The following is a 144,179-nucleotide window of genomic DNA, read 5'->3' as shown; positions in this document are numbered from 1 at the left end:
AAAAGGTATAAATATATATGTTTGCCTGAGCTGTATAATAAAAACGTAATTTCATGCACAGGAGAGTCCGGGTTTTCGGCTGTCGGCTCATAACTTGCTGAAGAGGTATAATGACATAGATTATGACAGTTTCGTCGGATTAATGGGGCGCAGGAACGCCGGTGAGTGAACAGATATATTTGCTACTGTGGTAATTTAGTATCGGATATACTTCTATTTTTTTTTTTTTCGACTGAAACGTGTTTTAATTTTATTTTTTATTTTTTCAGACACAGAAGATATACCACCTCAGCGTAAAAGTAAGGCATTGGGGAACTTTGTATGCTTTCAGATATCCTCTGTTTAAAAATTATCTAATAAAAATGAATATGTTTTATTTTAGGGGAAATGCACGATATCTTTGTTGGACTCATGGGGCGACGGAGCGCTGACCCTGGTAAACACATTTTCTCTTCAATTCAGGGATGTTTGTGAAAAAAAAAATAACGTTACCTTTACATGACCGTTATCTTGATACAATTTTACACTTACACGAAATATTTTTGTGGGTTTACAGTCTGAATTTAATACGAAACGTGTGTCTGTGTGTGTATATATATATATATATATATATATATATATATATATATATATATATATATACATATGTATATGTATGTATATATATATATATATATATATATATATATATATATATATATATATATATATATATAAACGTCGTTCTGCTGAGTTGTCCTCACGGGGTGCACGAAATAAACAAACCTAAAGCGCGAACAGTGACGTTAGTTCGATTCACGATCCAATGACTCTTATGATCCGGTTATTTTTAGGGAATCAAAAACATGCAGCTTGATCAATGCTGTTTGATTCACAACCAAATGACTCGCATGAGCCGGTTCTTTTTAGTGAATCATAAGATACACTAGAAGCAGTGTCAATTGGTTAACGAACAAATAACTCTTATGAGTAGCCTGAGTTATTTATTTTACTGGCTATGGTTATTTGAACTAACTGATCAATGAGACACACGAGTTACTGATTTGAATCTGATGAATCATTTAATGAATCAACTCACTGAATCTTAAAGCGGTAACTGAATCGAAATCTGCGAGTTTTTATTACTTTCAGTCAAGTCCGTCTCGAAATGAAGCATACGGTATGTGCAATTAAGGTTCGTGAAACTTAAAGCAGTGTCTGACTGGTTGTTCATACGAGACAGTGTGTTAGAAGTAGCCTGTCTTAATTGACCCGAGTGGGCTGAACCTCAAACATTTGGCAAACTTAACAAATATCAACGCTACCTTTGTCAGAAGATTGTTAAGTCTATCACGCATCTCAGACTTACTGCAAGTTATCTGTGTTGTCAGAAACTGGGCGTCCATGGAGGAAAGAGTATCCAGAAACAGGCTCAAGCGGAGGCATCTTCTTCAACAAATGCAAACTGAGGTGAGCAATTCAGTAGTAAAGCTGCTCTGCCATCTACAGGCTTTCTGAAGCTATTACAACACAGCATTTGTTCCTAAAGCATGTCTTGAAAATTGTTACAAAATTACTGGCTTTCTTGTAAATATATATACTTTTTTTTTTTACAATTTGTTGCAGGTTTCGTCGTGGGTTATAGACAAATGAATTGTTTCACATCCAATCAATCATCTATCCCACCCTGTCATGACAGCTTCTTTTCAATACATTTCTTTGGAGCAACAAGAAAATCATAATTTATTTTACAGAAGTAATAGAGCAAGAGAAAATATTTATATAAGATGAATCAAATAAACATGATTTCCTATGGTGTGATTTGTTTCATTGTACTGCAAATTATACATTAACCTAGATTATATGTTGCCACATTTACATATCCACTTACATCCCCTGCATTTCAATATATTTATTAAAAGTTATTTTTGCTGTCTAATGTATAAAACATGATTTTTGTAAATAAAAATATCTATCTGCTCTCACAATGTTTTATTACTTAAATGTTTAAAACAGCATAAAATATAGTGGCCCCACAAAATACTGTACACAGCAATAATTTGCTACATTTGCCAAAACACAGAAGCTTCATGACCAACTGCATATATAATTATATACATCAAACTTATATGCATTTTAACTTGATATCAACTTAAATCATACTAGAAGAAACATGATGTCCCTAATACAAATGGCGCAGTATGTCTTCAAGGAAACAGTTTAGTAATGTAACAATAATAGACAACATCCCAACAAAAATAAGGCCATCTGAACTTTCCGAGTTAAAAAAAAAAAAAAAAAAAAAAATTACAGAAACCCCAAAGATTCATCATTGATATGAAACTCAGCTTTTCATTTTGTCTCATTGTTAAAATACAAAGCTGTTGAAGCCCTTCGTGTACTTTAGCCATAATATATGATGTGAATTACTGCACTTTGAGTAGAAGGCAGGAAAATAGTTTATTGAAATAGCAGGGACCATATTAATAATCCGTTGAGTAGTAAACACTTTTTATAACTGGCACAACCAGTCAAGTTACTTGATCAACAGCAATAATGACAAAATTTGTTCTTTGTTAAAGTTTGAACTTCTGTAACCACTTCACCACTCCATTTGCACAGTACACAGTCTGGATGATTAAAAATCCTACACAAGTTCATAGTTCACATCTGTCAGTGCTACATGCGTTCATTTTGGATTTACACAAGAAAATACAATCATATTCACAATCATGCAGTGCTTCTGTCGGTTATGTTTCTCCCCTGGGCAGCATTTGTGAACTTGTGACTTGTTGTTCCAGTAGTCTTAACTTTCTCAGCTCTGGGATTCATGGTGTATGTTGGAACTGATTTTTCTTTAACACGCTCCTCTAATCTCTGAGCTTCCGTGGTGGGTTTCCCAGTGTGTGAAGCTAAAGACACAGCAGGCACTGGAGGCTGGTAGCGGTGTTGGTAGCCATAGGGCCTGAGACGGTAAGTGTAGTACTCAAGAGTGTACATTAGCACAGGGTCTACATAGTGGAAAGACACAGCTAGGTCAGAGCAGCACTGTGGGCCCTGTAGGAAAAGACAAATATAAGATGCTGGTCTGTTACATTTACATGTGATTGCAGATTTTGTTTGCATTAAAATAAATATTCTGTCAAAATGCTGATTACCATGAAAATACATTTTTGACATATCTGTCCTTTCTCGGTTATATTCTTGGTTATAGTGTGGCACTTTCAATTGAAGTAAATGTGGCCAATCTGTAAACATTAAAATGCATCCATAGGACAAATATGTGTGTTAGTTCATTAAACCATAGGATGAATGTGTATTAGTATGATTGTAGTGTGGAAAAAATCACTTGCTATAGTTATATTAAAGTTTACAATGTAATTACTAATGACCCAAAAGAGACCTTTACAGCTTAAAAAATTGTTTTAACAGAAGACTAAATGAAGTGCTTTAAAACATAATAAGCCTTGTATTACTCATTTTTAATTTTAAATTTGCTTCTATTGTCTGTAACATTGATTTTTTGTTTTTTTTAAAAAGCAAAATTGAAGAAATTCTTGTCATTCTGTCATTAATATTGTTCAACTGAGCTCAATTTGTATGTGTAAAAAGGAATCTTTCTGAAAGAAATGAAAATTCTATTCTTAATCATATTTGTTTTTATACACTTTATAAACACTGAAATAACATTTATATTCTTCTCACTGCCACTGTGATGACCACGACAAGACAAAATTGTGTTTATTTCTTGGGTTTTGTATTGCTAGACATTAGCGGTCTAGTCACGAATCACATTACATAGGCTACATGAAAGAAAAATTATTGACAAAAGCTGTCCCCATCAAACCTATCCATTGATGGTCTCGCTTGCAATCACCTGAAGGAGTTTATAGTTCAGTGTGGCATTTAAAAATAAGACGGCTAAAATTATGAGAGGTAATTTCGTCCTCAAAGTATATTTCTCAAACAATGCTGTTGATTTTTATTCATACCTATAATACTATCCTGAATGGAAAATTACTTTTGACACTTTAATTGTTTTCTCCTCTCAGACATATAGTAGTTGTCAGGATTCTGGACTATTCTGTGTCGTGTTTTGCCCTGTTTTTCCTTATTTGGTCATGTTCCTGTCCTAGTTTAGTTAATTAGTCATTTTGTACACCTGTGTTCCCCTGATTGCCCTGTGTTTATTAGCCCAAGTCTGTGCTGTCTGTCTTTGTCTGAGATTGTATGTCTACCCCTGAGTCTCCTGTGGTACCCCTTGGCTTGTGTTTGGATATGGATAATTATAATCACTATTTACCCGTTTCAATGTTATGTCATTTGGTTGTTTTAAGGTTAATGCCATATATGCTTTGATTCAAAGATGCTTGCACTTGCAATACTTGCTTTGTTAAAATGAATAAGCAACAACTGTAAAAGCTAGATATCTAAGTTTGACAATGGTGAACAGAGTGTTGCAACATTAAGCAGACATGAGTCAGATGATGAAGAAGAGGAAGAATACTAGACACAGACAGAACATAAGCAACAAAGGAAGGACATCTGCCATGAGTCACAGACATTGAGTAATTGGAGTAGTATAAAAGGTCTGAGGAGTAAACTACTCTTCAGATGCTGCCTGCATTAAGTGTGAAGGACATCCTAACGAGGGGCGCTTAGCATCTCCAATATTGCTGTTTAGAGTTTGATTATAGAACTTGTAACTCAGCTGACTTTTTGCTATATTTTTGCATTAACTGCTTTGTATTGTAACCAATAAAATAAGATATTTTATAGTTACTACTACTTCCAGTGAGACTTTACTTGTAACTACAAACTGAGCCTTAAACAAGAACAACCACGAGGGAGTCTTCTACATCATTCCTAAAGAACTTCAGCCTGCAGGCGGGTGAGTGCTTTATGGTTTTGGCTAGATTTGACTATCCTTACCCTACCTGAATAATCATAGGGTTAAATGTGTAAGATAAAAGGACACACCAAATAACAATTTTTGGATTAAAAGACTTTTGTGAGTTTACGCCTTGTCACCTCGCATTAGGGAAGTGTGACAATCTCAGACCTAAAAACACTTTGTGTTTCCCCTCCATTTTATTTCTGTTTTTTTCTCAGTGTTTTTGTTTCCGTTATGTGCCCCAATGGATCCCCTCCTTCGCCCTGAATACATCCTCCTCCTGCTGGAGCAGGGGGATAAATCGCTCGAGGGTCATACCAGACTATTTCTGGCAATTGCCCATGTCACACCTATCCGGACGATGCGCTCTGCATGTTCTATGACTCCAGCCTTAACACTGCATGCAGAGTGCTGTCGTCCGAAGATGGCACTCGAGCGGAATTCGCCGCCATTGTGGAGCGGACACTGGCGAGTAATGGATCTCCTTTTCCTGCCAGTGCCACTCCTGACCAAGAGCCCAGCCCACCATTTCCTTGATGCGCAGAGCGCATCCCCAAGCCCACCGCTGATGGACAGCCGGAGCCCGCCGCGCCCGACGAACCATCGCCGCATGGAGCGACAGTGGTGAGGAAAGCCGCGGAGCCAGAGCCGCTGATGACGTCAGTCAAGGTGTGTGAACTTGTGATGGGAAGTTCAGATCATTTTACCGACTCTGACTTTTGAGTCTCGTTCAGCAAAATGAACGAATCTTTTTTTCGAGTCAGAATGTAATTAAAATGTTACTTGTTACTTCCATCTACTACTTACGCAAACATTGATCACACTACAAACAATACAAAACTACAATGCTATAAGATACAGAAAAGATCAGTTCATTCTTTACCTGGGTCTTCAGTCTATGATTAGCTCACCTCACCCCTTCTCTGACAAGTCTTCGGGTTTGAGTCGTTCCTTAATCACGTGACACCCCCACACGCTAAACCAATGCAGTATGAGCCGGAAAGAGAATTGATTAGTTCGTCTCATGAGCCTTTCGGGTTTTTGAGTTGTTCCTTAATCACGTGACACCCCATACACTTTTTATAACATTTCTGTCACTGTTTTTGTTACTGTTTCTTGAGGATCTGTGGTGTGTTATTTTATAAATAAAACCCTGTTATAAATAAAATATTGATTGATTTGTCTTTTTGACTGTCTATCTGTAAATAAACTCTAGGCTATATAATAATCCAAGCCTACAATACAAAGTATTTATAGCCTAGTTTGTTCATTTTTACTCCAATTTTAAGTTTGCTGATATAATAATTGCTTTTTCCTAGGCAGACTTGACATATTGGTCTAATATATGTATAAGAAGATTGCTCAAAAAGGACATAATGACATAAATTAAAAGCAAATAACATTTTGAATTTGAATTATTAATGTTAGTTTAAAACATTAAGGTTATGATAACTTCAGCTTCAACAGTTGTAACCCAAAATGAAACAAAACTGGAGAGTTATTTACTTAGAAATATAATGTGCTTGGGTCACACAAAGGTTTAACCAATGGTTCAGCTGAAGGACAACTGTCACTCAAGACAGTCACCAAGGGAACGGTGACCATTCCACACCATCCCCCTTTGTTTTGCACTAGGTGAGGGGCAGAGAAGAGCCTCAGACAGATTTTAACACCTCAGGATAATGAGCACTAGAAAAAGGAGTGATGTTTGGTCTCATTTAGTGGCAACTTCAGCCACTGAAGCTAAATGCAACATATACAAAAAAGTTTTTCAACTAAAGGAGGAAGCACTTCTAATTTGAGAAGGCACCTTAAATCCTCACATCCCACGGTGCTGTTAGCACAAGTTAGAACAGAGACTGAAGATGATTGCCCTGCAGCAGCTGGAGCTGTTTCTACCACTAGCACTTTTTCTGCTGGATCTTTGACAGCTTTGGCTGGCACGCTGACCACATCTACAGCATCCAGTACACCAGCAGAACCCACCACCATCCAAGGAGCAGTTAGGCCAAGGAGGCCACAACAACAAACTTCAATGAGCAGTTTTGAAACAAGACCAATGGATCCATTAAGACAAAGCAAACTTGATGAGGCTCTGGTGAGAATGATTGCTTGTGACTATCAGCCATTTTCTATAGAGGAGGACAAGGGCTTTAAGGAGTATTCACATCTTCTGGACCCATCATACAGTTTACCTAGCAGAAAAAAAACATTATCAAAAACTGTAATGCCCTTTTTTTATTGTTTTAATTTATTTTGGAATAGTTATCCTCTTTGCTATAAAGCTTTTCTGGCACAAAAATAAACAATTCAAAAGTATGTACACAGTGTTTCTAATGTTTATAAAGTGTCATGTTACACAGACAATCTGATTTAATAACTGCACAATTAAGTGATCAAGTATAAAAGTAAATAGTTACAAGTAATTGAGTATCATTGGCAAGTATGTGTGACTTTTCAGTTAAAAACAACTTGTAAACATTGAAGGTAATTTATAATGGACTAAAGATATAGTGAGTGACTCAAATGTTTCATGAATCCTAAACAAGTAACACTACAGTTCTATAGTCTAATCTGAAGGGTGAACTCAAAAGACATAAATCATACAACAAGGTAATTTTTGAAGATTAGAATCCACTGTAAAAAATAAAAACAAACAAACACAGGGAAAAAAAAATCTTCTTTATCAAAATGATTTCGCCATCATATGGACAAAATTTAAAGCATAACCAACTCTTTATTACCACATTCAGTGTTATGAAAAAAGTACCATCATGTACCACAAATTAAAAGCAACAATTTGAGACCAGAAATGCATCACGTAACTAAGAGTGAATAATAATTATAATAAAAAATTATAATAATTACTATGCACCCATTTGTAAGGAAGGTTGTAAATTAACTAATTTCTCTAGACAATGTTGTCACAAAAACAAAAACCCGAAGACCCGAAAGATGAACTAATCAGTTCTCTTTCCGGCTCATACTGCATTGGTTTAGCGTGTGGAGGTGTCATGTGATTAAGGAACGACTCGAAAACCCGAAAGACTCATGAGACGAACTAATCAATTCTCTTTCCGGCTCATACTGCATTGACTGAAACAGGTGAACTACTACTAGCAGTACAGAACCTATAGAATATTGCGCATGCGCGACAGAACGAATCACTCCCCGAGACGACTCGTTCTTCCCGAGTCACATTAGGCCCATTTTGACCCGTCAGCTACACCAAGGCGCCTAGCTCCCTCCTCTCCGCCGTGGCCCAACAGTCCACAAGCTCTGCCAGGCTCCCTCGTCACCCCGGCACCACACTCCTCTGGCTTCGCCTCGTCCCTCCTTCCCTAGTAGGCTTCATCATCCCCTCGGCTTCACCTCAGTCGCTCCGGTTAATTAGTCATTTTGTACAACTGTGTTCCCCTGATTGCCCTGTGTTCATTAGCCTGAGTATGTCTTTGTCTGAGATTGTATGTCTACCCCTAAGTCTCTTGTGTTCCTGTCTGCCTGTGTTACCCCTTGAATTGTTGGATTAAGACTTTTGTGAGTTTACACCTTGTCTCCTCGCATTAGGGAAGTGTGACAGTAGTCAAATTACTTAATACTTTTCAAAAAACGAGTTTAACTTCAGTCATTACTGAAGTAATAATTAATGTGCTTCCTGTTTGTAGGAGAAAGAAGTTGTGGAATGTAGAGAAATGTCACAAAGGACATGAAGGACAGAAAATGACAATGAGTGCATATTTAATCCTACACTACCATCCAAAAGTCATCAAGGACACATTTAATTGCTAAAATGTGACAGTAAAGACATTTATAATATTACAAAATGTTTCTATTTTAAATAAATGCTGTTCGTCAAATAATCAAAATATTAATCAAAGAATCCTGAAAAAAAAAAAAAAAAAATGTTTCATAAGTAGCATATTAGAATGATTTCTGAAGGATCGTGTGAGACTGGAGTAATGGCTGCTGAAAATTCAGCTTTGCTATTACGGAAATAATTTACATTTGTAAAAGATAACGGAATAATTAAAAAAAAAAAAAATCTAACTTGTAACAATATTTCACAATATTACCATTTTAATATTCTGATCAAATAATTTCAGCCTTTGGGATCATAAAAGACTAATTAAAAAAAAATAAGGTTAGGGTTAGAATGTAAAAATAAAAAAATAAACAATAATAAAAGTGCGTAACTTACTTCTACAATTGGGTAGAAGCAGTAGTTCCAGTACCAGAATGTTTTGGAGAACTTTCCTGTAAGATGGTGTTCAGGAATGAAAGGATGGAACGTTTCACGGTGCAGTGTGTCCCTGGAGTCCCCTGCTACCACCCCCATTTTCTCCAGACACTGACCCATCGCTAGATCCTCCACTGAGGTGGTATGAGTGCACACTTTAGTGCTAAAACCCTCCACAAACCTTCTCAGGGCCTCTTTGCTGAGCACATAACCTGCACCACCGCTCATGTAGCCCTGCTTGACGTACGGCTTGAATCTCTTTCCAAAGTATATGGGCTGCTGTGCCGTGTAGTTCGACAAGATCCAGCGCAAGTTGTCCACAACGACGAATGTGTCATCGTCCGACTTGAGGAACCAGTCTGCTTCATCGCCATGGTTTTTCAGAGCGTAGTGGAAGGCACGAATAGTCTTCCAGTACAGCTGGTCACGGCCTTCTCCTGTGCCAAGACCCACCGTGGGGAAGCTGCGGTCTTCCTCAGAGCTCATGAACAGCACTACATTACAGTGACGACTCCACGTTGCCTTCACATGCCGAGCCTTTGACTGCAGATTACTAGGCCCTGTCATCACCCAGCACAGGATACGCACTTTCTTAAACAGCTCATCTGCGATGTGACCATCCTCTCCTGTGTTTTTAAAACAAGTTCTATAGTTATATTGCAGTTTAATACAATAAAAACATATTTTGAAGGTGTACTTTAACCTATGTACACTAACCTATTAGTAGGCAATGTATATATACAGTATATTAGTATTATATATGTATTATATGTAATATACGTATATGTAGTATATAAAAAAAACCTAGTTTACAACACAGATGCCAAGTTTTTCGAATATATATACAAATATATTTATACAAAAAACTTCCTACAAAACAAGAGTCAGATCATTGACCCACTAACTCATCCTAACACTCGCTTTAACTCCGTAACAACCCTGTTATCAATGCTTTCACTCACGTAATAAATTATTCATGACTGACTTCAAATAAAAATGGCATCAGTAACCAAAAACCATCGTTTTTGCATAATACTGCCGCTACGCTGCAAAAAATTACTTGGTGCACATTTAACAAATCACTGTGATCTTCCATTGAAAACTCGAAGTGAGTAGAAAGTGAAAGTTTTACACCAGCTATTATGTTCCAGTGCTTTATATAATGTTACACTCACTGATTAATGTATGTAAGATAAATTATGCACTAGAGGGCGCTGAGCACCTGGCTGGTGAGGGTGTTTGAGGTTGATCAGGGCAGTTCCTTCCACTCTCCAGGTAAGGTTGGGAGTGTTTTGTTCAGGCCCCAGTGGAGCAGGGTTGCTCTTGCCATCATGCTTCCAGCTGTAGCTCTCCTCAAACCACACCTGTCTCAAGAAGATATACAAGGTGCAGCTGCCCACCAGGAAGCCCAGGGAGAAAGCACATCTTGAATTCCCCGCTTTCATGGTGACAATTGAGGGATCCCACCAACATTGATCAATGTGAGGCTAGAAAAATATTGTCTACATTAATTTGAGGCTTTTCATTTTCAGTGATTGTTTTAACAGTCTGGATACAAAGATCCTAATATAATATAACTATAACCTGCATTATAAATGTATTCCTTTGGCCATATAACAGAAAAACTTGCAAATAAACTTAAATTCTGTTTCCCTCTAGAGCAGGGATTTCCAAACTTTTGTTCAGTCGAACCCGTTCTACCTAAAATATTTACTTGAAGAACCCTGTGAGATTTTAAGTTAATAACACAATTTGGATGTTTATGGCTTTCTGGTGTCAGTTAATGTATATATTTTAAAAATTAAAATTAAATAAATAAATAAAAATCTGATTTTCTTTAATTATTAGATTTTTTCCTTTAAAAACATACTTAAGCCACCATGAGGTTTCTAATATTAGGGTTAGACATTTTATGAATTATAACTATATACAATTGAATAAACAGAACATAAACCATCTATTATTTTCAATATTGTTCAATATCGATATACCAAGCCCATTTACTATTTAGGATTCAGCTGCTGCCAGGTTAAATCTAAGGAACAGATTAAAAGATGGTTACCTTGTGTGACTGATAAGTCTTGGTTCTTACCCTCATTTCCAAGAATTAGGCACCTGCTGCTCCCAGACCAGTCACATTGCTGCTGTTTAAAACTGTCAATTTTATGAAATTGACAAGTAACATTTATGTTGACTGCAGAGTCTCTTCTTTGTATGATGAATGAAACGCTTCTACAAATATCCTAAATAACTCTCTGTTATTACTGTTAGGCCTAAACGTTTAATTTAACGAAAGTGTTCAAATCTAATGTTTGCTCTAAGGAAATCCTGCAGAGACCCAACAAATCCCAGTCTAAACTGGATTTTCCAAATAATAGACAGAATACGGCACGGAATTTTAAGTTATGACATCTTTTAATGCATGAATAAAATAAATAACATTCCGTAATACTGGGTTATATGGTCTATGCATAAAACAACCAAAATACACAATGCACGCACTCGTTGAGACAAAAGAGGAGCATCAGAGATCGAGGACAAAGGCCCTTACCTTGCATTCTTTAACTCCCCTCTGTAAGCCTCTCACCGTCCCAAGGAACGCTGTGGACTCCGGTCAGTTTCATGCCTTCAGTCTTCATTCCTCTAAATATCCGCGAGCTTACGTGAAAGGAGCGCGTCAGGTTGCGTTTGAGTGCGCGTTGTGACGTCTACACCTAAACAAACGTTGAGGATTGCATTCTTTTGTTAGAGAACATGGTGTCGACTTACTTTGCACCGTATTAGCATACGATTTGCCTTTAACCGTACGGTGAAAAGGCCTTTTTGTGTGCTATAACCGGACAACAGATCCTCTGTCATCAGCGAGTATTGTGTGTCAGCAGCATCCAGCATCACACACGGATCGCCGTGTCGAGGTGTTTGATTGGAGGAATAGCCGTTTTGTTGTCGTGGGAGCCCCCGCACACTAGGGGCGTTCACTTGTTTCAAGGATGTTAAATTTGTTAACCATGTTATAATCTACAGTCTATGATTATAATATATAACATTCGCCAGAGTACGTTATGTCTAGTCTATCCGTTTAGCACAATTAATATTGTCCTAAAACTGACTAACAAAAAAGTGCCTGATAACCCTCAGATAGTAAAATAAGACAAAGTGGTGATAAAGAAACAACACTAACTATTGCAAATTAAAGTATTCCCAAATAATTTATTTCACACAGCCATATGCAGATTTGTATTCATTTCTTACTTTTAAAAGTTAGTGATGCCAAGAGAATAAAATAATGGCCTAAATATTATAATTTCTTCCTAGTCTTTAGAAAGCAGCATCAAACAGCAATGTAGATTTAGTTCATATTAATTTATATTTATTGCATCTTATTTTTACACTTTTAATGTGAAATTTTGTAAGAGCAAGATATTCCTGTCCCATTTTAACTTAAAGGGTGAGTGAACTCTAGCATCTGTCGTATTCACTTGGATGTAGCCAGATCTCCATTTAGCCTACTTGCTGTATGCATGAAACTGATATCAAGGGCAGATCTGTTGGGCAGTATTTTGGTCAAACGTCTGGGTCACATGTAAAGCAGACATTACATTATGCCTTCATTTATAATTGTATGGAACCAGCTAGAGTCCATGTACTAGAATGATAATAGGGTAGGCTACGTATATATAGAACGTCACCTGACCAAACCTGGAATACAGGTCTCATCACTTCCACTTGTCGGTGATTGTGCTAACAGCCGTAATAAATAACAGCGATTTCTATGGACTTTTAAGATAATCATTTAAACTAGCTAGCTGTTTTTTTAATTGACGTTTTATAAAAAAAAAATATATATATATATATATAAATGTTAAGGAAAAAAAAAGAATAAAAATACAAAACTTTTAGATATCATTCCGCATATGTGATTGGTTATGATAATCATTGGTATCTACTTTGAAGGCATCTTGAGTAAAACTGTTTCATATTTAACAAAGCATATGCAAAACCCTTGAACCAGAAGTGATGAGACCCGGTTAACAGAATATGGAAATCTGTTGTGCATAACCCCTATTGTGGTTGGAAACCATTAGGATTATATTAAAGATGAAATGGACCGATTTTCATGATGCAGTCTTGTGAATTAAGTCAGTAAACCTTTGGGTCTTGAGAATACCTGAGAATTCACTCAATGACAGTTGTTGAGTCTGATCAGGTGCCAGGTTGTCTGAGGAGTTCTCATCCTTCTCAAATCCATTTTGCATGGTAAATTATGTATATTAATTTTCAGCCTATAAGCGGATGACTAAAGCATATTATATATATATATATATATATATATATATATATATATATATTAGGGCTGTCAAATGATTAATCACGATTAATCACATCCAAAATAAAAGTTTTGTTTACATAATAAATGTATGTGTACAGGGTATATTTATTATGTATATATAAATACACACACATAAATTATATATTTAGAAAATATTTACATGTATATACATTTATATATTTATATTCTTATATTTTATATTTTATATTAGACGACCTCCATAGCCGTGACAGGAGAGAACCGTGGCCATGATAAGGCAGGCAGAGAGTTCACAGATGGCCTCCATAGCCATGACAGGGCAGGACGAGAGTTCATAGACGACCTCCATAGCCGTGACAGGAGAGAATGAGAGTTTATGGATGGCCTTTCATAGCAGTGACAGGGCAGGACAAAGTTTCACAGACGGCCTCCATAGCTATGACTGGACAGACAGGGAGTTCGTAGGCGGCCTCCGTGTCCGTGACAGGAGTAAATGAGAGTTCACAGTCAGATGCCGTCGCCTCTGGAGGTTCTGCAGCAGAAGCTGCGACCTCAGGAGGAGCTGGAGCAGATGCCGCCACTTTGGGAGGTTCTTCAGTGCAATCCGCCACCTCAGAAAGAGTCATAGGACCAGAAAACTGCACTTCTGGCCATGACAAGGGAACTGGAGTGAACTCAAGGACTAGACTTGGCTCAGAAACAGATTCCAGGGCTGGACTTGGCTCAGGAACAGATTCTGTAGAAGCTGGAGGACAGTATGCAGCCCAAACACACCAGATAGCTACCCCCATAACTGGAAGTACTGTAGATAGGGGAACTGCCTCAGTAACTGCTGGTGCTGAAGGCCTTGGAATGCCAGCTGCTCTCACTGATGTCAACAGTGGGTCCACCAAACTAGAAGCCAGCCTCAAACACTCATGGAAAGCCTTGTGGTCTCCAAACGGAACACTCATGATGACTGGGAACTCTGGCATGTCGTCCATGGTGGCTGAAGACCTTGCGTGGCAGCCATCTTGGGTGCTGATTCTGGCTGTGACAGGGTAGCCATCTTGGGACCTGACTTGGACATGGCAGCCATCTTGTGCAGTGGCTCTGGGCCGACGGCCATCTTGTGCAGTGGCTCTGGGCCGGCGGCCATCTTGTGCAGTGGCTCTGGTGGGTCAAGCTCAAACATTTTCTAAAATTAACTACTGCAATCAATACTCTGGCAACACTACAGAGTTAGTGACTAAATTAAACCATTACATGTAATGCATTCTATGATGCAACATTCTTACTTGTCAAACATTAAAGGTGTCATATGATGCAGTTTCAAGTTTCCCTTTCTCTTTGGAGTGTTACAAGCTCTTGGTGCATAATGAAGATCTGTAAAGTGGCAAAGACTTAAGTCTCAAATCCAAAGAGATATTCTTCATAAAAAGTTAAGAGTCAACCACACCCTCCTAAAACGCCTCGTTTAAACACGCCCCCACATGTCTACATGATGTGGGAAGATTTGCATAGTATTGTTGCTGCCGCCATGTCGTGGAGACGCTGTGTGTTTTGTTGTGAAAGTGAAACTACTTTGGCCTTCCAAAAGAGGACACAACTAGAAATCAGTGGTTAAGTTGTATTTATAACACTGTTCTAGAACAGTTCAACCCAAATATTCAGATGTGTGCTGTGGATTTTGCGGAGGACGAGAACTGTTTCAGAGAGTAACCTACAATGCCGATGTCTGTTTCTATAAAGTGGGGCAATAACAACTTTGCAAGCACAGTCTGGCGCTTCGGACTCATAGCCTGTAAGTAAGTTTTCATATTTAAAGTATTTGCCACTGATGATTCAAACATGAGTTTTGAGCAGTGTAGAGTAGTGCTTGTTGTTTGTCGTTTCTCTGATGACAAATGCAGACATGGTTTTATGTTTACGCAGCACGATATGATAGGATTAAAATTCTACATGCGTCACATTTAATGTCCAACAACAAATATTTTAGCAGAATGCATATTTTATTCCGAATTATTGCGCCATTATTCTATTGCGTTCCATTGCTCATTCACTCATGTAAGCCTCGCCCACCCCTGACTGCAAAATGGATATATCTGCATGACTGCATGTGTTTTATTAATGTCTACACCTACCCCAGCCTTAAACTTACCCTTTACAATAATGAAATGCTAATTAATGTTGTACAGTATGACAAAAATTACGCTGTATTTATGTGCGCATTCCTAGTAGAGCCAAACGTACCCCTTCTAGCCTTAACTGCGTGCATGCGTCATATCCGGAGCTTTGCGTGTGTGTGCGCGTTGCGCCAAGGCATCAGTCATTTTAATTTTTGACCACAGACATAATGTCAGCAAACAGCAGCATTATAAAGTAAATAAAATGTAAATAAATTACATAAAAAATTATTTGACCCTACAGCTCCAAACTCGGTCCTAGAGGGCCGTGTCCTTTAGAGTGTAGCTCCAACCCTAATTGAACACACTTGAACCAGCTAATCAAGCTCTTAATAGACACACTAGAAACTTCCAGTTAGGTGGGTTAAGGTTGGAGCTAAACTCTGCAGGGCACTGGCCCTCCCTGTCCTACAGAGTTGTTACTTTGCACATGCTTTTTGATCATTTCAGATAATAATGTAAAATTATTTTCTTAGAATAGGAGATGTGCTGTCTCTCAGATCACATACATTATCAGTAGTTAAGTATGAGGTCTTGAAAAGGATCCTTTTTTTCTCTCATTTGGACTCGGTCTTGACTTGGACTTTAAACTTTTGGACTTGGACTTGATTTGGACTCGAACCACTTTGGTCTTGGTCTTGACTCAGTCTCGACTAGTCCTTGTCTTGGACTCGACAAAGCTGGACTTGACTACAGCTCTAGAACATATACGTTCGCTTTGAACTGAAATCATGGCGGAATATCCTGTGATGTCTACCTCGCAGGGGACTTACTTCCAAATAGGACAAATGTCTGAAGCGTTAAGAGAAACATACAAAATGTGCAGAGCAGTGGGCGCGATGACTGGAATTGAGAACCGCTGACTCATACTGTAGCCTACAGCCTCCCCCTACTTGACTCATCAGGAACAACAAGGGCGTGGAACTGCCTACACCAGGTCTGCAGTGTAAAACTGAGTGGCTACAGGTAGCTCTTCTCCTTTAAAGTGAATTTGCCGGTTGGCAACAGATCCACAACTAAGCGTCCGGTTAGAGACTTGTGCGAGGTTAACCCATTTATTGTCACCATAAGATTTGCATGTGTGTGTGTGGTTTTCTACAAATAAAGATATAAGAAAATATATAAATACAAATAACAGTGGTCACAATAAGTATAATAACAACATAATATCTACACAGAGAATATATTAAATACAGTGATTTAACAGTCAAATAAAAAACAAACAAACGTGCCATTATATGGGAAGATGCGCTGTTAGAAATTACTAATAATGCGCAGTTGAAATCTGACACCTCTCAGCGCTGAGGACAGAGATGGAGCTGCTCTGTCTGGAACATTAGTGCGCATGCGCCAAAAGAGTGCTTTAACTCTTAGAAATGAGCGATACATATTAAATATATATTAAATAAACCATATGATAATTAAACGGCACACGGATTATGTCTTCTGGAAATAACGGTAATATATGTGAGGAAACTAGTATGCAAATACACACAAACATAAACGTTCACAAACAATGTAGAAAGCAATGGATGAACAGACTGTTACTTACTTTATAGGCACGCACACAACTTTAGCAAATATAAATCGCTACAGTACTGCTGGCATCTGTCCGCTTTCCCGATCGGTCTAACTCCGCTCTGTGGGCGGGACCGCCGACCTCTGTATTACAAGGGAAACTAAGCCAAATGAATATAACGTGTGTGGCTTTTTTACATGCACCCTCCCTCTGATTATACCAAGCAGCAGAGGATTCACATCCTCATTGTGACTCTTGTCACAAGCTTCTTTGGACTTGAGGAAGTTAAATGGTTTTGGATTTCCCCAATTTATAGGGTAAGGCATTATGCTACACACCATTTTATTATATTGTTAAATTTACCTGATCAAATTTGTTGCTGTTCTCCTCTTTGGGCAAAACGATGATGATCAAACTTTTCATTAGTGTCCATGAGCTACTTTTGAGGTTAAAACAATAACAATAGTAAACAATAGTAATAACAATTACAACAGTAACAATAGTTTAAAAAAATATATATAATAAAAAAAAAAAAAAAAAAAAAAATGTGCTGCTTTACAAACATATAGGAAGGTGTTGTTCACCACAAATATGCTACTCACACGACCCATAACATGAGACTCCTTAAATTCTGTAGTTTTAAAATATGGTAGATTCTGCTTTAATTTTAATATGGGGTTCAAACAAATATTATATATTTGTTTTATTATATATTTCTTGATATTTACAACAGAAGCCAAATATGAATTTGCATGATTTATAAGTTGCAACACAAATGAAATGAGCACAATATAAAGGTTTTATAATGCGTAGAATTTTGTTCTATATAAAAGAAACACGTTAATTGACCACCATTGTTCACCAGAGGGTGATGGTATACAGTACAACTGGTCATAAAAATGTAACACTACTTACTTTTTAGCTGATTCTTAAAATATGCTAAGAAAAGTGGGGATTTAAGTCCAAAACCTGATTTGAAATAACCTAACAAATCAATCGGGACTAAAGCGGTTTCATAAACGACTATTTAAATTCACGCACGCAATCTCACTAATTCGATCCAGGTTCAATGAGGATAATTTGATGTACAGCCCTTAATGTCGATTATGGATCAAATCGAACCACAATGACAAACAGCGAATATTTGTGCTGTTTAATGCAATTGAGACATTGTGTTTTCCTCTGTGCATAACTGACACGTGAAAGATATATTTTTCATCTGTAAATGTTAGGAAGTCATGCAGATATATCCGTTTTGCTCTCCAGGGGGTGGGCGAGGCTTACGCGAGTGAACGAGCGCTATTGCGCGCATGCGCGCTACACAGACAATTCTGAATAAAATGTGCATTCTGCTAAATTATTTGTTGTTGGACATTAAATGTGACGCATGTAGAATTTTAATCCTACATGTAAGTTAATTTTTATCATAACAGTAACTGTTAATCAAATGTAAGCTGCTAATACAGACTAACTATCTTAAATGAGTTTGTGTGTTCCTCTTATCAGTTAAAATTTAGTCTGATTTCTTTGATTTATTTTCATTTTTAATTCAGTGGTTTTAACTTTTAATTTAATGTTTTAAATGCTTTAATGCTTTAAAGAGCAATTTTAGATGGTACTGTTTCAATGTTCTACTAATAACCATAAAAGGTGCAGCTGTCATAAAACCCGAGAGAAAGGCTGCATGGCTAGAAACTGCTGATCAGCTGAATGCAAGTTGCAAATATGTTAAAATGTTTTATTTTTTTTTTTTTTTTTTTTTTTTTTTTTTAAAAAAGGTCATTACATTTTGGCCACAATACATTAAATATAGTTGGTTGTAAAGTCTTTTTTTTAATGTATTTTCAGGTTCACAAGGTTTTCATTCCCCACCCTCATTTGATAAATGTTGAATTTGTTTCTAAAACTCATTATTTAAATGTGTGTGTGTGTGGGTCTAGCTATACACTATTGAAAGATTGGGTTAAGTCTGGTTCGATTTATATATTTATTTGGTTAGGATAATAATTGAAGTATATGAGACGTCCTCATGTGTTTGTGGATTTTTTTTTTTTTTTTTTTTTTGTCAGGAAAATTGCACTTCATCTTCAAACTTCATCTTTAACTACACAGTATTATAGGATTATGATTTCTCCCTCTCTCTCTCTCTCTCTATATATATATATATTAAATTAAAATTTTTCAGTGAAACAACAGTGGCACTGATATCTCATAACAGCATATACAAGTAATTCTTAACTTACAATCTTTATACATTCAAATACATAAGAACAAAGACAGAAATAAAAGAAAATTAGAAACCAAAATTAGAAAGATATAGTCACTGAGTATCCTCAAGAAAGTTCTAGAGAGAGGACCAAATGCACCAGAACACCTCAGATCTTTGATGTAAATCATAAGATAATTTTTACAGTGGTAAAAGTGAGGACTTCTGACTCAACCACATATCGATTGAAGGCACTTGAGCGGTTGACCATAATAATAGTATCCATTTTTTGGCCAAGTATGTACAAAAATTCAATATACATTCTTTATCACAGTCAAGACACAGATCCACTGTACAATTCAGAAGGTATACCTTTGAGGACAATACAAAGGTCTTTCCAATAATCTTTTGTATAATTCTGTGAATCTCTTTCCAGAAGGTTTTGATTTTGATTTTAAAACATCATCTGCATATAAAGATATACAATGTTCCTCTAGAGTCTAGACCTGTTTTAATGCCAAATATGCTACCATTAGTTCTCACAGCAACAGTCAGAGGTTCGATAACCAGAGAGAATAACAAAGGCGAAAGAGGACAGCCTTGACGACAGTCTCTGCTTACAGAAAATCTGTTAGACAACATTCTATTAGTGTTAACCTGGGCTATGGGATTAGAATATAGATGTTTGACCTAGATCTATAAAGTAATCGTATGGGATTTTAATTTGCAGCATCATCCATTCACTTTAACAGTCCCACAGAGAATCAGTGAAATCATGTTCTCCTTCAGTATTTAAGCTAGTACCACAATAATGGTTTAAACTTTATGAAAGACCAGCTTTTACGTTTCTACTAGTTTCTATACAGTCTTCAGAGAGAGAAGGTATCACTTTGCATTTGGCATTTACACGAAACCCTATTAGGCCTTTCATTTCTAGGTAGCCAGACGGTGAGCTCAACATTGTTTGCACTGTCCAGAGGCTGAACGAAAACACCTCACATGCACTGAGCTACTGACACTTTACTGCAAACTATGAGTTAACTCATTTAATTTGAGGAAATGGATTGCCTTAAATCATTCAATTTTGGTATACTAGACAGGTAGAAAATGAATAGAAAGATATGAGTTTGACAGTCGCTGAATTTTAAGCTTGAAAAGACATGCTACACCGCTTTCCATCTGACTTAGCTTCTAGTTTCATAACACTGAAGAGGAATACAAATGTAAGGAAATCAACCAGGTCCTTGCTTTGCATTTCAACTGACGTGGCGGTTGGTTTGTTGGATTTAATTGTCTGCTTTGAGATATGCATAATTATTTACTGATCAGAATACAAGATACATGCAAAACAGAGCTTAGACTTGTGAATTATTATAACTGTCATTAATGTCAACTCTGTCCTGAAGACAATGTGTAAATTAGTGTGTAATTCCCAGTACTTCTCTTCTGTCTTTTTGTGCTTCAGGCAATTATGTTTGCTGTAAAAAAGAAAGCAGTGGCAGTTTTTTTGGTGGTCTTGGCTGTGAGTGGCACAGCCATGCTCATTCACCACTGGAATTCATACACAATTACAACGATTGATGTGCTACAAGGACCAGACTCTTTAAAAGTGATACTGGAGGAAAAGATAAAAAACATGGAGCACAAAAATGACCATATTCCCTATCATGTCAAAGAAAGCCTGTCAAAGTGAGTAGAAACTACAGGAAATAGACATTTTGTGTGCCAGTGTAGCTTTGCTACACAAAACCACTTCCTGATCTGTCTACTGCAGATTTGATCACCATCAGACTTCCATCTCAGATGTACAGTAATCTATGTTTTAATTCAGTTCCACTGGAGATTAAAAACCTCAGTATTTTAAATTTAAACAGGGAAATGTATCATTATAATTCACAAATCTTGGCACCTCTTCCACTTTACTTTTTTTTTTTTTTTGTAAGTACACTGAATGAAATATGTGACGTGTGGCTGGATTTTAGAAAATTTTCAATTATGCCTTTTACTTTTAACCAGGAGTCTTGCCAATAATGGGTGTGTTTGTGAAGGTGACAAACCAGGCATTAATTTCCCATTTGCTCAGCTGCTGTTTCCTCAAGTATCAGCTACCCAGCTACATGCATCCTTAAAGGATTCAGACCTGCAAAAAGCAAAGCAATACAGAAATAAAGAGTATCACAGTTTCCGTAAGAGGTGATGCACCATTTTTACTAGGTTTGCCCATTCTGGGGAAACCTAATAAAATATATCTTTATTGTTCCACTGGGAATGAGAGTTATACAGTTTTGGAATGACATGAATAAATAACTGTTAAATTAGTAGTGTTCTCTCCATTCAGGATGTATACAGCTGCAGACTCTCTTATCATAGCTGAAGCCAACAGCCCTCTTCAGTACCCTACACAGGGTGTGGAAGTCAGACCAACAAGGACCATTCTAATTCCTGGTAAAATACAGTCAAGATGTTTTTATATGTAAAAACAGATTTCCTTAGCTTGTATTCGAGAACCACTGATCAATTTGATTTATTTTTGGTCCAATCAGAGTGAACCATTTACTATGGAGGGTTGTGTTTAGAGTTTTGGGGGCCCCTTCGGTAGAAATCGTGTTTCGGGGGGTTGGGTGTTTGGTCCCCCTTGATAGAAATCATAGAATGCTACTGAGTACTTACGAGAATCATTGTTCACATATGTATGATACAGCTAAATATTTGTCTGACAGATTGATAAATATGTTAAATAACAGTTTGGTTTCACCAAAAATAAATAAAATAAATAAAAAACACACTTTAATTGTATTATTTGATGTGTAATTTAGAATCAGAAATGTGGACTTAATTCAGGTTATGTGTCAGCATTTTGAAAAAATTATATCTGTACTGAATTGTAATACATAACTTAATTTTCTTTCCACAGGAAACAAATAAAATTTTTAATTTTAACATACAGGTTGCCATTTAAACCTCAAAAAATGCTCACAATTTCCATTTTAACCTAAACCTTAACTTCTGATGTATCATAAAAGATTATGACATGAGCGGGATCTCACATAAAGTCTGTTACTGTGTTTTCCAGGTTTAAGTCTCAACCAAATATACAAAAAGGACCCTTATTTGGTAAGTGCAGAATTATTCTTCATGCTTGAATACGAAATGTAATTGATTAAATAAACTTACTCAACATAATGTCATTTTAAACCTGTATTCTGTTTGCTACAGAAGATTATTTATACAGATCTATTTCATAATGAAAAGACTGTCAAGTTTTGTGGTAAGGTATGATTGAGGACTCAAATGTTGAGATTAACATGCTTTGTTTAACCAACAATCTGGCACAATACTGAGAACACAGGGAAAATAAATAGGAGCAGAATAGGAGGGTAATGAGGAAAAGCAGGTAGGGCAAATAAGGGGCTGGGTTAAGACAACTGACAGAGGAGCACATGGTACAAACAAAACAAAGCCCAAACAAAACATGAGATGAACATGTTGCCAAGAAGAACTCCCCTACTGATCGTCCACAAAAAATATTACAACATGGAAACATGCGGCCGATGATAAAAACAAGCCACACACTACACAAAACAACAGCACAGGAAAGCCTAGCAAAACTGAATGCTCACAAAAAGACAAGATGAAATAGGTGTCAGAGCTCATAGCAAAAAAACCACAACTGGTGTGACAGAGACTTGACAGGGTGACCACAAGGCGTTAATCTGCAAAAAGGGCTGTTAAACTACAAAAAAGCACCAGAATATTGATACATATCACTCTCACACTATAATCCAAGTCCTCAGATAAAACTAATAACTTAAAGTGCCCCATGGTGCTATCTGAAAGGTTCTTAATTTGGTTTTGGGAGTCCCCGACAACAGGTTTACATGCATGCAAGGTCAAAAAACACTTTGATTTTCCTATAATATGCATTTAAATGTACCTTGTCTCTCAATGAATCTCAAACAATTAATTCAAAAATTCATATTTCCAAACCCCCTTCTTTATGTGAGACTACTCATTTCTGATTGGTCAGATGACCCAGTCTGTTGTGATTGGCCGAACAAAGACATGGAGTACAGATATATCACTGAAGTTTGTAAGCCAATGTATTGCTCCATCCTTTATCATGAGAACAAGTAATAAGAATGACAGACATTCTTTATATTAATCAACAAATTTCTAGACAATAGCAGCCAGAGCTGATTAGCAGAACTATAACCAGAGTTTAGTTTTGTAGGTCTCAGAGTTAGCCACAGACCTACAGCTGCACTGAGTGCATCCAAATCACAACTTGACAGAATATTAAAGCAACAATTATTAATCATACTTACAGGTTGTGATTCAGAGGAGCAAGCTGATCCAAAGGAACTGGGCACTGACCCATCTTTCAAGGACAACCATTTTACGAATCTCACGTTGAACTCACGGAGATTGGAGAAACAATCGTCAGTAAAATGACAAGTATACAGCAAATGTTTAGGATAATACAGGTGCTGGTCATATAATTAGAATATCATCAAAAAGTTGATTTATTTCATTAATTCCATTCAAAAAGTGAAAGTTGTATAATATATTCATTCATTACACACAGACTGATATATTTCAAATGTTTATTTCTTTTAATTTTGATGATTATAACTGACAACTAAGGAAAATCCCAAATTCAGTATCTCAGAAAATTAGAATATAACTAGAATAGAATATAAGCAATGCGGCGTGACATGGAGTCGATCAGTCTGTGACACTGCTCAGGTGTTATGAGAGCCCAGGTTGCTCTGATAGTGACCTTCAGCTCTTCTGCATTCTTGGGTCTGTCATATCGCATCTTCCTCTTCACAATACCCCAGGTCAGGCGAGTTTGCTGGCCAATTAAGAACATGGATACCATGGTCCTTAAACCAGGTACTGGAAGCTTTGTGCAGGTGCCAAGTCCTGTTGGAAAATGAAATCTGCATCTCCATAAAGTTGGTCAGCAGCAGGAAGCATGAAGTGCTCTAAAACTTCCTGCTATACGGCTGTGTTGACCTTGGACCTCAGAAAACACAGTGGACCAACACCAGCAGATGACATGGCACCCCAAACCATCACTGACTGTGGAAACTTTACACTGGACCTCAAGAAATGTGGATTGTGTGCCTCTCCTCTCTTCCTCCAGACTCTGGGATCAGAGCACATAACTTTGGACTACTCAGCAGCAGTCCAGTCCTTTTTTTAAACGAGACGCTTCGAAGCGGGACGCTTTCTGACGCTGTCTGTTGTTCAAGAGTGGCTTGACACAAGGAATGCGACAGCTGAAACCCGTGTCTTGCATACGTCTGTGCGTAGTGGTTCTTGAAGCACTGTCTCCAGCTGCAGTCCACTCTTTGTGAATCTCCCCCACATTTTTGAATGGGTTTTGTTTCACAATCCTCTCCAGGGTGCGGTTATCCCTATTGCTTGTACACTTTTTTTCTATCAAATCTTTTCCTTCCCTTCGCCTCTCTATTAATGTGCTTGGACACAGAGCTCTGTGAACAGCCATCCTCTTTTGCAATGACCTTTTGTGTCTTGCCCTCCTTGTGCAAGGTGTTAATGGTCATCTTTTGGACAACTGTCAATTCAGCAGTCTTCCCCATGATCGAGTAGCCTACAGAACTAGACTGAGAGACCATTTAAAGGCTTTGCAGGTGTTTTGAGTTAATTAACTGATTAGAGTGTGGTACCAGGTGTCTTCAATATTGAACCTTTTCACAATATTCTAATTTTCTGAGATACTGAATTTGGGATTTTCCTAAGTTGTCAGTTATAAACATCAAAATTAAAAGAAATAAACATTTGAAACATATCAAACTGAATTAAATAAATAAATATAATATACAGCTTTCACTTTTTGAATGGAATTAGTTAAATAAATCAACTTTTTGATGATATTCTAATTATATGACCAGCACCTGTACTGTTGTGGTATTGTAGTAACGATGACTTTTAACCACTTATTCTTTAGAATCTCATCCTTTGGTTTTGAAAATAAACCAAATTTACTTCCACAGTGCAGAGCACATGACATGTGAACTTCACGGAAACGGGATTTGAAATTTTAAACTACTCTGTAACAACATTTGTAAATCGGGAAGAAGGAGGCGGGAACCGGTGAACATTTAAATAAAAACTTTAATAATAAAATAAAGAACCAAAACACACAATAAAATCCAGGCCTGGTCCTCTCTCGTCCTTCACTGTCGTAACTCCTCTTTTTATCCTTCCGGAGCTCCTCCGTGGTACTCAAGACCAGTGAGTAGCACAGGTGTCGCTCATTTCCAATTACTCCACCGGCCTAGACCCGTTCCCATGGCTCTCGGTCCAGCTCCACTCGTCACATACCCCCATCGCCCCTCGCAGGCTGGGGGGTACTCACGAGACTGCGCTCTACTCCCCCTCCAGGGGAACCGATCATGGTGGACGCGGGTACCTGGGGGTATGGACAGACAGACGAGGCACGAGAAAAGGAGACGGAAGGATGAGGAGCGACAGAGACGAGAGAGGAGGAAAAAAAATTCTTGTTCCGGTTCCCAGACACACTGCCGCTCGGCCCTCCACCAGCTGGGTGAACTCTTCCATGGTGCCTGGCGGCGGCACTGGATAGCCCTCGGTGGATGGCACGACACTCCTCCGCCGCCCGGTGGACGGCTCCACCAGGTTCGGGCAGCCGGCAGGAGTCCCCTGTTCCCTGCTCCTCCCCATCATGGCGTATTGCAGATGGCTCCGGCCACCGGCAAACGGCGGCGACTCCTCTGCTCCCTCACGGACGGCAGCCATCCCTCCACATCCCAGGCGGCCGGCAGTGAGCTCATCCACCCCCCCGGCAACTCACTCTAGCCCACAGCCTCGAGCATCCACGGCGGCAGACTACTCCGCCATGCTTGATGGCACCGCGGATTCACCACAGCGGTGAGGGATCTTTGGCAGCGTGTCCCTCCTTCCTCCCGGGTTTCGGCACCAAAGTAACAATGTAAAGTTCATAGCCACGGGAAGAAGGAGGCGGGAACCAGCAGACATGTAAATAAAACTTTAATAACAAAATAAACACAAAACAGCACGACAGCCCCTCACGGACAACTGCCGTGCACAAACAAAACCACAAAATAAAGTCCAGGCCTGGTCCTCTCTCGTCCTTCACTGTCATAACTCCTCTTTTTATCCTTCCGGAGCTCCTCCGTGGGACTCAAGACTGGTGAGTGGCACAGGTGTCGCTCATTTACAATTACTCCACCGGCCTCGACTCGTTCCCATGGCTCTCGGCCCCGCCCCACTCGTCACAAACTCGTTTAAGTGATTCAGAGTCAACTCTTTCTTTTGAGAGACAGAAACCTTATTTATGATGCACTTTCAGCTTTACAACTTTGCATTCACGTACAGCTGCGTTACACACTGCATGAAAGGTCATTTTCAAAAATACATAAATGGGGGAATTTAATAGGCTCTTGTATGCAGGGCCGGCACTAGCTTGGAGAAAGGTGTTGATGATTCTATGGCTATCAGGGGCCCCTGACGATTTCAACCAAAGCCCCTTTCTCCCCCTTCTTGGATCGTGGTTTCAACCAGGCCCCACATCCCCAGCTACGGCCCTGCTTGCATATCTTGTGAACGATCACCATTGCTGCCATATTTGCCATTAGATGCATAATAATTGGCATGAATATGAATGAAAATGAATAATGGCTTACATTTTACATCTGTTCTCACATAAAACTACCATATGGCTTTGATGAGCTGAAATATATTACACAGTTTGTTTGGACTACCCTGGTGGTGGTTTTATAGTGTTTTTCATGAATTTTGATAGCCTATGGCCACTATGAGCTGTTGTATGGAATAGAGGCATTTTGAGATTTGTAAGGAATTATTCTTTATGTTCCTTTATGTTCTGCAGAATAAAACACAGCATACAGGTTTGAAATGAGTAAATCTTGACACAATTTTTATTCTGGAGTGAACTATCCCTTTAACAGGGATGTGATTCAAAGAAAGCTTCCTCACTGAGGTATTGACAGAGAGACTATAAAGAATTTTCTGCTTTAAAACAGCATCATGTTTTTAATACAATATCACTCGCAGGTAGATCTGATTGCTACAATGGGAACATTCAATACAGCAGCGCTGGTGGATGGAGTGCAAGTCAAAGGGGAAGGGGAGATGCATATTAGTTTTATAAGTAGATCACTGGCTTCCCTGAACAGACAGCTAGAATTTGTTACCTACACAAACTCACGGTTCCATCCCAACACAGCAGACATAGGTGAGACCCCAGAACACAGTCTTTCCACCAAAAATATACTGTAAAAACAAACCTATAGAATCTACTCAATAAAACTGAGGTAACAATTTGTTAGGGTAGATTTCATGCCATTGGTTGAGTAAAGACTTCAGTGAACTTAATTTGTGTCCAATCTACTTAAATAAGAACAACTGAAGTATACAAAATGTTCAGAAACTGTGTTGTTTAAACTCATTTTAAGTAATTTTAGCAAAAATCACTTTTATAATGTGGTTATTTTCTTTAACATGACAACAACTCAAAATCAGCAGTTAGGTATAATGAAAGCAGATGCTTGAGTTATGCAAACAACAGCAATGTATTATCTCATTCACTTGAGTAAACAATGGGTTTGCCATCAGAAATATGTTTTCGACCCCATCTACAATTACAACAAACTGCAACACTGAGCAAACAGCTTCAGAATTACCTTTTGTGATGTACAGTAGCACTGTGTAATGGTTTGTTCAAGTCAAATATCCATTATCTGGCCAGCATATGTTCTCTGTCGTCTCATATAGCAGGATCCCGTGATGTAATGACACAGAGTATATAGCCATCAACAGGGATTTATAGAGTTGAATAATTATATGATTAAACTATCCAAAGCACACAATGATTAGGGCAAGATCATCAGGATATATATATATATATAAAAAGACTTTAAAATGCAGAAAAACTGTCACAACTTTCTAGATAACTAGAAGGTATTCATTTAGATGCTGTAATACATGCTTATCTCTATATTCAGAAGTCTATTTTTGTGCTCTATTTTGTTCCTTTGTCTATGGCAGTACAATTTAAAGCAGGTAAATTCCAGGCCTCCTTCACTGTTAAGATCAGACATCCACCAATGCCTACATTCTATAATCCCGGACCCAAAAATGGTAAAACAAATATAATAAATATTTAATTAATAATTAAACTTTATTTTACAATACTAATTTTTTGATATCATCCTTCTTACAGAATATGATATAAGCACTCTTGTCACAATTGCCACAAAAACATTTCTACGCTATGATAAACTTCAGGATTTGATCAATAGCATTCGACAGTTCTACCCCACTATAACTATAGTGATAGCTGATGACACAGAGGAACCTAAACCTGTTACTGGACCCTACATTGAACATTTTATCATGCCCTTTGGCAAGGTATTGATTTTCTCTGTTTATATTCTTTCATATAAACTCAGCAAAGGCTATTTGAGCTATTATATTTTCTTTTCAGGACAAACAGATTTAAAGTGCTGTCTACTTCTCATTACAGGGCTGGTTTGCTGGCCGTAACCTGGCCGTCTCTCAGGTAGCAACCAAATATGTGCTTTGGGTGGATGATGACTTCATTTTCACCTCAAGCACCAAACTGGAAAAAATGGTGGATATTTTGGAGAGAACAACTTTGGACCTGGTGAGAGTCTTTTCAATCATCTGTTAATACCATGACAAATGATCATGAAAATACAATCTGTTCAGACCAGTGTTTAAATGTAAAGTGATGAGGTATGTGACTAAGAACTAATGACAGATGGATTAAGATATAGATGGTTTGTAATTTTTGTGATTTAGAACCAGGATAAGATAAGAATGAAACTGCTTTAAATGACAGAATGTCTCAAACATTGGATGAAATTTGCTGTGCATCTGTGTCATGCAGCTGTGGTTTTGTCTTGCAGCTGACTAAAAATGAGTAAAATTCCTCTTAAAGAACACAGCCTTATTAATAACATTGATTATCATATAGTGCACTCTTCAGTAAATAAGGTTTTTTAACGTCACTGTGCATGTACAATTAAACTCTGGTGATGCAACCTCCAGATGCCTACGAATACACAAACACCCATATTGCAATTCTATACACAAGTTTTATACACTAATGGCTATGCTACTATGCATGCATAATATACATTACACACAATACACCATGTAACAGTACAATAAATAAAAATTACCGAGAGACAAACAAAGACAACAGATGTACATAACGCTGTTACAGCGTTATAGGAAGTCTTTTTTCCCAACTGCAATTAGGTTGTATAATCAATGTTATTTAAGATGACATACTTTTTAGGATTTATGTTTTTGTATATAATTACAATACTTTGCAACTTGATACTGGAGAACAAGTTTTTATGTTGTTTGTGAATGTTGTTTTAATTTATTCATTGTATGGTTATGCTGCTGTGACATCTAAATTTCCCTCCGGGGATTAATAAAGTTAAAGTTAAAGACAAGTCAAATGTAAAAAATATGTGCAGTGAAGTAGGAAGTGACAAGTGCTGAGGTAGGTAGTTGTCATATTGCACTGTGAATAATACACAATGAAATATTAAGAATTGCATTGAGAATTGTAAAGATTTGCACAAGAGATAATATGGGAGAGGAGGTTGAGGTCTCTAGGTTTGTGTATTTCAGTCTTCTGAAATCCAGGATCATCTCCTTTGTCTTTGTTGGGATGAGGACCTCTGCTCTTAAGGCTGATTTGTTGTTGTTGTTATTCTACCTACAACAATTGTGTTGTCTGCAAACTTACTGATGCTATTTGTCTCATAAGAGGGTTTGCAGTTGTACATGTAAAGTGAGAAGAGAAGAGGGCTCAGCACAGAGCCCTGCAGTGCTCTTCTGTTCAGTAGGATGGGGTGGATTTGAAGCTATCCATAAATAACATCTGCACATACTTGTCTCACTGACCTGTGTGTTAGGGCTATGTGGTGAGACAGTGACATACTGTAGCTTCCTCATTTGACCTGTTTCCTCTATGAATAAAAACATACAAATGAGATTCAAAGTAAACTTAAACAGAAAATTGTAAGATGCAAAGGAGAAAACAAGGGCATCACGCAGCCTGAACAAGCACCAAGCACTTATTTTTGCATAGACACAGAAACATGCATTATTAATGCATGACACTTCTGGCTTATTTTTGCATAGACACAGAAACATGCATTATTAATGCATGACACTTCTGGTAGTAAGGAATGATGAACTCGCTTAAGCAATAGTTTCGCAAGTGTAGGTGCAGGGTGTGACTTTTCAGCATAAACTATCAGTCCGGTCCATCCTTAAGCAATCATGTGAGGGTTACTAATTAATTCTTTTTTTTTTTTACTTCTTTCTGTGCATTTCACCTCTGCTCTGCCTTGTGTACTAGTGTAGTTTTCAATAAACCTGGCTTCAAATACAAAGAATACTGGTGGCCCTCTATGACAAATTGGTTCATATTCCTCATTTGAAAAAAAATGTGTCTGCTAACGCTAAATAAACAAATTTAGACTAAATGTAAACATGCCCACGTATGACTACAGCAATTAATGCTTTTGGACATGTTTGTTTTCACAAAATGTCAACATTCATTAAATAAATTGTCTCTTTTGTCATGATCCATAATAGTGCAAAGAGGTTCTACTGCAGTAAATAGGGGCAACTTGCCACGTTTCCAGTGTATAAACAGAGGCAATAAATGAATGGTGCCTAATTACCGAATATCAAGTCCATATTTCCAGTTGCTTGTCCATTTTATACTAACACTGTGACAACAGAATGGTTCCACATGTTCAAGTAAAACAACGTAGGTGCTGTTTCACTGATTAAACAAGCCAGTTGAAATAATAATTCAAGGACTCATGCACAAATAGGCTACCAGTTGTTTCTGAATGAATCAACGTTTTCGAATGAATGGTTTGAAAGAATGTTTTGCCCAAAAAGCAGAGTTGCATCTGAAATTGCATATTCCTCTGAAAATTATTTTAAAAATAATTATTATTTGTGATCAGTGCTGGCAAATGACTCGGAATCCGCACAGGCTAATTTTGAGCTACAGACAAAAAAAGTGAAAAATGTCAATTTTGGTCGAAATTCAGGTTTTCACAAAAATTAGTTCATTAACCCTTAAATGCACAGCTACCTTGGGTCTTTAGCGACTCAGGACGTCGTTCACTACCCTCTCCCTCCTTCATAGTATTTAAAGTTAGACATCAGCTTTCTTAATATTCCTCAATCTATTCAATATAAACAATATAACAAGATTTTTTTTTTTTTAAGAATGTCTGTTTTCTGATTAAATTTTAATAAAAAGTGTATAGGGTCACTAGAGACCCGATGTGTGTCTAAGTAGCCTATATTTTTTGCAAAAATATTCAAATATCTAATGACTCAATACATGCCATTCACCTTTATTCCTCGAGGTGGCACTGTTTAATAGACAACAATGACCTGATGTTTCACTCATAATCACCGCAGAAAAAAAAAAAAAAAATAACTAACTTAAATAAATATATACAGTCTGCTTAACTTAATATATAAATAAAATAAAAAAAAAAAAAAAATAAAACAGTATTTTTATAGCCTTCACTCCCAATATATATATATATTTTAAACTAAACTAATAAAGAAAACAAACTGGGTGCGCTTTCTATATTCTCAGTCTCCGGGAATAACTTCCTGATACCAGTCACTAAAATGAACGAAACTTACATGAGAAATACAGTAGGCTAAAGAAAGCTTTAAGTGTCTATTATTAAATGAAGTCATGTCGAAAACAAATGTTCTCTGATAGAATAATCCTTATGAAACCAACGCGAGGTACGGTCTCTCCCGTCTGGGCTCACCTATATCACACCCACGCACATCGCGTGCTATAAAATCATCATCCACGCGAAACCAGGCTTGGGATGCGCGAACATGTAAATGTCCACATCAACTCCATATACAAAGAAAGATTCAAGTTCATCTCGGCTACTTTTCATTTTTGAAAGAAGAGGCACTTCTTAAGGAATAAGCGATTGTGATGCCGACGGCTTAATGCAACAGATGATCTCATTCTGATGAGTCATTTATTTTTACTTATTAGTGTTACTGTGACATAAACTTGTACACTGCGATTCCAGAAAATACACGGTTAATGTGTGCCGGCAATTGTTCCCGGGTCATATATTTTGCCCCTTCCCACATAGCAAACGGACTTGGCCTGAATGTGGCCTCAAGCTGGCACTGCTGGCCTCCTGTCGGCTCTCTGTTTTTCGCAGTCTCCGTGTATCGCCCTTCCCCAACATATAACTTACAGACATGAGTTAAATGAACTTTTACAAGGCAGACAAAAATCAGTAGTAAAGACAACATGTTACTTTACGTTAAATTTTTTAAACATTCTGTACACACCTTACTAATAAAGCATAATATCTGCAGAAAAACTGATGAACCCAAAATATAAACTTTAAATAGGCTACTGTCTTAAATGGATCAATTATACTTCATCATTAAAACATTTCCAACAAAGAATTGTTGCTGTTGTTTTGCATCTGTTCTTGTTTTTAATAACAAAGATAAAATATAAAATGGCTATATTTTGATTATTAATAATAAATAATAATTAATAAATATAAAAGTAATATAAAATATAAAAAGTAAAAAATATTAAGATGCAGTGATGCTTAATAATTTTTAAAAATGTGCTCATTGTGACTCATTTTGTCAGCACAGGTCACATTTAATCTTTGCAACACAGAAATGTAGCCTACTGTGACTGTTAGTGACGCTATTTTAAACATAAAGCTTACGTGATGAGCGCTGCTCTCTCTGGATCAGCAGCTGCATGAAGGTTTAAATTTTCCGATGAAACTTCCGCCACCCACACACTTGTGGGCTTTATGCTAAAACAAATACATGAAGTAAGTAAAAATGTTATAGCTCAAAGACCGCAGGTGAACCCTAAAAATAGTGCACAGACATTGCAAAACCTTCATCAGCAGTGGTGTAGTCTAGTTTTTGCAGTGGTGATACTCTGATTTTCCCTTCCAGCCTCATAATCACCGTGCCAAAGCGACACCCCATAAGCACCACCACACTCACTAATTCATATGCATCTATGTAACTGAGAGCATTGTAAAAGACTGTTTATGTGATACCAACATGTCAATTTATTATAAACAACAGAAGACTTTAACAGCCAATGACATTTACAGCTGGGGAGACTAGACTGATTTTCTACTGTTTAGTGTTAATCATTTAACTGACAGTTACAGTTATCTTAATTTTTTCCTTTCTCTTTGGAGTGTTACAAGCTCTTGGTGCATAAAGAAGATCTGTAAAGTTGCAAAGACTAAAGTCTCAAATCCAAAGAGATATTCTTTATAAAAGTTAAGAGTCAACCACAACTGTTCCAGAACAGTCCAACCCAAATATTCAGATGTGTGCTGCGCATTTTATGGAGGATGAGGATTGTTTCCTGAACCAGTAGCGTGCGTCTGTGGCAAAGTGGGGCAGTTCAAACTTTGCAAGGACAGTCTGGGGCTTCTGACTCACAGCCTGTAGGTATGTTTTTTTAGGCTATATTTAAATAATTTGCCAATGATGATTCAAACGCGAGTTCTGAGCAGTAGAGTAGGCTTGTTGTTTCTCAGATCACAAATACAGAAAAGGTATTATGTTTATGCAGCCCGATACACAATGCGTAAAAAGACAGTAAGTCATTATAATCAGTAATTATGTCCCCACTGGATGCAACAAATGCCTCGTTTGTAATGGGTTTTATTTGTTTTGTCTCGTCAAGTGATGTCCGGATCGTGAACAAATCTTTTTATTTAACTGGATATTCTTAGTGAACAGGTCGAACCAGTTCACCAAATCTATCTGAATTGTTTGAAACTGTTCGCGTCTCCAGTACGCACTAATCCACAAATAACTTAAGTTATTCGGTTTATAAACGTGCCTTGCACGCCCTCTCACGCGAAATAAACCAATACCCTGAGTTATTCAGTTACTCCTAACAGTACATTGACTGAACTGCTAAAAGAAAGCAATGATGGTATGTGCACGAGCAGAGCAGCTGGACAGTGGGAGACGGCATAGTATGTTAAGGGGCGTAACATTTCCGTCACACGCTTGAGGCATTCAGCCAATCACAACGCTCTGAATAGCTGGCCAATCAGAGCACACCTCGCTTTTCGGACCGATGAGCTTTGTTAAAATTGACGCATTTCAGAAGGCGGGGCATAGAGGATAAACTATAATGTTTTTTTAACCTTTAACCGCATAAATACATTGCATTACACCAAATACACAAAATAATCTTCTTTTTAGCAGCATCATATGACCCCTTTAAGAATATGGTCCCTGGAACACAGGTTTTATCAGCTGGTAATTTTCAATGCACATTTAAGAGCGCCTGTTTTATAAAATTCCCTAGCCTGACTTTCAGTCCACACGTCTGGCCAGGAGTTCCCATCTCTCTCATCATCTGAAACATGGAAATATAAACATTGTATTCGGTTTAACTGCTGTACACAGACACGCATACACAGTATATGTTATTTCTTCCCTTCTCCCGCATTCACTGATCCACTAACGGAACTTAAGTTATTAGCTAGTTATGTTGGCTTGAGAAAGTAAATGACTTATTATTCTTCTGGGACCCAGAACTGTACTGTAGCTATATCCTCCTAGGGCTTTAATGCTACAGGTACCAAACTCGTCAGAGACCTTGGACCTGATCTGTAGTTTGTTTCTATATCTTTTCTAACTGATGAGACTTACAGTTTTCATATAAATAGAATTGGCTGAGCAAAAATGCCCTCTCTAGAGGACAACTTCAGTCCACTAGAGGGAGCCACACTATAAGAAATCTTTCAACGCCCCTCATTTACTTTCGTTTTCAGTCAATTTACAAATAATTGCATACTTCTCCTTTATGCTGCCAAGCAAAGCTAACATATTTGACCATGACTAGGGGTGCTTTTCCCAAAAGCATTGTTAGCCAACTATTGTCGCAAGTTCCGTAGTTACCAACAAAGTTTAACGATTCGGTGTTTCCCGAAACCATAATTAAAACGAACATTCACAAACAGCATCGCAAACTTACGTTGTTGGAAACAAAAATCAACACCTGTGGTTAGAAACATGGTTTCTTCTTAGAAAGGGATATGGCCTTAAATAAATATGCTCTTGGGCACAATAACCAAGCTTGCATGCAGTGCAATCTATATATTCCATTCTATCTTAATATAAATGCATTTTAATCTATGTATGTTTGCGCTTCCTCTAAAAGTGCCGCTTTTGAAGTGCCGCACAAATACCTACCTAAGGGAACCGGAGTATGACATAAGAGGGAACCCGCGGTGAATCAAACATCAAATAAAGCAAAATGACAGGGAACAAAAAATGTAAATTAGTAATCAGGTGCCATGTTCAATACAGCAACATCTTAAGCCCTTTTCACACTGCGATTCCGGAAAATACACGGGTAATGTGTCCCGGCAATTGTTCCCAGGTCGCTAGATTTGCCCCTTTCAAACTGCCAGTGATTACCCGGAATATATGCGTGCGTTCACACACAACCCGTAAAGGTCATAGACAGTAAAAGAAAGGTAAAGGTCCCGTAAAGACACGTGACATCAGGATGTTGTGTAATGTATGAGTCGAAAACGCTAGGCACATTAACTTTCACTTAAGCTGGCGAAGGATCTCAGCGTCAGCGCGGAAAGTGAGGAACTAACTAATCTCTGCTTCATTACAGTTTGCACATATTTTTTTAATTTTTTTTTTGCGAACACTGAACTGCCTTCAAAACACCTGGTAAAAGAGTCATGCGATAACATGCGTCATTACTACGACACACCCTTTACGGCATTAGTTCCGGCTTTTGTTCACACAGAGCTCTTTCCGGGACTGAACCCTGCAATGTTACTAGTACCCATCCCGGAATCAATCCCGGGACGTGTTTGCGTTCACACAGAAGGCGATCCGGCAATGTTCCTGCAATTTTCCAGGTCCAATGTGCAGTGTAAAAGGGGCTTTAGAGATGTCTAATCAGTTAAATAGCAGAATTTATTCCTCCACCACATGTGTGTGACATCATTAACAATGGCCCTATGTTGTTGAATTAGGCTGCGTTCCACTCCAAGATTAGACACAGACCCTTGCTCCCTTGATTTTCGAGTCTACTTCATATGTAGTACACTTCAGGCCACTCCATAGACCACAATGCAACACGATTGTGACGTCATTGCAGATCGCGTTTAATTTATCCCCACCCCAAACCACGCTATATAAATCTAAAAAAAATACATAAATGATTTTTTTTTTTTTTACATTTATAACAGCCATATACATATACATATAGCATGCCGAACCAAACTAATTCGTAAGGGGATAAATGTAAACAATAAACCAACTGAAATGCTGATTCTAAAGTGATCAAGGGCTTAGGACGTTCCAGTTCAGTCCATCGCAAGGGTTCCGCCAGAAGTGGCCACTTGTGCAACGTAACCAATGATGTACATCCGAGTAAATAGGCTTGTTTGAGATGAGCAAAATCTGCGCAGAACCGATCACCGATGATGACCGCGAGATGCATGCCGGTTAGAAAAGTAGCCGAGTTACGTCCGCCTTGTTTTGATGTCATGCTGACTTGTGCCAAAAAACTCTTGCGACGGCGAGGAGGCTGTGTCGGATTGAGCAGTCGAGCGCAGCTACTCTCCACCGACTGCGCTGATCAAAAGCATGATGGGAAACGACTGACTGACGACACAGCTTCATGCTCATTGGCTGAGAATGTCAACTGGTACATTTTTTCTTTATTCTAATAATTAGATTACCCATTTATTTATTTATATTTAGCCTACATGCGAACTAAACAAAAACAAAACAGGCCTAGTGAAGTTAAGAATTAGGACATGCGTTTATTTTATTAAATTTTTCTCTTAATTAGAATTCTTCCTTGTTGTAATTTTCACTTTATTCTATTGTATGTTTGTGTGAATTAATAAATCAATCCATTAAAAATATACGTGCACACATACATATCTAAATGGACTGTTTAGCCATTATGCCTCATCTTTGTGTGGTTTCATCTGAGAAGTGTTAGGGTCTGGCTTAAAACAAGGGAAGAAATTCTCGAAGAATGTTTGCTACAAACAGCTTTGACTTGCATAGTGTGGAAAAATACTATGGACGTGAAATGGTGGCAGAAACCTGCTTGTTTGCAAACATTCTTCTAAATTTCCTCCTTTGTGTTCAGCAGAACAAAGTATTGATGCACATGATGACAAAACAGTGGTAGGCTATTTCGATTACATTCACTTCGTCTGCGACAAAAAAACCGCGAATGCGATCTCCTCCATTGCTGACGTTTGCAGGCGACAAAACAACGAGATTCAGGAAGTGTCCGACTTCAAAGGTCTTTTTTGACCCATCCCCTTACTGCAGCCGCCTACTCTCGCCTACATTTCAGGCGAGGCAAGCCGGCACATCTCAAACAAGCCTATTAAGACGGAGGGAAGTTTGCGAATGAAGGGCATAAAAATGGACTGGAATGCAGCCATAATGTGATTCAAACGACGGAGATGCGACCGTGTTCGGGAAACTGTGATAACTAGCTAGTTCGTTTCAACAACAATGCATCGTAATATGGTGGTTATTCAACGAGATATCTCTATATTCTGATGTCCAGAGGCCAGTGTGAAAGACGCTCGGGACAGACAGATCTGTCACTGCTCTCATGCACTGCACGTTTTTTTTAAGCCTTGCCAATTATAACATTCAAGCGATTTGTGTCACCTGAAGCAGCAGCAGCTTCAGGGGCAGGCTTAAGAAAAAACTGAAAGCGTGTACGTTATTACTTCAGAAAACAACAATAGGGCCTAAGTTAACAGGGTTGGAGCCCATAACGTTTGGTGGAAGGGCCATACAAGTTTTCTGTATATTGGCTCGGGGCTGACTCGCTACGCCACTGTCTCCCTACGACTGTGATCATAAGGCTTCAGTAGATATCAACACATGAACAATACGCTACTATAGCTCTATACTATACATGTTAGTCACCGAATAGGCTTACATGATTGTCAATTGATTTTCAGGTGATATTGCTTGAAAAGTGAATTATAATGAGTACTCAAATAAAAAAAAAACTAAATTATTTATGCTGTTTATTTTATTATCAAAGCCTAGGCGCTATGTGATAACATAACCTGAGGCTAAAAGCTGTGATATTAATGTTGTCCTCTAGAGAGAGCCACAGGATAAGGAATATACCTATTTGAAGCTTATTTTTAAAAATCAATGTCCACACTTTTAAATAGAAATGAATACATAAACAATTTCATTTAACTATGATGTACTGACAGTATAGTTTTATATAATCAGTGTACATTGCTTATCCCAAAGATTTTCCAATTTTTTACATTTTCCTAAATGCTGTCTTAGATTTCTTGGTTACTAATACACAATTCATGAAACAATTCACCACTTTCTCACAACTATAAACACATTCTCGTAACAAACTTCCATGTCAAAATCAAATACTCCAGTCAAAAACCCTTACATCTTTCAATATAAAACTTTGGCCTTAGATGACAAAACCTACAATAAGAACACAGACAACTTCCCTGCCCAGTGAACACTAGTGAGATAAATTCAGAACACTGTAACAAAAACCTCTTATTGGGATTCAGGAATTATTTGGCAGCTCAATGTCTTAGTATACAACATAAATGAAAAATAGAGAAAGAATAAAATACAATAATAAGCTTTATGAAACATCAATTTTCATTTCACTAAGTGATCTTACAGTAGATGACAGATGAACTTACAAGAGAAATAAAGTTCAAAAACAAAATAACTAAAAATCAAATAGGAATGTAACATGATACAGTACTGTTGATTACATAAATAAATTGGACAAATTTCATTACAGTAGTATATAGTTAAAAAAAAAATATCAGTCTTATGACAAAACACTATCTCTTCCTCCCTTAGGCAGCTGTCTTTCAGACTCAGTTCTGCAAAAACACGGAGTAAAAAAAAAAACTGGCTGAATTTGACAGCCACAAGTTTGAGTGTGTGCAACGTCATACTGTTTACTGGAGACTTAATAGTGAAATGTCCCTTATATAAAGTGCTGTTACTATAGTTACTATATTGTACTTACAACTGTGTAAAACCCTGTCTGTGATTCTTTCAGCTCTCTCTCCAGTGCTAGGATGCATTTTTAAAGCATCACCTGTGCTCCTGTTTATACTATCCTGAGATTCTGACTGGTGTGTCATCAGTTTTACTACTGAATGCTTGCTTATAGATAATTTTGTGTTATTTGAGTTCACTCACACTGTAACACTAGAGTTAATTATATGATGTGTTTGTGTTTTCTGAATGAGAATATAAAATATCTGTAAAATGAGGCCAACTGTGGACAAATCATTAAAAAATAAAAAAAGGAATGTGTATATTATAATTTCTAAACTACTAAATTAATTAGTAAAACATTACATTATTGAAGTGTTTACTCTTGGTCCATTGCTTACATTATGAATGAATCTTTATTTTAGAATTTGGTCTTTAACTGTGTTAATGCATTAAGCCATTTTTCGATTAACGCTTTTCTTGGGGTCAAAACTCATAAAAATGTTGTCTTTCCATTTGGATTATACTGCCATTATCTTAGCGATATATGATGCTTACAAGAAAGCTGTGAATTGGTTGTTCCTGGTTGTTTATCAACAAGTTATAAGCACTTTTTCTAAATAACATTGTAAGTTCACTGATTAGCTAATATTGCAGTGTAATTTTATTTTTACTCTCATATTTTCATCAACATTCTGAAGATTGTGAAATATTCGGGGATTTGGAGGTGCTAAAATGTTATAGCAGGTTTTTTCTCTTTTTTTGCTCAGAACAAAACAAAAAACACTAATCTATTGCACTTCAGACATTTGACAAAATCACACACACAACAGGCAAAAGGTATTGCAGACACTAGCGCAGAAGTCACGTAGCTTCTCAGGCAGCTTCTCACACAGCTTCTCACACGTCTTTGGTCACGGCTTCTGCTCACTGCAAGGTAGGCGATGATGACTCGACAGATTGCTAGTTAGCAAAGGAAATGCGTAGATCACACCTGTTAACACTCACGCCCCGTGTGACTCTACCGTCAGGCAGTTGGCACTTTTCTCAAGCGACGTTTTCTCATGCAGTCAAGAGCACCCTCAGTTAAAACTGTAATAGTAGCTATTGGCGAAACAGATTTGAAGGCTTCTGTACGCATGTTTTTGCCGCTCTGGAAACCGTCAAAAGAGTCTATCGAATTGAATGCGGTTGCATTATTTATAAAAGTATGAATAGTAGCTAAATCTTGCAATTCTTTCACTGTACCGTGCTATTCTTGTTGTTGTAAAAAGTTAATAGATTTGCAGCACTGCAAGAGTTATTTTACATCATTTTTATGATAACATAGTGACGTTAACTATTAGCCCTGATAGCACACATACATCTCGCAGACGTCTATTTGACGTGTGCATTTACATCTGCAAGATCTATTTTTTGTTTGCTCATCTGCAATACATCTATTGGACGTTTCCTATCAGATGTTAAATAGACGTATATAAGATGTCTTTAAGATGTTTATGATTTAGAATGTATGTAAAACTGACATCTTACAGACGTCTGTCAGATGTTTGTACCCCGTAGGTGCTTTCCAGATCAAGAGGTCTTTAACAGACATCTTGCAGACGTACGTGTGCTGTCTGGGAGGCATGTGCATATATGCATATATATATATATATATATATTTAATATATATATATATATATATATATATATATATATATATATATATATATATATATATATATATATATATATATATATAACAACCCCAAATAACCACCCACCCAACCCGCTGTGGGAATTCTCACTCTTAAATTGGACTCAAAAGCTGGCAGCCCTGTCTGAATGTAATAGTACGAAGTTTAATAAATATTCTGATTAAATGTAAAATTGCTTAGAATGTTAGAAATGTAATAATTTAAAAAAAAAAATAGATTAAAAGGCATGTACACGTGTTGACAAACTGCTTTCTGTGTTTGTGTTTGCACTGTGAGGTGGGGGGAGCTGTGAGGGAAGTGACAGGATACACTGCCACCTATCGACACATCATCTCCACAGACGCAGGTGATAAAGAGGGGGACTGCTTACACATAAGGACGGGATTCCACCACGTTATCGAGGGATTTCCCAGTTGTGTGGTTGCAGACGCCGTCATTAATTTCTTCATGGCTCGCACAGAAAAGATACGACAAGTGGGCTTTGACCCGCGTCTGGCTCGGGTTGGCCATTTAGGTAAGACGTAGAGGCCAAATTTAAAGTAGATTATGTATTTGACACGTGTATGCGTTACTATGACGTTTTTTGTTCTTCTTTAGCATTTTTTATTGATGGGCTCGGCTCCCTCCATGTGGGCTCCTGTGATGATATTATTATCAGTCATGCATCGAAGATCAAGGCGATATTGCCATGGGGACAGTCTGAGAACGACAAGGCCTATTCCAAGTTCCGTTATACTTCCACTCAGGAGACCTCTATGAATGAATATGATCTTTATTATCTCAAGAATCATTTTAAATGTGTCACCAGTGACTAAATATGGAATGTTAAAATGTATGTTCTGCAAAGCACTTTCATGGCAGACACTCTCAAACGAGCCTTTATAAAACAAGACCAGAAAGGACATGAATTGGGACATGAATTGTGTCATTTCGTCTCAAAACAGTTTGAATGTGCAAGTACTTTTGTGTCTCTGGAAAACAGTGTTATGTGACATGTAGAATACCAAAGGTTTTTGTGCATATGTATTAATGATGGATTCGTGGACACTTTGATGTTTTTTATAAATTGTGGAGTAAAAATATTATTTTTATTTGTAAGAGAGATATTAAAGAAAATAATTATTGGGGTATCTTTCTTTTTAAATAATTTAGCAATTTGTTGCCTACTATGCCAACTAATATAAATGTTTCTATTTATTGCCCTTTATTAACAGATTGGCTGATGCATCGTCATTATGAACATTATGTACATTTTGCCCTATTAGATAAAAAAATACATTTGGCAGCTGTATCTTAAATATATGTTGCTGTCAATTTATTTATTGTGGCAATTTCCTTTTCAAGCCACAAGATGGCGACAGTCCATTAATTTGACGGGAAATTTTTCAACTGGCACATGTGGGGTTTTTCTATCCCTTATTGATATTTCTCAACGAAGGTTTATTTTTATAAGTAATTTATTTATAGAATCATATCCTAAAGTCCACCAGTTAGGGTCGGAAAAAACGGTTTGCCCTTTCCCCAGTCTCTCTTATTTTATTTGTTTTGATTTTTTTCTGTTGAACCACAATATGATTATGCTGGAATTCATAAATGTGACGAGTATTTTTTTTATTTATTTTTTTCAGTATTTTAACTGATCAATAAAGGGACAATAACAATGTCCCTTACATATTAGAGCATTGTTTTTGCCTCCCTATGTGAAATGTCTTCATAGAGCAAATAAAAACCATTGTCAGATCACATCATTATTTGTAAATAATTTCTATTTTAAGCCTTTTATTTAACACCAACATCCAGTGTGGCTGAGAGATGCCTGCAGTGGCAGCTGGGCAGTCCTGTGCACCAGTAACGTGGGCTGATTTCCATTCAGCTAATTAGTATATTTCTTGAGCTTTAAATAAAAAACGGTGTTCTCATGAGAGTGGTCTTTGAAATACCACAGGAAAAAATGCAGACATCAAACATTAAACAGAAAAATGATTTGAGAATTTTTTAGTCTGTGTTTGAACAGTGTTTTTTTTTATCAGGTCAAGGTACAGGTTATAAAAAGATAGTCAGTTGTATTTTACTTGCAGACTTAGAAACTCTTACTCTACAAATTAAAAGAGTTTATACAATCACCAAACTTTGATCCAAAAATGGTTAAATAGAGGCAAGCAGGATACAGTAAAATTATTATTTTTTTTTTATTTTTTTTATAATTTGCACTTTAAATGACACTGAAAAGAAAAATGAATTGTCCAGTGAAACAGAAAATGTTTATTTCAAATTAAATCAAATACTTCTTTTTCTTGGTTTGGTTTCTTGGTAATCTTTTACCATGTAATAATTACCAGAAATATGAATATTGCATAAATAATATATAGCTTATGGAAGGACATTTTAGTAACATGTACAGCATTTATGTATACTTTAAAAGTAATGGCAACAATATAAGATCAGAACATCCATTTTCATTAAAAAAAAAAAAAACATTCAGCCACTTTTGATAAATTGAAAAGATTTAGACATACATAATCAATAAAATAACCATATTTTATCTTTTTTGCCTACACACAGGGTTTGCAGTGCTAGAAATATCATTAAACTGCTGTTAAACATGGTTGGTAATGTTAAGGCCGGTTCACACCAACAAGAATGTTCGGCACAAATATTCGGACCAATGCTCAAAACACACAGAGGCTGAATAAAAATGTGGTTTCACTCTCTGACAGTAGATGGCATTTATAAAAGCTGAAAAACACAAGCTGTTCCAGTACACAAAGAGTTGCATTTTTGGTTTCTGTCATGGCAAAGGAAATGAGTCAAACAATATATACATGCTTTCAAACAGCCATTCAGATCTTTGTATCTACTATGGTGTTTATTAACCAATACCAAATACAAGAGTACAGAGACAAGCGAGCCAAGCTGTTAACTGACGATCGGCAAAATAATGTTTTATGTAACAACAGTGGCTCTGGGAAACTGTCAAAAAGCATGAATCTTATCAATTGACCCTGTGTTTTTTTTTTCTTTTTACCAGTGCAATGGAAAAGAGATTAGAACACCTCTCCATAAAAAATCCATTGCACTGATAACATTAAAGTTTTTGTGCTGGTCACACATTACTGGTCGTTCATTTAAATTAAAATGTTTATGGCAATGAATTTTCTCACAGAACATTTGTCTTGGTATGAACAGGCCTTTAGCATATAATGAACACAACAGCCACTACAGCTGTAATATGTTAACTGATAGCCCTGACAAACTCATCACAGCATGCAGAATCGAAATAAATGCTGGAATTACTTTAAGTCATATCTCCGACACATTTGAAGTCACCAACTGGTTCTTTAGGTCCTGTTTTGAGTCTCAGTCTTGCATTACTTTGTGTCATATAGATCACACCCACACCATTGTGTTGTTCTCAGGAGGTTTCTCCTGTCAAACCAAATGATGAAATTTAAATGAAATTGTGTCATAACACTACAGTTTAGCACATAAAATATGCTGCTTTGTTGAGATATGAAATCACATTTATGAAGAGGGTTTTGCAACATACCCGCTGCTGTTGTATGTAGACCACTGCATCATGAACTGTAACAAAAATATGCTGAGGATTCATGTAGTTCATCAGCCCGCTGGATGTGAGAATCTTCAGTACACTCTCTACAGGAGAAAGAAAATATTACCCTCAGGAAATTGTTTGAAAGGTTTGTTTAAGTATACAGTATATGTGAAAAATCACCATTGCAGTTAGCCAGGTATATCCGTACTCCGATCTTCTGGCACTCCATGCACATCTGTGAAAGGATATAAGTACCATAAACATGAGACATTTTTCATGACAAAGTTGATGGGTGTCTAAACAAAACCTATACAGTCCGACCTGTATGAATAACCGAGCTCCAGCAACATCCACGAAAATGACACTGCTGCAGTCTATTAACACAGCCTCGACTTCACCCTCAGCCATCTCTGCAGTAAACAATAAAAAATAAAAAATAAAACATGGAGGAGTGAAACAACTGAAATAAAAGACTCTTTAATGTGATTTTTGGTATTACTTGAACAAGTGGGAATGCACCTGATCTGAACAAGTCATTCTTTGAAGAAAATGAACTGTCTGTAACTCCTTGTTCCTTGAAAAAAAAAGTACAGTTATCCAATCAGATGATTTCTTTAAATATGTTATTTTGTTGTTGTTAGAAGAAAATCTTCAAAATATCAAGGCAAAGACATATCAATACAATAATACAGGCATTAACACAAGTAAAGCCTTTTAGAGGTTATGAAAGCAAAAAGCCACTAGATTTTAAAATCACTTCAATGCAAGTAAAATAAAACCACAGAAACAGCTGACATTAAGTAATTCTTCCACCAAGTTATGTAGTTCAATATTCTAATTATATAATTACGTGCAACACATCTCATTTAAGGGACAGTTCACCCCAAAAAAAATTCTGTCATCATTTACTCACCCTCACGTTGTTCCAAATCCATAAGACTTTAATCTTTGGAACATCAAATTAGATATTTTGATAAAATCTGAGATGTTTCTGTCCCTCCATTGAAAGTTTAGACTTCCAAGATCAAAAAGTTCATAAGGGCATCATAAAATGAATTTATCCAGGTCATGTGGAGGTGTATGATCACTTTATATCAGGGTTATTCAAATCTTACCCTCGAGGGCCAGTGCACTGCAGAGTTTAGCTCCAACCCTGATCAAACACACCTGAGCATGCTAATCAGTGTCTTCGGGATCATTAGAAAATCACAGGTAGGTGAGTTTGATCAGGGTTGGAGTTAAACTCTGCAGTGCACTGGCCCTTGAGGGTAAGATTTGAAAAACCCTGCTTTATATGATGAACAGATTTAATTTAGGCTTCTATTTATCTAAACTGATAAAAACACATCCATAGGGCACATGCCATATGGCAAAGTGGAAGCTCAGAAGACTAAATTAATTATTTTGGGATCTTCTTTGGGAAGTTTTGGTTATCTGGACTTTTGGAGAGAGAGAATATAATATCTTTTTTTTGTTTGTTTGTTTAAAAAAATGAACCACATTTTTATGGTTTTGGAACATCATGAGGGTGAGTAAATGATGACAGAATTTTCATTTTTGGGTGAACTATGCCTTCGACACAAAATGTGCAGTTGTGCATTTACAACAGCTCTGTGTGTGGCTTATGAACATTCAGATATAATGTAAAACATAAAATGCCAGGGGTAAGTAAGCTAAAATAAACTCCTAAATCTGTATTACATATAAATTGATGGATTGATCATCTTACTACAGAGCTAATGGCCTCTCTCTCTCTCTTCTCAATGGCCTTTAGGGCTTTCTCTCGGCTGCGTATCCTCTCAGGGGTGAGGCCCAGAAGCTGAACCATATCAGCCTTAAAAAAGCTACGGTTTCCATAGTAGATGGGCCCATTGTAGGTCAGGATCTTCACACCAGGGACTTCATAGCACTACAGTACAGAGAGATGAAGAGGGTATAACAACACAGCATGTAATTAAGACAGATGCAGCAATGGTTAATCAATTTAAATTCCAAAAGCACAAGGCCCAATTCTAATCATAGTAAATTACGTGTGGTAATAAGAAAAGAAACTTAATATGATGACTGTTGACTCACTTTATTATGGTTGTTGATGGATCTGTAAATCTCTGTGTTGGCAGCTCTTCCTAACACAGAGCAGTTGGCCCTGAAAACAGAAAGTTTACTATGAGCTCAGGGACATCTTTTTGTCTCAACTTTATCTCCCCTTTCCTTAAATGTGAGTTTCATATGCGCCAGGAGAGGAAGGTTGTTTTGGAACACAGAGGTCTGTAAGGGATACTGGATCGCTGTTTTTATTTAGCCCCTGAGCTTTGGAACGCATAATTAAAGGATGTAGTAAACATGATTATTAAAGCAGATAAATACACAAATCTAATTAGGTAGTTTCAATCGCAATTATATTATGTACTCAATACCTTGTTTCACTGGGGCTGCTCTAGTTGGATTGTTAATATCATTATCTCTATACAGCCAGAATGATAAACACACTCTAATTCAGTGGTTCCCAATCTTTTTCCCAGAGGATCCCTTTTTTACATGTTATATGTTTCAAAACCCTTATGAATATTAAATTACACAACAATTCATGTTTAATGTGAAACCTTCGCATGCATTTCTTCAGCAAATACATTCAGGAGTAATTTTATTGCTTGCGATACAAAAATAATTTCTTGCTTCCAACATGTTACATGGTGTTGTTTTGGTCATAATTAGTTTGGAAAAATATGCTTAGAATGTTTTTAACAGGTATAGAGCTAAATTCATTCTGCCTTTAGCCATAGGGTTTTAATCTATTTTTATTTATATAATTTTTGATAATCTTTTCTAACAGAATATTTTTCACTCATTTATGTGTTTATAGCACAGATTCGAGTGAAATCATAATAATTTCCTCTTAGTGCAGGTTATGATCCTGAATTTATTAAACCTTGCTCTAATTTATGCTAAATATCTCATGGAGTTAGTATATGAAAGCCCAAGTAGTCATAATGGAAAGTGTCAGTATGTTTACCTCTGTGTACGACATATAACTGTCATCATTGAGAAGACCACCCCAATGGCCAGGCCCAGGTCTACATTTAGCACAACTACTGACAGCCAGGTCACAAGCCACACCATCTGTTCAAACATACGTAACAATAATTGAAATGAATCCGCTGGACTCATTTTCATTCAGAAATTAAACATATTTAGCGCTCATCTGGGAATGAGAGGTGGTAAAACCGTACAAAGTCAATTTTGCTAATTCGCCAAAGGTCTGGAAGATCCTGAAACAGCAGGAACATCTGTCTCAGGCTGGTCACATTTATACATGCAAGCACCGCCTGGATGAAAAGAAAGGAGAGAGACAGTAATGCTAAAGGTAACTGTATATTGATTAATTTCTTAAAAAGATGAACAATTCTCTTTTGTTACCAAATGTCTGTGACCTAGAAGTCAATATTTACATTGATTTTGGTGCATTTATCAGACGCTTTTATCCAAAGCGACTTTCAAAATAATATTTTTAAGAAAACACTGTTTCATTCTGAAATATGTCAAATTCATTGCAAATGTGTCTTACCTTGGGTAGAAAGTAAAACAGAGGTCCTATTAGCAGAAGTACAATAAGAACGACCAGACTTGTGAACAGTCCCGCGAGCTGGTGAAGTACACATAAAGGATATTATTGTATTTAACTCCTACTATGTTTGACAATCTTGTACAGAAAAATGTTCAACTTACACTTCTAGCATTAAATATTCATTAAATTATCTCAGCGGGACCTTTACTGCATAACATTGCTTTGTTTTTTAACATGGAATAAGAACAACAGAGGTGATCTCAAACAAACCAGTACCTGTGTGTGAGCTCCGGCACTCTCCAGTATGTTTGTGGTGGCCAGTGTGGCTGAATTGGGAAAACATGTGAACAGAGATGACACAGTGTTGGAGATCCCATGTGCTAGAAGCTCCTACAGCAAAAATGAAAGAACATTGTTTTTTAATGATAATTACAAATCTATGCTCAAACAGTCAAACCCAGGAAAACATTTGAGATTATTAATATAGTATCTACCTGATTTGGATCAATGGAGTATCTATGCTTATCAGCATAAATCATGGCTAGAGATACAGACACAGCGTAAGCAACAAGAGTGATAGCAACTGTGTCACCGGCAATTTCTGGAACGGTCAACAATACAATAAAAAACAGATCTTGCAATCTAAAAAAAAGTAAAAATTAAACTTTAGGCCAAAATTATAATAAAACATGTACAGTGGTGGCCAAAATTATTAGAACACTAATATTTTCACCAGCTAAAAATGGTTTTAAGTCCGTTATTTCTATCTTTTGCTGTAGAGTGTCAGTAGGAAATATCAGTTTACATTTACAAACATTAATTTTGCCATTAATTGTAATAATCCAGTGAGATTTTTGTTTGCACAATGAGTCTGACAGCAGCCAGTGCTCCACACAGAGATCAGATCTCATCATCATCATCCAGCCTGTCTGGAATGACATGAAGAAACGGAACAAACTGAGACAGACTAAATCCAGAAGAACTGTGGCAATGTCTCCAAGATGCTATTAATTTAGTTAATAGAATTGAATTGATAAAGACAAATCTATTTATGACATAATTTTACAACATTTTTACACAAGTCACTCAAAATTTTAACAGTACTGTAGCTTTGCAGGTAGGTCTCTCTATCTATATACTATTACATATATATGTATATATACACAATAACAATATATTACCCTGCTGGAATATGTCCTACTATCTGTATGTCATATTTGGAATCCAGGGAAAAGGCATATGTAATTCCTGTTGCAATTATTACCTGCAGGAGCCACAAGAGAATGGAAGATTATTTTTCACAGTGCAGACAACAGTAGAAATAGGGGTGATGATGAAACTCTCATTATACTGGACTAGCTGTCTGGTGGTGAATGACAAATATTTGTACAAAAGTTAATGTGCTTATTTATGTCTGTAATTCAGACATTTCACAGAGATGTTTTAAATCTTCTAAATATCTGTTGAGGAGTGCAAACTCACAGTGATGATCTCCACGGGGATGGGAGTGCGCAGACGTTCCCGAAAGCGTGAGTTGACCTCTTTAACTGGCACCAGAACAGCCAGGCAAAGCAGTGAGATCACCAGCTCAGCCAAATTGGTGTGGGGCACATTCTCCATCACTGATGCCAGAGTCTGGGGGTTTAAAAGGAGCTACTGACTCATCTGTGCTCAGTAATAGTGAGAGATACTACAGTAAAAATTATAGCAGTTTTAATTAATTATTACACTACTAACAGAACAGAAAAAACAGTCTGTGTTCCACTATTTCTGACCTTAAAAAGAGAGAAGGCACCAGCATATCGGGGTAGCCGTAATCCCAACATGCTTTGCAGCTGTGAGACAGTCACATGGAAGGCAGCTGCACTTGTAAATGCCTTAACAATTGGTTCTGAGAGGTATGTGGAAAGGAAACCCAACTGGAGCCCGCACATGCAGAGCTGGGACAATAAAAACAGGCAACATGCTATCATAATTCTGTAGTCCGAGTCTAACATTTCATCAGACAACAAACTGGTTAACTAAAACACATGGATGCTATGTGTTTAAATACAGCAAAAAATTTCTTACCATCATTATGCCTGAGAGAAATGCTACAGCTGATGCCACCCCAATCCTCTGGGCCTCAAACTCTGCAGCCTCTGGGCTACTGGAGTTCAGAGCGAGTGGGATAGGAACTAGTCGCTCCACCACTGAACCAGTCATCAAACTCAACACAGCAAAGGTACCTACAAAAAGCCAAACTCTAGAAATTATATTTCATTTTCTTGGTTAAACTTGACTGACATGACTTGCAGATTAATAACATTGTAAATATTCAAGCATTCTTGGGAATACAAATTTGTGGAAACTTTGTAGAACCACTTTTTTAAATGAAACAGTTTTTCCACAGTGCTAAACTCTGGTAAATTAAAGTCTTTTACCTGTAGAAACGTGGTGACCAGTGCCGAAGAGCATATAGAGAACTACAGGGAAGAAGGACGTGTAAAGGCCATAGACAGGAGCCACTGATGTCAACAAAGCAAAGGCCATTCCTAGCAAACAAACAGTATGTTTTATCATTTATATTTTATCAAATACATGATGCATATTTCATCTACTAAATTAAAACTACATTAAAATTTAAATTCAAAGTCTTATTTTTTCTTTCACTAAAACACATTCCTCGTATAAACATACCTGGCAATAGAGCTCATTCTGATTCCAATTAAATATGCAGTTTCTATTATGAATATGTTATTAATATCAGAATTATTATAGTTGTTGTTTTGTTATTATTAATATTACTATGAGTATTATTAGTAGTAGGCCTATTATTATTTTAATCAGTCAACAATCTCAAACTGACCCCCACAAGTATAACACAACACATAGGACGCCATACATTGAAACTACGGATCATCTATTTTTTCATTGCAAGTATGTGGATGCTCTATGGTCTGATATTCATGACTAGCTTTACCCAAGGGTACGTTACCTTGACAGCTTCATCCTAAAAGACATTATCTGTGGACTTGTATTGAACAATAACAAAGATGATTTTCTGGTCAATAGCATTCTTATGCTGGGAAAATTTTATATTCACAAATCTAGGTCCTTGAAAGTTGAAAAAACTGCCTTTTATGCATTTCTTAATGAGTTTGTTTTGTATTCAAAAGCCCTTAAAATTATGAAATGATCCAAAGCCCTTAAAATGATGAAAAAGAAAAATGCATTATTTCAGTTTTCTATTATTATGGATTATATAATCGACAAGAAAACCCCTTAAAAAAACTTCACGTTTTTTTTATTTTTATTTTTTCCCCTCTCTCTGTTCTCTCTCTTTTACCTATACTTAAAATTGTAATGTGTAATGTGTTTTGATATGGCCAAGTTGTTTGTACATTAATGGTTGTTCAATAAAAAAATAAAAAATAAAAAAAAAGAACATAGGTCGCCATATTGCTGTCATGTGACAAGAAAAGAAAAAAAAAAAAAAAAACGTATATGCTTAACCGATTTGTTAAATGTTTTGTTCAGGTCGAATCTACTCCTAAGAAAACGACGATATTTGTTTTAAAAAATATCTATATACTTCATATTAGCATATTATATTTCATATATATATATATATATATATATTTGACAATAGAAAACACCTTTTTAAAGTAATTATTAACTTATACTCAAGTGTATTCAAGTCGCAGATAAATTATTTTATTTATCTTCTAACTTGATGTTATAAGACTTTATTTAGGCTATTAATTAATTAATTATTTTTATAAAGTTACACAGTGTGAAAATGTAACATTTTCTAACTAAAACTGTTATTATTAAAAACAGAACATATTAAAAATATAAAAAATGTAGCCTATATAATTTACTTGATGTATAATTACATAACGATTTTTGCATAAACAAATATTTTTATAGGCTACTTTTTGAGTTTATATCAAAGTAGCCAGCCATATACAGTGTTTAAACAATTTCGATTTATAGGCTACGTTTCTCTCGTCAAAGTCGTTGTAATGTCCAAAACTATGTTCACGTGAATGATCCTAACCTGATTTTATTTAATAACTTTTTTTCATATTCTCGCACTATCTATTTCTCTTTACCAGCCTATTTCATAGCGTAAATTAAAGTTTTTGTTGTTTTTACCTTGGGGAATGTGTACTATTCCAACAGTCAGTCCCGCTATGATATCTCCTAAAAGCCATTTCTTGAGCTTGTATTTTGGCAGCCAGCTGCACACGGGCAGTCTCTTCTTGAGCAGGTGAAGACAGTCCACCTGAGAGCAGCTGCATCTCTGCGCCAGTCTGTCGCGGAGCCGCTCTCTCCCTCTAGACTGGTCTTCCGTACCATACGTCTGTCTGAAGCGATCCTCAGTGTATATATCTCTATATACGGCCACTGATGCGCTCATCTTGTCCTAAAGTGTCCTTCGGAGAGCAAGGTAAATAATCTTCAGAGTTAAACTGCTCCAAACAAGTGCCCAACCCCTCATTTATAGCAGGAGTCGCTGGAATTTGACATCAGGAACAATTGTATTTTCCTGTCAAGTACTGGAGCCAATTGAACACCAGTGTCTTTTTTTTTTTTTTTTTTTTTTTTTTTAGATAAAGTCAAACTGCAAAAAACATCCTACTTTTAGGAAACAGACTCTGTGTATTCTTGAAAAACCTCAATGTTATGTCTTCCTACTGCTAAAGGCTTTTTACAAAACAAACAATGACATGAACACTCTCATCTTTAACACATAGACCTGCTCATAACACATAGTCCCTCCTCCTAATCATGGCTGTATCTCTTCAAACAGACTCTGTCTTCATGTCTATGACATGATGAGTCATGGTGTATAGAAAGTGTACAATGTATTGCTCTGTGCGACATCTGCATGATGATCAAAGTGCTTTTGTTTACAGGGTGAAGTTGAAACCTCAAACCACAACTATTACTGATTATTAGAGGTGGTCATTTCCGAAAGGGGGTCGATTTCTCCCTGCCTTTAGTGTCTTCTTGGGCTTTGAAGAACCGAAGCTGCCTTGTGAAACGTAATCATATATGTTTTCTTTGCCTCGCTGATCAAACCGCAATATGACTCTGGTAAGCATGCACTGTGTACTTTTATTTCATTAAAGGAATAGTTCATGCAAAAATGAAAATTTGTTGAAGAAATACTCAGGCCATCAAGATGTAGATGAGTTTGGTTCTTCATCGGAACAGATTTGAAGAAATTTAGCATTATGCACCTGCTCACCATTCCTCTGCAGTGAATGGGTGCTGCCAGAATGAGAGTTAAAACATGACAATAATCCACAAGTAATCCTCACGGCTCCAGTCGATAAATTCATTAAATGAATTAGCTCTGAATGGAAAAGCTGCATGTTTGTAATAAACGTTGTTGTTTCTGGCTAAGATACGAGTCTTCTAACCATAATATTGCTTTCTCCAGTGAAATAGTAGAAATAGACTCGTCTGAATCAGGAGAGAAATATGCACAGATCAAGCACTATTTAAAAGCAAAAACATTCCAGAATTCTAAACAAATATGTTGGTGGATGTTGATGTGAGAAGACAAAAGGGGACTTTTTTTTTTTTTTTTTTTTTTTTTAATGGAGGAAGCGTTATTATGGATTATGAATTCAGATTATGCCCAGAAATAGTCATACATTCAAGTCGCAATGAGTTGTATGAATTACTTGTGGATTATTGTGGTGCATTTATCAGATGTTTGAACTCTCATTCTGATGGCACCCATTCACTGTGGATGATCCATTTCTTCAAATCTGTTCTAATAATGAAACAAACTTATCTAAATAGGTATACATTTTAAGCAAATTTTCATGTCTGGGTGAAGTATTCCTACTTTTAAGACTACTTAGTAGTTAAGGGTAGTAGTTAAACCTGCCTAGTGTCAGTTTGGAATAAACCAGTTGAATGTACTTCTTTGCCATCGTCAAGTATTTTCTATTGTCTGAAGAGTAACTTACGTTTTTAAAGCGCAATGAAAAATGGGTGAGCCTCTGAGTTTTAGTGTGAACGTGGTGGAGATCACTCCAGCTCTGGCTCAGCCAACAAAACCATTGCCATTTGTACCTCTAGACAATGTCATGGGTGCCTGAGATTGCAATCTCACAAAATGTCCAACCCATAAAACAAAGACCAATACAATATAAATGGAACGGTTGTTTTGGTAATAGCCCAGTATTAGTACGCATGAATGATCCTCTTCCTGCATGTTGTTTTGTTGGTTCGTGCAGAATGCCACGCACCTGCGTTGGCTCTGACTGGACTGTCTACTGTCACACTGCAAACTGTTGGTAGAGGTGGTGCTGCTATATATATATATATATATATATATATATATATATATATATATATATATATATATATATATATATATAAACTAATAGTATATCAGATTACTTAACATAGGGTTATTAGCATTAACTAAAAAAATCCATTACAAATTAAAAAAATAATTAAATAATAATAATTACTTGAAATAAAATAAACATGAACTAAACCTATACATGTATATTTTAAAAATAATAATAATAAATGTCAAAAACAAACAAAAAATACTAAAACTTAAACTTTAAATAAAAAACTAAATATAATAATAAAATCTAATTTAAAATATTAACAAAAATTATTAAAACAATAATACTAAAATTAAACTGCTACTGACTGACAGAGATTTTGGCAAAGCAATATGAACAAGAGAAGTCATTTAGAATTTAAATTTACCAAATATAGAATTTATCAAATATAATAATTTATTATAAAAATCATGCATTTTGATGTAACAGAAAAATCAGTCCAACACTTCAAATGAATGCTTTCTCTTACTGAGGGAAGCATGGCTAAAGTGCATGAACTTTATGACTAATTATCTCATACATTCTTTAACAGATTGTTCCCAAATTACACAAACATTTTATATCAGCATTAGACATTAATTTCGTAAGCTCTTTTTGTCACTGTGGCTGTATTGCTAAAGACAAAGCAAAAGCCAACCAGAGGGGATGTCTTCACAATGTCTTCACCACTGGGTATTGTCCAAAATGTGAAGTGTATTTTTAATTATAAGTGAAAAATACGGTTGTTTTGATCTCATATTCCAAGAATCTCCAGGTCTCTGTAGATATGTGGAGTTTTTTTTGTCAAGGAATGCAGCTATTGTGTTCATCAGCTCAGGAGAATTTATGGACACGCTGATTGAGTGTTGCGTCTGGTGGCTGTTTAAACAAGATATTAATCAGCGGTGAAAGTAACAATGCACTGAATGGAAGAGGATATGGAGTGTTGAACCCCCCTCAAAAGCAAGACGAAGCTCAAGCACTCCAAGAAAAGAAAGGTTATGATAAACCAGACAATATAGACATTATAAACAAGAGTGATTCACTTTGACTGGAGTGTGTTTATAGTCTAACCTGGATGTCAGTTGACAGGCAGTTGGTAGTTAATAAAGTGTTGAGTCTGTTGATTTCCCCTCTGACTGCCCGACAGTCTGCATAAAACCTTTTTAAAAAGCTTTTTTGAACATACAACTCATTTGTGAAACTATTTAATGCATATATTTTAACAAAAGGAATTAGTGTTGTTACAGAAAGTTCTCATCAAGATCTCATTGCAGTTTGTATTGCATAAAATAAAGCATGTCATGTGATAGTACTTGCATAAGGGGGACAAACTTGGTTTTCTTTGGCTAGATATCTTTTGTGGTATAATTTCCCTAGTTGTACATGCAATAATTTCATTAGAACAATATCTTGTTAACCTTCATGCCCCCCCTCACGCTGAGAGTGTGTCGTGGTGCTCTGCTATTGTCGTCTGCTTCATCATGCTGTTCTTGTTATGGGAGGGGTGTCATAATAATTTGTCAGAATTCTATAGTTCCTCTCATTGTTCCTTATCTTTTCTATGGGCTACTTCAGCGTACCCCCACTGGTATGTCCTTTGCTCTGACCTCGACAACAAGACGGGTGCTGAACCTATTTTTCTGTTGCCATCCGACCACCTCTCCCTTCCTGTTCAATCACGAGTATGTCTCCACATTCATTTTATGGGTTATAATGAATAATGATTAGTTCTCCTTTGCTCCTTCAGCTATTCTGGTCTCTCTGTACTGTTGTACTGCATGACCGTCTTAGCAATACTGGGCACATCCATAGATTTTATTGCGTAATGTGTCTGTCTGTATCTTGTAACCTGCATTTTTTACCTTTTATCATTTATCATCTACATTTTAAGGCCTTGTTTTATTCAAATTCATACAATACATGCAGTGTATGTGGCAAAATTGGCAATAAATAAACTGAATTTATAGAAAATATTTTATATGTTTTTGAATATATTGTATAAGTTTTTCATAAAAATAATGTATAATAAAATTTTTATTTTTGTTCTATATTCATTTTAGTCTGAAAATATGTATTTAAATCCATAATTATTATCCATAATCCATAATTCTGTATTTTAAAATATAATTATAATAATTATATATACATCCAGAAGCAAATAATATAACATATATTTATATATATAAATTTTGATTTCTGCCTCCATAATATAATTTTGAAATGTTATTAGAATAATTATATGTAAATCCAAATTTTATGATGTGATTATTGAAAAAAGAAGGTTTGGGGTCAATGAGTGCTGATACATCTGTTTTGTTTAAAACTGACATTTTAATTTTTTTTTATGATTTTATAATATAATTATATAATTTTGTGAAATCTTTTCCACAATCAATAAACCAATATAATGTTATTTTATAATTTTAAAATACTAATTTAACATATTTATATAATTTTTAATATATAACTTTTAAATAATTTTTAATACAATTTTACCTTTCTGTATAGTTTAGATTTTTTTCTATATTTTAATCTGAAAATTTTATATATATATATATATACAAATTATATATATATACAAATTATATTATACTATTATATATATATATATACAAATTATATTATACTATTCCTAAATATTATAGTAGCTCTACAAAGAATCAGCCAGATAATAACTGATAACAAAAACAGAATGTTTAGGGTCATTGAGTGCTGACTCAGAAAATGCAGGCCAACAAAATGCTTACAAAGTTTAAATTGTTTTGAACCATGGAAAGTTGTCTTGTCATTTGGAAAACAGGAGTGTGACCGGCGTCTGAGCAGCAGCAGGAGAGGAAGGGGAGTGGAAAGACATGCCGTGACCTTTTGTTCTCTGAGGAGGATAAACCTTTGCAAATACACCTTCACCTCTAATCTCACACTTCTATTTATATATTTGATAGATTTTATACATATACTCTTAAAAATAAAGGTGCTTCGCGATGCCATAGAAGAACTTTTCTTGTCTAAATAGTTCCATAAAGAACCTTTAACATCAATAAAACCTTTCTGTTTCACAAAAGATTCTTTGTGGCGAAAGAAGGTTTTTCAGATTATAAAAAGTTAAGAAAGAGATGGTTCTTTAAATAACCTTTGACTGAATGATTCTTTGTGGAACCAAAAATTGTTCTTCTGTGGCATCGCTGTGAAGAACTTTTTAAGCAACTTTATTTTTAACACAGTCTTCTTAAAATTTATGATAAGTAGATGACTTCCAAAGTGTTAGTGTAGCATTAGATTGCGCTATAGGGAATTACTGTTCCTGGCCCTTACTTTCAGCATTGTGCTGCTCTAATGCCCTGTTGGGACACAACCTTGAACTACATTGTGAAATTTTCTTTGCATTGTCCGCAGCTCCATCACTGTGTTCTCCACCCATGTGGCCCTCAAATTCTATATTCCTTCTTTATACAACCCCTGAGGATCTCAGTGGAGACTGATAACAAATATTTGGTGCCAGAGAGCGGTCTTGGGTGGACCCAGGTCAGCTATCTCTCTCACACGCACACACACTCATCTTAAGTAAAGAGTCCGGAGATCCTGAAGGACTCTTGGCTCTTAAGGAGAGCTGACATCAGTGATTTCCAGGCCACTTTGTCAGGCTAGTTTGATTTGTTTATACCAAATGTCGTTGAGAATGGTTAATGTTATGTTTATGGTTAACCAGTAAAGGTTTTGATTTAGAGAATGATTAACAATAATGAGACAGTGAGTTCTTACAGTATTGCTTAGATGCACAATTTTAATTAACAAATGCATCTTCTCAGGCAAATCACTGATGTGGTTAGTTTTGCAAGAGAGGCTGTAATGGAGGTACTTGTCTTGTTCACACAGATACTAATGATAGAGTCATTTGGGGTCATACTGTCACCCTGAATTAATAGTATATATATATATATATATATATATATATATATATATATATATATCACTGTTCTGAGAGCTCTCTGACCCTCCCATATTCAGAGGACCTTTAGTCATTACTTAAATATATATATTGTTGTGAAATAAAAAATCAAGTTCTGTATCATCCGCACCAAAAGGATGCACTGTTTCTACATGTATTTAGCTTTAATTTGAAATAATACAGCACATCCTTGTGGCGTGGATGACACAAAAGAGCATACACAGCATACGGTGATATGGAGACACAGAGGAGACTGTTGACAAAGGAATTATGGAATAAAGTCGTTATTTTTGTTTTCTTCGCTTACAAATAGTGTTCCCGTCGCTTCATATAACCCAGATTGCATGTCTGATGGCAGATGGAGTATTCTGACGATGACTTTCATACCTTTAATGGACCTTGACACTGTTATTTACTTGGCAGTCTCAAGCCTCCAGGTTTTCATCCAAAATATCTCAAATTGTGTTCCGAAGACGAATGGAGCTTTTACGGGTTTGGAACGAGTGATTAATGAAAAAATTTTCATTTTGGGGAGGAGTATCCCTTTAAGGTCTCTTCCTCCACCCAGTCTCAGCATTTTTAAAACAACTCATGACATCCTTGTTTTTACTGACTGCAGAAAGCCTTGCTGTTATAATATATCATGTTTTGAATCTGCATTCAAAAATTGTAGGCCTTGGGATATCATGCCTCTCCTAAGTTTCTGCTCTATTCATCTGAATGAACTTGTGATTTAAAGGGTTACTCCACCCCAAAATGAACATTCTGTCATGATCATTCCCAACCCGTAAAACCTCCGTTCATCTTCGGAACACAAATTGAGATCTTGTTGATGCATCCTGAGAGCTCTCTGACCCTCCCGGTTTTCATCCAAAATATCTTAAATTGTGTTCCGAAGACGAACAGAGCATTTACGGGTTTGAAACGACATGGGGGTATATGATTAATGAAAAAAATCATTTTGGGGTAGAGTATCCCTTTAAGAAAGGGCTTCCAAACTACCATCCTGTCTGATATTTTTTAGAATCAAGTGCTTTATCAAAGCTAAGTGATGTATGCTAGTGATGGGTTAAATTAATACTTTTAAATGTAAATTGTATAATGCTTCCTCACAGAGCTTTTATGAATTAACATAGTTCCCTGTCTGTGTTCTCTTGGAGGAGGCCAAAAGATGCGAAATGCTCAACAGGACCCAGTAACTGGGCAGTGTTCCTCCTGCTCTCCCTGCACCCACCTTCACCTTCACCTCTCTGTTTTCAGCATCAAAGGGCAGTCATGGCTCCAGCTGGGTGGCCACCGGCCTCTTATTTCCCCCCACATGCTCTCTTGCCATTCATTCTGATCCAGGCCCCGTCAGGGCTGAGCGGACCCATGGGATCCGACCAACGGGACTGCTCATGGCCACTTCCTGGTCATTTAAGACCTGTGCCGCAGAATGGAGGGCCATTGTCCAGACTTTTATCTGATGGCCCGAGCCAAAAGGCAGACAAAGCCAAGTGCCTGGAGACTCACCCCTTCCGCTTTGCTGAGGTTACGGTGCTTTTTTTAAAGCATGGCGATGGATGATTAAAAAGAGGTGAATGAAACTTAAATATTATCAATGAAAACAAACATCAGCCGTTTTAAATAAGCATAACTAATTGTGATAAAATAAACAAGTTTTATAAGATCAAGGCAAGGGTCTATGTAGGTGAAATATTAATCATAGGTGAAGGAAGTGACTGCTGTGTGGAAGTGAGTTGATAAATCTACTTTGTTATTTTGTTAAGCTATGATCTTCATTCTCTTATAATTATTTTCAGAACCATTTCTTGTTTCATACATTTTTATTGCACATAGAAATTGTGCATACACATGCCAGTTTATACATTTTATAATTTATGCTAAAGTGCAACCCTGCCTCATCAGAGCTCTTAGTCAATCTGTCACAACTAAGGATTAATAGCAGTACAGAATTGTGACATAAAAGTTCTTTGAAAATGTGTTGAACTGGGTGGAAGATAGTTCAAATTATAATAGTTTAGTATATTAAAATATATAATAATATAAAAAAACATTCAAAGGTTAGGTCTCTTATGCTCACAAAAGCAAAAATACATATTGTGAAATATTATTACAATTTAAAATAAGTATTTTTATGTTAATATATTTTAAATGCCATTTATTCCTGTGAAAAAAAAAAAAAAAAATGAAAAAATGAATTTTCAGCAGGCACTGGCCTTTCTCCAGTCTTCAGTGTCACATGATCCTTCAGAAATCATTATAATATGTGGATCTGGTAGTCAGCTAAAATTAAAATTGTTGATCTGCATATTTATGGAAACTGTGATACATTTTTTAGGATACTTAGAACGATTAAAAGAACAGCATTTAGTTAAAAGCATGTGGAATTAAAATTTTTTGCTGGGTCCAAGCAGAATAAAAATATAAATTACTAAATATTGCTGTAGATAACTTTTGAATCGTGTAGCCTACATATTTACATACATATTTTTATCAATTAACTAAAAACTAATATTATTTATATAATGTAAGACTTGTTAATGATTTAAAGACTGTCCCCTAGTGGAGAGGTTGATACAAGACAACCTCATACTTTATTAGGTGTGAATTAATTTTTTCAATCAAAACCCATTCAGGCTCAGCAGACATCATGCCTGTATATTGCCCTGCTGTTTGGGTTGGAGGCATCCCCTTAGTGCCCTCTTTTCCCACAGGTAGACAGGTGATGGCTGCTATACAGAGCTGGCATTGTGTTTCTCATCAAAGAGAGAGTTGTTGAAGAAGCTGTGCTGTTCTGGACTATCATACACATCAGTGCAGGTGTGCAGAGGGGGGATGGTCACCGGATCACTCACATTTGAGCCATGCTTAGTCTACTGCATGAACACATCTGTGTTTTTGGAAAATATATAGTGTATCTGTTATTCTACAGAGTTCTGTCTTGTGAAGTCTGTGCAGAACAAACTGTCTGTTTATTATGTTAGACTGTGTTTATGAATATTGCAACAGGCCTATGTGAAGCACATACTGTGTAGACTCAGTGGTTCATCATTGACTCAGCACTGCTCTCTGCTGGACCAGACCTTGCAATACAGACAGTTGAAACTTGTTTCCTATTTTCTCATGAAAAAAAGAAACAAAATCTTAGTTAATACAGATTCAGTACAGTCAATTTAATTTAAATTTATAGTATTTAAATTAGTATTCCACATAGGAAATACATTTTAAATGAAAATATTATTAATAAAATAGCCTAATATTTGCATTTAACTAGTCACATTACTTAAATATTCTATCTTCTGAATATTTTCACAACGTAAAAAAATTAACAAAACTTTTCTATCATTTACTATAATTTTTTAATGCTTAATTTAACGCAAATGACAGCCCCACAAGAACAGAGATGCATATTGGTTTTTGATGTGAAAATATTATTTTCTCTGCTATGTGGATTATCTACTTTGATATAAAAAAGCAACAGGATAGATATTTACAACAAATGTATGATGGAGTGTAAAAGCAGTATGATAAATAAGCAGACGGCACCCAACCTAGACCGATCTATCCATCTCTGCGTTTCCCCACTTTGACTTCTTTTATTTTTGAAGATCAAGCAATGGCAAAAAGTTGAATAATTCTGTGTCTTTGATCTACACACACAAGTACGAGTTCATTTCCATTTTTAATTTTTTATTTTTTTTTATTCCTCTCTGTAAAAGTGCCAGCATCAAGATTTACCTTGGTGTGCAAATGTGCTGGAATAGGTTAAAAGGAAATCTCCCTGCTCTCTCAAAGCTGAAGTGCAGATGTTATGAAGTTAATTAAAAATTTAGCAATTTGTTTCTTCAGCACCAATTTAGGTTGCATCAAATGGGAGAAAGGAAAAGGGGGGAAAAATTGAGCGGGAGAGATGCATAAACCTGTCACATTACATTTTTGACTAGAAAATGTCAGTACAAATATCTGGAATAACTATATAATGTTTTTATGTTTAGTATATTAAAAATAAAATACTTTTTATTTCCTCTGGCTATACACATTAATAAAAACAAAAATTCTTTATTGGAATCTTTGGTTCTATGAAGAACCTTTAACATCTAAAGTTCTTAGAACATTAATAATGAGGTTCCACTCTGACAAGGTTCTCTCAAAGTTATGAACCCTAACTCTTCCAATAACATTAAGAGAACGTTCCCTTAACATCCATATAACAAACACATATATATATTTTAAATTGTATATATATATATATATATATATATATATATATATATATATATATATATATATATATATATGTTCTTTTTTTTTAGCTGGGTTTCCATTTAACAAAAAGTAACATATAAAAAAGATTCTTTCTCACTAAAAATTTTTTTCCATCTCACAAAAAACTCTTTAAAAAAAATTCTTTCTCACTAAGAATTTTTTTCTTTCTTTTTAAGAACTGTTTAATGAAAGGTTATTTTTCTTCTGTGGTAGCACTGTGAAAATCTCCGTTTGAAACCTGCATTTTTTTTTAGAGTTTAAAGGGATAGTTCATCCCAAACTGAAAGTTCAGTTATCATTTATTCACCCTCTTGAAACATATTTTGAAATAACTGATACAAGAACTGGTTTTGCCCAAACACTGAAATTGTCCATCACATTACATTCTCTTAGGGGTCTGTGCAGACAATCCTGCATCTCCACCACCGTCAAAACCTGTTGACAACTAACTTGACTTGTCAACGCTCATTACTCACAAGCTGCAATATCCAGAGTATATTCCACAAGCTTTTTTAACAGCTATCACGGTACAGTAAGCCAGTGCTTCATAAATAATTATCGATGTTTACTGATATTGCATCAGATTGTTGACACAGACCGTGTGTTTCTTTCTGTTCGCACCTAAATAACGGTGCCTTGCAGAAAAGGTGTCAAGTCTCCAGGGAGGGTCTGCCAGCCCCCCCACTACCCACTGCCTGATCATGCCCCTGACATGAATGGGGCTTGGATCCTCGGCACAGGTGTTGCAGCAGCGTTGGCACAGAATTCCCATGCCCGAGCACACAGCCCAGTGTTAACCGCTATCTGCTGGCTCTTCCCAGCGGACCTGTGCTTCCATTGAGGGATATTACAAGCGGCAGGCGCTCTCCTCTGATCTGCATGCGCTCGGCACTCTCTCAGTCCTGGGTGAATAGTGCTTGACTTGTTCAATTTGTTTAGAAGCCTCATTCAGCGCTTTGAAGCCACGCATCTTAGCATAAATCATAACCTGTCTAGTTGCTCACAAGTGCTTTGAAATGCAGCATCTGCTTTGAGTCCCTGCTTTACAATTAGTTAGGCAACATCAATAGATTGACTAAATATCATCTTTCTTCATAATGAAGTGTTTGGGGTATACTGTAGCTTATGAAAGGAGAGCGTTGACTTATTTATTTATCTTTTTTATTTCACCTGGATTTAGTGGACAGCTGATGTTCGTCAATGAGATAGTAGGCTATAGAAGGATAACCTACTTAGAGTGTATTATGGTTTTGGGGCATTGAGCTTGTTGTTTACTCTTTCATCACTCCATTCCTGTTATCTGTTTGTTCATTTGTTTTCCAAACTAGAACCGTCTGTTCTGTTGTGGGGAAAGAGGAAGAAAAGATCTTAGAAGACAAGGAGTAAAACTGTCTCTGACGTGCCTGCTTGTCGTCAGCGGTTGAAGTGAACTCAATGAAGGGAAGTCAATAGACGTAATGTACAGTAGACCGAGACATCCTGAAAGGACTTTCTCACAAATGCCTCACTCAGTGTGTGTCATTCCAGTGGTGACTCAGAAGTATGTCACTTGTTAGTTCATGATTTCAAATTTATCAAATTCATGTTATTAAAGGTCAATGTTAGAAATTAACCAGGGCTCAGAAAAAAATGACATGAAAATCATTAAAAATTTGGAGAAAAAAACATTTTCTATCTATCTATCTATCTATCTATCTATCTATCTATCTATCTATCTATCTATCTATCTATCTATCTATCTATCTATCTATCTATCTATCTATGTCTATTTACTGCTTTTAACAACATACAAAATAATATAATTACTAATTCAGTTAATTTCAGTTCAAGTCCAGGAAATAGTATGAAAATCATAATATAACAAAAAAATAACATATTTTAAAAATTAATGGAAAATTATGCGTATTTTTATTTATTTATTTATGCCCCCCGCCCCACACCCCTCTATACTCATCTCTAACATATTGCTAGAAATAAAAAAGCAAATCAGTAACAAATGACTGAAAATTCATTGAACTAAAGGTGTGAACATATATGTTATATGAAAATGCCCATCATTCCTTAGTACATTGTGCAAGTTAGCATTATGAATTTGTATCAGGAATTAATTTGTCGTTGATCCATCACAGTAGATTTGGTCTTATTATTGTCTGCACACTCAATTTAACCATAGATCAAAGAAACCTTGATCCAATGTTCTTCTCCATCATAATGCACCCCCTTCAGCCTGTAACATTAGGAATTCTTTTTGCATCAAGAAAAGCAGTAAAAAATAAAAGAAAAAAACACTTAAGTTTCTCATTTTCCAAAGGCAGGTATTTGATCAGTAGTCATAAATTAAAGGTACGGGGGTGCAAATTACGGCATGAGGATTAGATAAAAGCACCTCTCTGTCAAAAGGTGGCATCTTCAAAGAGCCCCTGGTTAAGCAGCACACAACAGCACACCGCCGATGCTTGGCATGGCCCGCTGCCGGATGACATCTCTCCATGCATTATGGGGGCTGTGCTAACCGTGGGGGCCAAACAGCTGCTGATGGAGGTGTGCAAACACAAATAAATCTACATCTGTGAGCAGAGAGCCGCTGCTCGTGTCAGGGACTCATCTCATCACTAATGCATTGGATGAGTAGGCAGCATATGGCTTGAGATACAGGGTGGAGGAGGGGCACAGAGGGGACTGAGTGAGGAGAATTCATATAAAAATGAAAGTTCTGTTGTTACTCACCCTGATGTCACAAAAGAAGATGTTCTGAAGAATCTTTGTAACCAAACTGTTGTGGGTCCCACTGCCCTCTATTGTAATTTTGTTTATAGTGAAGGTCAATGGGAACTGAAATGGTTCAGTTACCAACATTTTTCAAATTATCTTCTTTTATATTCTGCAAAAGAACGTCATACAGATTCAAAATAACATGAAGGTATTGCATCATATTTTTGCCACATGATTAAAAAAAGTGAATTGTGACTTTTTCATCTCACATTTCATACTTTTTTTTTCTCAGAACAGAACTTTCTCTCGCAATTCTTTTTTGTCACATTTCTGACATTTTCTTGCCATTGTGAGTTTATATCTCACAATTTTCGACTTTTTTTCCCCCTCAGAGAAAAAGAGAGAATTGTGAGATATAAACTCACAAACTCAAGAATTGTTAGATTAAAAAAAAATAGGTTGTAATCACCTTTTTTTATTTATTTTTTATTTTTTCCAGTTGCAAAAACAAGCTTCCATTTGAAAATGACAGAATGAATGAAGACAGAATAATCATTTTGGTGAGAATTATGCCTTCAATAATGATTATAGACTTTAAGGCTCCAAAGAGTATTTAAATATGTATGATACTATTTACTTAGCATACACAACAAAAAATAAAGTAACCATCTTTTCTTAGTGGGAATTCACAGCGATGGCATAGAAGAACCAGTTTTGGTTCCCCCAAGAATCTTTCAGTGAACAGTTCAAAAACTAACAATCTTTTCAAAATCTGAAAAACATTTTAATAATCTAAAGAACCCTTTTCCACTGTAAAGAACTTTTTGTGGAATGAAAAGGTTCTTTGTGGAACCATTGATGCCAATAAAGAATCTTTATTTTCTTCATTCTTTCCGTAAAGAAAACACTGAAGTCATCACTCACTTTTGTCCCTTCCATGTGAATGCCATCATCACTGCCAGAAGTCAAGTCAAGTCACCTTTATTTATATGGCACTTTTAACAAAACAGATTGTGTCAAATCAGCTTCACAGTATCAAGCAAATTCCATATCCATTTAAACAGCTTTTCTTGGAATGTAGGAACAATTGTGATCTGCTAGCTTGGTATAGGAAGGTTAGACTCCTCTAACCAAATGTTTAGGTTTTGAATGCTGGTTAAATGTGATAGGTTGTTTTTTCACTTCCTCTTCTAATGAAATAGGCAATGTTTCTAACTAAAGTGATTTGACAGAAAAAATATGTATTGCAAAGTTAGTTAACATCCAATCAGAATTCCATGATTATATTAGTGATTTCCACAGAGTAAAGCTTTCTGCCATGTAATCAAATGGAGGTACAGGAATTATACGTGTAATTAGAACACAGCCATCAAAGCCTGACATACCGCTCACATGTCTCACTGTAATTCTGAGCTTCTAAGGAAATTGGCTGGGGTCCATGTGCTGTGCAATACCCACATTAACTTGACATTGTCAGGTGTTCTGACTATTTATTTTCTTTTGTTTTCAGTGTGTGTTTGCGTGTTATGAGCCGTATTTGATTGATAATCCGCCTGTTCTTTTCTTTTGTTTTCAGCCGGGCTTGTATATTATTTATTTTATGTTGCTTTAGACTGACAGCTATTTTGGGGAATTAGTCTTTAGTCTTTAAGGGGTTTAAAGAACATGATCCATAAATAAACAATGCCCCCCTCACACCGTAAATTAGTAATCATTCATTTTAAATTTCAGATACGTTATTTGCACACACCAACATCTGCTGTGTCTGAGTTCAGTGCATTTTAATAAGTGTCAGAGTAAAGTAATAAAGTAATAAAAGTATTGTGTGTCCAAAATCCACATTGAAAAAATTAGATCAAATAAAATAATAATAATAATAATAAATAAGGCATATTAGATACTAAGACATTCTGAAATACATTTTATTATTTGAATAGTGTTGTTTTTAGTGGAAAAATGTATAGAAATGCAAAATAGCATTTTCATTAATGATCTCAGTCTTTTGGACACTTTTGTGTATAATTTTAGAAAGTTTTTTTCTCATTATAAGAAGCAAATGAACTTCACTGTGTTCAAAAGTTTGGGATTTGTAATGTTTTTGAAAATGCTCTCTTTGGTATTTGTTTTACCAAAAATATAGTCAAACTGAAATACTATTACAATTTAAAACTGTTTTCTATATTTTCATATATTTTAAAATGTAATTAATTCCTGTGAGGGTAAAGCTGAATTTCCAGCATCATTACTCCAGAATTCAGTGTCACATGATCCTTCAGAAATCATTTTAATATGCCGATTTAGTGGTCAAGAAACATTTCTTATTATCTATGTTTAAAACCATTTTTTTCCCAGATTTGTTAATAAATAGAAAGCTCAAAAGCAATCTTTTGTAACATTGTAAATGTCTTTTGATCAATTTAATACATCTTTGCTGAATAAAAGTATTAATTTCTTTTAAAAAAAAACTTACTGACCCAAGACATTTGAACAGTAGTCTGTATCAAATCATCTGTCTTCCAGTGAAACTGAGTGCTTGTGGTTGAATGTCTGGTCTTCAAACAGGATGTCTTTTCAATGTGTGAGAGTTCAAAGTGCTGAAGAATTCTTCAAAGCTCCGAACACTGAGCAAATTTCTTTCAGATGGCAACTTTCAGAGTTTGTCACATGACTTTGTGTGGGTCAAAGACCTGAATCGCTCTGGTTTACCATCCATTGTTGCTGTGGGATTAAGCAGTCAGGGTGTATTTAAATGACAGACGAGGCAGATCAGTGCTGAGGAAGGGAGTTTTTCCTTGCTGTAAAGTCTTCATTCTCATTTTTATATACAGTTCCAGTACCCCCTCCATTTCACTCTTCCTTTCGTCTTTCGTCTCAGGGAGTGCAGGCGCATGTCAAGCGATTGTTGAATTGAAATATTGATGTAGAATATCAAAGCACGGGGTATAGCTCCTGTGTTTCCTGAACTAACCGAAAGCTGCTTTGATCACAGGCTCCTGTGATCTGACTTCTGAAGTTGTTAAGAGTACTGAAAAACAAAATGCAAACAAACTTCAAGTGCCCCTAGTAATGCTAAAAGTTTCTCTGACAAGTAGATTTTTGTGCTTTTGCATTTTCACACATAAATGATGGAATTCCATCTCACATTAATGCAAATGGACAGCTGTTTAAAACACCTTTTTTTTACAAATTCTTTCATAGTTTCGAAATGCTTATGTGAGCATTTCATAGTGCAAAATAACTCTAATGCTTGACTCCAATTCAATAAATCTTCTTTCAAAAACTTTCAAAAATACTTTCAATCTAAACATTAAAAAATAAACATAAAAGTAATCAAAAAAAAAAACAATTTAAAAACAATTTAAAAAAAATATTTATTTTATTATTAACTAGATATATTTTAGACACTACTTTGAGGTACCTTGAAATAAATAAATAAATAAATGTATATTTAATAAATAAATGTATATTTATTCCACAATTTTTTTCTCAGAATTCTGAGTTTATATCTCACAATTCAGATTTTTTTTTTCTTGCAATTTTAAAAGCCAGAATTGTGAGATGGATAGTTAAATCGCAATTTAGATTTTTTTTCTCTCAAAATTTTAATATTATATCTCACAACTATCTGTTTATTTCTTGCAATGTGGACTTATTTTCTCAGAATTTCAAGAAACAACATTTGAATTGTGGGATATAAACACTTCTCACATCAGAAATGTGAGATAGAAAAGTTAGTTAATTAGTATTGTAAGATAACCTAACATAAACTCACAATTCTGAGAAGAAAAGTTCAAATTATGAGATATAAATTTGCAATTGTGAGAAAAAGTTGCAATTAACTTTTTAATTTTTTATTCTGTGGCAGAAACAAGAAAAAAAAGGAATTGTGATGTGATGTGAACTCTGAATTAAAGTCAGATTTGCAAAATCTAAACTTAAAATTCTGAGAGGAAAAAATTATATCACAATTATGTTCATTTCTCTTAATTGTGACTTATTTTCTCAGATTGCGATAACTGTGAGATATAAACTTAGAATTGTGAGAAAAAAAAGTGTCACAACTTTTAATTTTTTTTTATTTTGTGGTGGAAACAGGTTTCCTTGAATACAAATGTAGGATTTTTGAGGCCCATTCAAAAGGTGCTAGAGGTTCTCAAGACGGTTCTCCAATGCTTTAAGAATCCTTTCAATTTTATTATTTGCATTACAGTTTCATGTGTTCTAAAGATGCATTATATGAACATTAAATGAGAGATTATGGCGATTAAATCAAATATTTGTGCAAAAAATTGTGCAGTAAGCCAGGCCTAAAGCTCAGCATCATCTGCATCCTGAACTACTCAACATTCCTTGACACTGTCGTGGTAATTATGACCAGTGCTGTTCCTGATTGCATTGATTAGAGTTTTAGCTGGAAAGATGAAGGGGCAGCAGGTTTTTACATGCACTCTGTCTCATCCATTATGCCACATTTGTCAAGTTGGGGGTTTCAAGTCATTTAGTCCATGTGGGGCTGTAAACTGGCTTTTGGAGATGGCCAGCAGTACAAAAGCTTGTGGCTGGCTGTTTGGAGTGCAGATGGTCAAGACAGCTGGGACAATTTAGCGATCTGAGACTCTTAAACTGCCCTCCAGACATGCTAAAAAACAGCTTGACAACATGCCTGCTATTGTTTTGCTCATTTTATGAGGACATTGATCTTTGAATGAATGGATTTTGCATTTGTGATAGAGAAGAGTAGGAATCTTGCTGTCTGGACCAATAACAAATTTTAAGAAATTAGATTGTAAAGTTAAATTAAATCTATATTCTATAATACATATATTCTATGATAAATTAGAATGAATTTGCTAATTTACTACCATTACTTAAAATGATATTCATCTAAGATGACATTAAGAAAAACATAATATTCTACATATTGTATTATTTAAATATGATCTTTTTTTTGTAATATAATTTTTGACATAATGTTTTATAACTATTGGACATCTAGTATTTATTTTCTTTTGGATATTGCATTAATGGAGAAAAGTAAGACTTGCTGTCTGTATCACTAATAATTTTTAGAAATTAGATTGTAGACATAAATTAAATCTATATACTATACACATGAATACGTTTATATTCTCTATGATAAATTGTTTGATAAATAATGGTTTGAACTGAAATGAAAAAAGGCTAAGGGAAGTAATATATTTTATCTTACACATATCTATGTATTATATTACATTTACTACCATTTACAACCATTATTTAAATTAATATTTCAGATTACATGCTGAAAAAAAAAATCTAAATAAAAATAATAAATAAAAATATATATTCTATATGATATTAACCATTTATATATTATATAAAAAACGAGAGGGAAATATATATATATATATATATATATATATATATATATATAGAGAGAGAGAGAGAGAGAGAAAGAGAGAGAGGAGAAAGAGAGAGAGAGAGAGAGAGAGAGAAAGAGAAAGAGAATATATAAAATATTTTAAATAATGATAGTAAATTAGCATTATATGTGATCCTGGACCACAAAACCAGTCATAAGGGTAAATTTTTTGAAACAGATATTTATATATAATTTATTTTAATTAAGCTTTCCATTGATGTATGGTTTGATACGATAGGACAATATTTGGCCGAGATGCAACTATTTGAAAATCTGGAATCTGAGGGTGCAAAAACAACTTTAAACTTGTACAAATTAAGTTCTTAGCAATGCATATTACTAATTAAAAACTATGTTTTGAAATATTTAAGGTAGTAAATTTACATAATATCTTTGTGGAACATGATCTTTATCCTGATGATTTTTGGCATAAAAGAAAATTTGATCATTTTGATCCATACAATGTATTGTTGGCTATTGCTACAAAATTGAAGAGTTCAGATGCAAAAGCCTCTATGTCTGATGTTTTTCTTTAAAATTAGCATTTCCTTCTAGCTACTATATATAGGTTTCTATGTAAGTACTGGTACTTCTGAATGGGCTGAGGCTGGGATTTTAGCGTATTTGAAGTGAAAGTACTTGATGAACATATAATATGTGTGGAGAGCATTCACTCAGTATCTTTATCTCATTTTTGACCAAGATGCCTTTTAGAGGCTTTTGCATTGGAACTCTTCAAATAGACCTGTGCTACTTATGACTGGTTTTGTTGTCCAGGGTCACAAATATCATATCTTATACATTTTGTTTTTTCAATTCAAAGCATAATTTAATTTCAGTTCAAACCATATATAAATGGAGGAACTAACCATTTTATGCCTGAATGGATGTAGTAAACTAATCATGCTCAGGAAATAGTGTGCAGCCACCTAACAGCAGCCGAAACCTCTGTTAAAGGCAGTTCTCCTGATTGCCTGCCATCTCTACAGCTGCCTAATGAAGGCTGGGATCTGCGCTTGCTTTGGAAATGAGTTTTCCCTTGAAAACGGCGTAAGCCGTATCCAGGTCTATTTAAATGAGGTAACATGGGGAAGGTAAGCACAACCACTGGAGCATTGTTTGCACAGTTCAAAGTGAGGAGAGCGTACTTTGCACTTCAAAGACACTCATCTGGGAGGCAGTGAGAGGAGTGGGGGTTGGCTAGGGGAAGGAGGGGGGATTTAGGGGACAGGAAATAAGAATCTGGGTAATTAACAACTTCTGCTCCGTAATAAAGCATCCAAAAGGAGACAGAAGCAGCCTCCCCTACATAAACCCACCAAATTTCTGATGTGTTATACCTCCGTCCTCTGTTTCCTCCATTTTTTTTTTTTTTTTTGACTATTATTTTGTTTTATTAGTATTACACACCTTAATTGCCCCCCATACAGTGGAGGGATGTGCTGCTTATCATGTTGCGTTTAAAATTCAGTCTCTCTTACATTATTTTTACACAGAGCAACAATTTTGAGCAAAGTATGTTGATGGTTTGATGGTTTATTAAGAATATTATAGATTTTTTTTTTTTGAATGAACTCCAAGCAATCAGCAGTCAGTCACATTTAAGATAAACAGCCAAACAGAAACATTCATTCAGCTGTTCATTCAGTTAATTTGCAAATGTAAAATTTAACAGCTATCATTTCAAAGACTATCTATCTATCTATCTATCTATCTATCTATCTGTCTGTCTGTCTGTCTATCAATAAATCAATCTATCTATCTATCTATCTATCTATCTATCTGTCTGTCTGTCTGTCTGTCTGTCTTTCTGTCTAATGTGTGAATGAAATCACTAACTCAATATAAACAGTCATTAATGGGCTGAGTATCATATCCTAGGTTAGTTTATTTTAAAGCCAGTCTTTAAAATAAAGATTTATGTTACAGCAGCTCAATCCTATTTGACCGATCTGAAGACGACACCTACGTATAAGTTAAGCACGTTTCTTACGTGTCATCTCATTTCTCCATCACTGTGGTATATTTTAGCAGACTAAAGCAATGCATCTGCGAGGACAAAGGGCGATTGTTATGCGGCTGGAGGTGAGAGGCAACACAAAGCAGTGAGGATTTTCTATGTATTAAGATGTTAAATGGCTTTCCGACTTGAATGTAAATTCTGTGAGAAAAGACTCAAAGTGTTAGATGAACTTTGGATGCTCTGCATTTAATCCCTTTAAATGTGATGACGCCCTTAACTTGAACCCGGAGTGTGAAAATGTCACGCAGGGCTCTTTATTTATAATATCACTTCAGAGTGCGAACTACTGAGTGTGCATATTGATTTATTTCATTTGTTTTGTTGGAAACTTTTACTGATTACCTGGTATAGCTTCTTCACTCGCTTTTATAAATGGGACAAGAATAACAGCCTAATTCATTCGATCATTTAGCGTCATAATTAATACGCCATCTTTCCAGAATGATAAACTGACAACTAATAACAGCTGAAGAGATTAAAAACAGATTAACAAAAACCGCCTACAGTGGAACTAATATACATAAAATACTTTAAACCCCTAAAACTTACATTTGAAACTAACAATAGGGGGAAAATCATTATAAACCTATTAATGCCAATTAAGCAGTTAGAAATGTCACATTTTCATACGTATAATATATTTTAATATTCCTTTTAAATGCACATCAACTGCATGCAAAAATATGTTTTATTATTATTATTATTATTATTTAAAGGGTAATTTAAAAAGTTAAAATTTGCGTGGTTCGTCGCACTTTTATGTAATTACTGATGGAAAAAATCGAGTTGAAACTCTTAAATTCAAGTGGAAATTATTGTGACTAGCTACATATTGTTGGTTTTATTAAGTTATTATAAAGTCTTGATTGTAAGAAGCAAGTGTGCTCATTTCGTTTTTAATTTGTGACAAAAGAACGAGTCGTTAAACCTGTAAATATCAGATATATGTAAACATATATATATATATATATATGTAAACATCTTTCATAGTGGACTCTTCTCATCAACAACTAAAGTAACGGGGTTCTCACAGATTAACATTTGGCAAAATTAAATTAGAATGAAATGAAGGTTAAAATACACACCCCTCTTGCTAATCTCCCAAAGATTGCCCTCCCCAATATTCCCCCTCCGCATCTCTCCTCCATTCACTGGCCCTCCTGATACATACTTAAGAGACCCCGTCGAGAGGATCTTTTCCCTATAAAGAGAAGATGCAATCCGACCGCCTTTGAAATGATCCTCAGGACTTATTGCGACAGGCCCTTCAGTCGCACTTCAAAAGGACGAGTCCTGGTTTGAAAGCCGCTGCTTTTGAAAAAGGGACCTAGAAAACCAGGAGCAAGAGCGCGAAGTGGTCAAAGATTCTTACAAACCGATAAAGGACAGGAGTAGGAAAAGAGAATCAAGGGATTATTGATGACCACTATATCTAAACTCATGCATAGGTAACCTGGTTGTGTAACTGGGTCAATCCGTGCAGGATCTTTGCGCGCCTCTTCGCCCGCACGCTCTGACTTTGGCACGGTTACGCACTGCGCGCCGCGCTTCACGCAGGTGTGGATATATCTTAAAGCTCCGGTGCACACATGGCTGCGTTGACCTTATCCAGAGCGGATAATTTCCTGCACAATTTCTTACAGGTACTGCACTTTTTCTTTTTAATAAATTTGTTTTATCATACATTTTCCGCTTACTAGAGATACGTTGGCACAATTAAATCAACAACTTATATATTTTTTTTAAATCATCTAGTTTCCATTGATTTAAAATGTGACATTTTTTCCTCCAAATTTAAGAACTATACTGAGTTTCAGAACAGTTAATAAATGTAATTTAAAGTAATTTAAAGTAATTTAAAAACGAATTTAAGTAACTTAAAGTTGTCATTATGGCAAGATTATCTATTACATTAAATATATTCACCTTAAAAAAGAATTAGAATTTAGTAAAATGAGCAGCATTATTTTTTATTTTTATGAATTATTTTGAAATTATTAATTTACAGATTTAAAAATAATTCCAACTAATAATAAAAACTAAAAACAAGGCTGTGATTAAACTTTTTTATATGCCAAATATAATTCTATATAATTCTAAATCAATTCTGAATATATGAAAATATCAAGGTTCATTTAGTTACAATGATTTGTTTTCTCCCCTCTAGGATCGTACTCCTAGCTCCTCTCCAGAAAGCGGTCCTAACACCCTTTCCTTTTTGGCCACCACATGCAGTCAGGCTTGGCAGGAGGGGTCTCAGCTCCCTTACGAGGGGCCGGTGGGCTCCACTTCCAGCATGTTTCAGCTCTGGAGCAATGACGTGGCCCCAAACTCCAGCTTGAGCGCCCACCAGATGACCTTCACCATGCCCAAAATGCAGTTCCCCGGCCACATGCAGTCCACCCTGGGCTCGCACTCCCATCATCACCATCATCACCACCATCACCACCACGAGCTCCCCCTCACCCCTCCAGCCGAGCCTCCGTCTGCCTACTCATTCGATCTGTCTCCAGTAAAGATGCTCTCCTCCCAGGCACAGGGGAACGTGCCGTACTACACGCAGCACAACGCTGTGGGTCAGAACTTTCCTAGCTTCCTTCAGAATGCTTCAGGAAGACCTCACCTGCCAGGTGGACACGTTGAGGACGGCCAGCAGTGGTGGAGTCTTCCTCAGAGTAACAGCGCACACTCCGGGCACCCCTTCTCTCTGGGACGCCAGCTGGTTTTGGGCCACCAGCCTCAAATCGCTGCTCTTCTGCAAGGAACCTCAAAAGGTCTGTTGAGCTCAACTCGCCGTTGTCGCAGATGCAAATGCCCCAACTGCCAGTCCACGGGAAACGGAGGTGCTGCTCTGGAGTTCGGGAAGAAAAGACTACATATTTGTCACATTCCAGATTGCGGCAAAGTCTACAAAAAAACCTCTCACCTGAAGGCGCACCTGCGCTGGCATGCCGGCGAGCGGCCCTTCATCTGCAACTGGCTCTTCTGTGGAAAGAGCTTCACTCGCTCAGATGAGCTGCAGAGGCATCTTCGCACACACACCGGGGAGAAGCGTTTCGGCTGTCAGCAGTGTGGGAAAAGGTTTATGCGGAGTGATCACCTCTCCAAGCATGTGAAGACCCACCAGAGCAGGAAGAGCCGGTCCAGTCAGCCTTCTCAAAGTGAGACTGATGCACTGCTAAGCAACATTAAGAGAGAGTAAAGGATGCTGAATGCAAAAGAACACAGTATAGTATCAGGAATGAAAGCAGAGACCCTTTGAGGCCATTTGTGTCATCTAAAAAATTTTTATAGAAAAGGTGAAATTATTAAAAATACAGTACATTCCAAAAAGCAATAGGAGCATGGGCCTGTTTTGAAAACACTGGAGCAAACACACACCATGCTGCACTGAAATTGATCTTTGAGACCTTAAAGAGACTTTAGGTCACAGTGGATGTGATAGAGCTGATAAAAGTGACATTTTTTTATGGCTTCTTATGACCAAATTTGCCCTTGCACATTTATTTAAAGATAATTCAGTTCCTCTAAAGAATTTCTCTGAACAGCAAAATCAAAAGTATTTGTTACATGGTAAAAATGTCATTTGTTTACATTTTGTTGTTGCTTTCTCTAGTTTTTAGGGAAAATTGATGCCTTATATTAAAATCATAAATTCTGGTTGCAAAATTTGCCAACATTATTCCCTGCAGAGAATGGCACTGCTATAAATCTATTTCAGTCTTAATCTAAATAGTTTCAAGACATGAACCAATTGTATATAATGTTGATATAGCGCACAGTTCTATAAAGACCAGCATGTGAAATATTAATAAACACAAATAACTGCAACTCATAATCTCGTGCTTTGTTTTGTTCATTCCTTCACAGCGTTTAATACTTTGTCAAGCACACTTAATGCATTTTAACAGATGTGTGAAGTTCAGCAAATGGCTAATGTTAAATCTAACATGGCGTGTCGGACCTCAGCGTTTTGCATTTATTCTAATGTTAATGTTCTACCATTCAGGATGCTAATTTAAGGTGGTCATTGTTTCCAAGGTGTCGAGGAAGCACTTAAAGCAAAGACACATGACTGGAGAGTCTTCAGATATTTTACAGTTGTCAGTAAATAGTCGGGCCATTCATGAGAACAGTGGTCTGACCTTCTCCCATCAAGTTCACAGTCATGTTGTCTCGTAATGGCCGGTGTAAATAACAGACAACAGTCACTAAGGATAGCGCTCTACTGGAGCTCACTGTGAATGGACCCCCGGCTGTTTATATCCCACTTGCCGTGACAGAAGTCGCTTTGATTTGGCACCTTTGTGATAGCGAATGCTCACAAACCCTCTTCCCCCATCTGTGTGTGTAAATGAACCCTTTACTGCTCAAGAATGACTAGAATGTGACTTAAACAGACATTAACCAGATGTCTGCATGTGTTAACTAGATTCCCTATAGCCAGATCACAGAAAGCTCACTCAACTTCTTGTCTGATATCAGTATGATTCTGGTCTTTCGCTTTTAAAAAAAAAAAAAAAAAATCCAATATACTTTATCTTTTTTTACAAAAAAGTTGAGATACACCACAGCAAAAATGACTGTGAAGGATTTCATCCATGTAGGTCAACATAAAGTTTCTGATGGAGTTTAATAAGAAGAAATTTAACAACCAAGTCTATTTCCGACCAATTGCTTCTGAATAAACTACACCAGAACCTACTTAATGGGGTTAAGTTGTCACAATAACTAAATATTTTTTTGTTTGTTTGTTTGTTTTAAAAAAAGCCAAAAAGTCCAAATACACAAATTTTGACTTTTTCTCTTGCAATGATTTTGTATGCTCGTTTCAAACATCCAGATCAAAAGAGTCTAAAAACCAAATAATTTCTGTGAATTTTATCTCAGAAAATAAAATATCATTATATTTTTATTATCATTATATCCTGGAACTAATTACCACAATGAAACCACACTGGGATACAAAAAAGGTCAATTATTTAATGAAGATTATAGTTTTAGATTATAATTAGAATATAATTTTGACTGAAAGGTTTAACTTTGTTTTGTGGGGCAAAAACATTTTTCATAATATTAGTGCAAGTTGTCATATACTTTACATTTTGTAATTTTAAACAAATGATAATTACAATTTAATTTATAGTTTTTTTACTGCACAATTTTGCTGATAAGCCAAATAATAGCTATTTAATGGAAGTTTCAATGTGACTTCGACAAGTTGCCCTTTTATAGGTCATGTTCAGTGAGCTACATTGGGATTTCTTTGTATGTTTCTTTTTTTTTCTATACAGAAACTGACTTTCCAAAACAATCTTAGAAATATTTTAGTGTGACAACTAGCCCCGGTCTCCCTTATACAACGAATACACATCCTCAAAGACATAACGCAGCAAACGTCTATGAATACAGCAGAAAAGGAAACATTGTATGTTCCTAAACACTCTTGTGTTCCAAAAGGAACCAGTTTAATTTGATATAATACAATGATAGGTTTTGTCACATAGACATAGATCATGTTCAATTCTTTCTCTACATCATGTCCTTCATCTTTTAGAGGTGTTCTTCAAAATAGCATGCAACAATGTAAGATTCAAATCCACATTTGTGGAAAGGCAGTACAGGAAAGCTTTCAGTTTATACAGGGCTATGACAAATTATTTGATTTCTGCTGATTTGAATAATACGTCAAGGCAAGAGAAGGTTGTTACAATCATTTTAAGGATATTTATGCGAATGCATCTGAAACATGCCGACAGTATAGCACATGAGCTTTGGTGCAGAGTTTTGAATTTGAAGTTTTAAACTGATCTGTGAAAAAGACTGATTGGTTGTGTATACAGCGCTGAAGTCCTCTGGCACCCTCTGTTGGAAAGAATGTGCAATGAGCTAAACGGAGTGAAAGTGCTTATTGATCATGCTTCATCATCAAATACCAAACACATACCATCCCTTCTTTGGTGAGACATCCAACATTTTATGACAAACTATATGTTTCAGACTCGATTAACAATGTCAATCCTCTTTCTAACTAATGATTTGGTTTGTCATTAACAAATAATTTGCTTTAATAAAAACTATAAAACAACTAAACAAAACACAATGTTTTGAAAACTTTGGAAACTTTGACATATTTAGCTTTTCCCCTTGTTCTTATGAAAACATTTTCCTAAAAATTAAGCAAGTGTTCTAGCTTGTTTTCAAATGATCGATAAATTAACTGAATTACATTTTAGGCTTAATATTTCATTCATTTTTGTGTAAAGGGTACTGGCACCTGCTTTTGGCACATAATGACATGATAATTTACCTTTGGCCTTAATTAAGTTATATAATAATAATAATAATAATAATAATATCTAACAATTCAGCAACCTAAATTTGTATGACAAGACCTGCAGAGTAATCCAGGCAGTGTGCATTACACAAAGAGTAGCAGTTCATACCAAAAATCTTCGTGTAACATCTTTTATACCCACACTTCAAGTTCTTCTGCTGTAACAACTGCTGTCCATCTTTCAGTCCAACCCTTGAGCAGTTCCTCCAGATGCTCATTGTGTGTGATCTCTTATTTCCACCTGTAGTTGTGAAGTCTGAACACGAAGCTCCGCAAGTGGCATCGCTCACTGTCCTCTACAATGGAGTTGACTGGTCTTCGAGAATTCAAACATCCAATTAGTGAAGAGAAAGCCAAGTGTCTGTGTCTCCATGCACAGATCATTCTTCTACATACAGTATATACAAATTAGCTACATTTAGAGTCTGTTTCCCCTTAGCTCCTTCAGAAGAGTTTACGCAGCCCACAAAAGCATTCAGTATAGATGGGAGATAGAAAGACAGCTTCTGTAAAGAGGCACCAATAGTCCGAAACCTTTAAAATCCAGCGTGAGCCCACTAAGGACCCTCTTATGTTCATAATAATACAGTATGTTCTCTGCAAAACACATCTGATGGAAAATGTTCAGTATGTTTGCAAAGATGAAGCCATCAGAATTTAGCACACAAATACTCATTCATACATTACATGCACGCTTGCCCAAATGCATCCTCACACCCTCAAATAAAGGTTTACTCTGGTTCCTGCTCCAGTGACCTCCCAATATAGGAATGGTTGATTCTCCTTTGAACAAAACAAAACTTTAATAAAAGACAACAATAACAACAAAAAACAGAGAAATTATATAAAACAATTTAAAAAGTCACTAGGTAATTCGCGTCACAGGTTTAGGAAAAATACCACAAGATAACAGACGTGAATAAAGTCCAGACTGTGGCATGCTCTGGTGCAAAATCAGAATTAGGGTCATTTCCATTCACAGGTCATCCTCATCAAGCTGGGCCAAGTTACTGGAGCGCTGAAGAGTGGAGGAGGGACTTGGAACAGCCATGCGTCCCTCTCTCGGTGAAGATCTGCGGCCAAAATAGCCCAATATCGACAAAAATATAGTAAAAAATGAAATATATATTTATATAAAGAAAAAAATAGAATTATGAGATATAGTGTCACATCGCGAAATATAAAGTCACAACTGGGATATGAAGTTGAATGTGTAAAGATATAAAGTCACAATTATAAGAAATGTTTGCATATGCCACATACAGTCATAATGTGACATAAGCCACAATTATGAGAAAGAAAAAACACAATTGTGTGCTATAAAATTACAATATAAGATACAAAGTCACAATTATAAAAAATGCAATTAGCATGTTGCAAAGTTGCAAGTGAGATATATTAAGTCTCAGTTACCTTTTAATTTTTTTTTTAAGTCTCACAGGCTTCCATAGGATTAAAATTTCTCCCCGGAAAATTCATCTGAAATCTTAATTTGTGAATGTATAAAGGTTTGCGATGCGTGCAGCAAAGAAATTCCTGTCTATTCCCCAAGCAGAGAATAATGAGCTGTCACAAGCCTAGCGCTAGTCTAAAAATGGCTGAAGAGTCTTAATTACCAGGAGCAGCCCAAGATATTAAGAGTAATATGTTTGTTACACGGTTTATGACATGACTAAAATAGGCATGACTGAAAATTGTCACAACAGAGCTTCAGAAATGACGACATATTGTTCAACACTCCTGTCAGATCAAGAATCCTTGTTAGATATGAGAGAGACAGATGTGTTATTGTCTTATGCCTTGCTTTTTGGTTCTGTCTAGAAACTCTGAAAGCTTTTCACACTTATTATAAACCTCAGATCTTAGTTATGATCGGTGTCCCTTGGTATACCTGTCCTTGACTCATTTCTCACCTTCAATATCAGAATAGAAATAACAATCAAAATGCTAATATAAGCACATCCTAAGAAACCCCTATTTTTCCTTAATATTATAAATATAGCCTGAAGAAATGTAATCATTGCCGACATTAATTGAAATTAGATGGGAGATAATTTTAGATTTAGATACAGAAGATAAACTAGTATAAAATTAACTTAGCATGAAAAGTAGCTGGCTTTAAAAAAAAAAACAAAAACAAAAAAAAAAACAGGGGAACTGAAGTCAAAACAGTGCTTGGATCCAGCACCAGTCTGATTCAACAGCCTGCAAGAACAATCAGGCGTTAGATAGGGATCTGTTACTTCCTTCTGTCAACCTGTCTCCTTCCTGTTTGTGAAGTTCTGTTGCTCAAAGGCCCTGAGTAAAGCAGATAAACAGCTATTTCACACACAACTATTGTTGAACTGTCATCAAAGCTCATTCGGGACTAGACGACGCTGTAGACAGAGAGGGATGTTTTAACAGCATCAGAATAGGGAAAACCTCAACAAAGGAGACTTCACAGCAGTCATAAATATGATTAAAGATGTTATGAGGTAAAAATAAATAAGAAATATTGCACTATTTCTAATCAAATGAGCTGATGGTTTACTCCATTGTTTTTTTCGGAAATATAATGTAATGAAACCAGTTGTATTAAATCACATAAAACCGATGCTTAAGACATTGTACCTGTCCTGCAAAGAAGCCCGTTTATGTTTGTTATTGAATGTCTACTTTACACCAGCAGGGGGAGCAGTGTGGCTTCTTTTTCTAAATTGCATGCTTACCAAACACCAGCACAGCTGCACTTTACCTGTGAGGCTTGCGTGCTAGAGGAACACAGGCCGTTGGAGACTGCTTGGCAGTTTAGAGGTGCCTGGGAGAATGGAGGCTCATCAGAGAAGGCCAGCTGCACATGAGTTGGAGACACCGTCTGTGAATTCAGTCTGGAGTCAACCGGGCAGCGCTGGACTTGTGTTGACTGTAAACATCAGACAGAAACAGCAGTTACAAAATTACAAGAAATAACAAGTTATTTATATCTATTTACCACATAAGATTGTGACCCCTCAGATGATTACACTGGGAAGAGTAAAAAAACAAGTTGCTATCACATGCTTTTTCTATTTACTTTTTTTAAGCATATCTAAATAGGTTTAAATTCTTTTCTATTTTGGTTTGGTCATTTTGCAATTTAATAGGTAGTTTTTCTTTTTGAAGCATTTCTAAATAGTGTTAATTTATAAAGGCTTGAGCTCTCTTACCTCTGGCTGGGAGTGGTTATCAGTGGGGACCTGGCTGGGCAGGTAGAGAGAGGGCAAAGATGTGTTACAGGAGCGCAGACAGGGCAGTTTGTGTCGGTCAATAGAAGCTGAGGAGTGGGGCCTCAGACCAACCACTGCTGACAGAGGAGGCTTCATGCTACGGCCCAAACTGTTGCTCTTGCTCTCCTTTCTCTGGTACTCTATGGGCGACTGCAGGGCTGAAACACACACAAAACAAAATTGATAGCCATTTTTAATTTGACACAAACAAAAACTGAAGCCTCTGTCCTTTTATCCCTCATAGCTTTATGTTTGTGTCATTTAAATATGGCAGCTACTTTGACTGAAGTTTATATTATTTTCATTAACCGCTGGGGAAACTTTGAAGATCTCACCATTTAGGAAATTACGTTGGGTCTCCAGTATTTGGCTCACGTCACTGACCCAAGCCTTGCAGATGTCCTGCGATGAAGAGTGCAAGACAAATCGCACAGTGCTGCCATCAGCCCCCCGAGATGTCAGGGCAAAGCGATTTGGGTCACTGTCTACACATGCCTCCACACCCAGACAACTTATCTGAAAGGAGAAGCCATGTTAACCAATGCAAACATACTGCGTAATACAGAAACCTTATATGATAATAACTTCCTCAAACTCACCTTAATACTGTTCTTAAAAATATATCCAGGTAGAGAGAATCCTTTCTTTCTGTCTATTGGCTCACTGAAGATGACAAGCTGTTCAAACAGGAAGACCCGTCTCTCTTTAGTGCGGGAAAGGAGGCTGCTGTCCTGTTCTGCAATTGTGAACGTGTCTTGCTGGAGAAGTTTTCCTTGTGCCGTGATCTTCCCCTGATAAAGACAGAAAGGGCAAGGCTTTTCAAACCCTTTGGGACCCAAAAATATGATAATCCCCTTCTTAAAATACAAACACAGGTTACTGTGTTTGTGTGTGTGTCTGTGTATATATATATATGTGTGTGTGTGTGTGTGTGTGTGTGTGTGTGTATATATATATATATATATATATATATATATATATATATATATGTGTGTGAAAAAAAAAAAAATTAAGCATGAACATGTTACTGCAAAAAACTTTTGGCTGGATTTCAGTTATCACTGTCCCTGAAAGCCAAAATGAAATAGTAAAATATGTGGAAAATATTTAATCTGCAGTTTTAGCTAACTAAACTATTATTATTTTCTTTTACCCTTTTTTTTTTTATAAATATCATTCCAAAGTAGCTTTATAGAAAATCATACAACCAGTGAACATGCTAAAGGCAAAGAAAATAATTCTAGAAAAACACAACATACAAAACATACATACTGTAAATATGCTACATTGCAATGAAAAGAGATTATTGATTACGAATAAATAGAAAATATGATATATATAAAAATGTTTTATGCATATGAAGGCTATATTTATTTTAATAAAAATACAATAAAAATATAGTAACATTGTGAAATATTACAATTCAAAACAACTGTTTTCAAGTATTATTTCTTATTATCAGTGCAGAAAACGGTTATACTGCTTAATATTTTGGAAACTGTGCTACATTTTTTTCTGGATTCTTTGATGAATAAAAGCTTTATATTAACTGATATAAAAACTGAATTTATATTAAAATTCATATCTTTTGTGACAAAGTTAAAGTCTTTACTGTCTCTTTTGATAAATTAATGCACCTTTGCTGAATAATAAAAAATAAAAAATATATATATATATATATATATATATATATATTTTTTTTTTTTTTTTTTTTTTTTTTTTCACTGAAGCAAGGGAATGCAAGAGAGACTGAAAAACAATTTTATTTTTTATTATTAAATGTAAACTGTATATATATATATATATATATATATATATATATATATATATATATATATATATACAGTTTTACATTTAAAATCTGCAGAGAGACTGAAAAAACAATTGAAAATGCAGATTTTAAATGTAAACTGTATATATATATATATATAGCTTCAGGGGATCAAAAATCTGCATTTTCATTTGTTTTTCAGTCTCTCTTGCACTCCCTTGCTTCAGGGGATCAGAGTCTCTCCCAGCATTTCCACAGCGCGACAGCTTTAAAACCACAGCCTGTGTCTGGCGCCATACCTCAAAGCCTTGCAGCCGACCCACGTTCATCATGTCATTGCAGCGCTTCGGAACAAAACACATCACCTCCACTGCTTTCTGTTCCAGAGTGAAAGAAAGACAGAGAGAGATGAAGAAGGACAGAATGCAAGAAACAGCAATACGTGGAAACTGGCCTCAATTCCTTACTAAAGCCTATGAGCAAGTACAGTATTACTGATTTCTGGCTCAAACTAAAACCAAAGTGAAGAAAAAATATGTTGGCATAGTCAAGGAGTCACACAATATTCCTTGGTGGGATTATGTGTTTCTGGTCTTGAGAAATAAAACTTGCATAATAATTTTGGTGTCTGAGTGACTCATACCTCCAGCTCTTCAGTGTCCATCCCAGCCTTTGTGTAGTACTTGAGGAAATCCTGTCGCAAGACACACAGCGTGAGCTCTAGAATGTTCTATTTTTGTATCGGGGTCTATTTGTACTAATGGCTTTTTGTGTGTGGAAACTAATTAAGTGCATTCTGAGCAGTAAGCTGGTGGATCCTTGAACATGAGAAGAAAATAATGCACTGTATGTGGGTGACTCTACAGTTACAGTACAGAGCCGCTAATTTTAGTTCAATTTAACCGTATGACAGTTGGCATCGACAATATTTTACTATTATTCTTCCATAAACTTCAGATATATTTCTTTCTTAAGTGATTGCCAACCAGGGCAGAATATAAGAACACATACATATAATACCGTTAAAAAGTTTGAGGTCAATAAGAGTTATTTATAGTTTTATTCAGCAAGGACACATTAAATTGATCAAAAGTAACAGTAAAGTCATTTTACAATTAGTCATCAAGAGATACTGAAAGGAAAAAAAGCCTTTCCTACATAAAAACTGTTTTCAGCATTAACAATAATAATACATATTTCTCAAGCAACAAATCAGCATATTAGAATGACTTCTGAAGGATCATGTGACACTAAAGACTGAAGTAATGGCTGCTAAAAATTCAGCTTTGCCATCACAGGAATAAAACTAAAATATATTAAAATAGAAAGTTATTTCAATTGTAATAATAGTTTATGCTTACAGTATTACAGTATATTTTGATCAAATGAATGCAGGCAAGGTAAGCTTAAAAGAGTTCTTTCAAAAAAAATTTTTTGAAAAAAAAAAACTTTTGAATAGTAGAGTAAATATCAATAGCTCATTAATCTGCTTATATATAGAAACGAAATATAGATATATATGAAATATCAATGAAAATTTGAGTGGTCAACATACAAAGTGTGGCAATGGACATTTTACTTTTTACTCTTAAAATCAATACATCTCCATCAGTATTTGATAGTAATTTGATATTCTAGTTTTATTTATGAAGTGGAATTGATAAGACATGGTCCACAACACTCCTAACAGAATGAGCCATGAGTACACAAGAATGAATTGTAATGTGTGTGTTTGTGCACGTCTGTGTGTTGTGCTCTGTTTCACCTTCAGAAGCAGCTGGTACTTCATGATCCTCTGCACAGGTTTGATGAGCAGGTCGTTCAGCTGCAGCCTGTGACCCAGCTGCTGTTTCAGTTCCTGCACACAAACACACACAAACATTCACCTCACTGACTGATTCCTTTATGCACAAAAAGAGAAAGCTGGTGTTCTGGACAGCATACTACTATACTATCCACAATTTTTTCTATATATATGATCACATTTTATAGATGAGTTTCATATGATGTGACTGCCAAAAGTTAAGACCAAAATTGAGTTAAAATTATTTATTTTTTTAAATTATAAATTTAACTTAATTTTACATATGGTGTCAAATACTAGACAATGTTAGGCAGTATGCAGTACTTGCTGGACAGTATGCATTAAACTTATGCTGGTATTCCACTCCAAACATAGCCAAACACTCTCCTTGATCCATTATCCCATAATGCCCTGCAATCTCAATCTATAAAACCTAAAGTAATGCTAGCTATCAAACCTCTAAATGTTTTGGCACCGCACTGAGAAGAATCCATTAAGTGTCAAACTTTTCGATCAAGCAGCTCCCTGTTTTGTCTGTTCCAAGAATTGATGGGTCAGTCAGGGCCTTCATGTCCACTGAAGGATTACACACACACACAGTGCAAAAGGAAAGAGAGCGAGAAAGTCTGCCTTGAGATATTTACACAGATGGGCTTGTGCGCCCAAAACAGCCCCTCACGCTTAATCTGTGCATCACTGAGGACTCCACTTGAGTGTGTATGCATGTGTTTGTGTGCTTGCACTTCATATGCACTTACCTCAAAGTAGGTCTCAATGTATTCTGACACGATGTGCTCAGACTTAGGTTTGTTCTGGCAATATACCACGTACATGTGAAGCCGTCTTTCCTGTGGTTTGTGCAAACAGAAAGGGCAGACTGAATTAGCTCAGCAGAGATAGTTACAGTGAAGTATTTATAGTTATACCGAGTAGTAATAGTTGCATGTTGCACAAGAAGTATTTGGACACTTAAACCACAATAAAATAATAGATATACAGTTCGAATTGAGATAAAACATCCACATCCACTATTAATGTGATGAAACTACTAGGAAATTTTTATCAACTTGAGGGAAAGTGACTTGTATTTGATCAAAATCATTGCAGTTATATCTCAGAAAGGCTCTGTCATCATTTGTTTGCAGAATCCATCTAGTTTGATTTTTTTGTATCTAAAGTAATGACATGCCTTAAGTGTCTGAAAGTGGCTTTTAAGGGATAATGTTTATTAAATATACACTCATTAAGTACAATCTAATGTCCAGAAATCCTATTAATAAAGTAAATAGTTGCTAATGTGAAGAAACAGTAACTGTTATGGAAATATGTCAAAGACATTTAAGGAAAAGATTGATAAATTGGTCACTACTGGTAGTTTATCTGATCTAAATCCTTCTTTCCTGATCCTACACGTAAATGCAGCTAGAAAAAAATGGGGAGCGGTGGACATGTATTAAGACAGAGGTGATTCAATGGAAACTTTTAAGCTGCAGTAAGTGTTTAATAAGTTTGAAACTGACTTTGTCTGCATTATAAAAGCAGCGTGCTGTGACAGCATAGAGAGAGAGATTACACAACACTGATGGAGGAGCATGAGCAGAAGGCCATGTATAATTCAGCCCAATTATCCTCAATGTAATCAGAGCCCCATTCTCTCTCTCACACACACTGCATTCAGGTAGTAGGACGTTACAACTGGACACTACCTCACACACAGAAATAAACACTCATACACACTGAATGAGTTGCCTAGAGACAAGCCAACTGGGTAGACGTCAAAGCATGAATGGTTCTATCAACAGATTGTAAGAGCTTCATACGGACGCTGCACAAAATTCATTTCATAATCAGGATTTTTGTTCTTTACATCCTTAAATCTTATTTCATTTTAAATCAAGTTTATTTTCAGTAACACTTTACAATGTTTAACTTGCTAACAGTAGATAATATATTAGGTATCACACATTAAAAATGAATAATATTTTACAATATTTATTATTTTTGGATTAATGCAAATTTCTAAATATATGAGTATTAAAGGAATAGTTCACACAAAAATGAAATTTTTGTCATCATTTACTCACCCTCATGTCGTTCCAAACCTGTTGGGTGAACTATCCCTTTAATGAATTATGAAAGAACACAAATTAATGTATTAAAGAATTATGAATGAAAAGGAATTAACAAAGGACAATAGGATATTTATAAATTAAATGTATTAAATTTACATTAATAACACATTAATATTATTGTAAAATATGTTAGTTCATGATACCTAATGCATTAAATAATGTTAACAAATGTAACTACTGTATAGAAGAATAAACTCACTTATTAGCTAAATTTATGCTAACTATTATTTGTATTATTAATTATTATAATTCAAAATTATAAATGCAATTTGTGTAATATGTTTGGTTATTTTTTACAAGAAAACAGCAAAAAGAAATACTAATTCAGAATTTATTTATTTTTTCAGTGCAGTGGCATGTCCTTATAAGACTGTCTGAGACGAGCTGAAAGATTTTGCAACCTATCATCTTAATTTATCTACGTTACGCATCAATGACTGGAAGTTGGAAAGTCCTGATATAACTTCAGTGTCTAATAACTTTGTTATGCACTGCATGAGTTAAAAGAAAGGGTGAGAGCAGAGGCTGAGGAAACTGGAACGAGAAAGAGAGATGTTCTTTTTTGTGAAAGGAAAAAAAAGTGTGGGGACAGTCTGGCCCTTACTCACCCTCCATTACTGTTTCTCATTACCAACCGATTTCCCACTATGCTTGTTTCACAGTTTGACTCAACCTTTAGATTTTTGTTATAAGTTTCTTTATTCCCCTCAAGCCTTTTTAAGTTATTACCCAAAGGGCTCAGGCTCATTAAACGGTAGAAAGGGCAAATGCTGGCAGACGCCAATTCGTACAGTAACTCAGCGCTTTTCATTTAAGCAAAACACTTTGATTCACCACCAAAACTTGTATCACAGCATGTGGTAGCTTTTAACAAATTACTGCGAAGTACTTCCACAACTTTAAATCTACAAATTTTAGTTTTTAATGTGTATGCCTGTGGGTGGCATGCAGGGGTTGTGCTGTTTCTTCTTGGTGGGTTATTTATGCATGTATGTCCATAGCATAGAACTGAACTCCAGAAATAGATATGGTGTGTAAAGCAGTAGTGTTATCAAAGGACGTAGTTGTGCTTGTTGTTCCTCTTTCTTTTCTCGCCTCTTTTTCCCTTGTGGTTGTGAGCCAATGGACACAACACAAGCAAACACAGCCTCAAATGGGCCGTATCAGTAACAGGGTGTCTGAGGGTGGACAGAAATAGAGTGGGATGATGGAAGAATAAATGGGGTGTTAAAACAGGCGTGTGTATTAAAAACCCCTGTGTTTTCTCAGCTCGGTTTACTCAGTGCAAGAAACAGACAGACAGATGAAAGCTAGAATAATAGAGAGACTTACATGTTTGATAAAAAGTTGGGCCAGTCGTTCAGGCTCAGCCACACATTTCTCCAGCTCACCCAGGAAATAACTAAGAGGGGAGAATCAGACATTGAGCCCATCATAAGTCATTAGCAGGACCATATGGAATCTGCATAAACTAAAATCCACAGATTTTTTCCAACAAAAAAAAAATCAGTGTAGAAATTGCAAGGACATGAGAAGCTGAGGACAATTCGGTCTAAAGGTTTAGGAATATACTGAAAGTCCTATCAGATTTGTGATATACACACAAACACAGATAAACTTACTCTTTATGCCAGTCGTAGATCTGATGAATATTCCCGAACACTATTTTATCTTTTCCCTTCATATCTTCTGGAACTCCTTTTGCATTCATAGTGGCCATGTAGCCCTTTGAGAGACAGAACATGATGAACTTTCAAAGCTCATGACCCATAAAATTACTCTTTTATTATTAAATCTGAGACATTTCAAGTGTGATAAAATATCACTCTCATAAAAAAATGTAGATCATCATATTCCAAATATTTTAAATCCAGGCACCATTACTTTGATTTATACTGTGATCAGTATTACAGTTGAGAGGAATTCAGGTCAGTTGATGCATCAAATCTAATTCTGTTGTGATTAAATGCTCTGAAATGCATTCGAGTCATTCTAAGATTACAGGAAAATGGATAGCATTCCGTAACAGAGTTGATCAAATCCACAAGTGATTTGTTAATAGATATTTTAAGCTCACCTCCACAATAAGTCCTAGATCATCTACATACAGCTTTTCTGTCTCTATCAACTCATTTAGAACATACCTGCAGAAGAAAGAAGTCAGCTTTCACTGGTGTCATCAAGTCATTCAATACATTTAGAATATCTGACAGCTCAAAACATGTGCAGTGAGTAATACAGGGTGTAATATTAGCAGAGTTCTGACTGGCGCAGCATATTAATAATCTGGGAGCTATTTGTGGACCAGATGAAGGGCCTTTATATCAAATGTGTGAATATTCCTACTGGAAAATCCAGTTTATGATGGTAGCTGTGTTTTGGAACACAGTAAATAGTTTCTAGCTGGACGGAGATGGTCATTAATTGGTCCAAATGGGTCATTAGCTTATCTAAAACTGTAATTAGTTAGTCTAAGATGATCTTTACCTGGATTAAGATGATCTTTAGCTAGTCTCTAGCTGGTTAATATGGTCATTAGCTGGTCCAAGTTGGATAAGATAATATAAAATGTCATTAGCTGGATTAGGTTTAGCTGGTTTAAGATTGTCTTTAGCTGTTACAAAAAAAAAAAAAAAAAAAAAAAAAAAACGCTGGTTAAAATCTAAGATGGTCTAAGATTATCTTTAGCTAGTTTAAGATGATCTTAAATTGATGATGTTTCAAAAACCAGTTTGACTTGTGTTGGCCATCTGGCAGCTGGTTTCTAGCTGGTACTGGTAATCATTACCTGGTCTAAAGGTTAGTATATAGAAAAAATGTTGGTTGCCAGATAAGATAATAACATAACAGTTCATAACAGGTGCAATTTGTCATTAGCTGATCTAACATAGTCATTAGATAGTCCAAGATGGTCATGATCCTCCAGCTACCATGATCCAAAAACCAACTTTATCTCCTTAAGCTGTTGTGACTAGTCTACCATCTTAAACCAGTTAATGACCACCTACTGGCTTAAACTGGATTTTCCTTTAGGGATGACGTGATTGTGGTGTACTAATGAACATCTGATGTCTGCTCTATTAAATATTGCAACAGAAATCTCAAAGTAATACCACATCAAAAAGATTTAAATGAAGCATTTCTATTACATAAGCAGTCTAAAATAAGAAGTTCCTATGTTACTTAACACAAGATTTCACACACACATGCTTTTTTCTAAGGCACTCTTCCGATCTTCTTCGCTGTCTATGGTGGTTGTTGATTCGCTGGAGTTGTCATCCATCAATGCAGAGCCATTGTCGTCAGCCTGTAGGCTGGTGCACTGGGTGATCTGCAGACACAGAGGAGGATAACTGTGAATAAGAGACGAGACATAATGCTGAAATGTTATTCACTCCAGGGATGGCTGCAGGGACAGAGGCGAGAGAGTGGATTGGAAAGATATGAGCTGTTGTAATAGCTCAGGTTGCCTAGGTGACAGGAAAAAAGCATGCTGGGTCTGCTGGTGACAGTGACTGAATGATAACAGGAATTCAGCGCTCGCCAATAATCATGACACCAATGAGACAGAGGAGATGCACTACCCTGAATCTCCGCTGACCCAGTGAAGTAACAATGTTCTCACAGAAACTCGTGTCAAATTGTTTTGGTTGATATGGACCATTGTTTTAGAAGAGGACAGATGTGCATACAGCCCCAAAAGTGGTTCAATAATTTGAGACGGAAAGAGGAAGTCTGAAGACGTCCTGTCTTTGTTAATGTGTTTGTTGACCACATCAGAGGTAAAACTAGGACATAACTATGCTATAAATCCTCACACTTTTTCACGTCCCTCACAGTTGTTTGTAGTCATGCTTGTTATTTCTACAAAGCATTAATATCTCAAAAGTATCTCTTCCTACACTATTTGTGCAACATACATGAATAATACATAAAATCATGCAACTTCTTGTGAAATGGTGTTCTTTTATAACTTACATTTTTTGCCTAGTGAAATATAAAATTGTGCAACTGCAAAGCATTGTGCTAAATTCACTCAGATATGTTCCACACTCATATGCGATATATTACTGAACAAATTACATTTCTATTCCATGAAATCAAACTGCTTTCATTGTATGGACAAAGAAAAAAACATACTGTGACATTTAACAAAATATCTATTTTTATACAAACAATTAAATAAAATAAAAAAAAATAAAATAAATTAAACAATAATTAAAAAAAATAAAAAAAAAAAAAAAAAAATATTAGATGAAAAACAAAAAAAAAAATAAAATAAAAATACAAAAAAAAAAAAAAAAAAATAAATTAAGTTGAAGTACTAAAATTACAAAAACAATTAAATTACAAAAAAAAAAAAAAAAAAAAAAACGAAAAGCTATATCAAAATATATGTATAAAAAAACAATAAATAAAAATAAAAATTAATAAAATAAGAAGAAAAGATCATTCAAAATATTAATAAATAGTATAATAATATATAAACAATAATAGAATGACACTAGTTTGGAATGAGATGAGGGTGAATGAATGATGCCAGAATTTATGGTGTTAACCACCCCTTTTAGGCATCATTTAGCACATTAATTTGACCATTTGGTAACAATTTAGGCAAAATGCACCCACACACAATAGTGCTTGTCATCTAACTGACATAGAACACTCTTTGTGGCATAAAATATTATGCATTACCACTGTTGTATGACAAAATCAATACCAGACGTGAAGACAGTCACAGGTAATGAAGAAATGATTATTGGGTAGGGGTAAAGGCATCAAATAACCTGCAGACAAAAACAACCACTTGTCATTGTCTTCCCTGCAGTGTGTCTGCAGTAGTGTACTGTACATCAACAGCCATATTACCGCTTTGTTAGAATCGAAAACATTTCTACAAACAACAGCAACAAAAAAGCAATTGCACCCATTTATTGTGTTTCCCTGCTCCTGATAAGATCTGCCCTTTAAACAAAGCTGTTTAGCTGTTTGGTTAACGTCAGAGTCACCTGTGAAGCATCACTTTATCTTCATTCTCAGGACCCCGGTTTCTCGCTGTCTTTCTCTCTGACACACAATACTTCCACTTTAACGTCACACATCCTCCTCAAAGAAAGCGTTCCTTTGCTCAGAGCTTGTGATGGAGAGCACATCTCTATCCATCTATTATGTTATTGCTTTTTTCCACTTTGTTTGTTTACAGGAGTTTACAAAGCACTTCCTTTGCTTATAAGGGTGTTATTATGTTGTGTGTGAGAAAAATGTGACACAATCTACTCCAAAACGATGTGGATTACAATGAACGGAAGTTCCTTGGATCATTTGATCATTTACTCATCCTCATGTCGCACCAAATCTGTGTGATTTTATCATTTCAGTGGAACACAAAAGGAGATGTTTTTAATAATAAGTACTGGTTGCTCTATTCCATTTAGTTAGAAGAAAAAGGGTAAGTTAAAAATGCCATCTGAAAGAACCATAAAGTGGTTCATATCACTTTTGCACTGAATTCCATGTCTTCTGAAGCCGATTGCTTTGTTAGAAAGAGAGTCTGAATCTTTAACCATTAATTACTGAAAATCTTGACATCTGTTCTAGATGTAGCATCTCCTTGCTACAGTCATTAGAGTACCAAATCTTGAACAATTGTTTTATTTATTAATTTTTTCTTAATAAATCAGTTCATAAAACTGGTTTGAATGATTTTTTTCATGAATCTGACTTGTTCAAATAAAACAAATAGGTTTTTGTGTTCACTGAACTCATTGAATCAATTATTTAGTTGCAGCAGTTAACAGTTCACTGAAGTGAAGATTATCTGTAATAACGTCTTAAATGTTTATGTTTTACACACAAAGCCACTGCATGGCTTTAGAGTAATATAGTATTTGAGTCAAACACTTTTATGATGCTTTGCATTCTTTTTGAAGCTTGCAAGCTTCACCCTTCATTCATTGGAATTGAATGAAAAAGAATAACCAGTCTACAGAAAAAAAAAAAGTTTGAACCATACCCACCCACCCAATGTTCAGTAAATTAATTTTTATGATATTCGTATTTTAATTTGACTCAGTTTTACAGTTTATTATGTTTTGAAGATCCTTAAAACGTTGAATTTTTATGTACACAATCATTCAAAACTTTGGGGTTGGTAAGATTTGAAAATATGCTTAAAAGAAATTTCACCAAAGCTGCATTTATTTGATTAAAATGGATTAAAAACTGTAATACTGTTTGCTACAGTAATATCTGTTTTCTATTTTATTATATTTTTAAAAAAAAATCATTTATTTCTATGATGTTGGTGCTGAAATGTCAGCATCATTACTCCAGTCTTCAGTGTCAGATGATCATTCAGAAATCATTCTAATATGCTGATTTGGTGCTCAAGAAACATTATTATTAGTGATGAAAACAATTTAAATCTGCTTAAATGTAATATTTAATTAAAATATTATTTTAATTAAAAGATAGAATCCAAACTTCTGAACGGTTTTGTAAATCATGTTTATATTGTGTTGTATTGCTTCATCATGCTGTGTTGTAGTCCAGTGTTATGCCCCACACTTTGCTGATACGTTCGTGCTGTCAAGCTTGTCTGAGTATATCACACTGTTGTGTTGTTTTCTGGTGCGGGGTGGTGTTTGTGTGTTTTAGAGCAGTGTGGTTACTCCTGCCTGGCTCACAGGTCTACTCAGATCATTTCCAGATGTTTTTTGGCACAGCCCGCAAGAGAACCCCCACTCCTGCACTTTACCCTTTTTTATTTCCACAGCTTGTTTTCCACCCAGAAGCCCAAAGTCTTTACTTGGACCTTTAATAAAAAGAAAGATCATACCGGTTGTTGTTTTTCTACAGGAAATTGTTCAAGTTAGCTTGAGCAGAGCGAGGTAATCCAACCTTCTTTTGTACGTGGGGACTCGCGTTCTGGTTATATCATGAGCGGTTCTTCGCTCAAAGTGCTGTGTCAGACCTCCATTTGTGTGAGGAATAAAACAAAACAGCCAGTTTGATAAACATGTGCTGCGTTCCTCCGTCCGGGAGACAGGACGGATCCGAGAAGTGCTTACATATTCATTCAGGAATTTTCCATTAGCCAACAAATAATAAACTCACGCTGGATCCCCACAGTAAATGTTTCTGTGTCAGGTACAAAGTGGGGTGTCAGCTGAGCTGAATCAGAGACACAAATGACTATGATATAAAGTACACCTCAGCCTCACCATGGAGAGAGGCAGGAAGTTACAGAGTAACACATACAGTAACACTGAAGAGCAACACCAATACCAAGTAGTTAAACCCAATATAAACTGTAAAATTTTGTCTTGTTTTCCAGTAAAATATAAGTAAACATCTACATATAAGACAGAAATACCTAAATAAGCTATTAAGGGGGGAATTACTGATAAAAATCTCACCATCCGCCACTGTATTCTGGTTTTACACAAAAAATATGAAGCAGCATATGAATTACATGTCTAGACCTTAAATTCATGTTGTTTTTGTAATAAATTAATTTCTGATTAAAATCCCAGTGTTCGAGATCTCAGTCTCCTCCCCTTGTTGTTTTGCACCTCTGGTCATAATTACCTTTCATCACTCACATTCTGATGGAATTATTAATGTTACCGCATTTAGCCATCAATTTGGATTTACATTCCCTCTCTTCTGGCTAACGTGATTGTGATTGTTTGTGTTGTGCACAGTGTTTTGTATTCATTTAAGTATTCTGGCTCAGATAGTGTACATGCACATGCAAAAATATACAGTGGGGTCCAAAATGTCAGACCACATTGAAAACCTGAGATTTAATAATTTTAGCACTAGAAATAAGATGCCGGAATAGATAGATTTGTGTTAATGTTCCAAATTAATTTCTCACTGAAATTATTTTGTTGATAACATAATAATATGTTTGTTTTTTTCTGAAAAAGATTAATAATTTTCTGAAAAAAAAAATAATAATTTTCATCCAGAAATGATGCATTAACATTGATCAAACATGACAGTAAAGACATTTATAATGTTGCAAAGATTTTTTAGTTTAATTAAATTCTGTCCTTTTGATCTTTAAACTATAATCATCAAAGAATCCTAAAAAAAAAGTTCACACAAAAATAACTGTTTTCAACATTGATGATAAATATTTCTGGAGTGCCAAATCAGTTATAGATTCAGCTTTGTCATATTAGGAATAAATTATATTTTAAAATATATTAAAATAGAAAACAGTTAATTTAATTTGCAACAATATTTCACAATATTACCGATTTTACTATATTTTTATTTAATAAATTCAGTCTGGGTAGGCATAAAAGCCATTAAAAAAACTTACTGACCTCAAACTTTTGAATGGCAGATCAATTTGGTAGATCAATTTGGCAGATCACTTTACAAAAAAATATACAAAGAAGTGTGTTTAATCAATGTGTGTTTTCACGTTTAAAGGTTCAACCTGTGGGAGACAGCCTGGCAACAAATGACCCATCAGTCAAATGACCATCTGGCCTCTCTTACCCTCAGCGTGAATACAAACACATTGAACTGCCATGTGCAAGCTGACAGAAAGCCCCCAAGTCCCTTACAACCTCCTTTCTTGTTTTCTCTTTCCCTTAGTCATTCTTACTAAGAATTACTGTATAATAACCTCAGCTTCAGACACCATACCCAGAGACTTTAGATGGGAGGGTATGAAGTTTACTTTGAGACATACAGGAGCATGTAAACAAGGTCCGTGATCACACCTACAACGACCCCAAAAAGCATCTAGATGAATACAAATTCTGAATTATATCGTTTTTAAGAAATTCTTTAAACATCAAACTTTAAAAAGAGCACTTGCACACTTTTACAACTTGAACACAACAAACTTACATGATCATAATAATGAAACTATTAAATCATCATTAAACCATAAACAAATTTCACAAATAATACACTATTCAGTCATCATTCAGCCATCAAGTTTGGTCAGAAATCTTGGTGTAATCTTCGATGACCAGCTGACTTTCAAAGACCAAAAACTGCTTGATCTTGCAGGTTTGCATTGCACAACATCAGAAAGATCAGCCCCCTCCTAACGGAGCTTGCTGCACAACTTCTTATCCAGGCCCTTGTCATTTCTAGCCTGGACTACTGCAATGCTCTTCTAGCTGGACTTCCATCATGCACAATCAAACCTTTGCAAATGATTCAGAATGCTGCAGAACGTCTGGTCTTTAACAAGCCCAAAAGGGCCCATGTCACACCTCTCTTTATCTCCCTGCACTAGCTCCCGGTTGCAGCTTGCATCAAGTTCAAGACATTGATGCTTGCATATAGAAACAGCCACAGGCTCAGCATCCTCCCACTTCAACTCATTTTTGAGAATCTACATTCTCTTCAGAAGCCTGAGATCTATGAGTGAGCGACGTGTCGTGGTACCATCACAGAAATGCACAAAATCACTTTCCAGAACTTTTTCGTTCACCGTTCCTGGCTGGTGGAATGAACTTTCCACCCCTATCCGGAATGCTGAATCCCTGACAATTTTCAAGCGAAACCTGAAAACTCATCTCTTTCATCGCCTTTTGACTTCATCTTAAAAAAAAAAAAAAACTTTGCTTTTTCTTTCCTTAACCTCTCCCTGCCTTGCTTGTACTAATCGGAACAATGCCTGAAACTTTGTATTGCCTTCCTGCGTTTATTTGCCTCTTTATGATGAATCGCTTATTGTATTCCTCAATTGTAAGTCGCTTTGGATAAAAGCATCTGCTAAATGAATAAATGTAAATGTGTGTGGTTTAAAAAAAAACATTCAAAATGATGCCAAAAGTCTGTTTTTGTGAATCTGACTTACCTGTGTTTGTCCTAGTGTGGTGGATCCCTGTGGAGCGTCCGACTGGACACCTGGATCACAGTCCTCGAGAGCAGGCAGACCATCTCTCCACTCCTGCACACACACACACAAAATACTACTTTAAAAGAACCAGGAACCACAACCTTCACAGTCTTTCATAAACATCAATACACAGGTCAAAATAACGCTGACCCATAATTCGTCTCTCTGTGTGTATGACTATGACGAGCGGGTGTGTTAGAGGGTCACAGAGATAAAAGTTCACATCAAACAGTTCACAGGCGAACCACAGGGCTCTAGCGAACAGTTGGCAGCACAATGTGGTGCAATTCACAAGCCGTAATGAAAAGTAGGATCACCTGTACTGTGGTGTAAACTGATGTTTTATGTGTGAGACTGATAAAAATTTAATATTTTAAATTAGGTTTTATTGTTATATTTTCTGTTTTCACTTTTAACCATTTTCAGCTAAAGTTTTAGTCATTTTGTTGTGTTTTTATCATTTTTATTAGTTTTTTTTAGGTCTATATAGTTTTATTCATTTTTATTTATTTATTCATTTTGGTTTTCATTATTTTAGTACTTCAAGTTAAAATAGATATATCTATTATAGTTAAAGTTTTAGTTAAATTTTATTTTAGTTTAGTTAAACTCAGTGAAAAGACTGCCTTGGCAACTAGCTGACATAAAATATGCTTTATATATATATATATATATATATATATATATATATATATATATATATACATATACATATACATATATATATATATATATATATATATATATATATATATATATTATTTTAGTTAACATTTATTTTATTTCAAGTAACCAATTTTTTATGGTTTTAGTTTTAAGGATAAAAACTATAAATTATTACATTGATGATGATGATAAAGATAAACTTTTAAAAATCATTCTAATTTTATGAGAATAGGGAGGTTCACACCACAATTATAACAATAATAACAGAGGACTTTTTCAGCTGATGAATGATAAATTTTTTTTACATCCAATCAGAATCCTACAAACTTGAAAAAAGCTCAAGAATTTAAAGCAACAGATAACAAAACTGTTATGTTATCTTTATAGTTATCGTTCTTGGTGTAAACTGGCTTTTAGTATGATAAACCTGGTTTGAGTGTCCATTTTTATTAAGAAAATAATACACATCAAACAGTTTCTCACCAGGTCTTTGTCTATGTCTGGCAGGATGGTGAACTGCTCCTCTGTTTGTGGGCTGCCCAGGTCTTGGCTGCTCCTGGTGCGTGGAGGTGGGGGTTTGCCCTCCATCCTGCGGACCTGCCGCTCCCCCTTAGCCGTTCCGGTCGCCCCAGCACTCAGTTTACGAACTGGATTGGTCAGCCATTTCTTCAGGGTGCTGACAGAGCGACGGGAGCCTGGGGAGTTTGGGGCTGAACTGCCTGAAGCCTGGGGCGGCAGAGAGGCCACCGAGGTGGAGATACTGCCCTCACTGCCAGCGGCTGAGTATGAGTCTGTACAGACAGAGAGAGGGAAGAGAGAAAGAGATGGAAGAGGAATTAAGTCTGAGAGCAGGACAGCAGAGGGAAAACAAAATAAATCTGCCTTATATATAAACACACTCTACATAAACACACTATAACACTAAATATGGACCATAGCTGAGGCATTGTGAAGAATTTTTCCCATCTCAGACTTCAAGCCTGTGACTAGTTTCTTCAACTACAGCCACTTTTAATCTTGTAGACTTTTAAATACACTACTATTTGAAAGTTTAGGGTACATTTTTTGAAAGAAGTCTCTTATGCTCAATTTGAGTTTTCTAAATTTGAATTTATTTATTTATGGAATTTATTCCTGTGATGGCAAAACTGAATTTTCAGCAGCCATTACTCCAGTCTTCAGTGTCACATGTGTCTTCAGTGTCATCATTCTAATGATTTCTCAATAAATATTTATTATTATTATTAATGTTTGATAATAATAACATGACCATTCATGAACATTTTCAATACAATGTAATTTCTACCACATCTCAAATTATATACTGTATTTCATTATTTCACTCTTTAGTGGGAACAACACATTTTCAAATACAATAGCTGACTCCTTTGCAAGCACTTTACATATTCAAAATACACACAGTTAAATAATATTATCACATTTTACACATAATTTGACAAAATTACAACTTTTTTGGAAATTACACACAATAAATATTATGTTCTCTATATTCTGAGATAATTACCTTAAATTTATTTCATTTTCCCATATCAAAAATGGCACTGTTGTAAATTGTCCCAAACTGGAATTGGGAAACTGATATTTTTAATGGAGTTTTTCAATTAAACATTTAATTGCACTGACTCTACAAAGAAGTCTTACTTAGTGCAGAGTAACAAAAATGATGTGCTTTATATTTTATTGTAAGTTTCATAAAACCAAAATAACAGATTGAGTCTAGGCTAAAGGAGGTTATTGTGCATCAGCATGGTTTTGAAAATGCCACACTTGGCTTTACTCGAAGATCTTTCTGCTTTACTTAAAGATCTTTTCTTTATGAAACAAAAGGATGCACTAAAAGAGTGACGTACAACTATAGTGTATGGATAAACACTTTAATGGAGATGTTTTAGGAATTTAATATCCTAATAACTAACTGTTTCATTTTAAATAAAGCATTCATCAACACTAGTATGAAGGAAATAACAAAATCATGTGCATATGCACCTGTTGTGAGTTTAACGGAAATTTTGTGTGAGTGGTTTTAAGTATGCAACCAGCACACTGTCATTACTGAGTGCGTGTGTGTGTGTGTGTGTGCGTGTGTGTGCATGTGTGCATGTGTTAGTATATGACTCGTGCAGACAGGCCTCGTGTCGCACATCCCAGTTAGTGTTAATCACATGAGGACTACTCAAACTGGTTTAGGGCAGACTTGGAGAAGCTACACTGGTTAGCCAAGCAGTCGTGTGACCCTGGAGAGCTAAATATAGACCCCGCCCCAAAGTCGAGGCTCAGGCTGAGACTGCGGTGCTGGTGTCAGAGGGACCCTGGGAAAAGAACAGTGGGGGATGTGCACAGGAAGCACACTTTAATCCCCGTCCACAGGAAGGTCACCAACTTTTTTTGTTCTCTCTCTACGTTGTGCCTCACGCCCCCCACTACTCTCTTCCTGACCCAGAACAGTGGCTGTCTGAGGTTATCAGCAGCAGCAAGGACAGGTTTCGCATGTTTCAGTCTCTCACCCATCTAATCCAGCCCCTGGTTGACCCCTTGATTCAGCCGAACACAGCCTGACAAGACGGCACAAACACACACACACTTTGCCCAGAGACAAGCAGTGCTGTGCCCAGATGTCAGACTGTGTCAGTACCTGCTACATACCATTTCTAAACCAGTATTTCTCTAATAGTGTTTATTAAGTTAAGCTTTAGTTTCCCCTTAAAATTGTTTTAATGTTTTTTGTTTTGATAAAATGAAAACTCAGTAGGCATCTTTAATCAAATTACAAATTAGACATGCATTTTTTAGTGTGAAATGTGACTTACAGTGGTTGTCATTTCAGCAAAAACACAAACAAATACAATAAAAAAATCAAAATAAACAACTATCTGGAATACTAGTTATTTATTTTTCTTTATTGTGCATCCCAAAAAAAAAAAAACCCAACCAGGCTTTTTTTTTTTTTTTTGCCTCAACATTTTGAGTCTCAGTCAGTTTTCCTTTTAAAACCGTTATCATTTAAGAAAAACTTTTTTTGCAAGCTCTTCAAATGGTTTTGTTTGGAAAACTATATCAAATTTGTTTGGATTCAAAAGTTTAAGCACAGACTGGGTCAAAAGTGATTGATTATGAATATAAAATGCTTTCTATTGGTCCGTTACAAAAAAAAAAAAAATTGCAAGCAAAACATTTTCTAACACAGTTTTGGGGAAAAAAAAGGCTTATTATGGACTATTTTGGCCAGAAATGATTATTTAAAATCAAAATGCCTTAAGAATGAATTTGGCTATTACAAACATGCAGATTTCACTTCACAAGATGTTAGCTGATGGACTGGAGTCATTTTGATTACTTGTGGATTATTGTGATGTTTTTATCAGTACCTTGGACTCTCATTCTGACGGCAGCCATTCACTGCAGAACAAGTGATTTAGTAATACATTTCTCCAAATTTGATCCAATAAACATTATCTACATCTTAGATGGCCTGTCGGTGAGAGAATTTTCATCAAATTTGCATATTTGGATAAACTATTGCTTTAAGGAACCTCTTTTTGGTTATCACTGTTCTGCCTGCTTTAGGCTGCATGGATTCAAAGGGAGTTCTTGCCCAGTACAGAACCATAGCTCCAATCCAATGCTAATTGTCAGTCATCAAGGATGATAGTGGTCCTGACAATAATAAGCCTCAACAATAATAAACTCAACAATAAAATAAAAAAGAGGGAAAATTTGCACCAAAATAGCATAAAATGCGCTATTGTACTGTGTAGACTAATCAGAGAATATTCATCTGGGGGACCCAATGCATAAGTAATATAACATCCTTGATGCAACATCAGCTATTAAAATGGCCTAGGGGTCTCTCAGACTCCAGACAGAACACAAGGGTTCTGAGAGAACAACACAAAGGTCCGACTCATTTATTAAGCTAATGTTTTGTGTAGCAGAACTGACCTAGAATTTGTGGTGATACACAAAGAAACAACCCCTGTCGTGATCTAATCCACAAACTTTCCACTTTCGTCTGGGAATAATCAGTGTAATAATGGAGCTGACCTCAACCCAAATGGAATTCAGCAGAACCTAAAGTGGAAGGATTATAACTCTTATTGCTGGCTAAACAGCAGGGCAAAGCTGCTTTCCTGATACCGTGCTGCTGTGTGCTCAGAGGGGAACAATTCTCTGTGTGAACAACATGTCAGACTGTTCCTCCTGTGTCTCCACACGGGACACAAAATAGAGGAATGGTTTCATTCCATACTCAGTATGGACCCGACGGATTAAGAAAGAGTGGCAGTTCATTACCAATTCATTACCCTGTTTTGTTTCTTAAAGCAGGGAACTGAATGTTATCAGGAACTAAAGGCTGTTGGGAACCGGCAGCCACTACTAACCGTATCCTCCACAAATCAGTGGTGACACCCACATGAAACAATGCATTATCCATCACTATATCCCCACATGCAGATTTAAAAACCCAGGTATTTGTTGAAGTAATGTGGTGAATTGCAACAAAGCATGCAAATTGAGACCCAAGGTTTTTTGAAAAACTGTAGCGCAAACCTTAGAGCAAGGCGGAAATTACAGGAAGAGATGCTCCATTTTGACTGCTGGTAAACAGAGGAGCTGAACTGATTTGAAAGCTGCAGAGCTACGCTTAAGTGCTGGTGGTGTGTGCAGAGAGATCCTCTTAATATGGCACTGACTGAGTGCTCAACACATTAGAACGGATTTTTCTTAATGGCTAGATAGCTTCAACGAAGAGGAAACTAGAGAGAATATGTAATGAGATTTCTTTATGCAACATCCTTTAAACCTGTATATGTACACTGTAATGAAACAGTACACCCTGTAAGTATTTTAATCCAAAATATATAATAAATTTTTCATGGGAAAGAAAAATTACAAATGAGATCATCGTGTTTAAACATCTCAGTTAATATGATTAAATGGAGAGCAATAGAAAATAGAGGCAATAGACAACAGAGTCTCAGATTTTTCTCCTGACAAAAAGATCCAAGTAATCTCTCTTTCCTAGACATTAGGAGAACCCAGCAATTTTTAGAGCTTCACAAAATTTCAAAGTCTACAAAAAATAAATAAATAAATAATGCATTTTAATATGAACAGTTCTTATTTATTTTTTCTGAATCAAAATTATCCTAGCTCTGCCATTTACACTGACTTTATAGTTTTACATACTTTATATACAACTGTCCAATCTGCATCTATTTTTATTCCTCCAAAGAAATTTTAATATCAGATAGATTTATATTAAAAAAAAAAAAAAAAAAAAAAAAAAAAAACAATAAAAAAAAAAAAAAAAAAAAATCTCTTATAATAATAAAAAATCTTTTTTGGTAATTGAAATGATGAAAAACGAACTATTTATACTATAAATCTATTTAAAGTATTAATAAAATAATGTTTGATTATTGAAATGGAGATTAAATAAAATATAAATATTAGAGGAAATTTTTTAAATATTTAAATGAAAATTAAAAAATGTTGCTTTGAAAACAAACTTATATATATACATATATTTATATATATATATATATATATATATATATATATATATATATATATATATATATATATATATATATATATATATATATATATATATATATATATATATATATATATAATTATATTTTAAAAATATGTAAAAAATGTTGCTTTGACAGCTAACTGATATACATATAAAATTATGCATTCAAATAAATAAAATAAAATGAAATAAAGTACTACAATTACAAAAACTTAAACTACATTAAAGCTACATGGACATATTTCTAAATAAAAACAAAACTAATAAAATTTAAACTAATATCATACTTAAATAACACCTAATTAGACAGCTCTCCAGGTTGTCCTGAGGCTAACCTCTGAGCAATAAACAATTCCTAATGTAGTGTGTTATTGAAGCTATCCGAAAAAAAAAAAAAAAAAAAAAAAAAAAAGTGGTTTCTGTTACTACATTGAATATTTCTTTTAATAATGGTCATAAAATATAAAATGGTAATCAGGAGCTGCCCATTTATAATGAATAGCTATTGATATTACAACCTTGATTGTTGTGAAACCTAATTTCCATAAGGAGTGGGATCCCATTTACTTTAAAATGTTAATTCAGCTACACAGAACACAACCCAAAGCCCAAACTGTAGCGGAAAACTGCTAAAACAATCTGGATTCAGTCCAATTTACTGAACAGAAAGTAGACACAGTGTGAATTCAGTAACCTGTAAATATGAGCAGAAAAACACTTAGGTGCAAAACCGGTCTAACAGGTTATTGGATATCCCAGACCTCAGGACTACCGAATAGCCTTTTACTACACAAAAAGAACATGCTGTTTTGTCCACACGGCAGAAAGCCACAGGCCCCCGAAACTCCAGTCTCCATCACCGGAAACCTCTCCAGCAAAATGAGTGCCCACACAACACATTAGCAGAGAGAGCGCATTGAAAACAACCCTGCACGGAAACTGAACAGTTTTCTAAGGTTGGCTCAGTTGGACGGAAGAAAACACAGAATTCCCCACAGCCCCCCGCTGGCAGGCCAAACCATAATTTCTGGAAAGCATGTGTTTCAGCTTAGAGCGGCCGGTGGGCTGTTTCATCGGCCCTCAGCAACAAAGTCAACATGAAAGCGCGAGTGGGGGCTGAGTGCAAGGGGATCTGAGATGGAAAGATGAATGGATGGAGGAGAGCAGGGGATCAAAATAGGAGGGAAGGGAAAAGGTCTTGAACAAACACAAGCTTAAGGCACAGTGGATACAGGAAGAGACGGAGAAAGAAAAACTAATATGCTGTATCGCTTGAAAACAGACTGCAAACAAGACAGCAAAAACAATTCTATATAACTTTGTAGGAAAATAAATAAGACGCCTGTGCGTGCATTGTTGCAGGCATCTGGATGTTATGGAAAGGACTTGCTGTTTGCAAGAGTCTGATTTCATGCAACGTGTCTGATTCCAGGCCTGCAACATATACTCAGTCCCACAAACTACAGCTGAGCACCATGTAGAACTGAATAGAGAATGACTTTTGAATTCAATTCAATTTCAGAATAAAGCAGGCAACAGGATGCTGAATTTTAATTCAAATTTGAACTGAAGGAACTGAAATTCAAATAATTAAATAAGATGTAGTTTACTTTTCATTTACTTTACTTTTCATTTTTAGTAAGAATTACTCATAAACATTATCATACCATGACATAAGAGTATCTCCCATATAATTATTAATAATCAATGTTTTAAATACAACGTACTGTAAATGGCATTTATTAAATACATTAATATTTAATTAAATTTTAAAATTATATATCAATCAAATGACACATCAATACCATGGTGAATAGATTTTCATTTTTTTGCATATTTGTCACACTAAAAATACACAGATCATCAAAAAAATTAAAATAACACAAAAATAAAACCAGAAAAAACAAAAAACAGCATTTAAAAAATAATTACATCAATCAACGAAAAAAAGAAAAAAGCTATCCAAACCTGCCTGGCCCTATGTGAAAAAGTAATTGATCTAATAAAATCTAATAACTGGTTGTGCCGCCCTTTGCAGCAACAACTGCAATTGGTATCTCATGGTTTTATGACATGCTTTACTTCCTGCATCCCTCACCATGGCAACCAAAACAGCATAACCAATAATCTCTTAGTGTTCCATGTCACATCAATCATGCCACCCTTCCGCTCCTCGTTTGCCACTGAACTCCAATGATGCAGGAGTTTTGCTATATCAAGACAATCCAGCATTTTGCCAACTGAGGTTCCAGGGAATTAACATAATACCCATCTGGCACTGCAAAGGCGTTCTAGATGTTTTTCTGACTGGGTTAAGTGTCTCTCTCCATCACTCAGACATTGACAAGTAGAGGAGGGGATATAATATTGAAATGAAAAACTGCTCTCCTGTCAGTCTGAAATGTGTGTGTGTGTGTGTGTGTTTGTCTTTTAGACTAACATTGAACTCATTTCTGTAATGGTGTGTCTGAGAGCCAGGAGAGATTACAAAGAGGCATTTTGATAATGCAGCCACTGCACCGCTCAACAAAATTGATAATTAAAAGCTGAATTAAGCAAAATATTAAACCTTAGCCCTCCTCGTCCCCAGTAAACAGCTAATGCTGTGCCTTTCTTCCGATTCTGCCATCTCTCTCTCCACAATCCTCTTCCTTCTTCTAAATCTCTCTCACTTTCTTCTGAGCCCTGTCTTTATGAGAAGTCTGGTGCAACAGAAGGGATTGTTCCCTTTTCTGAGCTTTATAATCTCTGTGCTCTGGGATAATGCAGATTCTAAGACACTTGCTAAAAACTTTCCAGACTCTGTTATCTGAGGAAGAAGCATATAATGTACTTCCTAATGAAGATCAAAGCAAAAAAACATTTGAGACCAATGTGGAAAATCTGGGATTCAAATTTTAATTGAAACTTCGAAATAGTAGGACATGTAGAAAAAACAGTTAAAAAAATAAAAAATAAATAAAAATAATTGTCATGACAAAATATATAATATGTGATTTATATCAACAATTCAAATTGTTGTTTCATTAAATGCAAAACTTAATTAAATTAAAAACTTAACTTAGAAAAATGCACAATATGCATTTCAATAGTACACTATTGATATAATATAAATGAATTTATGATATAATATAAATGAATTTATGATATAATATAATATAATATAATATAATATAATATAATATAATATAATATAATATAATATAATATAATATAATATAATATACATTAATATTATTTAATAATAATAAACATTATTTAAAGATAAGTTAAACTGCATAAGATAATATTGCTTTTACTGAGTGTATCCTAAATTTTTCTTGAAAGCATAAACCTTAAAATTACAGAAGTTCACACTCAACAGATAGGAATGCCTCTGGAACAAGGAATTTAATATATATAAATGGGTGATATGAATAGATACTTATTAATAATTAATTTTGTTCAATAAATATGCCTTATGCTACACAATTTACAGCTCAAGAAACAACAGACAGTCTCACAAACCATATAAGTATGCAAATGCTTGCAACCTTGTAGAATTGGTAGTGATAACATTTGCTGGGGAACATGTGCATGTAAAGACCAATGTGTTGTGGAGTCCACCTTTCCAGGAATTTGGGCTCCATTTCCACTTATTGATTGGCTGGTAGAGTGCTGAGGCAGCTGCTCTGCAGGAGGGAATGTGTTGGCTCTAATGGCGGCAATTTTTTTTGAGAGATAGGTTCAGGCCTCTGGAGACCCGCAGAGCTTTAGTCAGCTTTGTTTGGCATGGCCACAGTCGCTGCGTTTGTACTGGGGTTGAGTCACTGCATCTGCACCTGATGTTTTCTCTGTCTTCTTAAAGGATGGGAAGTGGCATAGATCTATTGGACCAACATCCAATACCATCAAAACTAACTTGGTTAAGCTTGTTAAGCAGCCAGGTAGGACATCAGCATTCAATATTGGTGTATCTGCATCCAAAATACATGCTCATCTGTTAATCTGGGACCCTGACTGTAATTTATGGATAACTAGATGCTATCTGAAAGTTTGTAGGCTAGAGCTGAACTTTAATGGACGAGGCTTTGGAAAATATGATGTTATGAAGTGAGGATATTATTTGGAAAAAAACTGCTTTAGCTATATAAATGTGCCAAGAACAATTTGGTTTTCCATCAGCTTTCTCTTTGTAGCTATCTGATATTGCTATAATCAAATTTCTGGAGATTGCACCTAACCCAGGCTTTCTCATTTAAACCCACACATTGAAAAAGCACTTTTTCTCCAAGATGGAAGACCTCCTCCTAAACATTTATCTACAACAGTAGTTCTCACCTTGGGCCTTAGCAACCTTACAAGAAGGCCTCAAGATTACTTAAAACAGCTTTAAATAAGACAACACACAAGCATTAAAATAGTTAAAACAACAACAAAAAAAGTATATATATATATAGTCTTTGAAAAACAAGGGTTCCTACTGTCTACTAATCTGGATGTATGCAGTAGCCTAATTTAATATATATATGTATATATATATATATATATATATAGATAGATAGATAGATAGATAGATAGATAGATAGATAGATAGATTCGAACTATACATTGTCACAGATCTACACAAAGATTTAAAGGGGTAATTCACTCAAAAATAAAAATTTGGACATAATTTATTCACACTCTTTCCATTTCAAACCTGTACAGCTTTCTTTGAAAAAGAACTACAAGAGGACATATTATGAAGATTATTTTATCTATTTTTGTCCATACAATGAAAGCTAGTGGGGCCCAAAACAACACTGAATTTCATTGTGCTGACACTTTCCAAAATAACTTCTTTTGTGTTCTGCAAAAGAAAGTCATACATATCTGAAACTACAAGGAGAATAAATGAGTGAACTAGCCCTCTAATGTATCAACTCTGCTTGTGTAGTGTAATTGTCCTGTCCTCTCACTCTATGATAAGAGCATCATCTAACCAGGAATGAGAGTGCCGTGCAAGTGGAGCCACAAATGCAGAATGATTTGGAGTGTCTATTTTTCTCTGTTGTCATGAAGTATGTAGTTCCTGCTCTTTGTCTCACTCTCACTCTAGACCACTTGTTCTCAACCGAGGCCTGGCCTTTAGATTGCATTTCACTTATGCAGAGGAAATGGAGCTGTTTGAGCCTCAAACAGATCTGTGTGTGTAGAGACACTGAAGGACGGCCTCTTCTGAGTGGACACGTAACACGCAGCTCCAGATCGGACCGTACTGTACTGTACTGCACTGCACCATTAACATCATTTGCTCTGCGCATGTGGCTACACACACCATCTCCTGCTCTCGATCAGAGTGCTGGTTTCCTGGCTGGCTGTGATTACAGCCATTTCCTGGCTTAGTTTTTCCTTGCAAAGCAGCAAGACTTGTTAAATGTAGCCTGATGCCAAAGCCCAAATCCTTATTTTAATCCTTAATCCCCCTTTCCCCTCTCCTTTATCCAAAAAAAAAAAAAAAAATCAAAAAATCAAAAAACCTTTAAAATCCTGTCATCATTTACTCTAAGCATGTATGAGTTTCTTTTTAAAGTCTGGTGCTTTCAGGCTTCAAGAAGAGCATGATGAGAGTCCAAAATATATATTTCAAGACTTCTGAAGCAATACAACAGCTTTTTGTGAGAATTTTTTTTTTCCAGCTCCTGTGGCACCGTTTTGATTGATGAATGAGTCTTTCTTTTCAGTTAGATCTTTTTAATGAATCAGTTTATCAGCAGTTATTAGCTCAATGTATGGCAACGATTATCAATGAATAACAACTTTAGTTTTCTCTAGTGCTGTCAATCAATTTATTGTGATTAATTACATCCAAAATAAAAGGTTTTTTTACATAATATATGTGTGTACTGTGTATATTTATTTATATATAAATACACACAAATACAGTATATATTTTTTAAATATTTACATGTATATATTTACATGCATATAATTTATATAAATATATTTAATATATAAACAACATATTTTTTTAAACTACACGCATGTGTTTTTATATATACATAATAAATACACGCACACACACACATATTATGTAAACAAAAACTTTTATTTTGGGTATGATTAATCGTGATTAATTGTTTGACAGCACTAATTTTCTCACAAAAAATCTAAAGTAATAATAGTAGTAAGTAGTAACATATAGGACATGAGTCATATTTATTTATTATACTTTTAAGGTCCTTTTTGAAGCTTGAAACGCATATTCCCTTTCAGTGTAAGAAAAAAAACCAGTATATTCTCCACAATTTCTGTTTTTTTTTTTGGGGGGGGGGGGGGGGGGGGGGGGGGGGGGGATGGGATGTCCCTTAAATGGCTCTTTTTCTGCATGTGTTTGTTTAATTAATGAGAACTGGCACTTGGCTGTTTCCTCCACCGCTCTTCCACCCTCCCCATCTTCCTCCCTTTGCATTTTCTCTGCCACATGCTCTTTTGCTCTCCTCCACTCGCCCTATCCTGCAGCATTACAAGTCGCTGTCAGCCTCCTCAACCCCAGAGACCCTCAACCACCAGCACCCCGCACCACCCCCACCCTGCCCAGTCATGAAGAAATGTTAAGATGAGCATTAAAATCACAGCCTCGGTATGAAAGTTGCTTTCAAAATACCAAAATAAGGGGTATCTGCTAGAAATGTTTCTGCAAACAAGAACCCCTTCAGTTCATTTGTGTTTACAAAAGAGCAGGACTAATAATGTCAATGGTGAAATTGAAAGAAGAAGAAGTGAAAGAGAGACTGACATGAGAGGAGGGGTTTCAGAAAGGAGACACTGAAGTCTTGTGATTGACAGGCTGTGATGGGAGGTGGCAACAATACTTGCATGATTTTTTCATCGATCTGACTGATCTGATTCAGTTCACTGGTTCATTGCAGGTTGCAGCAGTTAACATTATCAAAATCAAAGGTGTGGCCTGAAGAATCAAAATTAAAATATTATGCCTTATAAAGGCAAATTGCCGTTAACTATTGCAACCCCAGAACTATTGAACTATTGAACCCCCAGAAAAATGGCTGGAGATATACATGGAAAATCTTTGCAGGTTCCAGGGGTTCGCTGATGATTGAAGGCAGTATTGCTGTCAGATTTCAGTCTTTCTCCATTCAAGTAGATCGGAGTCATACTTTTATGACATCTACCTTATTATTTCCTTATTATCTATCATACAGCATTCTATAATGCCATTTTAGTACCATATTTTAGAAAAAAAAAATTATAAAAAAGTCCCAATGTTCAGAGAATTAAATAATAATTTTTAAAGTAACTATTATGAGATAAAGTATAGCACTATTCCTATTGTGGAAATCACTTTTCTCGTAATGTTATTCACACAATATTAATATAATTTAAATTTCTTGATTTCATGACTTTATTTTCAACATCCTAGAATATAAAAAAAAAACGTAATATAAATGTGGCTATAAAACGCTGTTATAGCATCCTAATCGGCCATTAGTCTCCCACACGTATAAACAACAGATTTGTGGTTATGGCATACAGCAAAAAGAAGCAACCCTCTGTGAGTGACCAATATGAATACTGTGAAACCACAGGCCATAAATGAAGAACCACATACACATAAACAAACCCTGTGTTTTCCAGAAGTCACCTCTCTGGATTTATTGATCTTCTGAGTCCGGATAGGGACTTGCCACTTGTTAAGAGGCTGCAAATGCAAGGGCTGAACACTTAGACACGCAATAACACGCAGAAAAACACAAAAGTGTACAGATATTATTGAAGCATAAGTGCGCACATATACACAAACTCAAGCATGCACACACAGCCAGACTGACACAATAATTACTGCCTCGCGAATGCCCCAAACATGCAGTCTGAACCCTGATAAGAGCACTTCAGTCCTTTCAGTGGAGTCATGACAGTAGACTTCCTCTTCCTATACCACAGCATCAGAGACGCCCTACAATTTTGGCATATCACTCTCAGAGGCAGGCTGATTGAGAAAACTTGAACCGTCATACTGATAACTATTTTAAGCATGCGCACATGTTGTGGTCACATGACCTGCTCTCACTGCCATTCCATAATCTGATGAAATGACTGGATTTGGTGCATTTTGATGACAATGAAAAGCAAAAATGGGCATAAAAAATGCATAATGCACTAGCGATATCAGTCTCACGCTCCGAAGCGTCTGGGTAAGAGGCTTACCACTCTGTTAATGCTGTCTCTATGATGGTGTGGGAATTGATTGGCATGGCACAAGCTCAACAATGGTGATAAACTACTGGTCTGTGGAAAAAACCACAGCATTCCTGCCCGGCTGCTCCTAAAAGCCTTCCTATACCGCAACCCCAGCCTCTTTCCCTCATCCTCTTGCCATGTTCCACCACAGACACACAACCGAGACCGAGACTGATCTGCTTTCCTGGCTCGGGCCCTGCTGACACTACAAAAGAGGGGTAAAAGAGATGTAAATTACACCCCAGACTGGAGACCTGAGTCAACCTCGGCATCACCCCTCACTGCTGACGCACTCATTCAGACGGGCCCTATCTGCTGTTAGAGTGGCCGGGTGGAGGGGGTCACTAACAGGGAGTGAACGATGAGCTCAGTAGTTCCTGATGACTCAGATTTATCTTTTCGCTGTCAGCTTAAGAAAGCACCACAGAATCCTGAATGTGAATGTCAATAATACAAGAGAGGGATGTGTGAATGTGCTTGAGCATGTGCAGAGTTGCTCGCCAGTGTATCTGTAACTTTATTAGGAACTGTAACCTAAGACATTGATTAAATCAAACTGTAAGAACAATATTTGACTCACGCCAATGAAAACTATGTAAGTGAATCGAATCAAACATGTAGAAAGCACTGACTGCAGAAAATATCTGACATGACTTGCCAAAATCAACATTTAACCTGAAAAAAAAAGAACAGTTGACCCAAAATATAAAATTATTTTCTCACCCTCATGTCCTTCCAAGTCTGTTTGATGTTGTTTCTTCTGAGGAACATCAAAAAACTATTTAAAAAAAAAACTGTTGCGCATAACAGTTGAGACATTATTCAAAATATCTTCTTTTGTGATTCACTGAAGAAAAAGTCAGGTTTAGGGATGAACAATCCCTTTAATTTTCCATTTAGCAATGTGTATCAGTAATAAAAGGTTAGCTGGTTGCAACAAACCTTTGTGAAAACCGGGCCCTGAGCTTTAGCAATTTAACATATCAGTTTGATGACGTAAAAGACAGGAGGCCAAATAGTCTCTAAACAGAGGCCAAATAGTCCAAGTTTTTGCATTGCAGCTGAGTGTGTCAAGGGGAACATTCTCGAAAACAATGACATCATATGACCAAAAAAATTGACAAATTGCTTAGGTCAAAGCTTATCAACAGGGACAGAGCATAACTGACAAACAGAAAAACCGAGCCTCAACAAAAACAAATAATGTGTCAGGGAAACCGTTTGGAGATGTCTTGTATCACAAACACAAGCAAAACCTTCCATTAATCGACCAACTCAACCACTTAATCAGTCTAATTTTTACACTCAATCAACCTAGTGTGACTGATCATGGATGTGCACATTTTGAATGAATTTAATTGAATTTGTATATAAATAGAATCTATCTATCTATCTCTCTATATAAAAATAAGAAAAATGTTTGAAAAGAGTTCTGTTGTGTTTATGCGAGTCCATTATGCAGATCCATATACTGTAATAGTGAGCAATCTGCATGTTTTTCATTGCAGCCCTGGGCAACAATAACATCCCGAACACGTGGGCACAGAGGTGAGGAAAACCAACAGCACCTGTTCCCTATATGGGATAATTAAGGAAGAGAATAATAGAAAAACCAGAATCCCATTAGGATGAGAATGCACTTTGCTTCTGTCCATTACCATCTGACTGAAGTTATTCTTTCACAATACTTTGTGTCTGTACCCCATCTTCCATCACAACACACACAGCAATTAGGCATGTGACAATGTGTGTGTGTGGGTGGACCTCCCTGTGCGTAAGCTTTTATCTGCCTACAGCAGCCTTTGGTTCATGTGGCAGGATTTTTAGGCCCAGATGCCACAGATTGAATGGCTCATGGAGATCATTCCAGAAGAGAAGCCCTGCATTGCGAGGGAGTCCATGTGCCACTGCCTGTTTCTGCACAGATCTTCACAATTATGATCATTAGAAGCAAAAACAACATCTCCCTGAAGTTGCCTGCTCATCCACCTCCCTGTTACTGTACCCACACACAACCACAACAGAGAATCACACATTGCAGAGTGCACAGAAAACAGATTTTTTACAGTCTAAAAGTCTCACACACCATATTCACAGACCTCCCACAGTCCAGTCAATACATACTGCGCACAAAATTGGAAAGCAATTTCTGGATCTGAGGAGGGCCAACTTGATGCAGCAGCAACAACAAAATCTAAACATCCTTAAAATTTACATTTACTTAACAGACTAAACTAAACAGCAAAGAAATTATATTATAGAAATTAATATAAGTAGCATAAAATATTAAGACTAGCAGGGAATGAGAGAAACATTATGAAACATATACATTTATAAATTAAATATATAATATAGAATTATATCTAAAAATAGAAAAAAAAAAACTATATATATTTTTTTCTCTGGTTCTTAATATTTAATGCAATATATACTGAATACATACTTTTTTCCTTGATCTTTTCCCATCTAAGTAGGTGGTTTTGGCCAGAATAAGCTGTTCTTTAGTCAAGGGTCTGTCTAAGTGAGACTAGATTCTACATGGCAGGAAGTGCAGCATGCTGAGCGAACCTGTTGATCAGAGAATGGTAGAATAAAAAGTCTTGCTTTCTGTGTAGATCAAAAGGCAGATGAGCTCAGCGAGTGTCTGCTATGATGTTTTAGCGATATGAAAGTCCATTCTACTGATCAGAGGAAAAATTCACCCCTGCAGTCACACTCCTCATTGCTATTGCTAAGACAATGCTTATTTGAGGAGGAAAACTCAAGTGTATTTAACCATCTGAATAGCATCTTGAAGGAATTTAATAACAAGGGATACCCAGTATATCCTGTCTTATGAAGGTTGTATTTAGCCTTTTTTTTCTCAGCTGTGTTGAGGTAGTTTACTGGGTGTCACCATCTGTGTGGGAGGATCTTTGCTTTGAGCTTTATGTAATACTTACAATTGATGATGCTTCCAGTGACTCACAGGTGCATCATAGTTAACATGACTGACTGCACACTGTATACAGTATATGCAGACCAATAATGGTTGTTAAGCCTCCAGCACAATTTTTATTCCTTACCATGTCTCTCTGTTTCTTCTAAGTCACATTGCCATGGCAACTAAACCCCAAGGGAAGAGAGTTAGGGACAACAGCACAAAAGAAAAGCTGTCAGAGAGACAAGTTACGGGCATCGACTGACATATGCATACAGCACACACACGTCTGAAAGTTCACTTTACACAGCCAGCTTGTTATCACTCACATCAAAGTCTTGCTCGAGCCAATCACTGTCATGTTCAGCACAAGAGATTGACTGAATGTGAAAATGCCAACTGAGCATCATCAAATGAGTGAAAGACTGGTTTACTTGAGGAAATCTTTCTTGTTTTTCATTCTTTATTTATCTTACAGTCAAAGTCGTCAATTAATAATATATATCAGTGTACCATGGTATTACCATCTGCTATCAGATCACAGGAACATGGTACCTCTCCAGTACTTTTTGTAAGGGTTCTTTCTTTCTTCCCCAAGAAATATTAACACATTTTTGGTCGTGGAGCTAATTCCATGTTTTCTGTATATACCTTACAAAAAAGTACTAGGTACCATGGTAGATTTGCATCAAATGGTAATATGCTCTATCATAAAAAGATATACGGATATATATAGGATTTATGAAGAGAAATTAATTATGATTGATGAATAGATATTTATTACAATAGATGGATATTTCTATGTATCTATCTGCAGAAAAAAATTATATTACAAAATTTTGTATTAGAATGGTATACTTTGAAGTACCTAGGAGTACAATATAAATACCATGTTATGTGAATTTCATGGTCATAAATTATTAGGATATTTCAATGTACCATGGTTTTACCAAACCATATTGGACCCTCTACAGTAATTTTCATAAGGTTTCTCTTCATTTTTAGCATATTTCTAAAAAATAACAAGAAATATAAAAATTTTTTAAAAAAAAACATGCACCATGATATTACTATGAATTGATTTAAGCATATACAGTAGGTATACTGATAAATACTATGACATGTAAAAGTTAAATCATCAGCTATCTCTGGAACATGCTATACATCTCACCATAAGAGCTCTTTCTCACTTTCCTCCTTTTTCTAATTAAACCATCATTTGGCCCCCATACGGCACTTAGATCAGCAGTTTGAAAACTACAGGAGTGACTTAACTAACAAAGCTTGACTCTGAAGAAGCCTACTTTCCGATCTAAGAACAAAGCACATAATGTCCGCTTAAAAAACGCTGTCTGCTACACGTATTTCATTTCCGCCCAAGGTCAGAAGTAACTGTATACAGACATGCATTTCTTTGTAAGTCACTGGCTTGTTGCATAAACGGATAACACGCTGGATTTCATAAACAAGCTATTATTCTCATGCACGCTCTGAGCCTTAGCAAGGAACATCTGTCCTTTTTTTGTATTCTGTGTACAAGGAGTCAAGCTGCTGTTGGTCCAAGAGGTTAAAGAACTGTTTCTACTCCACCACAATTTGTTTGTTCACTACAAGAAAATATGTCTACCAGTGCTGTCCGTGAAGAACCCTTGAGGGAAAGCAACTTCAAGAGATTGCCAACAATGACAGAAAGACCTTTGTGCTGAAAAACACAATTTAATAATGTGCCACTAAAATACACATCAACGGTAAATGAAAACACTCCTCTCAGCACTAAGATAAACACCAGAAGCGTGTGGCTCATTCTGGCATTCGTAATGTTGTGAATCACAGCACAATTTAGAGCAGAGATGATGTTCAAGGAGCAGCAGAATGTGGAATTCAGAAGAACGATGTCCTCCCTCTTTCTTTTTTCTAAACAAGGCATGGAATGCACTTCTGCGTCTAATAACTTGTTCCCTCATTCTTTTCCTCTTTACACTGAGGCAAACAGCAAACACAATCTGATTACATCTAATTAGCCAAATGGCATTTACAGTGTCTAAAGAGCTAAGATCTAAGATCTCATGAGCAAAGATGGCAGATTTCAAATCACACATTTCCGGTGGTGCCAACTGAGCAGTGGCCTTTGAGATGAATGGAAATGCTAACGGATGATTTTTTTCAAATATCCTCCTTGGGGATTTCAGGGTCAGAGACAGAAAGAGAGGGAGGGAAACACTGAAGAAAAGCAAAGGTGAATATAGTTGAGTAGGTTATTGCATCCAGCTGTGGACAGAAGTTTAATTTAGTCTGGTTCAGGGGGAGAGAGAATCAGAAAGTGTGATTTGCCCCTGGAATGATCTTAACGCTTCACTTGATGTTCACATTCCTCACAGGCATATCATACAACTTTCTGCCCAATATTCAGCTGGGGCTATTTCTTCATTTTGCTGGAGGGGCTGACTAAGTAAGAGATGGAAAGAGTGAGGGATGGAAGGAAAATATATCTGGGAGATTTACAGTGATAAAAAGAGAGCGAGCAAAGGAGGGAAGGAAAGAAAGACAGAGAGAAAGAAGGGGGATGGGGTGTTGTGTTAAAAATATCTCCTACTACTGAGCAAAGAGCAGTCTCAAGTACCTCAGCTTGCTTTCAGTTTTTGCTATTTTTGCAACGTTTTTCCATAATGCATGGAGGAATGAGACCTTATAAGTGGATGACGAAAAAAGATATCTGCAATTTCAAAAAGACTTCAGCTAGTGGGATGTGAACACAAATCATACCCATCTACTATAAATAATATCTATCAATGTCTCTGTTCACAGATCTATTCTATACACACACAGAAATGAAATAGTTTTGATTTTATGTTGACTATAAAATTAGGTCTGCTGCCACAAAGGTTGCAGGTTTAGTGCTAAAGAGCTCGTCCCAGTTGGCTTTAGTACCACTGCACCCTTGAGGTTGGCACACGGCATAGTAAGTGGCCTTGCATGAAAAATGTCTGCTAAATAGCAGCTAATAACCCGTCCAATCAGACAGCCCCTTGAAGAGCCACTTATCAGCGTTCATGTGCAGTGGGAGCAGATCAGTCTTTTTTTTGTATGAGATCATTATTATTGCTATAGTTGTGAAGCTCTCTCTCCCTCTCTGGGTTGAGTAGCTGCCAAGCATTGTGAGTGCCAACTCATTACAAGGCTGAGTCAAGATTGTTCAGAGACACTGGCCTCAGGAAATCAAAAAATATAATATCCAGTAGAAACCTGGGAATAAGACAAAGCAAAGTAGGGAAGCTTACCTCTCTGACAAACCAGATTTAAATGAAGAAAGATAATGTAGATTAAAGTTAAAATGGACCCTATGCTTGAATTTGATGCTAATGTCTCAAAATGGCTGGTTTATATGAAGTTGCACACTACAAGACTGTAGTGTTTCTTGTTTTCAGTCATGTTGATACATGCTGACCCATTGTTTTATAGATGCATATAGAGAGATAGATGTATAAATAGGATTTATGGATAGATATGTCTATCCATCCATCCATTCATTTATCCAAAAAATCAATAGCAATGAATGTTTTCTTTTGAAGGAGTAGTTCACTTCCAGAATGAAAATTTCCTGATAATTTAATCACCCCCATGTCATCCAGGATGTTTATGTCTTTCTTTCTTCAGTTGACAAGAAATTAAGATTTTTGAGAAAAATATTCCAGGATTTTCCTCCATATAATGGACTTCAATGGTGGCCAGGGGGCTGAAGGTCCAAATTGCTTCAAAGCGCTCTACACGATCACAGCCTAAGAATAAGGGTCTTATCTAGTGAAATTTTTTCTAAAAAAAATTACATGTATATACTTTTAACCACAAAGTCTTGTCTTGCACATACTAAAAACAAAAAAAGAAAGTAGTCACTTACAAAATATCAAAAAAGAAGTACTCCTGTTAGTTGACAACATTGGTAATGTTGGAAATAGTGAATTTCAGCTACTGCCAATATGTCAACAAACAATATGGAGAAAGTGTTTGCTCCCGTTTTCTCAAGAAATCTGTACAGAACGGGAAAAAAATGTAAACATCATAGAGCAACAAGTTTCTGTTTTGTAGTTTGCACTTGGTTTCAGAGACACACAGAGAGTGAGAGAAAAAAACAATTGTTGTTGTGACCATTTCTCCACCCCTAATTGCCCTTTATCGCATCTCTCAGGCATCACCACAGTCGGCTTTGTAATTGACTTGGGGTGAAAATAAGAAAGAAAACCTGCAGGTGAAAATGAAGGCACGGGGAGACAGAAAGTGTGGAGCCATTGGTTTCAATATACGCCACAGCCAAAGAAAACAGAGGCTTGGAAAGGAGACCGTCCTCTTGGCAGAACAACGGCGCTGAGGTCCTTACTCGATTTGCTCACTTCTTTACTGCCACTGGAGTCTGTCTGATATCCTCACATCTGTTATGCTTGCCTGTACTCTGGAAAAGTATATATAAAAGCAAGATTACCTGTGGGTTTGTGACACACCACTGGAGGTGTAGAGGGCTTTGCAGGGGTAGAAACGCAATTTAGCAGCAGATGTTGTGACTTACTGCAGAGTGGTACTGTCTCCCTCTTAATCACTACCATGACAAGAAGCACATGCTCATACCCGGGCTTCATTAAAGCATCGTTCTTCACCAGCCGCCTAAAGCAGATGGGTTAAGAAGCTTTACATGCCTCTGAAGATCATGTATTTCAGTAATGTAAAGCTATTTTTGGACGGCCATTTTGTTTTCATGACACAAGCTGCATTTGCAGGATCATGCTGAGAGAGAAGGATGAGAAAAATAAAAGATAAAGCTTCAAATATATTTGTCACCACAGTCTTCCAAAGACGACAAAGAGATAAGTAATCATCTATATGTTGACAATGTAACAACACATTAAAAGTGAAGTTTGTAAGATTTTTTTTTCTCTTAACCTAGTTTATTGTTCACTAACTACTATGGCATTTGTTAAAGATCCATCAATCTCTTTCCAGTTCAAACTGTAGTGGGAGTTTGGGGAGTGTGCAAGCTAAAATTTGAAGACTTTCCAAAATATGCAGAGACAGATAATGGGGTAAAACAAGGGAAACATTTATAGGGGTGCTTTTACAAGAAGGAATTTGATGGAATGTTTGGGTTTCATTCGAGACACAAAACCTGCAGTGTTTCTTCATGTTAGTTCTTTACTGCCAAGTCTCAGATAAATAGTAAGATTCTATAAGAATAAAAATAATCATAATGTCATGTACGAGGAATTTTCAAAGTTTTTTTGAAATTATGCTTTATTTCTTTATTTCTGTTAAGTGACACAGAAACTGCATACTTCACATTTAAAGAGAGCATAAGTTTTCAAAATCTTAGCAGGTATAGGCTCTCTTAAATTTACTAAACAGCTATGCTACTTTAAATTTTGAGGCAAAAAAAAGTCTTCTAATCCAGTTTAACCAGGAAATATCCATGCAGGACTTGATATTTACATAAATTGCATGCTAAAACTAGTCAGACAGTGCATGCTAATAAATAAAGCAACTATGCTAATCAGTGGGCGCAATTCCTGAATCTTTTACTGAAATGGTTCCCAGCCTGTATGGCAATGTTCTTCTCAATGAACACAGCTGCAAAATCTACAACAAGCTCATTTGTCCCGCTCATTTTAAGCAAAGATGTGTTTTTTCCTGAGGTAAAAACTCAGTTTCCTGTTTCTGTCAGAGCCAAGCAAGTTTCAGAAGATAAGTCTTAGCTCAGCTCAGACACAATTCTTGAGTTATGTCTCTTCAGATTGTTTGCATCCGTCCTTTACTTCCTCCTTTTCTATTTTCCTTTCTTGTTCTCTAACTCATAACATTATTGTCTTTCTAGCTGCAAGTTCAGAGTGATGCTAATAGCAATTACTTAGAAATGTGCTGTCTCAGCTGTAAGCTTTGCTGATGCTTGATTTCATAAAGTCAATGCATGGTGCCATTACGTCCAAGATTTCTGTTCCAAGTTTATTGATTCTCTAAGTGGGTCTATGAATGATACATAGACACACATGCAGACACCCTATTTGCAACCAAATGTTTTCATTCAGATATCAGTGGGGAACTGTCTCAGCTACATAGTCATGGTCACCTTAATAGTGTCTGAGCAGATGATTGTCATGCAACTTGGTGCTCATTAGGATGGAGAGAGGAAACGTCATATGGTGGATTCCTGCTGGGCTTGTAAATAATAGCCATCTACAGCTGCAGTGTGGAAAAGAAACAGCTTTCACTGCTCTGCAATTACCAGAATGATGGTTTGGCTAAAAAAGCTATGTGATTGCATTCTCCTGGTCTTTGGAAAGATGGCTACACCACTAGGGAGCTTATAGAAGTGGTTGAGGTTTTTTATACTAATGCATAAAATGCTTTAAAAAAATCAAGCTTACGGTTTGTACATGAGGGATGCTAAATCAGAGGGGAAAAGCCATTAATTTACACTGAATCAAGCTATTGCTTTTTGACATTGTCAAGTACGCAAAACACCCTACAAAGAAATTTGTTAAAAACATAAAGCATGCATTAAATTGATCAAAAGTGACAGCAATGACATTTTTAATGTTACAAAAGATTTGGATCTCAAATAAAGAAAAATAGATTTTCTATTTAGCAAAGAATCCTGAAAAAAAAAATATGATATGGTTTTCATGAAAATATTTCTGAATTAAAACAGAATTTTAAAATAAAAAAACTGTTATAGTAAACTGTAATATTTCACAAAATTACTATTTTACTTTATTTTTGATCAAATAAATAGAGCCTTAGTGAGCATAAGAAATTTCTTTAAAAAAAACTTACTGACACTAAACTTTTAAATAGTAGCATAACATGTGTAAAATACATACAAATATACTGTTATCATATTCACAAGTCTGCCCCAGAGGCCTCTCCTGTCCACGAGTCTGCCACAGAGGTGGCGGAATCCACTGCAGAACCTCCCGAGGTGGCGGCGTCCGTTTCTGAACTCTCTGCCTGTCCTGTCATGGCCACGTAGGCTGTTCATGAACTCACACTCTGCCCTGTCACGGCCAAGAAGGCCATTCATGAACTCACAGTCTGCCCTGTCATGACCATGGAGGCCGTCCATGAACTCTCTGCCTGTCCTGTTACAGCCGCAGAGGCCGCTGTTAACCTCTCTGTGCTCTCTGTTCCAGTCCCGCCTGATCTGCCTTGGTCTATACCTGCTTTGCTGTGGTGGTCATCTGTTCCACTGTGGGGATCTTTGCTCCTGTATGCTCTGCTGAGGTGGTGGTCCTCTGCTCCGCTTTGGCTTCCTGCTCTGCCTGCTCCGCCATGGCTTCCTGCCCTGCCCTACCAGCTCCATCATGGCTTCCTGCACTGCCCGCTCCACCATGGCTTCCTGCCCTACCTGCCCTGTCCTGCTAGCTCCGCCATGGCTTCCTGCCCTACCTGCTCCGCCATGGCTTCCTGCTCTGCCTGCTCTGCCATGGCTTCCTTCTCTGCCTACTCTGCCATGGCTTCCTGCTCTGTCGGCTCCGCCATGGCTCCATGTTCATGTTTTCATGTCTTTTATTTTGGAGTTTAGTCATGGTCCCTGTCTAGTCATGTGATTCCCTTGCCCTAATGTTATCCTGCTATTGGTTCTTTGGTTCATGTGTCACGTTATCATTGGTTGTGTAAGTCATGTGCACTGACTCTCATTGGTTGGTTCTTGTTATGTGACCCTTGTTGTTTGATATAAATAGAACTCATTTTGCCATTGTCCCTTGTCGAGTATTGATGTTGTAACCTGCTTTCGGTGTGTCAAGTCTGTTCATGCCAAGTCAAGTCTGTTCAAGTCTATTCATGCCAAGTCAAGTCTATTCATGCCACGTCAAGTCTTTCTTCGTTTGTTTGGATGTTTTGATTACTTTGGAATAAAGTTGCACTTGGGTTCCTAAACTCGCCTTCAGTGGACTGCTTGTTACACACAAAAAACACAGCAAAAATAACTCACATTTATATATAGGTTGGGAGTGTTGAGTATTGTGGACGTTATAAGTATTCATATCTTTGTGAAGTATTTTTTCTTTCCTGTGTTTATAACTTTTTAAATATGGATATTTTTCTTACAAAAACGTATTGTTTCACTACAGGAGGCCTTTATTCCCCCTCGGAGCCATGTGAGGCACGTTTTATTACAGATGCATGCTTTATTTGACTACTTTTAGACTGTTGAACAAAAACACCCGCCTACTCCCATTGTAACGCTCGGAAGAGCCAGGATAATTTTTAATATAACTACGACTGGATTAGAAAGAACAAAGTCATATACACCTAGGATGCATTCAGGGATGCATTAATTTTTTGGTGAACTAACCCTTTAAATTTCTAAGATAAATAGAAATTAATGAAACAAAAGGAATAGCTCCAACAAAAAAGCACCAAAAATACCACAGTATTACCATACGGTAATCATTCAGGACTATGGTGTGTATATCAAAGTTCTGTGGTACTACCACAGTGCTTTTTAAGAGGGGTGGAAAGGTTAAATTACTACAGGTTGTGGAAGTTGCTTCCTGGAAGTGTAAGTTCTGGACTTTTCCATCCATTACACCCTCACAGACAGGAAAAAACACTGAAGAACAACTGATATGTGAGGATAATTATCTCTGCACAATCTAGATTGTTTTTCCTATAAACATCCAAACAAAGAGGGTGTATGCAAGTGTTTGCATTGCAATCTTAGTATGGAACATGCATTTCAGACATCTGTAGGGTCTCGAAAGGGACGTGCGTGACACTTAACCAGACTGATAGCTTGTCCGCGCACATGTGATCACGTCTGCCCCTTTAACCATGCAGAAAGCAGCACGTCGACAGCCCTCCTTCTCCGGGCGCATTCAGGTTGTGTACATTATTCCCAGGGCTGAATAAACATTTAGCCCTCATCCAAGCGTGATTAAACGCTCTTACATAAACCAGCCATTTATACTCCCTTCTATCATAGAGAATAGAGCTTAGGTGTCAGAAAGAGGCATATAATCTCCAAGGCAGGAGAGTCAGGCTGGTATAGTGAAAGAAGGAGAGGGTGGGAGGAAGTCACATATGGGTTTAAGCATCTCAATCTGCCTACAGCTTTCTCCTAATGTGATTTATATTTAAGGAGGAGAGCCCGAAGCTAATGCCCAACATTAAAATTATATTTGCTGAATTAGAGTAGCATTCGAAATCAGCTACACATAACCACAGGGTACTGTCACTTCGAGACGGTCATCTTTGCTGGTGAAAGTAAGTACACTGCCATTATTCACTTAAGAGGTGTTTTATTCTCTTTCCATGGATTATTTTTTTTTTTGACTGACACTGCAGTCGTCTTGGAGTTATATTGGCGTAGTGTTATGCAAAGTAGTTTTCTACACTGTATACATGCACTATTCACAGTTAGACATGATTAACTTATTCTGTGAGCAATAATAGTTGGGTTTCAATGATAAAATTAATAGTTTATTAATAGTCATTTGATATAAACATGATAAGGCCAACCACTCAATATTTAGGGTTAAAACTGTTTTAGTACAGAAATAAAGTAAATTCAAATTTATTATTCTTTCTTTCTTTGACATTTCTTCAGGGAAGCTGGATTATTCAAATGGCAACATCCCTAACTAACAGCTATTTCAGAAACTTTGCAGCCTTTACATGGCTTGCACGGTTTGGCACGACTTCAGAATGATGTCTGAGGTTAACTAAGATGATCCTAAGTGAAGGTAGAAAGCACATACTCTGGTTAAGAGGAAGAATATCCATTACATAAGCACTGGAGATTAAACTAGAGGCATCTGAACTATGCCAGAGCCCCGCAGAGTCAAAACGATCATTAAAAAGCACACGGAGAAAGCTTTAAAGTATTGCGTTTTACATAAATTTACACAATTTTAGATTGAAAACAGATTTGTAAATTTTTTTTTATTGTATAGATTATTTTCCAGCTGCCATTTAACACATCATATTTTACTTAAAGTTGAACCCGCTACTGCAACTTTAAAGATGGAGTTCACACAAATAACAAAATTGTGTCATTATTTACTTACCTTTATGTCGTTCCAAACCTGTATGACTTTATTTCCTCTGTGTAACAGAAGAGAAGATATTTTGAATAACTGTACTTGTCCCTACAATGAAAGTCACTGGGATCCAAAACAACTCTGCCCCACTGACTTTCATGGTATAGACAAAAAAAGATAAAGGTTTGGATTGACATTGGACTGAGGGTGAGTAAATGATGACAAAATTTTGGGGTGAACTATCATTTTATTAGCAGACACTTCCATGACTGGCTGAAAATGCTGAAAGACAAACCAAAAAGGAAGGTAGAGAAACGCAGGGTGTCCCTAGTCAAAATCTCACTGTTGAACAGAGGAAGGAATGTTTCTGTGCAACCCCCAGGGTTTCATCCACCCACGTGCTGCACCAAAACCCCCCCTGAACACATGGCACCCTGTCTTACATGTAAACATGCTCCATCTAATGCATACATGCCGTTTCTCACTGCTCGATAATCGCATGAGAGGGGGAGTGAGATGAAAAGTGTGAGGGGAAGCCGTAACCAGGAGAAGTGACAGACATCTGTTGCTCCAGCTGAGCGTGAGCAGAAGAAAAGAAGTGAATCCCCCCGACACGCATGCAATGCAATACACTGACACTCAATAATCACTTCAGAGACTAGGTAGATGAGCAAATATGGAATGCGAGAAGCATTGAAGAACATCATAGAAAAAATAAGAAAATCAGAACACCAGTGTAGGAGAAAGACACCAAGAATAGCATTCAAACAAGTTGCAAACTCAAAGCATAGTAGTAGTTTTCTTATCCTTCATCTCTGTAATCAAGTCCACCATGACAGTGTTAAAGTCACTGACCTCTGACCCGGGCATAACAGCAGCCGCACTTTGCCAGGACTTTTCGAAACAAGTGGTGGCAGGCGCAGCCCCGATGGTGGTGGCCCCCCTTCATGGTCTACCCCAGTCGCTGACCACAAGATTAGCAGGCATGGGCATGGCACATCACATGCGCACGTTCACACTGGGGATATCCCTGTAGCGGTAATTCCAAAGAGGTGTGTGGGAGAACCTCAAAACAAATCCCAAGAGGAGTGAATGTCCTGCTAGTCTGTTAGAGAATCATACACCGTCCAGATGTCCAGTCTCGGGCTGTCACTGCACAAGATGAGTCAACGGCAGGCAAAAGCACAGCTCAGTCTCCCTGTTTTCCCTCCCTCCTGCTCTCACTGTCTGCTCAAATGACAGACTGTAAGACTGCCAGAGAGAGAGAGTTAGAGCGGGCGAGAGAATGAGGGGGGTGAGGGGGTGGAGTTAGCAGCTCGACTTGCTGGCTATTCCAGGATACAGCTCCCACTCCCCCTATTATCCCCTTCATCTTGCATTTAAAATCTCTTCACAAAATTCTCTCTCTCTCTGATCTCCTTTCTATTCAACCATCTGTCTTGGACTTTTTTTAGCACATAATTTTAGAAGATCTCAGACGCCTGGTCCTAATTCGAACCCTCATGAGTCACATCCAAGATAAACAAGGTGGAAAATAAAATCTGAAAGTGAGCTTGATTGCATGTTGTAATTATTTCAGGAATACCGGACTAATAGAGATTCTCTCACTACAACTACCTCCACTCAGAGAGGCGTTCACAGACCTGCTGGGACGAGGAACTGGTGTGCTGTGTTTACTGTACACAGGGTTTACAGAACACGAGGGTGCCGGGATAAAGATAGTTGCTGTTTGATTAGTTTTGAAAGTTACAGGCCTGGGAAGACACACAGAGTTGGGTGTGGTGAATGCAGATATCATGTTTCAAATAGTATGTTTATAGGTTTTGATCATATGTGACTGTGTTTATGTATCTTGAAGGCTATGATACAAGGTGGTGAGTGTGAGTTTGTGTGCCTGTCACCTCTGACTGAATGTTCTGTTGCAGCACTGGTGACTTACAATCTCATTTTAACACAATCAATGTGGGATTGTTATTGAGGTAAAACTGGCCTAAGGGCTTTCCCTACCAGACATAACCAGTAGTAAAGGCCAGTTTTATTAGCAATAATAATTAGGATTGTTGTAAGATTATGAGTTGTTTACCAATCCTAAACTACCTGAGTACCCCAAACTTTCACAAACTGTCCAATTTTAGCATATGAGAGAATAGTTCAAACTGTTGAATGATAAATCTGTGAACTGAAGACACTATTATTTTTGCTGTTTGTTTTAAAACACTTGTGACTACAAGAGAAGATCTACACAATCACATATAATCAAAAAAAAAAGCAATATTTAAACTTAAAAGAATAATTATATTATACACAATAAATAAATAAATCATAAGCACAATTGCCACAAAAATGCATAAATATATTTTACAGAAAATTTAAATAACTCCTGATAAATCCATAAAAGATGGATTCAACCTGGTTACTTTTACTACACTCTAAAAAATGCTGGGTTAAAAACAACTCAAACTGGGTTCAATATGGACAAACCCAGCGACTGGGTTGTTTTGAACCAGCAGCTGGGTTAAATGTTTGACCAACCTGCTGGGCAGTTTTATTTAACTCAGCTATTGTTTAAAAATCACTATATGGCTGGCTTTGAACGAACCCAAAATAGGTTGGAAATTACAAATCAGATGCATAATTACTAGAGGCATGACTAATAATCAAACGGTGAACATTTATTAATAAGCAGTTTAATAAATGTTCATAATAAATGTTGATTTCATGTTGATGAAATTTTTAAACAATAGTTGAGTTAAATAAAACTACCCAGCTGGTTAGGTGAAACATTTAACCTTACTGCTGGGTCAAAGCAACCCAATCGCTGGGTTTGTCCATAATTAACCAAATTTGGGTTGTTTTAAGTGAAGTGTGTTTTAGTGTAATCTCATAGATATGTTAATGTATAGAAGACATTAACATTAACCTGGGGTTTAGAGATGTACAATATAAAATCTTTAAAGCTGATGGCCTAAGATTAAAACCAAGATGAAAGCATAATGTATGAAGAATGTGAAATATAGCTAGAACAAAATAACCCAAGAATGACCCTGGGTTGAAGGGATAGTACACCAAAAAAATTAAAAGTCTGTCATCGTTTACCCACCCTTATTTCATTCCAAACATCTATGAATTATTTTGAGAAATGTCTCAGTGTTTTTTTTTTTTTTTCATACAATCTAAGTCAATGGTCACCAAAACTGTTTAGTTAACAGCATTCTTCAAATATCTTCTTCTGTGTTCAGAAGAAGATAGAAATTTGAAAAATAAGTAAATGATGACAGAATTTTCAACTTTCTTTGAACTATCCCTTAAAGAGTGTCAAGTGTGAAAAGCTCTATAAAGAGACAAGGCGCGTGTAAGCAAAATGTGTGTTGGAATGTGATGCTAATGGTGAAGAGGAGCAGGAAATGGAGTGCAGGCCTCTTCTAGAGTACATGAGCAGCTGGGGATTTTGCTGAGTTTGTGTGTGTGTGTGTGTGTGTGTGTTTGTGTGTGTGTTGATGGAATTAGTCTCTCTCCAGAGCCCAATTACCCAGTGTCTATTCCAGAAAAGCAGAGAGGCTCCATATAAGTGCGATACAGCCAATGAGAATGGAGAATTCACTAAAGAAGCCAACAAACATTTCCCTCACCAGGAAGATAAAACATCAGAACTGAGATGACCACATGCAGAATACACACAATGCATCAAAGTCAAACCACCTGTTTTGTATATAAAATAATTTACAGTTAAAACTTTCATTACAGGCACAAAATATCTTGCATGTAAGACAGTAAGTGCATTTGCATGCTATTCAACAATTTGGTTTCAGTCAGATTAAAGCAATAATTCATATTTTTTGGACACTTTAGTCAATCATTCCAGTTCAAAGGCAGACTATCAGACTTAGACAATGTGACTGTAGATTGGCTTTGTTCAGCATTATACATATTAATCAGATTACCATTAGCCTCAGCATTGTGTGCTTGCTCTGAAAGACAGAGATGACGTGTGACATACATTATTAATCCTAAAGTATTTGTTAACGCATAATGTCATATTTGGACAGACAGATGGAAACTGTAGCTTGACTATTCAAAACCTACTCTGGCTCCCTTATAAACCTGCATGTAAACAACTTAGTCGGCCCATCACTGTCACTCCTGTCACCTTAAATCGACAACTCTCATTGCAAACGAATGACATTACCTTGTTACCGCAAAATTGCTGTCAGCCCCTTAACACCTCCACCAGGTTGCAGTGTTGTAAACCGCAACACATCACGCTGTTGTCTGCCTGTGACGTGAATGGCAGAGGATTTTACTTGCAAGAATAAAGCTGCATTTTCTCTCTTATAATCCAACTACAAAAAGAACAAACAGTATTTTGATTTGGCTAAAAGGAAGACAAGTTAAATTGAAACCGAAAAAGCCATTTCAAAGGCACACCATAGAATGCAAAGATTAATGCCACACATCAAACAAGCAGTCCTGTCCTGTTTTTGTTCCTTCTCACTTCAAGTGTACACTGATGACCACAGCAAGAGAAAGGGAGTTGCATGGCTATGACAACAAGTAGCTTGCATGGTGATGTTTGTGTACGATCACGAGTCAAGTTTTCTCTCTTCCCCGCTAACCAGTTTGCGTTCTCTCTTTGCAATACTTGAGGAAATTAACCATGACAGGAGTGCAAATTTAGTTAAGCTGTTCTGAGCGCTTGTTTTGTTTGCTCTTCCAGATGAGGTACAGCATGTTGTTTCTTTAAAGGCATGCAAGTGAATCATTTCGGAGGCAGATACCTCCCTCAAAACCAACACAGTGTACAGTATAGCTGCCTAAACAGGTACAGGGAAGAATGTAATCTTTTGCACTGTATTTACTTTGTAAAAAAAAACTAATTTATATCTCAACCATGTGACCTTATGATAAATAAGGAGGCGCACACTAAAAGCTTATGCTGTCAGTATAGATTGCATTAACATCTCTGATCAGTAGAGGGAGTGTATACTATGTGCCTTGGCAAGTCTTTACCCCTCTAAAGTATCTTTCTCTGTGATTTGTGGACACTGAGAAACAGGCTTTTCATTGGCCTTTCTAAGAGTGTCTGATGAAAATATGCACTGATAAACGCACTTTTATCCTGTATTTTATGCATTTTTACAGCAAAATACAATCATTTTAATATTAATATATCTTAATTACTAATCATAACATAATTATACATATTCATATAATTTTCTAATGATATATATTATATATGAGTAATATTTGAGTAAGAAAAATATAAAAATAGTGCTATAAACATTAACTTCACTGACAACTATTTAAATATAAAAAAATTTTTTATTTAAACATATTAATAAAATAAAACAAATACAACTCTAAGGTAGAAACCACTAAGGTAAGCTGCTCACTCAATTGTCCCATTGAATTTTCATATAATTTCTGATTGAAAATACAATAATGTAATGTCTGGTTAACCAATAGACAGGCTTTTACAGTATCTTATTTTTCTGTTAAACTTACAAGAATGTGCATGATCTGAAAGGCACTTTCCTAGTCTACAACACAATTTTAAGGTTGTAATAAATCATGTCTGGCATTTGAATATTGTAATATTCATCACAGATACATCTTAAAATTCCATGGCAACAGGGTAAAATAACCAAAGAAAGAATGTGAGATGAATAGTGCATTAAAACCCATAGAAGCCTTTTTTATCTTCTCATTCCTCTTCCTCTCCCTCTGTTCTTCCCTCACCCTTTCCTGTTTCTGTTTATTTATTTATTCTCCCCACTTCATTGCCTCCATTTATGAGTCTGCCCCGGCACGCACATACTGTATTCAAGCACACACATAAACTCATCCTCACCCATCCTCATACACACTGCATTCAAACATAAGAATATGCAATACAAAACCGCAAATATAATTTTCAAACAGGTTTCCATTCAATAATTCATCAGCAAAACTCACGCAAATGTCATTATTATGATGGGAGGCTCAAAAATGATTTTGTCAAAGATTACATTTATCAATGTCCACTCATATTTAAGTACATGAAATGAAAAATGGATTGACAAATAGCTTAAAGTAGTGTTGGCTCTGCTTACCCACTCCCCTCCAACTTGTTTTTGCACATACTGATGATGATGGATTCTGGCGTTGCTCACTGCATGCTAATTACACAAACAATGGTTCAAGGTCTGACAGCTTTGACAGTGACAGGAGGAACAGTGAAAATGTTAGTAGCAGAGGGTTCAAGGTCAGCAAGTTTAAATATGTAATTATGCAATCATGCAATGACCAATACAGCTGTCCCAAGTTCGTTTACATCAACATGTATAGATGAAAATGAGGTAAAGTGACTTAGTCTTCTCAATCCCCTTCTCCAACCCATTCTAAATCCTACTGTATAGTGCCTTCACCAAACTGTGTTTTTATTGGGATGTTCAGACCTCTCGAATTCTCATTCTTTCTCTTTCTAAAAGCAGGAGCTCCAATTAAGGCCTGCATGAATAGGCAGCAGTGTGGGAGAACAGGGAGACAGCTGGCAAAAAGCCGGCTGGCTGCAGTGAGCTGGTGTTGTATGCTCTGCACTTTGTTTGCTGGTCTGTCTCCCAACCCCAGCCAAGAGATTGGCCAGGACTCTTACAAAAATATATACAAAAATGTACACATACACACACACACACACATATTCAGATACAAGGGATATGCACCATTTAGAGTCTATCGAGATCAATCTATCTTCAAAACGGAGCCATCAACACAACTTATTCCAATTCAACAGGATGTGGTCAATAAATGAACTAAAAATGAGACACAAATGCACATTTAAATACATGTCATTCATAGACATACATACATACTGTCAACTGTACTGTGTAGATTGATGGGAAACATATAGCGGTGCCTCCCACAATCCCTCTCCTCCTTTGCATACTGTACTTAAACAGATGAACCTCAGCTGAATACTCTCCCCCAGAACACATAAATCTAGCCACTAAAATGTCCTGAGGAGGATTTACAGGATTTTCAAAGATTAGTGATGAGATATTTCAACTTATAGGTTTATACAATATAAACACAATTCTTCTTACCATCTAGACATGCAACTCAGTCCATTCAACAACAAATTAATGCAAAGATTATGTAAGGCATATCTGTTTTAAATTATACTACACACAGACTCCAAACTACTCCTGCTACCATTTCCATATTCTGATGACTAGAACAGCATGCATTTCCTCTCTGTCCTTTATCTCATCCTGGGATTTCTGTTCATAAAATATCAAAGTGTGGAAATGCTATCTGTGGACCAGTTGTGTTCCCTGATACATAAAGAAGCAGATCATTAGGTCTGATCTCTGCAGACCGCTGTCTCTGTCTGCATGAATGCTGTTCTCTCAACCCTGTAGCCAAAAGAGTCAACAATGTCAGGCTACCCTTTTCTCATCTTTAGATCAAAGACTATCTCCCCAGAGAGCTGTTCATCATGAGGACTTGGCTAAGGCATTTGGGGGAAGGTGAAGCAACCTCTGCTCTGATTAATGAGCAACAAAGCAACAGTTAGCACCAAAGAGGCAAAACAAAACAGACCAACGTCCACCACATGATTCCCAGACTCCATCCTAAACCACAGATCTTTCAACAACGGGATACAGCTCACCCAACAGTAACCATATATCAACATCCAGTGGATAAACACAACGCCAAGAAATATACAAACAGCCCTACAGCTTTATGCTGTTCCTGACACAGACTTAAACTGTTCTAGGAGCTGATTGAGAGGATGATGGCTGATGGTTACTGGGTGTGAAGGTTTGGCTTGTGGCCTAGAGGCCAGCAGTCTATCATTGTGTCTCCTGCTCTGGAGCATTAACTCGAGAGAATGTCGGTGCTCCTTATCAACTCTTGTTTTTGGATATATGCTTTGACCTAAATTGGATTTAGTTGTATGTCTTTTCTTTCTATATAGACATCTTTTTTTCTGTTTTATTTTATGCCCATGATGTGCAATGCTCAGAGCCACATATTTTTACCATTTAGAAATGAAACTGAGAATGCATTTTAAATCCAATAGGATTTATGAATTTGAATTGAGGTCGCAAAATGATGAAGATTTGCAATTCAAATGTCATTTTAATTAAGTAGAATTCAGATGAAAATTATAATAAGATAAATTCCTTAAAATCATTGAACTAGAAAGGCAAACTTTGACTAGAATGTTGGCTTGACAAAGCCAAATAAAATGGTTTAAAATTCTTGAAGTTCATAGGTTTTAAAGGGCAGAAAACAGTAGCACAATAGACAGACAGAAGAACAGAAGATGAGTGAAACAGATAGAATGACAGAACTATAGAGTGAATGACAGCTAACAGGCATCATAGATTTTAATATATTCTAAATTGTTATTTGTTCCTGTGATAGCAAAGCTGAATTTTCAGCAGCCACTTCAATCTTCAGTGTCACATGATGCTTCAGAAATCATTATGTGCTGATTTGGTGCTCAAGAAACATTTCTTCTTATTATTAATGTTGAAAACACTGCTTGATATGTTTGTGGAAACTACTAAAACATTTTATTGATGCATTTAGGACAGCATTGAATTGAAATAGAAATCAACGTAAACGTTTGTGCTGTCACTCTTGATTAATTTAGTGTATTCCTGGTAAATAAAAGTATACATTTCTTTTAAGAAAAAACTGACCTCAAACTTTTTTATTGCAGTGTAAATAAAATAATAAATGGACAGAATGAGAGATAAACAACAGAATGATACACAGATAGACAGAATGACCGAACATTATTAGACAGAATGATAGAATGAGCAATAAAACAACCAAATGATATACAGATACTCTAAAAGTTGTTCTGGACCAAGGTGGAAGGACTTACCACTTACCAAAATGCATTGCCTCTTACTTATTTAATTTCAGTAAATGTCTAATCCTGTCATTTCCGATCAATTATCTGTGGGGTGTGGCCAATTCTTTCTCATTAATTTAAAGGATGCCGCTACTTCAGTTCTGAATTTTGGAAGTTAGGTTGGATAATAGACACACTGTAGCAATAAATGTCAATGGTTATGTTCTAATAAAGTTTTGACATGCATTAAAGGGGTCATATGATGCAATTTTCCTTTCTTTTTGGAGGGTTACAAGCTGTTAGTGAATAGATAAGATCCCTAAAGTTGCAAAGACTAAAGTCTCAAATCCAAAGAGATATTCTTTACAAAAGTTAAGACTTGTCCACGCCTTCCTAAAATTTTAAACACACCCCCACATCTCTACATCACTGTGTGGGAAGATTTGCATAACACCACCAAAATGTTCATGCAAAGAAAGAAGGCGTAACTTTAATTCTCACTGTAGTGTTGTTGTTGCCGTGCCACCACGTTGTGGAGAGGCTGTGTGTTTCATCGTGAAAGCAAAACTACTTTGTTTGGCCTTCCAAAAGAGGACGACATCTGCTTCACTCATGCCTGGAGCTGATCTGTGCTGGTCGCTGAGGAAATACATCAACTTTGTGCCGTGGATCGCCAGATCGGCTTTCACCGTGGACAAAGTGGAGTACAGCCCGGGGTTGTCAAATGTGGTTGCCGCTCTCTAGCCCGCCGTGTGTACACTGTGTGTTTCGTTGTGAAAGCGAAACTACTTTGCCTTCCAAAAGAGGACACAACTAGAAATCAGTGGTTAAGTTGTATTTATAACACTGTTCCAGAACAGTTCAACCCAAATATTCAGATGTGTGCAGCGCATTTTATGGAGGACGAGGACTGTTTCCTGAACCTTCAGAGTAGCCTACAATCCATCTACACACAAAGGCTTTTTCTATAAAGTGGGGCAGTTCCAACTTTGCAAGGACAGTCTGGCACTTCTGACTCAAAGCCTAAGTATGTTTTTTTATATTTATATTTAAAGAATTTGCCACTGATGCATGAGTTTTGAGCAGTGTAGAGTAGTGCTTGTTGTTTGTTGTTTCTCTGATCACAACATGGATTTATGTTTATGCTGCGCGATACGCAACGCATAAAAAGGCAGTATAAGTCAGTATAATCAGTAATTATGTCCCCACTGAATGCAATAAATGCCTTGTTAGTAATGGGTTTTATTGTTTTTGTCTCGTCGTGCCGAGAGACGACATCACAGTATGGTAAGGGGCGTGACATTTCCGTCACACGCTTGAAGTATTCAGCCAATCACAACACACTGGATAGCTGGCCAGTCAGAGCACACATCGTTTTTCAGAACGATGAGCTTTGTAAAACTGATGCGTTTTTGAGAAAGACGGGGCATAGAGGAGCAACAATAATGTACATTATGTGGAAAATAATGTGTTTTTTTAACCTTAAACTGCATAAACACATCAAAATACACCAAAAACAAAACATAATTTTATTTTAATCAACAACACACCACCACATCAAACTCAGTAAAACATATAGACATGAAAACACACACACACACACACTGGGAAACCCTGAGGCAACCACCACCAATTTTCCCCAGTGTGGCAGTGCAGCTCCAAAGCTGTGGTAACAAAGGCCCTTTTAAGGTTGGGACTCACTTAGCCTATGGGTCACTTGGGAATTCTGACACCACATTCCCCCAGCTGTGTGTTGTTGTTTTTTTAGTCTAAGGGGTCTTTATAATGGGCCAACTTATGAATGGATGAAATTTTCTTGCAGAACAAACCATATATTGAGGATTTTTGAGATACACCGCTACATAATGTTTTTTGTCAAATATCAGCACCCCAAAAATCTTTGTTTGCACAGCAAGCATCTTCTACTGCAGCGATGAAAGCATGATTATTTTTTTGAATGCATGAGAAAGATACATCAGCAACACACGACAGAGCCAAACAGCTTTGCTGTAACTAAATAATGAATGAAGAAAATGAATAAAATAATTACGAACAAAAAATACTGCGCTAGAGTTATGAGACTCAGCCTTGAACTCACATGAACCACTAAAAACGAATAATACAAAAATGATATACCACAAATAATTCTCAGTGCACTGCAATATTAAAAAGTGAAATATTTCTCAAGATTTAAAGCAAATTTATCTCAGCACAGGGATCTGGTTATGTCACTTACTATCTGAGGTCATAGGCCCAGGAAACTGTTAATGTGAGCCATTTACCTTGGAAAAATCTGCTCTAGCTGCCTCCTTTTGTTGCGGATTTCCAGCATTCAACCAGACAAAAGAAAAGAATTGAAGGGCATACATATCGTTTTGAACATTTGTGTCATCATCCACAGTCAACCCTGTTATGAAAGAGCTACATGACATGCTTCAAGACTCCTAGAGTGGAAAGTGAAGCTTGAGGATTTAGTGAAGACTTGCGGGCTTCTATCCAATTAAAATGTCCTGAATGGACTGCCGGACATAAGCTTTTGGTAAGGAAGAGAAGAAAATGGTGTAAAAAAAAGAGGGTGAATGTGTGCAAGCTACACGTCTGCATGTGATTTAGTGAATGCTGGCACTGTCCTGTGATTCCACTGAAGTTGCTAAACGGCATCTTGTTTCTAATCTTTAACAGATGGGTGATCTCCTGTGCCTCCAGCTCTTCTAGTACTGCAGGGGCCTCTTTAGCCATAGACAAAGCAAGGAATGGAAATTTCACTTTGAGCCCTTCAGATCTTATTGATGGGGAACTGAAAAGTATTAACTCGAAGAGACGGCATCTTACAAAATGGCTAAAGCTCTTTTGAGAACTTATTTGGTTAAACAGGCTGCTATTAAAGCAACAGTTGACCCAAAAATAAAAATTGTGTCATTGTTAACTCACCTTCATGTCATTCCAAATCTAATAGAATTTCTTCTGTGAAACACAAAAGCAGACAAATGAATGATGTCTTCCATTCGCTATTTTCAACAGGATTCAATTGTATGTTCTGAAGCCCTTATGAATAGCTTTGAAAGAGAAACTGATTTGAAGGTGTATGTACATAAGGTATATATATATATGTGTATTTATGGATGGCAGAGGGTGAACACATTTTCAGCAAATTTCATTTTTGGATGAACAATTCCTTTTAATCATTATTCACTTGAAGCGTACTTTGGTATGTTCATGAGAGAAACAGTAATATCTAATTTGTAAACAAATCATTCTTTTGATTTAATTCTTCTTAAATAATCAGTGCACAAAACCAGTCTGAATGACTCACTGATCCAATTGGCCTGGACTGATCTGCACTGTTATCATAAGTAGATCATAGAGACCACTGGTGCCAATGCTTTCTATGATCTACTTAGCCTTATGATGCTTTTGGGAAACACAGCTCTGGTTACTTAATCCATTTTGGTAATAGAGACACGGTAGTGAATGGTTCACTGGAAGACAAGATTGTCAGTGAATAGTGTGTTCTGCAGCTACTGTACAGCTGCAGAAGACTTGTAATTTAGCGCATGGAGTCATTGATTACTTTTGGTGTTTATGACACATAATGGTGCTTTTACATCCTTTTTTGAAGCTTGAAAGCTTTAGTCCTCATTCAGTGTAATTGCAAGTGCTACAATCTCTTCAGAACTTGTCTTGTGCTCCAAGAATGTTATACAGGTTTAGAATGACATAATGGTGAATAAATGACATGCAAAAGAGTTTTCATTCTGGGGTGAATTATCCTATTGAGAAGTAGTCATTTCGGTCATCACTTATGAATTTTGGTTTACAATTTTTTGTTTTCATTCACAGCATCGAAGTAAACAAAATAAGTAAACTTACATAAGTTTAAGAAGCAACCCTGATTAAATGGGCCCTGGTGCTTGCTCTTGGTATGTCTTAAACTAATATTTAGAAGCTACAGCTTTGACACTGCAATTCATCTAAGCAGTCTAATTTGCGACAAACATCCTAGGCCTCGTCCTGAACAGTTAGTGATTTGGCTACATGTCACATACCTCAGTATTCAGCACCCATCCAACTACAAAGCTCTTTTTTGTTCTGATGAACTCAATTTAATGCGTTTACCTCCAAATAATCATAGCTACAACAAGTAGTGCATTTTGCTGACATTGGCCAAAGCCAGGCAACTGGGTCTCCCATCTGGTAGCTGTTCAGAGCAGTGTTTCATCCAGTTTTTGTCATGGAAGATTAGCAAAGATCGTTTCCTCTCTATAACTTGATTAAATAAGTTTGATTATCAGTTCAGGCAGTAACGTTACAGGGTGTGGTTCATTAAAAACCTGCTTAGGCCTGTGACAGAGCCGATCTGATAACAGCTCTGTTACCTGAATTTATCTACACCTAACATAAATTCACTCACAGCCAAAACACATCATTAGCCTTATTTATCCCTTCAGAGTTTCACTGTTGGACTGCAGTTAAAATAATAATCCATATAAAAAAAAAAAACTGTCATTTTCCAGCTGTAATTGAATCCAGCTGTCAACAAATATATGACCATGCAGGCCATGATGATATTCACCGCAACAGTAAACATATTTCAATAAACAAAAAAATTAATAATGAGTAACTTTCATGTAAGACATAATATCACCAGTGAATATGTATAGTTTTGCTGCATTAACAAGAGTAGGCCCTACTGAACGAAAAAAAACGGGATTGATTGTTGCTCAACTTTAAGCAACACATTACTGGCATTTATTTCCAGAATGTAGCAGTATGTTTGAATAAAACTGTTGATTGAATGATTCAGTGACTCACTCATGTCAGTTGTTTCGTTTCTAAATGAATCAGTTTGTTTGAAGGAATCGTTTGAATGATTCAGTGAGTAACTCATAATACACTGTTACTTGTCACCACCTACTGGCGTTGTTGTTAAAGTCTTGTTCTAAGAAAAAGCAAAACGCATAGTTAAACTATGTGAAGTATGTACGTATGATTTACTTTGACTTAAATGTAAAACACGTCTTAAAGCTATTGTTATAGATGTGAAAAGGGAAAAATAATGAATCCATTAAGTATTTATTTATTTATTTATTTAGGCAGTCATTAAATATTGCACAGTCATTAAATATTGCACAGTTGGACAAAATTATTTTAAATTATATTTTATTCAGATTGTTATTTTTCCATGTTTTATTTCAAATGTCTGAATTTTTAAACATCTTTAGGCACATATTCTTAGATTAGAAGGTTGAAGGAGGTTTAAGATCAACTGCATCGCTGTATTATTGGTATTATTTAGTTTTATTTATTTATTCATTTATTTTTGTTTTTGTTTTTTTTAGATGCTACATCTTCATAATCAAGGATTTCCAGGTCAAGGGCTGGAGAAACAAGGTAACATCCGAGTACTGAGAATGATTGTTTTCAAACAGGTTGCTTATACACCCCGTCTTCCATTGGTTAAACTAACAGGTAGTCCAGCCCCAAACCCATGACATTGGTTCAGCCACTGTTACTAATATTCCACAAATGGAACGGTCAAACAAACAGATCAATGTTTTCATAGCGCCACAGTGTTTACGCTTTTCAGGGAAAGCAAACTACACCTTTAAATCTTCGGTGAAATTATTTTCAGCCCATGCTGAAACCATTATAATTTCATGTGAGCACCCAAAACATGCTGATAGTGTTAACTGCACTTGTAAATATTTGGCAAACCCTAAACACTGTAGGCCAGAATGTTTGTTTGTACTGCGGGTTGAGTGAAGCAGAAAGACGCCTTTTTCAGCCCATAATAAGGATATCACTCTGTCATTAAGCATATTGCACAGATCAAAACAACTCATGATATCACATGGAAGTGAGGCGTAGTTCAAACAGAAATGATATAGCTGTTTTAAACAGGAACATGGCCTTACGTCAACATCAACACTGGCATACACTCCTTTGTTACTCAAGGTCAAGATTGCGCCAAGTCAATCTTCAAACTTCAAACTTCTTTTTTTTTTTTAAATGTGCCTTGGCTCCATATCCATCACATTGGATTTGATGACTGGCAACTCTTTTTGTGTATCTTTAACCTGCTAATAGTCAAGTCAAGCAACATTTTACCAAATATGGCTGTTGTGTCTTACTTGCTCTGTCTCTTCTTCGTACTCTTTCCAGGCTGTCCCGGGACATATCATCCCAATTCAGTCCCTCTGCGTCCCATGGGCGTTGTTTTCCTGTTTTCTGTTCCTGTGTCACACCCAGGTGCTCAATACCCTCTGAGTTCTACGACCAAAGATGGACAGTCACAAATTATACTTGAAATGTGTATTTTCAGCTGTCATATATATATATATATATATATATATATATATATAAACTTTAATAATGATGGGAGATTTGAAAACTACATATTTAATTTTAGATATTAGATATTTGTGACCCTGTCTGTGAAATCCAGGCTAAAGTCTCAAAAGCTTTCACAAAGTTTGATTTCAACCATTAATTTCACTATGATTTTAATCTTTGGCATGGCCTTACTCAGTCTATATAAAAGATAAGGTTACATTTTCACAGAATGTTCTTTACCTTATGAAGGATGATTTCAGAAAACAGTAAATCACAAAATCATGACTTTAAGCTGGATTTTCACAGCCAGGGTCATATTTATTTAATTATTTACTGATTTAATTAATTATTTAATATTTTCACACACAGTCACGCACACACACACACAATGGTTAAAGAATGTTTAAACATGTTTATATTACAGTTTCAGTTTAGTGATGTTTTTGAATGACTTTTCTTATGCCCTCGAAGGCTGCATCAAAATACAGCAATATTGTGCTATTGTGAAGTATTATTACAATAATAAAAAAAAAAAGTTTTAATATATTAAACTGTAATATATTTTGAAAGGCAATTTATTCCTGTGATGGCAAAACTGAATTTTCAGCAGTCTTTACTCCAGTCTTGAGTGCCAAATGATCCTTCAGAAATCATTCTAATATGCTGATTTGGTGTCACTTTTGATTAATTTAATGCATCCTTGCTGGTTTCCTTATAAAGAAAAGCTTACTGACCCCAAATGTTTGAATGGTGTGTATGTGTGTGTACATATACACACATAGATGGACATTTTTGCCCTTTAATTCATCATACATTTAGTATGTTTATAGTGCTGTTCTCTTTGCCCTACCTAGGTTGAGCCATAACAAATACTGAAGACTCCCAATAAAGATTAAGATTTTAGAGAAAAATATTTAAGCTATCCAAAGGTTGACTGTAACTGCAAGATAACAATAATGTTTTGGGGATTCTTTATCCAATAGACTAATAGTGAAATGGGACATTTTTATGTATGTCATATTTACTTTTATGTTCTTAGCAGAAGGTTTCCTACCATCCAGTCTTAACATTCCTCACACAAATGCTTTCCTCCTCAGACTTTATTTTGGCAAGTGTAATGGAACTAAAAACGCAAAAGAGTGGTATTTTAAACCCTCTGCATTGTTGCTCTTAAACTATTTGAACTATCTGAATATATATATATATATATATAAAAAAGTTACATGATTCAGAAAAAAATTATTTGGAAAGCCTTAAAGACCAGTAAACAGCCAATCAGACCTACAGCTTGACAGCTATTTTGAGAAGACGCCATGAGTGTGTTTGTTTATGAGGAGATGTCTTAATCAGCACTAGTTTCCTGTGGCTGCAAGTGCTCTAAATTCCTGCTAAACACCCAGGAGAGTGTCTTTCGTGTGTCACTGCAACCCGCCAGGTCACGGTCTTGCATAGTTTTCTCTGCTTCTCCGTCATTCTCTGACTGACTTCACTCTTTATCCCTCAATTCTTTTCCTATCTGTGATGTGTTTCTCGTTTGATAGATGCCATTGATTTTAAACATGGATGTTCACAAACAAAGGGTCATTTAATTGTTCTATCAACTGTTTTTCTGAAGCTGTACACACGTACTGAGGAAGCACACACTTCACATTTTAAGTTCATCTGTCATTTCTTTTCCTCAAATTTACAACTACACAATCTGGAGCACGTCTGCAAATAGTTCCTTTTTTAAACTGGCTCACATTAATTACAGAACTCACGCCAGTTAGATTGGATGACTGACAACAAGCGTATCCTTCATGCATCTTTTTCTGATTTCACTGAACGTTAATCTTTATCATCTCTGAATAAATAACAGGAACTGCCCCGTGAATTATGATTATGACCATGCTAAGTTACAGTACATTTAAAATGCATGTGAATTGTTCTCCAAACACGCAAAACCAGCTGCCGTTCATTATTTTGAGTTACATACAAATCTTGTTTACATATATGAAAGCAAATGCTACTTAAAATAAAACTTAAAGCCTCTCAAAGCACAAAATGCAAAATTAGGAAAGACATTATTGTGCAATAGTCACATGTGTGTTGCATTAATATTGTTCAACAACTAAGTACAAATGTGAAAGGCAACAGAAGTCACTCACCCACTTCTGATTGGGTATCGCCAGAGATGTCAGCATATCTGCCATAGCACCCAAAATCTGGTCGGTTCGTCCCTGGTTCTTTGGAAGAGACTTCATATTCAAGCAGCCTCTGTCTTTGTCAATCTCCTTGTCGATATTCCCTCCCTCTTTCAAAATCCCTCTGTTTCTTATGGTTTGTCGTGCCAGAGCTGATTCACAGCCCAGCTCCAATTTTTTATGATCCTCTGGAACGCTCTTGCACATAAAAAATGAATTACGGAGGAGGATGGTCTGTTTTTGTCTAGTTTAAAGTGGACGAGAGAGTGCTGTTGCCCAAACTAAAGCGTCTTCTCTGGCTCCTGTCCTTCACACAGGTGGGAAGGTCTTGCTGTGGGTCTCAGTCAGGCCTTTCTCCCCTTCCTCCTAAAGCCAGGGTTGTTCTTGAGAGAGGGTTAACCACACCACAGTAAACTGTAAAGATAGCTTTCTGTTCTTTCTCCTTTCCTTTCCTTTGAGAAAAGTAACTTGTTTTTGCAAGTTCCTTGGCTTTTGGGACCTTTTGTGAACAGAACATCTAACCGCTCATGAGTCAGCCTTTCTGGATTGTCATTGGCTGCGTGCAACTACCACCCCTTCAGCAGACTCCTCTCCACCCTCTCTACATCAATTTCATCTTCTATTGTGCCTCCCTTGCACAACACCACACTGATTCTTAGAACAATCCTCAAGTTTCTGTCCTCCTCCTCTATCTCCTACTTCTTCGTCCTCCTCCTTTTCTTCTTGTACTTTCACCGTCATTCTCTCTTCTTGTTTCCTATCCAGTCTGAATGGATGACACATGGCTTTTGGCATGGTGCAAGCATAAAAAGCAGCAAATAACCCAAATAAGGCAGCTGTGCAGGGCTCAGGGCACCGACACAGAAGCTGTCAGGTATAATTCATAATGGCTGCCCACTTTAAAACTTACAACAAAAGCTTGAGGAGAAGCAGGCTGCCAGAAATTTCTTAACATGAGTCTAATGAAGTGTTTCTCAACTTGTTTGTCCTAATCAGTAAGACTTTTTTTTAAAGAAATTAATATTTTTATTCAGCAAAGATGCATTAAATTGATCTAATGTAACAGTAAAGTCTTACATTGTTACAATAAATTATATATTCAAATAAATAATTAAAATAAACGCTGTTCTTTTTATAGAATGTTAAAGTTTACACAAAAATATCAATAGCAGCACAACTTTTTCAATTGATAATAATAAGCATATTTGAATGATTTCTGAAGGATCACATGACACTGAAGACTGGT

The 144,179-nt window shown here is 36.3% G+C and overlaps 6 protein-coding genes across 9 annotated transcripts in view; 3 read left to right on the top strand and 3 right to left on the bottom strand.

The window, feature by feature from the left end:
* tac3a (tachykinin precursor 3a) overlaps nt 1-1,795 on the top strand; it is a 2,369-nt gene extending 574 nt beyond the window's left edge. Inside the window, exons 3-7 of the mRNA XM_042751135.1 lie at nt 62-161; nt 270-299; nt 383-436; nt 1,371-1,449; nt 1,606-1,795. Coding sequence (XP_042607069.1) covers nt 62-161; nt 270-299; nt 383-436; nt 1,371-1,449; nt 1,606-1,624 — 282 coding nt within the window. The 3' untranslated portion in view covers nt 1,625-1,795. The remainder of the gene's footprint in view (nt 1-61; nt 162-269; nt 300-382; nt 437-1,370; nt 1,450-1,605) is intronic.
* Nucleotides 1,796-2,420: 625 nt separating this feature from the next.
* On the bottom strand, nt 2,421-17,240 carry c1galt1a (core 1 synthase, glycoprotein-N-acetylgalactosamine 3-beta-galactosyltransferase, 1a). 4 transcript variants are annotated; one of them, XM_042751133.1, is made up of 5 exons: nt 17,137-17,240; nt 11,203-11,824; nt 10,333-10,597; nt 9,072-9,736; nt 2,421-3,036 (listed from the first exon to the last, which is right to left on the bottom strand). In XM_042751133.1, exons 2-5 carry the CDS (start codon nt 11,206-11,208, stop codon nt 2,710-2,712), a joined length of 1,263 nt encoding a protein of 420 aa, XP_042607067.1. In that variant the 5' UTR covers nt 11,209-11,824; nt 17,137-17,240; the 3' UTR covers nt 2,421-2,709. The 4 variants fall into 4 exon arrangements, with proteins under 4 accessions (XP_042607067.1, XP_042607066.1, XP_042607065.1 ...); XM_042751132.1 differs by lacking the exon at nt 17,137-17,240 and having other exon boundaries at nt 11,203-11,264; nt 11,662-12,921; XM_042751131.1 differs by lacking the exon at nt 17,137-17,240 and having other exon boundaries at nt 11,203-12,921.
* A 32-nt stretch (nt 17,241-17,272) lies between these two features.
* On the top strand, nt 17,273-42,935 carry b4galnt1a (beta-1,4-N-acetyl-galactosaminyl transferase 1a). The gene is made up of 11 exons (XM_042751130.1): nt 17,273-17,420; nt 20,775-20,998; nt 21,326-21,502; nt 21,648-21,754; nt 22,383-22,423; nt 27,398-27,578; nt 28,391-28,483; nt 28,566-28,753; nt 28,869-29,009; nt 41,467-41,704; nt 41,788-42,935. Exons 1-11 carry the CDS (start codon nt 17,301-17,303, stop codon nt 42,003-42,005), a joined length of 1,728 nt encoding a protein of 575 aa, XP_042607064.1. The 5' UTR covers nt 17,273-17,300; the 3' UTR covers nt 42,006-42,935.
* A 235-nt stretch (nt 42,936-43,170) lies between these two features.
* Nucleotides 43,171-53,010, bottom strand: LOC109064113 (solute carrier family 26 member 10-like). The gene is made up of 18 exons (XM_042751136.1): nt 52,449-53,010; nt 50,732-50,842; nt 50,379-50,536; nt 50,084-50,248; nt 49,791-49,943; nt 49,490-49,572; nt 48,803-48,950; nt 48,585-48,698; nt 48,309-48,386; nt 47,974-48,069; nt 47,757-47,863; nt 46,820-46,889; nt 46,473-46,652; nt 45,263-45,317; nt 45,065-45,153; nt 44,924-44,978; nt 44,738-44,844; nt 43,171-44,616 (listed from the first exon to the last, which is right to left on the bottom strand). The coding sequence occupies exons 1-18, from the start codon at nt 52,711-52,713 to the stop codon at nt 44,578-44,580; spliced, it is 2,073 nt and encodes a 690-aa protein (XP_042607070.1). The 5' UTR covers nt 52,714-53,010; the 3' UTR covers nt 43,171-44,577.
* A 21,197-nt stretch (nt 53,011-74,207) lies between these two features.
* On the top strand, nt 74,208-76,860 carry LOC122141948 (transcription factor Sp5-like). Its single transcript, XM_042750846.1, has 2 exons — nt 74,208-74,649; nt 75,174-76,860. The coding sequence occupies exons 1-2, from the start codon at nt 74,596-74,598 to the stop codon at nt 76,206-76,208; spliced, it is 1,089 nt and encodes a 362-aa protein (XP_042606780.1). The 5' UTR covers nt 74,208-74,595; the 3' UTR covers nt 76,209-76,860.
* A 2,626-nt stretch (nt 76,861-79,486) lies between these two features.
* On the bottom strand, nt 79,487-143,505 carry LOC109064115 (rho guanine nucleotide exchange factor 25-like). The gene is made up of 18 exons (XM_042750115.1): nt 142,898-143,505; nt 140,549-140,687; nt 99,328-99,635; nt 98,137-98,229; nt 91,505-91,629; nt 90,376-90,442; nt 89,921-90,024; nt 89,631-89,700; nt 86,925-87,014; nt 86,128-86,220; nt 85,006-85,056; nt 84,662-84,739; nt 83,191-83,382; nt 82,927-83,107; nt 82,532-82,749; nt 82,081-82,248; nt 80,906-80,911; nt 79,487-80,433 (listed from the first exon to the last, which is right to left on the bottom strand). Exons 1-18 carry the CDS (start codon nt 143,138-143,140, stop codon nt 80,320-80,322), a joined length of 2,340 nt encoding a protein of 779 aa, XP_042606049.1. The 5' UTR covers nt 143,141-143,505; the 3' UTR covers nt 79,487-80,319.
* Nucleotides 143,506-144,179: the final 674 nt, after the last annotated feature.

The sequence above is a fragment of the Cyprinus carpio genome, chromosome B23 (assembly GCF_018340385.1).
Source record: "Cyprinus carpio isolate SPL01 chromosome B23, ASM1834038v1, whole genome shotgun sequence".
NCBI classification, from domain to species: domain Eukaryota; kingdom Metazoa; phylum Chordata; class Actinopteri; order Cypriniformes; family Cyprinidae; genus Cyprinus; species Cyprinus carpio.
This window is presented reverse-complemented; position numbering and strand designations above follow the sequence as displayed.

Coding starts and splice junctions, on each gene's coding strand:
- c1galt1a (XM_042751133.1), bottom strand. Junction 9,737..10,332: donor CAAACACCCTCACCAGCCAG/GTGCTCAGCGCC, acceptor TTAAAAACACAG/GAGAGGATGGTCACATCGCA. Junction 3,037..9,071: donor GCTTCTACCCAATTGTAGAA/GTAAGTTACGCA, acceptor CTTTTCCTACAG/GGCCCACAGTGCTGCTCTGA.
- b4galnt1a (XM_042751130.1), top strand. CDS start 17,301: ATGCACCCTCCCTCTGATTATACCAAGCAGCAGAGGATTCACATCCTC. Junction 28,754..28,868: donor TTATCATGCCCTTTGGCAAG/GTATTGATTTTC, acceptor TTCTCATTACAG/GGCTGGTTTGCTGGCCGTAA. Junction 29,010..41,466: donor AGAGAACAACTTTGGACCTG/GTGAGAGTCTTT, acceptor TTGCACTGTGAG/GTGGGGGGAGCTGTGAGGGA.
- LOC109064113 (XM_042751136.1), bottom strand. CDS start 52,713: ATGAGCGCATCAGTGGCCGTATATAGAGATATATACACTGAGGATCGC. Junction 50,537..50,731: donor TGGTCACCACGTTTCTACAG/GTAAAAGACTTT, acceptor GGCTTTTTGTAG/GTACCTTTGCTGTGTTGAGT. Junction 48,387..48,584: donor GTGCCGGAGCTCACACACAG/GTACTGGTTTGT, acceptor GTACTTCACCAG/CTCGCGGGACTGTTCACAAG.
- LOC122141948 (XM_042750846.1), top strand. CDS start 74,596: ATGGCTGCGTTGACCTTATCCAGAGCGGATAATTTCCTGCACAATTTC. Junction 74,650..75,173: donor TCCTGCACAATTTCTTACAG/GTACTGCACTTT, acceptor TCTCCCCTCTAG/GATCGTACTCCTAGCTCCTC.
- LOC109064115 (XM_042750115.1), bottom strand. CDS start 143,140: ATGTGCAAGAGCGTTCCAGAGGATCATAAAAAATTGGAGCTGGGCTGT. Junction 87,015..89,630: donor CCCAACTTTTTATCAAACAT/GTAAGTCTCTCT, acceptor CACAAACCACAG/GAAAGACGGCTTCACATGTA. Junction 83,108..83,190: donor TTTTTAAGAACAGTATTAAG/GTGAGTTTGAGG, acceptor TTCTCCTTTCAG/ATAAGTTGTCTGGGTGTGGA.